We start from the raw sequence: 126,478 nt of genomic DNA on the forward strand, positions 1-126,478 counted from the left end.
TTGCAGCAGAAACAGGAGATGTGCTTTGATCTAGAAAATAAGATGGTTCAGTCTGTACTATATCAGCTGCCCTTAATGTTTTTATCAAATAGATTTTCATTTGTCATTATGACATGGCATATATTATGTACTACTGCTACTGAGGTGTCATGAAATAATGGAAAAATAAAATAATATAAACATGAAAAAACATTAAAATAAAAATTAAAAACAATTCATTTGAAATATTTTTGAAATTTTCATTTAAAAATGAAATTTTCTAAATGGAATTTTTCAGAATTTCCATCAGCTCCACTCAGACCCTAGGTTCAGGTCCTGCCACACCCATAGACTTCGAGTGTGACCATTGGCAAGTTTCTTTCTGTATTCTATGTCTCAGGCCTCCTTTAATACTTCCCTACCGTCCAGGGGGTATTCTGAAGAGAAAATCCACTAACAGTTGTAGTGGGCAGATACCATGATAAGGGCCACACATGTCGGTAGGATAATGCTATAAATTATCCATCTGGGTAGAGTTGTATAATGCCACTTGTTAAGGGTGTAGATACATCTACAGGACGGCCCTGCAACACCGTTATAGGGAAGGGAATCCTTGTCAATGCTGCTCAGACTGTCTCTGGATGGACACATGTCCCCTCCATATGCTGCCTTCCTCCCAGGGGAGGCAACCTAGCACTTGCCAAGAGGCAGCAGTTGACTCTGCCACTTGCTACTCTGCCTCTGAGACTGGGCTCCCTCTCGGGTATGCTTGCACTTGGAGCCGGGAGTCTGATGGCAGAGACAGACCCACACAGCACAACCAGTGGGATGGGCTAGTCACCCCGAGTATGTGCCTGTTGTCTCATCTGGGTACGTGTCCGGCTGCCTGTGCTGCTGCACTCTGTTTTTATCACAGTAGCTTGATCAGAGCTAGCCCTGTGTTATGCCTCTTTGAGCTGGGAGTCACCGACCCCAGCTCCAAGTGCAGGCATACGCTTAGGGTACGTCTACATTAGGAAAAAGGATGTACAAGGAGATAGCTAAAGCGCTGCAGTATCCTAGAATAGACAGGGCAATATATTAGCAATCACCTTTTACACCACGCCATTTTGCCTAATGTCCCCTACCTTATCTGTGGGGGTCTGGACCCACTTTAATCCACCCCTTAGGTCACAGGTGTTGTGTGCCTGGAAACTGCTCTGGATGCTAAGGGTTAAGGGAGATGGGGAAGACCATCCTTATATTTTTATGTAACTTACATTTATCGGTTCACTTTGGGCTATTGAGATAGAGAAGTATGAATCCTGAAAATGTTTCATTTCCAAGCCAAAGAGGAATTAAATGTATTTTATTAAATAGTCTGAAACAGGTTCAAACATGTCGTGCTGCAGAGTAAATGGTAAGAACAATGGTTGACATTCAGGTCCCTGAATACAGGGGCCTAGGATAGGTCATCTGCTGTTCATTGAGTTATTGTCCTGATGGATATTTTTATGCAGCTCATGGTCACAAAGTGCTTAGGGAAATACAGAGCTAGATGCCTTCTACAGGTTTTAAAGCAGAGGCGTATCGGATTTAACAGACTAGGTGTGCTAACAAATGACAAACTTGGTGCTGGTGACCTGCCACATATAGAAACCTTGATAAGAAGTCTGGCAACACTTTGATTTATGCTTAAAATCCTGTGAGACTGGAAGGTGCATTTCACTCAGACAGCAGCAGAATTCAGGACAGAACTAACTCCAGCAACAGGAAAGCCCTTCTAACCAACTATTCAGAAAATGGTTATCACAGCTAGAGTGGAAAGAGAACACTGATAACAGGTAAGTTTATTGAACTAATAACTTACCTATACAGACAGCGCCACAAGTGCCGTAACACTTAAGATAAAAGACCATTAGATTTAGATATAAAATAATAACGAGAATGAGGGTTGTACCACTGTACATACTGTTTATATAGAAATGAGTCAGGAGTTTTATCTAGGTATAAAATCACAGCTCTTCACTGGATAAGACTTACATTTTGCATTCTGAATAAAGAGACTCAGATATGATAAAAATAAGGATGCAGATTTTGCTCAGGGTTCTGACCTCAGCAGAAACTGGATCCATGGAACCGAGTCCACCAATGCTGCATCCTGCTGATTGCAGGTAGCTGCCATGATCCTGTCCTAATTATAGAAATGAAGCAATGTTTATCATGGTCAGTGTATTCCTGCCCACTGATTTTCTTTATGGAATCCAGATTCTCTTTAAACCTGTAATTCATAAGCCAGACAATCATCTCAATAGAATGAACAGAATCTGAGGAAAAACTCTGTTAGGGAACTGGAGATATTCAAGAATTTTAGATCTGAATGAAAATCCAAGCATAGCCATCTCATCAGCCCTCTGAGGTACAAAATTGGCTATTTCTTGAAGAAAGCAACTCTTCTTCTTTGAAAACATGGCACTATGGGTGCTCTACCAAAGGATTATGGTTTTGCTTGGACACTACAAAGCAGTGCTCTCAGGCCTGTGCAGAGCACCACCTCATGCTTTGAACACGGGAATATAGAGAGGCACATCCCGCCCACCACTCAGTTCCTTCTCAACTGCCTGCAGCTTGAGACAGTCTTCTGCTGTGTGCCATATTCAGCTCCCTGCTTTTTCCTCACTGTAGAAAAACCCCTTTTTAAACTTTAATTTATTTTATTTATTTGCTTAGCACATTTGTGCTCTTGGGTGGGGAGGGGATACCTCCTCCTAGTTTTGGACCTTTCATTTGTTCTGGAGCACAATGTTATGCCTAAAACCCCAGGGTTTAAACCCTGGTAGACCTGTCATGGATCTTTTCCCCATGGTGATGGACACTCAAGTTTCCTGAGGTGTTTGGGGGCCCCCCATATCCCTCAAAGGGTAAAGTCTGTCTGTCTGTCTCTGGCCAAAGGCAGGTCCAAAAAAGATAGGGAGGCTAGACTAAAGCTCCGTAATGGAACGTGCTCTAACTTCAGAGGGGTCCACTGCCCCTCCCCCCCCTCAGCACATCATCCTCAATATCACAGGCTGCTTCGATTACTATTAAGCTTTGTCTGTGACCGTGGAGGTGAAGACTTGAAAGAACCAGGGAAACAAAGAAAAGGGGTAGATCATCCCATAAGACCCACGCTTGAAAGACCTCATGTCCCTCAAAGGGTACAGTGTATGCTCCAGCTGAGTCCAGTACTGAGGCATTGGCACCACATAAGAAAAAGCCCTTTGCCGCCACAGCACCTACTGCAGTGGTACCGACCAATCTCTTGCAGCACTGATAACCACAGGGCTATCGTGCATGCCCCCAGTACCAGCCTTTTACCAGGTGGGAGGACTTGTAACCTCCCTGATACCACAGCAGTCTCCATCCCACAGGTTGATAGTCCCACTTCCGGTACTGACCCAAGTCTTGACTATAGGCTACTAGAGTCCTATGCCTCATTAAAGATTTCTGTCTTCAGAGGATCTTGTAATTTCCGATGAGCCTGAGTCTCCACGGTTACAAAGATCTGTCAGAGCACCCTCATTGGTATAGCCCAGACAGTTGTAAGTCGAGACTTGTCTATGTTTCTAGCCTTTGGTGTACCAGCCATGACACCTGAGCTCTCACCCTACCACTTTAGCTCAGGAGAGGATTCATCCGACTCAAGATCGTGGTACATCCCAACACCATACCCCCGCAGTCCTCTGAGTCCCTCTAATGAAGAGGATCCTGGTATCCTACCAGACATCAGAGGCCCAGAAAGTATGGCTATCCTTGAGGACCCTTCATGTAGTAAGCCCACTATGGAGGGGGATAGGACTTGTGGGGCCATTTTGGCAACTAGTTCTATAGGATGTCAAGAAAATGAGTGCTACCACCCACTGATACCATATCATCATAACAGAAATCTGCAGGAGTGCAACCTGGTCTTCTTTCCAGACTTTTACCAAGCATTATGCCATATTACCTGCTTCCAGAAATAATACAGCCTTTGATGATGCAATCTTTCAAAACTTACCTCCTCACTGAGTAACTGCTTGGGAGACTCCTCCGATGGAGCACGCATAGGGACATGGGATTACTTACCTCACAGTAACTTGAGTTCTTTGAGATATTTTGTCCTGCTGGATGCTCCATCTCCCGTCCTCCTTCCCCTCTGCTGTGGAGTGAGGCTTCATGGTCAAGAGAGAACTGAGAGATGGGGGGCTCTCACCTCTTTATGTGTCCCCATTTAGAGCACGAGGTGCCATTTGGTGCAGGTGCAAACCCGCAAATACTACTTTGCAGTCTCTGGTTGAGAGCACACGGTGCACGCACATCCTATGGTGGCACACCCGTAGAGACAAAATGTCTCAAAGAGCTCAAGTTACTTTAAAGTAAGTAACCTCTCCTTCTCAATCTCCAGTTGATAGATGAAGCAGATTATTCTGTGTGATGCTGTCTGTTGAAAACTTGATTGGAAAGCTGCAATAGACAGCAGACTTGTTCGCTGGGGGGTTAATATAGGGTCTGTGGTTCAGAAGATGCTTTTGACAAGATCTGTTCTGTTTTTGTTTTTGTTTTTGTTTCTAGAAGCAAAGTCTTGTGCCTCTTTGTCTCCTCCACTGTGGGGAATGCTGCTCCGATTTGAATCCAGACACCAGCTGTTGGCAGAAGACACAATGAGTTTCAATTTCTCCGTTACCTGAATCTCATCCTCAGTGATTCTGACAATTTTAGCCATGCCTTATATTACTGACAAGTCCGGATGTCTCTTGGCAGCCTCTCTGATTCACAGAACCTCATGCCACACAAGACCAGCAGATTCACCATTTCCTGTGGATCATCAGCACTTTCTCAGAATACACAGTTGTGCCTGATTCTGCCCTAGCAAGAATTGTTGCCGCTGCTCCTTGGGATAAAATCTGTCTGTCTGGCTGTAGATTTTTCCACCAGTTATGGAGCTGCCATTAATACTCCAAGGCGAGTACTTGTGTGTGTGCACGTGCACTTGCACACACATTTTTCAACAACAAATGGCGCAATTGCCTTCTTAGCATATTAATACATTGTATGTACCAGAAAACTTCCCCCCCCCATGTTCCAGGACTACAATTTATGAATGGATTCTTACAGAGTCCCCTGTTTTATTGTTATGCAGGTTAAACCTGGTTCAACTTGTGCCATCTTCAGTTTGGGAGGAATGGGACTCTCCATTGTTATTGGCTGTAAAGCAGCTGGTGTTTCCCAGATCGTTGGGATCGACATCAACAAAGGCTAAAGAGTTAGGAGCCACTGAGTGCATCAACCCTCAGGACTTCAAGAAACCTTTTCAGGAGGTGCTGGTTGAGATGACCAGGTGTGGACCAGGGGTAGGCAACCTATGGCATGTGTGTCGAAGGTGGCACGCGAGCTGATTTTTCAGTGGCACTCACACTGCCCGGGTCCTGGCCACCGATCCGGGGGGCTCTGCATTTTAATTTAATTCTAAATGAAGCTTCTTAAACATTTTAAAAATCTTGTTTACTTTACATACAACAATAGTTTAGTTATATATTATAGACTTCTAGAAAGAGACCTTCTTAAAATGTATTACCGGCATGCGAAACCTTAAATCAGAGTGTAGACTTGGCACACCACTGGTGTGGACTATTCCTTTGAAATTACTGGATGCATAGATACTATGGCATGTGAGAGTGGCACATATTTTCTTTGCTCATTAGTGGCCCAATGTTAGAGCAGACTTAATGAATGTAGTAGGTGTTTGTGTACTCTTCACAAGACTCCTAACAAGGAGCCTCCTTATCCGCAGGCCAACCTCAAGATCAGTTCAAGTAAGAGCTCCCTGAAACAAGGGCTAAGTCTTGGCTGTGTTTTATACAGAGAATATGCTTTTTGCTGTATAAATAAGAGCTGGATAAAATGTATTTTTGATAGGCTAATTTTTTATATATAAAAAATTTTCAGACTCTAAATAATAGACTTTAGAATGATTTCATCAGGCAAAATGTACACTGTGGTACTGAGGGGAGGTTTTTGTTTCATAACCTGCACACTTCCTCTGTATGATGTCTTAATTCATTTTTTAACCAGGCAGCTGCCTTGGCATCCTGCCACATGGGCTCTAGGGACTGTATGATGATTCAAACACATCCTTTAGATATCCTTTGGCCCTATGCTGCCGTTCACTGGACATCCCTGGGAAAGGAGTTTTAATGGTGCATGGAGATAAACAAAAGTAGATGAAAATTTCAGTCTTAGTTAACTTGTTCCACTGCTTGTGAAATGTTTAGTGGTCAGTCTGGCTATTTTATTGATGTATAGTATGGAATACAAAAGTGAATGGTAATTCTGCTGCTGCTAGAGTAGAATGCGAAAACCCAAATTTGCATGAAGAAAAAAGCAATTATGCCTATAAATATGGATATGTACATGTGTAACTGCATGTGCCTAAGCTTGAAAAGCTGGCTCATTCAGACACATATTTTGTAAAATATATTATGCACATAGACACTGGACATCATAAAACATTTCCATTTTCTCTTGTATGATTTTATTAAATATTTATCTGAATATCTGTGCTAGTAAATACCATGAAAACAGTGTGCGAACTCCAAATGGCTGCTCTGTTCAACCACATTTGTGCTCTCTTTAGCTGCTGTTTTAGAAACAGTCTTGCAAATAGATTTTTTACCCCACCCAAATGTTTGGGGAATAGTTGTTCTTCAAGAGCAGTGGTGGGCAAACTTTTTGGCTCAAGGGCCACATCGGGGTTACGCAACTGTATGGAGGGCTGGGTAGGGAAGGCTGTGCCTCCCCAAACAGCCTGGCCCCCGCCCCCTCCCACTTCCCACCCCCTGACTGCCCCCCTCAGAACTTCCGACCCATCCAACCTCCCTGCTCCCTGTCCCCTGACTGCCCTCCCGACCCCTAGCCACATTCCTGCCCCCTGCCCCCACGGACTCCCACTCACAACCCTCCCAGGTCCCCATCCCCTGACCACCACCCCCAGAATCTCCAGCCCATCCAGCCGCTCCCAACTGTTGGCAGTCAGTTCATTCATAAGAATGCTCATACTGGATCAGACCAATGATCCATCTAGCCCAGTATCCTGTCTCAGACAGTGTCCAGGATCAGATGCTTCAGAGGGAACTAACAGCACAGGGCAATTTCAAGTGATCCCTGTCATCCAGTCCCAGGTTCTAGTTAGAAGAGGCTTAGGGACACCCAGAGCATGCATTTGTGTTCCTGACTATTTTGACTAATAGACATTTTTGGATCAAATCTCCATGAACTTCTCTAATTCTTTTTTTGAACCCAGTTATACTTTTGGCTGTCACAACATCTCCTGGCAATGAGTCCCACAGGTTGACTATGTGCTGTCAAGAAATACTTCCTTTTGTTTGTTTTTTAACTTGCTGCCTATTAATTTCATTGGGTGACCCCTAGTTCTTGTGTTATGTGAAGTGGTAAATAACACTTTTCTATTCACTTTCTCCACACCATACATGATTTTATAGACCTCTATCATATCTTTGCTTAGCTGTCTCTTTTCTAACCTGAACAAATCAGATGTTAGCTGATCTTTATCTGCATGTCGGCATTTGTAACTAACTACTTTTGTTTTATATTTCAGTATTGGCAGCGTCCTCCTTTTTTAAGGTTCAGAGCAATGGGAGATATGTGGGTCTTAACATCTCAACACTTCATATCCAGTATCTACTCCTCACTGATCTCTTTTTTTTTTATTATGATAACATGAAGAGAGCTGTGAAAGGCTTTGGGTGATTCTGACATGGAGAGCTGTGAAAAATGGGCCTGATGAAAGCTGAAAAGATTTGTAGGTTAATAAGGAAGCAACTTTGGGGGTAAAGAATGTTTTCAAATGTATCCTGTAGCCTCAAGGCCTGTGAAATGGTGAGAGAGGTGGATCTGTGTCTTGTCATGTGACCTTACATCAGCTTGATCCTTCTCACTCCGCTCCTACCTCTTTATACCTCCCGCTATCCAAATCATGTATGTAGATGAACATTACAATAGCCAGAATCTCCAACACTTGGGAACTGTGAAACACCTTGAAATTGTAACTGATCACACCTGCATGGATATGAGTAGAGAGATGGCATCTTTTCTTTTGCTCTCTCGTCTTATATCCAGAGATTATAGTCTGTTTTGGTACCAAATGCTAAAGGAAAACCTGACACTATCCTGAAGCTGAATTGTGGTGGGTGCACTGGAGGTGTTAGCTACAAATCCAGCACCAGCCTCAAACCTAGCATTCCTCCCAGCCAAACTGGGACAGATTTCTGTTACCTCTCTTTAGGGGAGGAGATGACGGAGCACACCAAGTGTCTAAGTTTTAAAGCTTTATTAATAAAATAATAAAATAACAGCAGTGAGTGTTGGGACTGCTCCCACATCACTCAAAGGAAGCAAGAAAGCGTTAATACCCTAGCCCTAACCCACTTTTATACTCACACACAGCCAACCCAAGGCTGGCCAAGCCTGGGTGTAACATAAGAAGAAGAGGGGGAGGGGTGAATGGGAGTTCTTGTTCCGTGCACGGGTCGTCCAGGGTCTGCTGTGATCTCCGACTTGCTTTGGCTCTCGGGAGGGTTTTTAAGTCCTGGGTTTCTTTTGGGGGTGTTTTTGTTTTAGGGCCTTCTGTTCCTTGTGCTCTTTGTACCAGTCCAAACTGGCTTGCTGTGGCCTACTCAGCGTTCCCAAAACACACCGGCTTCAGAGACTTTGTTCCCCAGCCCCGCCCCCCCCCCACTCCCCGTTGGCCTTGGCTGTTTTATTTGCTCTTGCTGTTTTCACTGCAATTTTTGTAGCCCTGCCCCACTTAGTTCTCTTCTCACGGCTGGGCAGCTGCAGGCTTTTTCTTGAGCCCATGACCTTGGACCGGGACCAGTGTTTTAGCTTCAGACGGAGCTAGCTGACGTGTTGAGTTAGCCCGGTCTTTGCTTTTTTCCTCTGTCCCCCTTTTGGCCTCTTGCAACCCGCAAAGGAATCCTCCAGTTCACACTCTCACCTTTGACCCTCCCCCGAAATGCCTTGCAATGCTTGCAACCGGGTTAGCAACATATAATGATGATTTGCCTCCCCATGGGACCCCCTGAGGGAGGGAGTCCTTGGGCCTGTGACAAACCCTCTACATTACCCAGCTCCAGCACCTAGCCACCTCTCATCTACCCTACAGTACCCCCAAACTTCCCATTGTTTCTTTTGGTGACCCACATCCCACGAGCTTTTCTGTCACCAAAGGACTGCAGAATATAGTGAGTCGCAGGATGATTTTCTGTGTATTTTGCTGGTCACACAGCACAAATGATGCAGAACTACTGATCTAGTTGGTAAAGCAAAGGCTGAAGAGATTTTTACAAACCAACATGTTGGTTAATTGTAACGTTGTTCTTACTTGTCTTTCTCCACTGTTTATATTAATAAAAAGATTTTTGCCTCAGGGAAAAACCTTGGGAATATCAGAAAATGCTCACAAGAGTTTCTGGGCTGTTTCATAGCAAAACTGTATTTGTGATCTGCCAATAAATCTGTGCTACTGTGGGGAATAGATTCAGAGGGGTCATTATGTATTACTACAAGGCATATGAGTGCCAAAACAATCAAGGTCCCATTTCCATTAAGGATGCAGAAACAAACTACTTTAGAGGCCTGTCAGATGCATGGACTATCGATGCACAATAACAGGCACCATGAGTCAAGGCTCTATCTGGAAGAAGAGAGCATGGCAGGAGGAAGGGAGGGTGGGTTAAAGTCTTGGGCTGTAGTGGTGGGAGTGAGGGAACCAAACAGTGGAAAAGGAAAGATTTGGTGGTTCTGAGATTTTGAAATGCAAAATAAAAGTGATATTACAGGAAACACTTTTTATTCAGAAAAGATGCTTGAAAGGAGCATGCGTGAGCTTGATTTAACTCAGCTCTGTGTTCTTGACCATTGTGTCAAAATTTACATGGATGTTTATTTTGCTATTTGTTTGCTTTAAAAAAAAAGACAGCACATATGTTGACGTTAGGATAAGATTTACCATTGTATTAAAGAACCATACAGCCCAGCATCAAATGTGAAATTTTGAACCTTTACCAACATAAGCATTACCCTTCCATATCAGTCTGGTATCCTGTCTCTAACATTGATACTAAAAGCCCCACTAATTTAAGATTGAGAGGGATAAGACCCTGTTGTGACCCTGACAGCATCCAAATTTATCCTCATTGATGCTCCATGAGCCCAATATGTCCAGCCTTGCTCTCCATGTCCCATAGAATCTTGTGACCTTGTGTGAACCCTCTGTGAACTCTCCATGACCCCAGCCTTGCCTCTCTATGTCCTCATTTAACCCCTCTGCCTCCAATGCTGCTTTGACCTCAAGTGAACCTTCTGCCTTCTAACTGAACCTCGGTGAATGGTACAGGACCCCAGCCTTGCACTCTGTACCCTATTTGACCCCCTTGCATCTAAACTGATCCTCATTGACCACTCCATGACCCCACACTAAATCAAGCACTGCTCTATGTGACCTCAGGTGAACCCTCTGCCTGCAAATAAAACCTCATGAACTCTTAATAACCCCAGCCTGCCTCTTTGTGTCCTCATTTAACCCCTCTACAGCCAAATTGATTCCCATTGACCTCTCCATGACCCCTCAGTGCCTTCTCCCCTGCTGTGACCACATATGAACTCTCTGTCTGCTAATTGAACCTCTGTGAAATCTCAATGACCCCAGCTTTGGTCTCTGTGTCCTCATTTGACCCCTCTGCATCTAAATTGATCCCCACTGACCTCTAAAAGACCCCAGACAACCTCCAGCCCTGCTGTTTGTGACCTCGTGAACCCTCTGCCTTCAAATAAAACTGCATGAACTCTCAATGGCCCCCAGCCTTAGTCTCTATGTCCTCATTTGTCCCCTCTGCATCCAAATTGATTCCCATTGACCTCTCCATGACCCCTCACTGCCTCCTCCCCTGCTGTGTGTGCCCTCATGTGAACCCTCTGCCTTCAAATTGAAACTCTGTGAACTCACCATGACCCCAGCTTTGGTCTCTGTGTCCTCATTTGACCCCTCTACACCAAATTGATTTCCCATTGACCTCTCAGTGCCTCCTCCCCTGCTGTGTGTGACCTCATATGAATCCTCTGCCTTCAAACTGAATCTCTGTGGACTCTCTATGACCCCAGCCTTGGTCTCTGTGTCCTCATTTGACCCCTCTGCATCCAAATTGATTCCCATTGTCCTCTCCATGAGCCGAAAGTGCCTCCTCCCCGCTGTGTTTGACCTCATGTGAACCCTGTGCCTTCAAATAAAACTGCATAAACTCTCAATGACCCCCAGCCTTGGTCTCTGTGTCCTCATTTGACCCCTCTGCATCCAAATTGATTCCCATTGAACTCTCCATGACCCCTCCGTGTTTCCTCCCCTGCTGTGTGTGACCTTATATGAACCATGTGCCTTCAAACTGAACCTCTGTGACCCCAGCCTTGGTCTCCGTGTCCTCATTTGACCCCTCTGCATCTAAATTGGATCCCCACTGACCTCTGAATGACCCCACACTACCTCCAGCCCTGCTGTTTGTGACCTCATATGAACCCTCTGCCTTCAAACTGAACCTGCATGAACTCTCAGTGACCCCAGAATTGGTCTCTGTGTCCTCATTTGACCCCGCTGCATCCAAATTGATTCCCATTGACCACTCCATGACCCCTAAGTGCCTCCTCCCCTACTGTGTGTGACCTCATGTGAACCCCCTGCCTTCAAATTGAAACTCTCTGAACTCGCCAGGACCCCAGCTTTGGTCTCTGTGTCCTCATTTGACCCCTCTACACCAAATTGATTTCCCATTAACCTCTCCATGACCCCTCAGTTCCTCCTCCCCCTGCTGTGACCTCATATGAATCCTCTGCCTTCAAATTGAATATCTGTGAACTCTCTATGACCCCAGCCATGGTCTCTGTGTCCTCATTTGACCCCTCTGCATCTAAATTGAGCCCCACTGACCTCTCAATGACCCCACACTACCTCCAGTCCTGCCTTTTGTGACCTCATATGAACCCTCTGCCTGCTAACTGAACCTCTGTGAACTCTCTATGACCCCAGCCCTGGTCTCTGTGTCATCATTTGACCTCCCTCTACATCTAAATTGACCCCACATTACCTCAAGTCCTGCTGTGTGTGACCTCATGTGAACCCTCTGCCTTCAAATTGAATCTCTGTGAACTCTCTATGACCCCGAGCCTTGCTCTCTGTGTCCTCATTTGACCCGTCTACACGAATTGATTTCCCATTGAGCTCTCCATGACCCCTCAGTGCCTTCTCCCCCGCTGTGACCTCATATGAACCCTCTGTCTTCCAATTGAATCTCTGTGAAATCTCAATGACCCCAGTCTGCCTCTCTGTGGCCTCAGCTGACCTGTCTGCATCTAACTTGATCTTCATAGACCTCTCCATGACCCCACACTACCGCAAGTCCTGCTTTGTGTGACCCTGTGTCTTAAATTAAACCTTTGTGATCTCTCAATCATCCCAGACTTCCTCTCTGTGTAATTTGACCCCTCTGCATCTAAATTGATCCCCATTGACCTCTCGATGACCCCAGACAACCTCGTGTGACCTTGTGTGAACCCTGGGTCTTAAATTAAGCCTCTGTGTCCCCTCAATGACCCCAGCCTTAGCCTCTGTGTCATTTGACCCCCTCTGAGTCCAAATTGATCCCCAATGACCTTTCCATGACCCCCCAGTGCCTCCAGCTCTTCTGTGATCTCATGTGAACCCTCTGCCTGCTAATTGAACCTCTGTGACCACTCCATGACCCCAGCCTTGTTCTCTGTGTCCTTATTTGAGCCCTCTGCATCCAAATTGATTCCCATTGACCTCTGTGTGACCCAATAGTATGTGGAACCCGGGATACCGTGACATCGTGTGAACCCTCTTCCTTCACATGAAACCACATTGACTTCTTCATGACCCCAGCCTTGGCCTCTGTGTCATTTGACCCTCTGAGTCCAAATGGATCCCCACTGACCTCCCCAGTGCCTCCAGCTCTGCTGTCTCTGCTCTCATGTGAACCGTATGTCTTCAAATTGTGCCCTGTGAATGCTCTATGACCCCAGCCTTGTTCTCTGTATCCTTGTGTGTCCCCTTTGCATCCAATTTGAGCCTCATTGACCTCTGTATAAACCGCACTATATACTATCCCTTTCTCTGTGTCATGTGACCCCACTGAGTCTAAAATGATCCGTAGCGTGTTCTGTGCCAGCCCCCATTGGCTCCAGCTTTCGCTCTTTGTGACCCTCTTTGCCTCCGAGTTGACCCTGGGTGACCTCTTGAAGACCCCCACTACCTCCAGTCCTGCTTGCTCTGGCATCATTTACCCCACTGCCTGCACATCTATCCTCATTGATCTATTCATGACCCTCTCTACCTCAAGCCTTTTCGCCGTGACATCCCCCCAGTATTCCCTGATTGAACCCCAACTCCTACCGAGTGATCCCTGTCTGTCTCTGTTTCCTCCAGACTTGCTCTCCTTGACCCCTATGTGACCCTGACAGGGTCCCTGTGTCCCCCGCATGACACAATTAACTCCAACCTCACCCTTCTAGGCCCCCTTTGCCTCTAGACTCTTCTGCCCTTACTCCTGCATAGCCTATTGCCTCCTGACCTGCCCTTGTAACCTATGCCTAGTAAACAGAAACAGGCTAGTGAGGCGACCGAGTCACAAGTGCCTACTCCAGCGCCTGAGAACATGGGTTTGATTCCACTGGAGGCTCCCTTAGTTGAGGCTTTGCAAGGGACTTGCTCTGTTACCTCACTGCCCTAGCTAGGGGGGCAAAAAAGGCAGAGGCAGGGTGACTGAAGAATGCAGGCATCGATCACACTACTTTTTGCATGGAAGGCAATGGCTCTATCATTTGGACTCAGACCCCTAACTGGAGACTGTCCCCACCACACCTATGTCATGCTGGAGGCCACAAAGTTCCCTTGGGATCCTGTTGCTCCTTACCAAATATTCATGGGACGCATGCTTCTTGTGTGCTGAGTAGAGTGTGGTGCTAAGAGTGCCCGTGTTGTGGGTTTGACTCCTCCTGGTGGTCACGCGGGAGAGTGGCTTTTGCTCTTTTGCCTTACTGCTATGGGAAGAGGGGGCAAAAAAAGGGAAGGATATGAGCAGGCTACCTTGGAGGGAGTAGGGGAAAGTCCTTGCCCCACTATCTGGAGGGCACAGGCATCAATCCCCCTGCTGCGAGAATGCCGGCCTCCATCCTGCTGCCACTCATATGTAAAGTGAACGTTCAACCAGTGGAGCTAATTCCCCAGCTCTCAGCCAGCATCCGCTGTTGCACAGCAAACAAGGGCCAGAGCTGAGCAGCTTTCAACTCCACTATGGCTTGCTTCTTGGGAGGCCAAGTGGGGAAAAGGATCACTGGAGATGCTCAGCCCCATGGCTGACAACAGCTTCTAAACAGAAAGAGCAAAGGGCCTGCACCCCACCCTGCCAACTTCCTATTGTGGCTCAGGGGCTGGACTAGGTTACCTGCTGAGGTGCCTTCCAGCTCTACATTTCTAGGACTAGGACTCCATAGACATGCATTGCTGAACTGTGGTGTGATGACACTGATCAATGGGACCCCATCAGACTGGGTATAATCTATACAGGAAGGGCAGATTAGGTCACATAGCGGGGGGTTACATCTGAAACTAGAGACTAGATGTAGAACTCCATATTCTGAGAGCGAATAGTAGCATTATGTCAACAGGCAAAAGGATATGGTGGTGCTCCCTCTGAGCAGATTGTCAGCTTACAGTAGTGTCAGTACACTGTGATCTATGCAAGTACAGATCGATATTCTTGATCTCTCCACCTGTTTAGGAGGGGGGGAAACACAAACTTTGAATCTGTTAACTTTACTTTCAACCCTGGTACATTTACACAAACTTTGCAGTAGAGATCACAAGAGAACATGCAAAGCAAGAAGCAATTAGAAAACTAGTTTCATACATTTAATGAAATGTTACAGTAACAGGTCATTATTCAGTTTGAATGGGAAACCCATGCTAACAAAAGCATGACTCTTTTCATCTGATAAATGTCGTCTCAGATTACATGTTTGTTTCAGAAGAAGCCCTCTGTGTATCGCACTCAAGTTATGTGCTGTTGGTTGCAGTTTGGTTGGTACTTACGCTTGATCAAGTTGTGGATTCCAGAAAGAGGCAGAGGAACCTTGATTAAAAAGCAACTAGAAGAAGGCAGACAATGTTGCTGCAGAGCATACTGGGAGAGGTTCCACCAGAGCTCTTGTAATTACTTGATGGAATGGTTAATTTAGTTTAATTCTGAATAACTTGGAAGCAGACCCATCTCCAGGATAACCGCCTTCCTACATGCTCTGCTCTCTTTCACACACCTCAAAGCTATGGACGGGGGTTTGAATTCTTAGTCCAAAACAAAAATGATTCCTAAATATATTCAGATGTTTCCAGGTTCAGATAGGCCCAATTTACACAGCTCTAGAAGCAAAGATTGTAAAAACATATTAATTAAATTTTGACTAATGGGAAGGAGTCAGACAGGTGATTCTGGAGAAGCGCTGTGTTGCTCACACCCCATTCCTTATCACTCAGGGATTTAAAACAAGAGAATGCTGCAAATACTGAAACAAAATGGAAGAATTAATGTTTGCCAAACAATGTTCCACACATGTCAAGATGTACTTCGTTCACATAAATCATGCCCTATATATCCAGAGAGAACAATCATCTGTGCACTGACATTGGATGTCTATTAAAGCCCATTCTCCTCCTTCAATTATTTTCACAATTCCATTCTGTTCACTATGCAATATGTAAACTGACCACAGAGACAGAGAAATAACCCTTGTCCAGAGAATACGGATCATTTCGCCTCATTTTTCATGTGAGCTGTATTGCTAAATTTACCTAAAGCTAGGCACCTAAATTAAGTATTTAGATTCTTAACTTAGTGGCCAGATTTCCAGAATTTCCAAGCACTCATAATTCTCACAGTAATGGGCCACTGTCTTTCTCTTTATACCATTTATATGACTAGGGTCCTACCAAATTCATGGTCCATTTTTATCAATTTCATGATCATAGGATTTTAAAAATTGTAAATTTCATGATTTCAACTATTTCAATCTGAAATTTCACGGTGTTGCAATTGTAGGGGTTCTGATCAAAAAGGAGTTTGAGGGGCACAAGGGTATTGTAGGGAGTGCTGTGGTACTGCTAACCTTACTTCTGCACTGCTGCTAGTGGCGGCGCTGCCTTCAGAGCTGGGCAGCTGGAGAGCAGCAGCTGCTGGCCGGGAGCCCAGCTCTGAAGGCAGAGCCACCGCCATCATCTGCGCCGAAGTAAGGATGCCATGGTATGGTATTGCCACCCTTACTTCCGCACTGCTGCCTGCAGAGCTGGGCCCTCAGTCATCAGCTGCCACTCTCTGGCCACCCAGATATCTGGAGGGCAGTTCAAATCCTTAATTGATTTTATCCAAAGGTAAAGTGTGGGTTATTAATGCATTTGCATTACTTTTCTTGTTAACTCAGCTTAGGGAGAGAGTTTTTCAACCTCCACCCTTTAAAAAAACAATATAAAAAACAACCAGTGCCCTATCAGTATATGGCATATGGCAATATAAACAAGAGAAAATTTTGTACAATGTGACATGCATGATACCCATTTGAGAAGATGGAAGGGGAAGAAAAATCAAGTTTATAGGCTGAAGATGGCTTTAGCTGCAGATGTGTTTAAAATAAGAATTAATTCTAATTCACAAGGAAGTGTAGTGCATTGGCATGTTGGGCTCAAATCTGGGAGCTGTAATGAGCTCACAGGACTGAGAGTATGAGGACTCAGTTTGACCCTTTGTATTTTGTTTCCAAAAGTTTTGCTACCGAGACCAGCAGCACCAGTGTTTCCATACCATTTCAAGCAAGATGATTTAAATCATGGATTTTAATTATGATTTAAATCAGCAAGCAGTAAACCTTGATTGAAATAATGAATTTTAATCTTGTTTTCATTTGTACTTTTTTGTTATTTTGCTAAACAATAGCTGCTACGCAGTGGTTGGTAAAAATTAAAACAAATTGATCTGCAACTAAATAGAGCCTTTACACTAAATTTGGGACTACTTTTTGCTAACCAGAAGGATACACTAAAGCTATACTCATTCATTTAGCTTAACATACATTTGTTCAGATTCTTAATTTTTAAATGTTTATGTTAGAAATGGTGAATGGTGTGTTTCTTATTTGTTGGATGATTAATTTTGTTTTACTTGTGATTTGTGTCAAGCTGTTTGAATGGAAACTGAAATTCAAAATAGAAATGTGCAGAAACAGCATTTAATTCTTTTATTACTTCAGTGAGCTGGGTACATAAGAAACAAAGTTATCCAAACATTTGCATTTAAAACTGATTTACTAAACTAAAAAAGTATGATCTACAGTTAATGAATTGAAACGATTCTTTCTAGTCACCATGTCCTTCAAGATTTTAGGACTCGTAGAATTTCATCCTCTCACACTGAGTTTTTATTCATAGCTAGGAAGAGGAAAACACATTTTTCTGCTTTTTCAACTTCCCACTCATTTGTTAACTTTGAATGAACTGGTCATTGAACTGAACTAGTTGAATAAACTCACATGAAATATATATAATCCTTGCACCTGCAGAAGAGGTTACTGCTGTCAAAAACTGGGTTAGCAGTTCAAAAACCTCTGGCTGCAGATGTTTAGCCAGTGACTTGCACGATTTCATTGGTTTGATTTTCTTTGAGACTTCAGCAGTTAACATGTACTGCTTAATATTAATTTATTAAATGTAAATTATTTTACATATGTTATCACAGGTTCAAATGTACTTTTAAATAGGTTTATTTTTAAAAAGAAAAATGCATTTAATTTAAATAAAAATCCAATTTAAATTAAAAAATCTGGTGGAATGTGCTGTCACCTGGGGGTGGGAGTTGTATCCCCGTGAAATCCCTGTAACTCTTTGTTAGTCCCTGGAAAAATCATGGAGCAAATCTTCAAGGAATCCATTTTGAAGCACTTGGAGGAGAGGAAGGTGACTAGGAACAGTCAACATGGATTCACCAATGGCAAGTCATGCCTGACCAACTTGATTGCCCTCTGTGATGAGATAACTAGCTCTATGGATATGGGGAAAGCCGTGGACATGATATATCTTGACTTTAGCAAAGCTTTTGATACGGTTTTCCATAGTATTCTTTCCAGAAAGTTAAAAAAGTAGGGATTGGACTATAAGGTAGATAGAAAGCTGTCTAGATCATTGGGCTCAACAGGTAGTGATCAACGGCTCAATGTCTAGTTGGCAGCTAGTGTCAAGCGGAGTGCCTCAAGGGTCAATCCTGGGGCTGGTTTTGTTCAACATCTTCATTAATGATCTGGATGATGGGATTAATTGTACCCTCAGCAAGTTTGCAGATGACACTAAGCTGGGGGCAGAGGTAGATACACTGGAGGGTAGGGATAGGGTTCAGAGTGACCTAGAGAAATTGGAGAATTGGGCCAAAAAAAAATCTGAGGAGGTTCAACAAGGACCAGTGCAGAGTCCTGCACTTAGGAAGGAAGAATCCCATGCACTGCTACAGGCTGGGGACCAACTGGCTAAGTGGCAGTTGTGCAGAAAAGGACTTGGGGATACAGTGGACGAGAAGCTGGATACGAGTCAATAGTGTGCCCTTGTTACCAAGAAGGCTAACGGCATATTGGGCTGCATTAATAGAAGCATTGCCAGCAGATCGAGGGAAGTGATTATTCCCCTCTATTTGGCACTGGTGAGGCCACCTCTGAAGTATTGTGTCCAGTTTTGGGCCCCCGACTAGAGAAAGGATGTGGACAAATTGGAGACAGTCCAGCAGAGGGCAACAAAAATGATTAGGGGGCTTGGGCATATGACTTACGAGGAGAGACTGAGGGAACTGGGCTTATTTAATCTGCAGAAGAGAAGAAAGAGGGGGGATTTGATAGCAGCCTTCAACTACCTGAAGGGGGATTCCAAAAAGGATGGAGCCAGGCTGTTCTCAGTGGTGGCAGAAGCAGCAATGGTCTCAAGTTGCAATGGGGGAGGTTTAGGTTGGATATTAGGAAACACTATTTCACTAGGAGGGTGCTGAAGCACCGAGGGTTACCTTGGGAGGTAGTGGAATCTCCATTCTTAGCAGTTTTTAAGGCCCGGCTTGAGAAGACTTTGGCTGGGATGATTTAGCTGGGGTTGGTCCTGCTTTGAGCAGGGGCTTGGACTAGATGACTTTCTGAGGTATCTTCCAACCCTGGTATTCTATGAGTCTATGTTTTGTCCCTATTGGGGCTCTACCTCCCCATTTCCTTCTCTTCTGCTGTGGAGTCTTTGGCTTTGCAGCCCAGATGGAACTGAGTGATTGCAGGCTTGCACCTCCCTGTATCCCCCTCATTCAAAGCACAAGGCATGGCTCTGCGCAGATGCGAGCCCTACTTTGCAGTGTGTGCACATCCTCCCGTGGAGCACTCTCCTTCACTGTTATTAATCAACAGGACAGACACACAAATGGGAGTAAAGAGGCTTAGCATTAGAGGCCATAGTTCCAGAACTACAAACCACAGCCTGCACACGGCACCTTTGCTCAGCTATATCGCAGGCCCCTGACTTCTCAAGTAAAAATGGGCAATGCTAGAAGAGGAATTGTTTTCAGCCTCATGGCTATTTTTAATGCAAAAAAAAAATCACATTAATCTTGTATTATCTGCTCTCAGATCCTATAATTGAAAAGGTGAACAGAGGAAAAAAATAAAAAGACATCTTTCTAAAACTCTACAAAGGGAAGTCAAAATGGTCAATGAAGATGAAAGATTTAATTTAATTTTGTTTTTATTATAAAAGTAAAATAAAAATAAGCATTTAAAAAGCACAAATTTCCTCTGTAAAAGGAATTGATCTAAAAAGAATATTTACAATAGTAAAGTGACAAACTTTTTAAAGCTTTGAATGATTATAGTCACCAGAGTTAAATTTAAATACATTCACTGAAATATACATGATCGCTTTTTTGTAGTTTTTTAAAAATTGCAACGACTACTTTGAGAAAACCACAATTTGTCTTTAACATCAGGGGAATTCTTTTAACAGTTGTATGAGCTCCCCTTTCCATGTAGCTGTGCTGTATAACTGGGGAATGGGTTGCTAGAAGATGCATCCTCGATTGCTCTATGTGCAGTACATCTTTTATGAACGGTGAGTTGGTGTTCAACATTATCAAGAAGTAGCAACGTCCATCCCATACAGAAAATTCTGGCCACCAGAAAAGCTCATTCAGTTCTATGCACTATGCGGCACTGGTTACTGGTTCTGGTAACACTATACTGCTTGTAAATGAACAAAACTAAAGGTACTTAAACAAAGAAAGAAGCAATGTTCATGAGTCATGTTTTCAAATCTTGAACACTTCAGACAGGTATTTTCCAGTGCACTTTTGGCTGTAAAATCACTTCTGCTGGAGAGAATTATACAGGCATATTTTTAACTGTTTTTTTGGGTCATATAATTGCATGTTACTAACTGGTTACATTTTGCCTTGAACTGAGTCTTCTTGTCCATATCCCAGGGCCATTTTGCTAAGTGTTATCGATGACTTGCTGTTAAGGGACTCAGAATAAGTGAAGCTAAGTCTGCGGAAGGAGGTCTCCACGCCGCTATCGCACATGCTTTCATTGTCTTGCAATTTTACATTATAAAGTTCACCTGAGAAAGAAAACAGAAAAGAATACAAATTTGTTTTTCATCCTGCACTAAAAATATTATAAGCTAGTTTAACGTCCTCAAGACCCATTAGAAATACACACCAATAGACCAAGTCACTTGTAAAGCACAATCAAAATACTGCAATTTTTGGGTTCAGTACTGCAGTAGGAAGGCGTTGATTCTTTTTGCTCAGGAACTGACCAAAGCCTACTTACTTTGATGCCCTTCTATCACACTATGCTGATTGAGTCTGCAGGGTTGTTTAGTGGCCAAAAATGGGTATCAATGGTGGGAGGATGGATAGGGTTAGACACCTGGTATTTAAGCGTGATCCCATGCAGAATAACTAGCAGTCATATTGATCCATAAAAGTTATACTATCCTCACACTGGTAATGCCCACAGGAGTGTGCTCAGTACCAGGATAAAGGCATTCTGGATCTTAGAAGTATAAACTGTTGCTGAACTATAGTGTCCAGGTTGAGGTCTCTTTGCTATTAAGACATCTTTCCATGAAAGAACAAAAAATGGATTGTCAAAGTACTTAAATAATTTGCATCTAGTTAAGGTGAGTATGAAATCTGAAAAGTTCAGCGACAGCTGGCATCCGTGCAAGATCTACAAAGGAATAATTGATTGTTATGTGAGCTGTGTCTCCTCAGTTGAAGGTGCTTATGGCCCAGAGACCCGTCATCATTATAAAGCTGGGAACAAAGTGCTTGATGCGATTGAAACAGACCATTCAGCACATTTTGGAATTTTTAAGATCTTAAATTACTAACTCTTTAAAACACATTTTCAAATCAATGAATAAGGAGTGGCTTATTACTGTGGCTAAGTGGCAAAGCTCTTTCACTGGTGGTGCTGCCAATTTAGATTTGATATTGAATCTTCAGGAACAGAGAGAGAATACCACCTAGTTCTTACATAGCATATACATAGGCATGCAGTCTAAACTGAATGGCACTATAAAATTTAAACTAGCAAAGGTGATGGAAGTGAAACCTGACCAGTTTATCTTGTGTCTCAGTATATACTGTACATGGGCTACAGAGGCAGTGTTAGTCAATGAATAAGGCACTAGTCTGGCTGTCAGAAAACTTGGGTTTTATTCCTTGTTCTGAAACTGACTCACAATGTGACCATAGAAAATTCATTTTACCTCCATGCTTCTGTTTCCCTATTGATAAGATGGGGATAAATGGCATTACCCACCTCCATACAGCATTTAAAATCTGTAGATGACAAGTGCTGTAGAATTGGCAACTATTTAAATTGTAATATCAAGCTGTATAGCCTAACTACTTCGATGAGCAGTTAATGAGGCCAAAACACTTAAATCCAATCACGATCATAGGAAAAAACTAGTAAAAGATAATGGAGGGGTTTTGTACAAACCCAGAGGAGGCTGGACAATGACGTGACAGAGTGGATGTTCAAACATGGGCAAATGAGATTGACTAGTCCCTTGCTGCTGGCAAGGATAAATTAATACCTCTGACATGGCAAATATCTATTTTTAGAAAATAGACTATAATAACTCTTGCCCTGAGTCACTGCTACGTGCTCAACTTCCATTCATCTCCCCTCACTATTAGGCCTGGCAAGTGTAAAATGAGAAACTCTTACATATTTTAGTACTTCCCAGACAGGCAACTGAATAGGGCTGTTCCGTGCAAAGACAGCTGGATTGAAATGTATCAGAATCACATGAAACTTGCTGGAAAACACTTTTCAAAACACATTATCTATGCCTATCTATTTTACCCGTCTCTTCTTTGGTGGCGAAGGCACATGGTGACGATGGCGGAGCCTTCACAGCATTATCCTCATTGCTAGAATGGTTTAATGGGATGGAGAGCACTTTCTGAATGATTTCAATTGCTTCTGTGTAATCCATTAGTCTCAAGGCATCGACCAACTCTTTCACTGTACCACCAGAAACCTACGACAAAACAGAAAGGAAAATAATATACATAACACTGTGGCAGATTTGTTACAAAATAAAGGGTGGCACCATCTATCCATGCAGGAGGAGAACATTATTGAGGGCAGTTGCATGTGTCACATATGACCTTGTGTTCCCTCGGTCCTTTAGAACATCTTTTAAAAAAGAGTTACCTCATAGTTATCCAGCAGAGTTTTGGCTGGGGTAGGACTCAACCTGAAGGCATTACTAAGTATTCCCAGACCCAATTTTTGTGCCAGTGTAGACCAGTTTTTGTTTGGATCTGGTACTTCCAGTAACTTGTAAAGCTGCTGCTTGGAGTCTTCATTCAATTTTTTCATATCTCCTGGTGAAACAGAGAAATAAACCAAGTTTATTATATGAATAAACCATGCACCTATTTATGAAATCACAGTCACATTTTTGCCCCTAAGCAGAGGCAAACCGTTTAATTAAAAAGTGATTGGTAGACATGAAAGTATTTACTCAATATATTTATTCGCACTGTAGCATAACAGTGAGTATGTGGACTATGTCTTGTCGTAATTCCAAAGTCAGAAATAACATATGACTATAAAAAGAACCATATTTATTCTACTAGCAGTCGCACTTCCGATGTATGGCTTGTGAGGCTGGCAGACCAGGTGCCAGCTTTTGCCAACGGTTTAGGCATCAGCTGAGCACTGGAAACCAGTCTGCTTCACCGTTGGGCTAGTATGGTTAAGATGGGTATTGCCCTTATAACAATGTGCTTAGATTTTATGAATTGTCTGTAAATTGCTGAATGCATTAATCTCACTTATAACATCCTTATCACATGCTACAAAGTAATATTTAACTTTTTGCTTTATGACTGTAAAAAATGTTTGCTCTGGAACTATGAACCCAATCAGGAGGGACTGTCTTCTAACCACCAAGAAGGCCTATCAAAACTATATGGGTCATTGTGGGACATCACAATACAAAGATTTTGTTAATTGCCCCTTCTCACCCAAGAAAAGGCTACGTACAAAAGGACTCATCCCATCAGCTTGAATTCTGGAAGAAGGAAATAAAAATAGCTGACAAGAAAATGTTTCATCTCTCTTTTGCTGTTTGGACTCTCACAGAGCTGGAGCTATGAAACAAAAGCAGAGATCCCCAGGGTCAACCTGGGTTAGCCCTGAAAGACATTCAGAGCTGACAGATGACTATAACTCCATCATCTTTTAAAACCATAGACTGTAATTCATTTGCGTATATACATTTGCCTTTTTTAAACCTTGTAATAATTATATCATTTCTTTTTCCTAGTTAATAAATCTTTAGTTAATTTATCACAGGATTGGCTACAAGCATTGTCTTTGGTGAGAGATCTAAGGCATAATTTGACCTGGGTCAAAGTGACAGGTAAGTGACAGGTCTCTTGCAATTGGAAGCAACCTGAATATTTTGTGATCTTCAGTGTATAGCAACCAACTATCACTAAGTCCAGCTTGCCTGGTAAGACTGTTATAGTGCTTCAGGAGTTTATATTTGTTACTAGGTTGGTGAAATCTAATTCTAGAACATGCAACCAGTTTGGAGTCTCTGTCCTGCTTCTTGACAGTCTGCCCTGAGGCTGGCACTCAAGGTCGTCAGCCACTCCAGATAGCATGACATGGCTATTCCTGTTCTATTATTTATATTGCAAGCTGTTTCTCCACTATGTTCTGAGCATATTGTCAGTACTCATCAATTAATAAATGGGTATTACTGGAGCTTTTCTTTTTTAAATACTCTACCTTGCATCAGTAAGTCATCAGAAGCCAACTTTGATTCATAGGGTTTGCCATTTAATATGTCAAATACCTGTAGCGTGGGAAAAGAATTAGCCATTAATATCAATATTTGCAAGAAACTTGGTCTTTATCCTGCATCTCATCATATCCAACCCTAATGTTTACACTGCTCTATATTCTCCATACTTTATGTATTAATAGATCAGCAGCCATATTTCTTTCTTGTCGTACGGTCAGCAGAACTAAAAGTGTTGCAGAGGAGTGGTGCCTCTGCCCAAGTGGGAAATGGAGAGAGATTGCCTTCTGTCGCCCTTTAAGTAACTCATCTGGCAAATACCAACTGTTCCCAAGGTCCAGAGATGCTTTAAGGGAGATGGAAAATCCTCCAAGCAAGGAGCACAGTAACCTGCACCCGAGAAAACTAATAATTTAAAACAAAAATTGTGCATCAAATTTTCAAATGTGGCTACCTAAAGTTAGGCTCCTAAACCCATATTTAAGCACCTGAACAAGGTGGCTAGATTATCACAGGTGCTGAGTATCTACTCCTCCCACTGAGGTGTGACTGCATTGTAGACAATCACACCCTGTGACTGTGCTGTAGGAACACCCAAAGAGAACTACAGGTGTTCATCACATCTGAAACATCAGGCCCACTCATGCAGTTGCCAAAATACAGATTTAGGGGCCTAATTTAAGGGAGCCAAGTTTGAAAATCTGGGGATTATCTAAAGTTTTTAAATGGGATACTATAAAGTGTGAGCATGAAGAACTCATGACAAAAATACCCATGAAAGGTGCCCCATACAGATACTAGGGATGGATCCTGATGGACTGTTGCCCTGAAAAGGATTCATGATGAATTGGAATACACAATCCTTTCAGCCAAACTCTGTGTCTTCTGTGTATTTGAATTGTGTATTCTGTTTTTCATCCTGAAGTCTCAAGCGTGACCTTTCAAGAGTTTGCAGTCTACTAATATTCTTCCTGGCTGAAGCCCACTTAACCAAATTTGTCCTTTTCCTAATCCCTTCCAAGACAAGAGAGATCGCTCCAGCCACAGTGACTGCACAGCAGCCTGCATCAGTTCAGCAGCGACAAGTTACCCAAGACTCCTCATGAAGCAATGCTCTTCAAAAAACAGAACCAAAAACATTGCAGTGGTGGATGCATTCAGTGATTTGTGCCAAGAACTATGATTTGTGAAAACAGTGCAGTTCTTTGGATTTTCATCGTGAACAAAGTCTTCAATGAATGAATGACTGCAGAAATGTGCCACTGGTTGTCAATCATGTACCTTCCTCTTCACATTAAACTAAAAGAAAGGGTTTGTGGGTTTTTTGTGTTTGTCCAAATAACTCAAACCACACAGATCACTTGCCTCCCAACTGGAAGCCATATCTAAAGGTGTCGTTCCAGGTACGATTCCTTCATCTTCACTGTCTTTCTCTCTCACGTCTTCTAGGTCAAACAATGGCTCAAAGTTCTCAATGTGAGGATCTGCACCTGGAGAATTACAGAGCACAGTTATAACAACTAAAGGCTTTCCAAATACTTCACTACATTGGATCATACTCAACGATGCCATCTTATGCCATATTTGGCATTCCAGCAGCAAACTAATGCAACACTGAACCATTCAGGGGAAAATCTCCTCAGATATAGGAAGCTACAAACAAAACACAGCTCAGAACCTCATATGAGATTATTTGCTCATGAGATTCAGCCCATTTCCCATCCCAAGTACTATCAGCACCATAATTTAGCCAGTAGATAGAGGTAAAGAGCCACACAGTTAACAACAACTCCCCTTCTACCCCATAGAATTAGTTCCTCATATCTCTAACACATTGGATTTCTACTGGCCGAAAGGGTGGGAGTGGGTCATTCATTAATGAGTCCCTTGTGCCCAACAGAGAAGGCTCCAAACTTCAAATCTAAATTCTCAATTAGCAATAAGTGACATTTTCATTCAAGTAGAAATATACTCTCCACAATATTTCCAACCGCTCACCGCTCATACCTGCTGCTTTGAGAAGAGCTGTCAGTTTTGTAGACCCCCTTCCAGCTGCTATGTGAAGTGGAGTTGTCCCATCATATGTAGTACTGTCAACATCTGCATCACCCTAAAATTTTATTAAGGGAGGAAATAAAAAAGTAACACTACCTGGGTAGAGAATACAGCTGGAGCCTCATGTCTGCATAAATACTGTAACCATGCAAATAAGCACCTCTATTTTTATGCATATAAAACCTTTAATCATGCCCTGAACAAAAGGAGTTGGAAAAATATAATTAACAAATTACTTCTCTGTATTCATGAAGAGATGGTATTTAGGTGCTCAGATATTAGGCACAGTATATAATCCAACAAGGATCAGATAGATATTAAAGGTTATTAAAAAGCCTAAACTTTGCACCCAATGTGATATTAGTGATGAAGCACTGGAATGGGTTACCTAGGGAGGTGGTGGAATTTTATCCTTAGAGGTTTTTAAGGCCTGGCTTGACAAAGCCCTGGCTGGCATGATTTAGGTGGGGTTGGTCCTGCTTTCAGCAGGGGGTGGGACTAGATGATCTCTTGAGGTCTCTTCCAACACTAATCTTCCGTGATTCAGTAACAGACTTAAAGGAGGCAATTTTGCAACAGAAAAGCTTCAAAAACAGACTCCAACGAGAAACTGCTGAACTTGAATTAATATGCAAACTAGATACCATCAATTTAAATTAAGAGAGACTGGAAATGGCTGAGCCATTACACACTGAATCTATTTCCCCATGTTAAGTATCCTCACACCTTCTTGTCAAGCTGTCTGATATGGGCTATCTTGATTATCACTACAAAAGTTTTTTTTTTCTCCTGCTGACAATAAGCTCATCTTAATTAATTAGCCTCTTGGTTAGGGGAACTCCCACCTTTTCATGCTCTCTGTATGTATATATCTCTCCTCACTGTATGTTCCATTCTATGCATCGGATGAAGTGGGCTGTAGCCCACGAAAGCTTATGCTCAAATAAATGTGTTAGTCTCTAAGGTGCCACAAGTACCCCTGTTCTTTTTGCGGATACGGACTTAACATGGCTGCTACTCTGAAACCTGTCATATTTCTATTATGGGTCCAAACCAGTGTCCTCTGAAAGCAACTGGAATTTTGCTCTGGAATGGGAGCAGGATATGACTGTGTATGTGTATACACGCACACACACAAAGTATGTTCTCTCTCTCGTTTGTCTGCTTATGCCCCAACCCTACAAAGATGATGTGCTTAACTTTACACTTGTGAGTAATTCCTTTAGATTCAATAGGATTATTCACAGTACATGTTAAGCATGTGGACATGTCTTTGCAAGATCAGGATCTTGGAAAGTATGGAAATTTCCACTACATGTATCCGAGGAAGTGGGTATTCACCCACGAAAGCTCATGCTCCAATATGTTTGTTAGTCTATAAGGTGCCACAGAACTCTTTGCCGATCTCAGGGCCGCCCGGTGGGGGGGGGGGGGAGGGGGGAAGAGGGGCAATTTGCCCCAGTCCCCTGTGGGGCCCCCACGAGACTTTTTCAGGGCCCCTGGAGCGAGGTCCTTCATTTGCTCCGGGGGCCCTGGAAAACTCTCGCGGGGCCCGGGCCCCCGGAGCTTCTTCCACTCCGGGTCGTATTCAGCAGCAATTCAGAAGTGGGGGTCCTTCCGCTCTGGGACCCGCCGCTGAAGTGCCCCGAAGACCTGCGGCGGGGGGTCCTTCCGGCACTTTGGCGGCGGGTCCCGGGGTGGGTCTTGGGCAGCAATTCGGCGGCGGGGGCCCCCACCGCCGAAGACCGCAGGCCCCCTGAATCCTCTGGGTGGCCCTAGCCGATCTTGGATTGTAAATTCCTCAGACACTGCAACAAGCTTACTATCAGTGCTAAACAAACAAACTATTACTATCATTGTTCATTATTACAGTGTTTGTTTGCCATTCTACCAACCAGGGTAAGCAACAAAATCACGAAGCTCTTAGGAATTTATCATAAAGCTTTCTTAAATAGCAAAGAGAAATGAACTACAAAAACCAATGATGCCCACACGGCGCTCACCTCAAGGAGAAGGCAGCCTGCCAAAGAGATGTTCTCTTGTTCGACAGCCAGATGCAACGCTGTTCGCCCGGACTTTTGTTCCTGAGCATTGACGTCAGCTCCAGCAGCAATCATCTGTCTGAGACAAGGCATGCTATTTGCCATCACTGCCATGTGAATCACATTGAGACCTACAGAACAAAATACACATGAACATGACAAATATGGAAATATTGTGGTAATGAGTTTTTATAACACTTCATATGTTTTGTTATTCTCTCTCTCTCTCCTGTGTGTGTGAGAGAGAGAAAGCAGGAGTGGAAAATTGTGAGCAGTGAACATAGCTATGAACAGCACTAGGACAAATTTTATCCATCTTTGTAATACGTATTAAAAATTAGAATGTAAGAACATAAGAATGGCCATACTGGGTCAGACCAATGGTCCATCTTGCCCAGTATCCTGTCCGCCAGATTCTTCAGATGGAATGAACATAACAGGGCAATTTATCGAGGGATCCATCCCCTGTCATCCAGCTCCCGCTTCTGGCAATCAGAGATTTAGGGACACCCATAGCAGGGAGTTGTGTCCCAGACCATCTTGGCTAATAGCCACTGATGGAACTATCCTCTATGAACTTATCTAATTCTTTTTTTTAACCCAGTTATACTTTTGGCCTTCACACCATCCCATGGCAAGGAGTTCCACAGGTTGACTGTGCACTATGTGAAGTATTTCCTTTTGTTCATTTTAAACCTGCTGCCTATTAATTTCATTGGGTGACCCCTTGTTCCTGTACTATGTGAAGGAGTAAACAACACTTCCTTATTCACTTTCTCCACACCCATGATTTTATAGACCTCTATCATATCCCGTCTTAGTTGTCTCTTTTACAAGCTCTTTTCCAGTCTTATTAAGTTGTTCCATGCCCCTAATAATTTTTATTGTCCCTTTCTGCACTTTTTGCAATTCTAATATATCTTTTTAGACATGGGGTGACTAGAACTGCATGCAGTATTAAAGGCGTGGGCATATCATGGATTTATAATGTGGCATTACGATATCTGCTGTCTTACTATTTATCCCTTTCCTAATGGTTCCTAACATTCTGTTAGCTAAGCAGATGTTTTCAGAGAACTATCCACAATGACTCCAAGATCTCTTTCTTGAGCGTTAACAGCTCATTTAGACTTCATAATTTTGTATGTTTACTTGGGATTACGTTTTCTAATGTACATTACTTTGCATTTATCAACACTGCATTTCATCTGCCATTTTGTTGTCCAGTCACCCAGCTTTGTGAGATCCCTTTGTATCTCTTCACAGTCTGCTTTGGACTTAACTATCTTGAGTAATTTTGTATCAACAACAATCTTTGGCACTTGACTGTTTACCACACTGTCCAGATCATTTATGAATATGTTGAACAGAACTGGTTCCAGTATAGACCTTTGGCAGACCTCTCTCCACCAGGAAAACCGGTGGTTTATTCCTACCAGATGTTTCCTATCTTTCAACCAGTTACTGATCCATGAGAGGACCTTTCCTCTTATCCCACGGCTGCCTACTTTGCTCAAGAGTCTTTGGTAAGGGACTTTGTCAAAGGCTTTCTGAAAGTCCATGTATCCTATACACTTAATCACCCTTCTCCATATGTTTAGTGACCCCCTTAAAGAATTCTAATAGATTGATGTTGCATGATTTCCATATACAAAAGCCATGTTGATTCTTCTTCACATACCATGTTCATCTATGTGTCTAATAATTCTTTTCTTCATTATAGTTTCAAATAATTTGCCTGGTACTGAAGTTAGGCTTACCAGTCTGTAATTGCCAGGATTGCCTCGAGAGACTTTTTTAAAAAATCAGCATTATATTAGCTATCCTCCAGTCATCTGGTACAAAGGGTGATTTAAGTGATGGGTTATATACCACAGTTAGTAGTTCTGTAATTGCATATTTGAGTTCCTTCAGAACTCTTGGGTGAATACCATCTGGTCCTGGTGATTTATAACTCTTTAATTTATCAATTTGTTCCAAAACCTCCTGTACTGACATCTCACTCTGGGGCAGTTCTTTAGATCTGTCACCTAAAAACAAAACGGCTCAGATGTGGGAATCTCTATCATATCCTCTGCAGTGAAGACTGATGCAAAGAATTCATTTAGCTACTCTGCAATGGCCTTGTCTTCCTTGAGTGCTCTTTTAACACCTTGATTGTCCAGTGGCCCTCCTGATTGTTTGGCAGACTTTCTGTTTCTGATGTACTTAAACAAAATTTGTGCTATAAATTTGTGTGTCTTCTGTTAGTTGCTCTTCAAATTCTTTTTTGGCTTGCCTAATTACAATGTTACATTTAACTAGCCAGAGTTTATGTTCCTCAATCGGATTTGACTTCCAATGTTCAAAAGATGCCTTTCTTTTTCCAACTGCCTCTTTTACTCTGTTTAGCTGTGGTGGCATTTTTTAGTCCACTTACTGATTTTTTTAAAATTTGGGGTATACCTATAGTTTGAGCCTCTATTATGATGTTTTTTAAAAGTTCCCATGCAGCTTGCAGGCATTTCACTCTTGTGACTGTTCCTTTAAATTTCTGTTTAATTGGCCTCCTCATTTTTGTGTAGTTGCCCTTTTTTTAACTTAAATGCTACTGTGGTGGGTTTCTTTGGTATTACCCCCCTACAAGGATGTTGCATTTAATTACAGTATAGTTGTCATTCCGGAGAGGTTCAGCTATAGTCACCTCTTGACCAGATCCTGTGCGCCATTTAGGACTAAATCAAGAATTGTCTCTCCCCACTTATGGGTTCCAAAACTAGCTGCTCCAAGAAGCAATCATTAATGGTGTCTAGAATGGTGCCACTTTTAAAAACTTTTAATAGGAATGCACATGTTAAAAATACATTTTCTTTGTATTATAAAGAACAGTGACTCTCTTTAATCCCTTCTAAAGAAAAAAGGAATAAACTAGTTAAAGCAATAAGATTCTAATATCCTAAAGATCAAATAGAATGGAAATTTGAACTGATAAGAAAATGATCTTCTTCACACAGCGTACAGTCAACTTGTGGAACTCCTTGCCTGAAGAGGTTGTGAAGGCTAGGACTATAACAGGGTTTAAAAGAGAACTAGATAAATTCATGGAGATTAAGTCCATTAATGGCTATTAGCCAGGATGGATAAGGAATGGTGTCCCTAGCCTCTGTTTATCAGAGGGTAGAGATGGATGGCAGGAGAGAGATCACTTGATCGTTACCTGTTAGGTTCACCCTCTCTGGGGCACCTGGCATTGGCCACTGTCGGCAGACAGGATACTGGGCTGGATGGACCTTTGGTCTTGACCCAGTATGGCCGTTCTTATGTTCTTAAAAGGCCTGGACAATGGCTTGTCTTTATAAAGCGTGGACCTTAGTCTCCTGTAATATTTAATGTATCGGATATCATACATTATGCCATGACAACTAGGGCCCCCTAAATTTCTATAGCCCAGTTTCATGTATTCCATTAATCCAGATTGCCCATAAACTCTTAGGTGTAGCAACAGTTATTCTAATGTCAGTTCATTGTCACGACTGAAGAGTACAATGAAATTTTATATTTATATCCCATCCTGAGGTTAAATGTTCCAAGTCAATACGGGGACAGTTGAAATCCCCCATTATTACTAGGTTTTCTGTTTTTGTAACCTCTCTATTCTCCCTGAGCATTTTACAATCACAGTCACCATTCTGGTCAGTTGGTTGGTAGTATATTCCTACTTCTATACTCTTATTATTCAAGCATGGAATTTTTATCCATAGAGATTCTATGGTACAGTTTGATTTATTTAAGTTTTTTTTACTATTTTTGACTATGCTTTCTTTCACCGGCCCCTACCAGTGCAACCTACTCTGTCATTCCTATATATTTTGTACCCTGATATTACTATGTCCCATTGATTATCATCATTCTACCAAGTTTCTGTGATGCCTATTATATAAATATCCTCATTTAATAATAGGCATTCAAGTTCTTACTATTTAGACTTCTTGAATTTGTATAGAACAACTTATAACATTTGTCAACATTTAATTTTCTGCCTTCATATGATTTAATTGAATGGGAATTTTTTTTGTTTGACTGTTTCTCTTCAGTTTCTACCTGTACTTTATCAACTTCTACCGTCTCCTCTTTACTAGGATACAGAGTATCCTCTTTAATAAATCCTTCCCTAAGGGATGTGTCTGTCTCAACTGTGTGCTCCTTCATACCTGTCGGCTTTCCCCCAGCCCTTAGTTTAAAAACTCCTCTATGACTTTTTAAGTTTTACATGCCAGCAATCTGGTTCTGTTTTGGTTTAGGTGGAGCCCATCCTTCCTATATAGGCTCCTTCTTTCCCCAAAGGTTCTCCAGTTCCTATTAAACCTAAATCCCTCCTCCAAACACCATCATCTCCCCGAACATTGGGACCCTGCAATTCTGTCTAACTGGCCCTGCATGTGGAACTGGAAGCATAATTAATACGCGTGTCCAAGAGATAATATGAAAAATCGCCGTGATCCTTCCATACCTTCCCCATTTGAATAGTTGATCATTGGAGATGTCTTCTCATGCTTAAGGAGTATATTTAAAACCTTGTCATCTCCTTCTTTGGCAGCTAGATGCAAGATAGAATTGCCATGTCGATCCAGAAGGCTGACATCAGCTCCAGCCCTCAGCAAGTCCTCTACCACATCTGCCTGCTTTGTGATAACTGCCAAGTGCAATGGTGCCTAGAAAATGGAGGGAGAAGTAACCACAAGAAAGTGAGCAACAAATATGTCATTTTCATAGAAGCCTCTTAAAAATTACTCACAGTGATTTTAATAATTTTAATGTTTTATTCTTACACAAAAAGATACTACAATAATTGAAATGCTAGATGCAAACTAGTATATATTTCCTTCCACTGAACTGTGAACACGATTCATACTTGTACTTAAAGGACCATAAAATCCCCATAGCCCAGTATCAGCATTCAGATTAAGTGCTTGATCATCCATTCCTCAGGCTTTCAAAACTCCCAGTGAAGTCAATGGGAGCTTCGTGTGTGCAAGGACTGGGTTCTAAGAGGCAAATCGACTCTCTATTGTCCAGACCAAGTAGTCGAGCTTTTAGGGAGTTGCACAGGGTGGAGGACTGAGGAAGTGAAAGGATCCACGTGGAAGTGGATTATCTGGCCTAAAACCAATCCCTGTGCTTGCCTGGACCCAAAAAGACCTGAGTTCTGTGTCACACAGGGAGTATAAACCCAAATCCAGCCTTCCCATCTGTAGCTGAACCACTCTGCTGATTCCATTCCTAGGAAAAACTCCATGACTATGTCCCCTAAATCCTTTAAAATGACTAGGCATATTAAATGTAAATCTGGTGTTTTCTTTTTAAAAAATGACAAAACACAGAAGAATGTTGTATTTATATAATTTCTGTCTAGATAGGTGATATAATCTGCATGTTCTCCATTAGTATGACAATGCTATCAACTGCAACACCAACATTAGACTTCAAGGCTTTTACTGCCTCTAACTAAGATTTGTGTTTATACTTCAACAGGAGGGACTGTATACTGCAGCAGTGACATTCTGGTGGGTAAACAGCATCATACTGAACCTTTTTTACAGATATTATTGTATTTGTACAGCAAGCCTTCTTACTGTGAGGGAAATCAGATTCTTAGCCTTTAAAAATATATCATATCACACCGTATAAAAGCAAAATCAAGCCCAAATTCAACTTCATATTCTGATTACTATATTAAGGAATATACTCAACTATGCATAAAAAATGATTAATTTCATCCCAAGAGTCTAGTGATAATGTAAACTACAAGGGGTGAGGCTACAGTTGTTTGTGAATGTCACCAGAATCATCAGTACAAAAACACCGTCTGGAGTCGTTAGTTATTTCTGGAGCACATGTATAAATCCATTTCCAAATCCAACAGAATCTGGCTCTGTAGATTTAAAGTATTCCACCCTCTCCAGCTTTTGGTTTACAAAATACCCACTCTAAGGAGACTTTGAAGGTTTAAATAGGGATTGTAATAGATGCTGAGAACCTGAAACCTACTACTGCCTTGTTCCTTGTATAGCCATTCTACCTGTAGAAAGGGAGTGGGTGTAAAACACTATCAAGCCAGAATTCTCCACTCATTTACACTAATGTTAGACTCACTTTACACCAGTGAAAATAACTACAAAAGGCACAAGACTGTGAAAAATCATGCCCTTTGGCCTTATCTAAATAGGGAAAAAATCAGACCTGAAACGCTTTACTGGTGCATCTCTGAGTGGAGTTAGATAAAACAGTAACATTGCCTGAGCCTTGTCTGCTTTTCTTTCTTACTACCATTGGTACACCTCTACCAGGGGAGTATTATGTGTTTTTCCTAGCAGGCATATAGACCTTTTGTGTTTATAGTAGGGGATGTGGAAACAGACCCTTTATAGGAGGATTTCCACAATTCTTTGAACATGTCTGGGCTGGGGATGTGCAAGTTTCAGGCTCATGCTTCCAGGACCTAACAATTCTTCTCTAAATGAAGAGAGTATTGGGTTAAGCATCTCTTTTTATTGCACATGTGAACGATGAAAGGAAACGAGAATCTCTGAGCTCTATTTCTGGGTGCGGATATTGACTTGAAGTGGCTACTATAAAGTGCATTATTTGTTACACATGCCCCCTTCTGCCCATATGTGACCCAGCAACTGATCTGCCAGCCTGAAGGAGCATGGCATTTGAAAGCTCAAAACATGCTGACAAGGTTGGCACACCACGACTGAGACCACTAGTTTAGTAACAGAGCAGCATGGTAAAAAAAGACTGAACAGAAAATGAAGATAAATGGTATAAAATATGGGTTCTGTTCTACAATAAACATATTCTGTAACAATAATTGAAGTTGCACATCTGCACCAATGAGAGTATGCACGCTCTGTTACCACCTTTCAGTCTGTCATTGTGTCCCACAGTCTATGAATTTCTGAACTATTTGCATTATAGTTTTACAGGAAAAAATAAATTGCAGAAAATTTCTGTTACCAGTTGAATGATTAACATCACTTATCACTGCATTCTGGCATACCTGATAAAGGTCATTTCTCATATTGATGATGTCATCCAAATTAAAATCCAGCACCACTTCTAAGAGGTTTCTCACCAGCTCAGAATGAAGGTGGATAATTGCTAAGTGAAGGACACTGAAATGAAATCAAACAAAACCAAGTTCACTTTAATTGCAAAAATCAAACAATTTTCAGTAAGGTTCTGATCCAATTCCCATTGACAACAACAGGTGTTTTTCCATTTATTGTCCTGACAGCTCAATTGGGCTCTAAGGTCCAGATCCTCAATGGTATTTAGGTACCTAATTCCCATTGATTTCAGTGGAAATGAGGTTTCACATCTGAAATCCAAGGTGTAAATATCTGCCTTAGTGCACAAAATAGAGTGGTATTAAAAAGACAGTGTATTGTATAAAGAAGATTATTCCCTCCCTCTTTAAACCTTTCAATCAATAACCTAGTTGTTAATTTTAATTCAAAATTAGCACAGAACCAGTGGGGGGGATGTGATGGCATAAGTGTAAATGTGACTCCTACTCCAAATCTGGTATTATTTATAGCAAGCTTCGGATCATAGAGACAATGATTTACAGTGTGTTAAAAAGCCTGGACTATTTTAGAACAGTGGTGGGCAACCTGTGGCTCGCAGGCCGGAGGCTGCCCACCACTGTTTTAGAAGCAGAAAGCACATGAAAAGTTTCACACTTTCAGAGCTTGCATACAGAATTTCCACAGGATTCTGTGTAACTAAAGTAGATTTTCCCATGGGGATTTCCCCAACTTTGTCATTTTTTTCTTGTCTTCATTTTCATAAAGAAGGTGACTAAGGACCCCCAGACTCAAAGTTAGCTGGAGATGTCTTGCCCAAGGGGAAAACCCTTTAATATGTAAGTGACCACACAAGACAAGACCACTCAGACTATTATAACTCCATTTCCTACTTTCTTCCCAAGTCCCAGCTCTCTCAAAATTGTAACAAAATCAAAGTAGTACAATCCTATCACCCAAACTGTAAAATACCTAAATAGCCCCTCTGTTCATTTCCAGATTCAGTTCAAAACTGCCCTCTTTGTTTTGAAACCCTGCCTGGACTTACTCTGGTCTAATTTCTGAACTTCTCTTCTGTCGCTGACTCTCAGGTTTTACTGTGTCTCTTGCAATATATAATATTTCTTAAGCCCCCAACTCCTGAAGTCATTCTAATAAGGGCAAATCTGAGCTTTAATTAAAAACAAAGTTTCTCGTCCTCATGGTTGCGGAGGAAAGCTTGAAACAGTGACTGTAGTGCAGCCAAACAATTCAGAAACCAGAAGGTAAACGCCCCCCTCCCCAGATGTTTTAAAGCCAATCTCATGATTGGGTGGGGAGGGGGGGACTGGCTCATTAATTTAGAACGTTTGGGGTTGGCAATACTGTGCTACTTCTTCCCTTTCTTTCTCCACTTGTCTAGCATTGGCCTCCTCTTACAGTCTCGCCACTCCTATAGAAGAGCTGCCTCCTCTGCAGCTCTTGCCAAATGGAACAGACGTCTTATAACACTGACAGTCTGCCTATATTCATATCTTAAATATACTGCTTCTCCTTTGTCCTTCATTCCTTATTTCTCTTTCCTTCTCCTAATATTATTATTCTACCCTGTAACTGTAATTAACTCTGTAAAGAATTGTTGAATATATATTCCGTGAAACATCCACTAATTCATTGAATGGTCTAATAAGGTGGGCAGCTTTAATAATGTATCTTCTGGCACTACAGTGCGAGGCACAAGGTCACAAGGCCACCAGATAACCAGGGAATTGTGGGTATCCAGTACAATTGTCTTTCTTGAAGTGTGTTACTGAATTTATTAAATGAGTTTTTATTTTTATCTCAGAATTCAAATTCAAAATATTTAAAACAAATTTAGGGTCATTTAAATATACTTTCATCAGTTACATATTTTTATTAAAGGCAATCAGATTTGTTAACAGATTTTAGTAGAAAAACGATGGGCATTGATCCTAGATTCTGTAGTTCTGTGCTGTAAAACAACTCTTGCAAGAAAGCTGGCAGCCACAATCATCAAGAGTTTGCTATTTTATTTGGTATTTCTGAAGTGGGTATATGAACTGAGCACTCAGGAAAGGAACTAGGTCTCAAGATCCCGGAGACTGAAATCTGCTATTTATCCACATGACAGCTACAGCATGGGGGCAGCAGTGTAAGCTCCCACGCCATGGATCATAACCTTGATCCAAAAGGACTGCCTCTATGTAGTTTATTTTCAATGGATCATTCAGTTCTTTGCCTTTGCTGAAACTGTCAGTAAGTTAACTGGGAACTGGACTGAGACTAACAATTCATTTCATCCAGAAAATTCATCACCAAAAGTTCTAACAATTTTATTGCTGTTTCCTGCTCATTCTTATTCCTGTTGTCTTCAAAACAGACATTAGATTGTCCAAAATTGGGCAAGCAAAGTGCTTTAAAATAACCACTGTCTCTAATAATAAATTAGCTATCTTTTTGAAACACTTAATGTTCCTTGCTTTTTCAGTAATCTGAAATCCATTTTCACAGAAACTGCAACAAAAACAGCAGCCTCCCAATAGGTTATCAAAACACTTAATAGTATGTATTTGTCAAGTGTAATTTCTCATGTGGCAGCTACAGACTGTCGGCTTTGAAATGCTTCTACAGTATGTTATGCTTCGATTTAGAGGAAATCACCAGTCCAAGACCTCCATGCCATTTAAAATACAGTCATCCTTTGAAAAGTTGCAGTGGAAACATGGTAATTTCTTATTCAATAGATTTGCTCTTGGCCTGTATTCAGAGTTGCATCTACTGAATTTAGTTTTGAAAAAGTAGGTTTCTTGCTACATTTTATTCCTTTTAGCACCGTGGAGTCACTGCAACTGAGGAGGAGTGAGTTGGATTCTACTTTGGCTCACACATGATCAAACAGGATTGCTAAATAAGTTCTGACTACAGAGCCAGATTCTGTTGCCGCTTACATCTGTGCAACCGCTGAAGGCAATGGGATTGTACGGATATAAGAGAGGGCAAAATTTAGGTCTACAGAATTTTTACTACTGGTGATCAGGGGAATAAACTGAGAAAATTGTGTGTGGTCTCACTGAGAGACAATCAGCATGGAACCACATGATATTATTTCTACAAAAGCAGCAGAGTGTCTTGTGACACCTTATAGACTAACAGACGTTTTGGAGCATGAGCTTTCGTGGGTGAATACCCACTTCGTTGGATGCATGCGTATTCACCCACGAAAGCTCATGCTCCAATACGTCTGTTAGTCTATAAGGTGCCACAAGACTCTTTGCTGCTTTTACAGATCCAGACTAACACGGCTACCCCTCTGATACTATTTCTACAAAGTCACTTTTCATTGTACAACAAACTGCACCTTAGGCTCCACTTTAGTATATGGGATTAAATGGAGTGCAGGGTGTTGTGTGGGCCCTCTGCACTGAGCTGGATTATATCCTCAGTGCCTTAGTGATTTAAAGCCAAGAATCTCAAGGTGCTTTACAAACATGAATTAACTGGATTGGTAATAATAAATACTGTGCTACATGAATTTATTGTAATGAATGACATCCTTGCAGATGTAATGAGGGAAGACTCTAAAAGGTGAGGCGATGGGCAGGTAGGGATGTGATGGTGAAAAATATTTATCTGATTAGTAAACTCCTACCACAATGATCCATTGACTGCCCCAAACCGCTGATGACAAGAATGAGCTGATTACACTCCTGTGGAATAAGGGACAGAAATGTTCAACTCAATAAATCCAGGCCTCACCCAGTAGTGACTTACTTGTCACCATTTTCATCCTGGACGGCAGTAAGATGTCGCTGAACAGCTAGTAGCATCTTCACATCACCAGTTACAGCGTAGTCAAAAAGAGCATTGGCATGACGTTTAGCAAGCTGCATTGCCTTCTCCAGGAACAGATCATCTGCAACACAAATCATTGCGTTCATCAGAGTTACAAATTATCTCAGTGCAATGTCCAGATATAACACAACAGGTGTGGGGTTTGTAACAGGCTGGGAGGGTTTTTCTGAAGCACTTCACAACATTCAGCAGGTGTTGATTCTGCCTGGGGAATGTTAAGCGCATACTGTTAAGTACATTCTGCTGACTCACAAAGGCTCCTACAGCTAATTACCACATACAGATGAACTAGTATATGGGCTGAATAGTCAGGGGAGAGGAATCCTAGGAGCAACTACATCTGGGGAGAAGACTTGAGCCGCACTCTGTAAAGGGGGTAAATTTGAACTATGCATACTAGTGGATTATATCTGAGAGCAGTTTGGGAAGAGAGCCTGCTCACAGAACTTTGAAATACTTCATGTTTCTATGGTTCATTCTCAGCATCTCAAATTGCTCTACAAACATTAATAAATGTAGCTTCACGACACATCACCTTTGTAGTTTAAATGAGGAAACTGAGGCAAAGGAAGGTTAACTGATGTCAAAGGTCACACAGAAAATCTGTGGTAGAGCCAAGAATCGAGCTCATGTCTCAACGGCCAGTCCTGTACCTTAACCGCAAAATTATACCATCTTTCCTCCTCTCATAAATACATCAAAGAGAATTTTTAAATTAAACAACATCTTCAGATTAGTGTCAAAGCAACATAACCACAGCAATTTCAATTACCCAATATACTACAGGGAAAAAAAAGGAAAGAAAGATGTGCGTATGTCATCAGTGGAACCAAGTTACAAACGGCTGACCAAATAAAATCCACAGCTCCAATTTAATGGGAGTATGGTGAAGAGGGTGAGGCGAGATGAACTTTCAAACCACATTTACCATTCTGGAGAGGACTGTCAATTGTACCAGACAGTCTATATTCCTAACCATTCCGAAGTGAGATTTCATGGGACCTTGTAATAAATTAGTATGAGCAAGCAAGGAAAACAGCAGTTGCCAGCTAAAACACACATATGCACATTGAGGAAAGAAATTCAGGACCTTTTGCTATGTAAAAAACAACACTAACGCTTGGGATAAAAGGGACTCTTCAACTCTGGTCAGTATTAATGCCTTCTTTTTGTAGGCCATGCTCTAGGGGTTACGTAATTATCAAATCTGTCTGGGGATTGGTCCTGCTTTGAGCAGGAGATTGGACTAGATGACCTCCTGAGGTCCCTTCCAACCCTGATATTCTATGATTCTATGGTACCCGAGTCAGGCTGACATTCCAACTAGCTGACGACAGTGGGTCCTGCAGACACATCATTAGTCTGACAATTATAACTTATAATTATAACTACCTCTCAGCACTAAACAACAGATTTAGTGTCTAATGCTAACGCAATCAACACACAACATGGGTGCACTTCACAGACCCAATTTTTCTGCATATATTCTTCACACAAATCGGATTCCCTGTTTCTCTCCTTTTTAGTAGTTGTATAATTGATAAAGAAATAATCATCAGCTTCCTGATGTGCTGTCTATTACTCAACCTTTAGATTCAACAATCCAAGCCCTTCCTTTCATTGGAAACAGACAGACAACATCACGCCCTCACACAAGTGCACACCCATCAATTAATAGTTTTGTTTCCTGAACTAACCCAGGAGTTGAGACTCTGAGCCAGCAAGCAGCAATTCTCTCTAGGGCACCACATGATCTCTCAAGTTCCAAGAAGCCACTTACGGAAGGCTTCAATACTGAAACCCTATTACTGTGTGAACTTGTTTTCCCAATCCAACGTCTGTCTAATTGTTATAGTAAATGACACATAATGAAACCAGCACACAACATAATATGTCCCTACATAACACATTATACATGGGACAGGGAAAGCAAGTTCCTTATCTGTCATTTCTATTATAACAACCAACCAACAGCATGTCTCCAGTGAATGATCCAAGACACAAATGGCCTGGTTTTCATAGATGTTGACTTTGATGGGAGTTATGGGCACTCAAGACATCTGAAAATCTGGCTAGCTAACCCTCAAAATATGGACTGATCAGGCTGTCAGCAAAAGGAAGCTTGACAAGGCAAAGATATAAATTTGTAATCTCCAGAGGGCTAACATCCTAGTTCAAAAAGACTTCCTTCAACCATTCCTTCTCTTTTTTCTGTTTTTTTTGTATAAAGACTTTGCTGTGAAGCAATGCTGATTTGATTGTTTAATTTATTCTTTATTTGGCAATGGATGCAGTTTATATTAAATTAAACATTTAATAAAATGCTCCGCATGCAATTTAGAAATAGATTTGCATGGAACAATGATGCAACAGTTACATACTTGGAAATAACACCTTTCCACACATACAGTGAAGCTTGTTAAATATCAAGGACCAAACCTTTTGCTGATTTACAACCTGTGTAATTCTACGGACTTCAATGGGATCACAGAGTCATTGGGAGGCAGTGCAGAGACACAAGGGGTTCTGCATAGATAGCACTGGCATACATGGATCTTGGGAGATCCCAGGTTTAGGAGACTGATCTCCTGCCATTTCCAAGCAGGAGCAAATTTTAACCCTCCCACCCTTGCAAAGATGGAAACTCTGTGAGCATGAACGTGTGACATTTCCAGTCCTTAACACAGACTTCTCCCATATATGAGATTGGCCCTATGAATGGCCCTAAATAGACTGATTTGTTCACTTACCCTGTAACCTACAATCTGCTTCAGCTACTCCAGCTGTACATGACAAAGTAACATCCTTCTCCTTATTATCACCACTACAAACTCTGGAATCCCTCCTCTCTGTGAGTTCCACTGTTGTGTTATGTTTCATATCTGGTTTGTCGTCGTGCTTATTGCAGCTTTCCCCATCCTGTTCAGCCATTTCATTTGAAATTCCTTACAACATAAATGAAAAGCATTAGTCTTTTGATACTGTGATTCTTTTGTACACATGATAATGCTCTGTGGGTCTCATTCACACCCCAATGAAACCAATGGAAAGATGCCCATTTACTTCAATCGGCACTGGATCAGGACCTATATCAATACATGCTACAGAGTCACTGCTCTCAAGTTCATTACACAGAGAGAAATGTAACTTGTTCTGAAGTTATTTAAGATTTTCACTTTGCCAAGCCCCATATTAAAGTATAAAATTAAACAAACCAATTATCTAACAATAAATGTACGGATGAATTCTGACCTCAGTTGCAATGTTACAAGTCTGCAGTATCTCCACCAAGCCAACAGGATTATTCCAAATTGACATTGGTGTAACAGACTGTACAATTTATCTCACAGATGTTGGAAATAAATGGCCCCATCTGTCTTTTTCACTGAAGCTCTGGGGCTTTTGGGTTTGAATTGATTTTCCCTGGTTTGGGGCACAAAGAATGAGTGTGTCCTTACTGTTAACTTCATTTTTCAGTGGCCACACACGTTTATCACACATTGGGCCACACTGTGGCTCTCCCTTAACCCAGCCAGACAATAGGGAGAGGAATGGCCAGCTGGGAACAACTCACTGGAAAGGGGAGGGGAAGAGCAAGGACAATGCAGTATCTTTTAAAGAGCTATTGCAGACCACTCTCCCCCCAGAGCAATAAGGCACCTCTGAGGCACTTAGCTTCACAGAAACAGGATGCTTCTCAGTGCTTTCTCTGGGGTGCTGTCACTTTAACACCATCTATCCCACGGATTGTGCTTAGCCAATGTACAAACATGTCTCACTGTGCATTTGTACTCATTTAATATGGACGTCATGTGATATCACATAATACAGTTTTTCTGAAGGCTGGAATTTTTCATTTTCAGGGAAAATGAATATTCCGCAGGTTAAAAAAGTAGCCTCCAGTGGGCTATAATGACAGAAGCCACAGTCCACTGGCCAATTTTTAAGTCCTTGGGGAAAATAGTTTTTGCTGCTTATAAACATCAAATCCAGTCAACAGCATATATAGTTCACCATTAAGATGTCAGCATTTGCCATCTAATTATTGTCTATTCTAATCATAGGGGAAACTGTGCTATTTGGGACAGCAGTGAGGGGTTCTGTTGGCTAATGCTGACGTCTAGTGATCACTGTAAACACATATGATTGTTTACACACATATTTTAATCCTGTTTGAGTCCAGTTTAGAGCGAGCAAGCTCCATCACTTTGGTAGTCATTAACAGTAATTGCTGATTATTGAAGCAAAGATGGTAAACTAAAGATTACTGTGGCAACCATGCTATTTTGTTTCTTACCATGTTTCATTCCAGCACTAGACTTTGTGGTGCCTGGATGGAAAGGCATGCCTCCATAAGCAGAATACCCATAGGAGGGGTAACCGAACCCTAAAAACAACAGCAATGTAAAAGGAAAAAGAATCACTGGAATTATTCTCCAGAACAAAAACAAGCAATACAATGAAAATCAAATGTTCAGAGAAAAGCAGTATTTTATGTGCAGCTCCTTTAGTATTTTGTCCTTTGGATTTTCCATCCTACTAGAATAACATGTTCCGTATGAAAGCCCATCTCCTATCTCTATGTCAATCAAAGGAAAGTCTAGAGGCCTGGCTAGCCACATTCTCTATCTCTGCAGTTCTCAGAATTTAAGAGGTAGCATACCACTTCTACTGCTCAACGAACGGCTTGGCATGCTGCCTGAATAACTGTAATTAGTGTAGTTATAATGGATTTTTATTCTGATAACGTGCTTTAGACCAGCGTTTTTCAAACTTTGGGTCATGACTCAGTACTGGGTCATGGCAGGTCAGATACTGGGTCGCTCTGGTCAGCACTGCCGACCTGGACATTAAAAGTCCTATTGGCGGTGCTGCCCAGCTAAGGCAGGCTAGTGCCTACCTGCTTCAACACTGCGCTGCACCCTGGAAGCGGCCTGCAGCGGGTCTGGCTTCTAGGTGGTGGGGCCTTGGGGTGCCGTGCGCTGCCCCCACTCCGAGCACCAGCTCTGCACTCCCATTGGCCGGTTCCTGGCCAGTGGGAATGGGGGTGGGAGGGCAATGCCTGCAGGAAAGAGTCACGCAAACCTGCTTGCGCATCTTCCTTCGCCGAGCAGCCGGACTTCCTGCTGGCCGCTTCGGGGTGCAGCGTGGTCCGTGGTGTCAGGACAAGCGGGAAACCTGCCTCTGCACCCGGCTGCACCGCTGACCAGGAGCCACCGGAGGTAAGTCCGTGCCCCAACCCTGCGCCCCAATACCCTGCCCCAGCCCTAAGCCCCCCACTTCAAATTTCTCAACAGCGACTGCCATTAACTAATTGGCATTCACAATGATGGGGTGTGAAGGATTTCTGCCCAGTCTTCCTTGGCCAGAAGGAAGCTATCTGTGACATACAACCTCAAGGAAGAAAAATAATGAGGGGGTTATGTGGCCTCTCACAGGAAAGAAGAGGATTTATGGAAAACATTACAACTTTGATTCTCATTTCACACCGGTAAGAATGAAGAGTAACTTCACTGAAGTCAATGGAGTTACACTGGTTCCACATCAAAGCAAGTGAAATAAGATTCAGGCCTTCTATACCTATAGAAATACAGAGATTTGCCATGTCAATTTCAATAACAAATAAATACGTCCTTTTTCTATGACCTAGAGGGACAAACCACACGTTACAATTTAAAGCTTATGCTTCAGATCAATTATCTTTTCTCTTTACCTGAGCCAGCACCACTTCCTCCACCTCCATACATTCCACCCCCTCCACCTCCGGCACCACTGCCTCCACCGTAACCATCAGAAAAATTAGGCATAAGCTTCTGTCGCTTCCTCTGAACTTCTTCTTTATCTGTGTTTTGGGGTGAGGGAGAGAATGAAAGAGAAACAGCAAAAGGAGAGGATGAGTCACTTCTATCACCAGCTGGAGACAGAAAAGAGCATTGTTACTAAAAAACAATACCTTAAGGGGAAATCAGAAGTGCTGTAAGTAGGGTAAACTTTTTCAGCTCCAAACAACAAATCATTTTTGTACAGCAAGCCTTGGTGAAACATGCCAGTAAGTGAACAAACCAAGCAACATTCTCAGACCACAGAACCAAAGACAAAATCATGTACACGGGTCCATACAGCTTCTCTAATACTGTATCTGGTGCCACAATACCCAAATAAAGATGATTGGGACTGGACATGGCAGACATACCTAAGTGCCTAAATCACTTTTGAAAACGGGATGCAGGCTCCTAAGTCACTTATATGCTTTTAAAAATGTTACCCGTTGGGAACAAAAAGGCCATTTTCTCTCCCAAGCAAATGCACTTTACAAAGAGGCCACATGTTTTGGCGATGAATCAGGGTCCAACTGAAATGAAGCATACTTCAGTACCAGAAAGGTCAAAGAAAAATGAGTTTAAAGCAAGACATAAAAAACCCATGCAGGTCAGTAGCAGGAGAACCAGCCTTACACAAAGTACAACAAATAAAGGAAAAACAGAATCCCCAGCTCCATCCAAAAAATCCCAAAGACTCTGGGGAAAAAAACAGCACTCTAAAGTTAAACATACAGAAAATGAAACAGTCATGAAAAGAGGAGCTGTCAAAAAGTGACATAAACATTCTAGCAAAGAGGAAGCCCAGCAACACTGTTGAGGAAAGAACAAAAATATCCCTCAACGAACAATGTAATAATTCCTAACAGGCATGTGATAAGGAAACTGCATGCAAAACAGTATCAATCAATGCATCAAACCCAAGCATTGAACATATGAACCAATATAATGAAAAGTCTATATATGAATGCACAATTTACAGACATACACAGTATGTAGATAAGTGTACCTGCATCAAATATACTCACCCCCAGGAAGAGAGAAAGCCCTAAAAAGCAGCTAATGAATCTGGCCCAGGAAATAAAACACACATTTCTGAGCTCATGTGAGCACTATTCAACAGGGAAATAGCTCAGTACAGTTGCTAGAATACCATCCCTGAATGCCAGCCTTCATAATATGTTGGACAGAGTTTATGAAAAAGCATTTACAGAAATCATCATTCAGTCACTTAGAAAAGTTAGATGCCTGCAGGTCACCAGGGCCTGATCAAATGCATCCTAGAATACTCAAGGAGCTAAGAGGAGGTATCTGAGACTCTAGCTATTATCATTGGAAAATCCTGGGAGACAGGAGAGATTCCAGAAGACTGGAAAAGGGTAAATATAGTGTCCATCTATAAAAAGGGAAATAAAAACAACCCAGGAAACTACAGACCAGTTAGTTTAACTTCTGTGCCAGGGAAGATAATGGAACAAGTAATTAAGGAAATCATCTGTAAACACTTGGAAGGTGGCAAGGTGACAGGGAATAGCCAGCATGGATTTGTAAAGAACAAATCATGTCAAACCAATCTGATAGCTTTTTTTGATAGGATAACAAGCCTTGTGGATAAGGGAGAAGCGGTGGATGTGGTATACCTAGACTTTAGTAAGGCATTTGATACAGTCTCGCATGATATTCTTATCAATAAACTAGGCAAATACAACTTAGATGGGGCTACTATAAGGTGGGTGCATAAGTGGCTGGATAACCGTACTCAGAGAGTAGTTATTAATGGTTCCCAATCCTGCCGGAAAGGTATAACAAGTGGGGTTCCGCAGGGGTCTGTTTTGGGACCGGCTATGTTCATTATCTTCATCAACGACTTAGATATTGGCATAGAAAGTACGCTTATTAAGTTTGCAGATGATACCAAACTGGGAGGGATTGCAACTGCTCTGAAGGATAGGGTCATAATTCAAAATGATCTGGACAAATTGGAGAAATGGTCTGAGGTAAACAGGATGAAGTTTAATAAAGACAAATGCAAAGTGCTCCACTTAGGAAGGAACAATCCATTTCACACATACAGAATGGGAAGGGACTGTCTAGGAAGGAGTACGGCAGAAAGGGATCTAGGGATTATAGTGGACCACAAGCTAAATATGAGTCAACAGTGTGATGCTGTTGCAAAAAAAAGCAAACATGATTCTGGGATGCATTAACAGGTGTGTTGTGAGCAAGACACGAGAAGTCATTCTTCCGCTCTACTCTGAGCTGGTTAGGCCTCAGCTGGAATATTGTGTCCAGTTCTGGGCACCGCATTTCAAGAAAGATGTGGAGAAATTGGAGAGGGTCCAGAGAAGAGCAACAAGAATGATTAAAGGTTTAGAGAACATGACCTATGAAGGAAGGCTGAAAGAATTGGGGTTGTTTAGTTTGGAAAAGAGAAGACTGAGAGGGGACATGATAGCAGTTTTCAGGTATCTAAAAGGGTGTCATAAGGAGGAGGGAGAAAACTTGTTCATCTTAGCCTCTAAGGATAGAACAAGAAGCAATGGGCTTAAACTGCAGCAAGGGAGGTTTAGGTTGGACATTAGGAAAAAGTTCCTAACTGTCAGGGTGGTTAAACACTGGAATAAACTGCCTAGGGAGGTTGTGGAATCTTCATCTCTGGAGATATTTAAGAGTAGGTTAGATAAATGTCTATCAAGGATGGTCTAGACAGTATTTGGTCCTGCCAAGAGGGCAGGGGACTGGACTCGATGACCTCTCAAAGTCCCTTCCAGCCCTACAATCTATGAATTATTTTCACCCCTCTAAAAACTACAAAAAAGTCAGCCTCAAAATTGGTGGGTTAGGTCTGAAGCATTGTAAAATGTTTCTAAACAATTTGGGCAAGGAGTTCCTGGATGCTAAAAATAGTGTTCACCTAAGTTCAAATATCCACCAGCGAACATAGAAATTTGTCAGCAAACGTCACTTTCTGCTGCTTATTATACCAAAATATAAATAACTCCCTCCCTCCCCCATGTCTCTGTTTTGTCCACCTATTTTCTCGTCACAAGCTAAATCCTCAATCCTGCAAATGCTTATGTATATGCTTTAAAGCACATGAGTAGTCATTGACTTCAATGATACTACTCATGTGCTTCAAGTTAAGCACATGTGTATATGCTACTGGATCAGGGTTTAAGACTGTAAGCTACTGTCTTTTTATTACATCTGCGTAGTATGATGCCGAGCAGAACGGGGCCTTGGTCCCTGATTGGGACCCCTGAGTTCTGCCATAATACAAATATTTTTATTACTATTTATTATTATTGCTAACATGAACACAACGAACAATCTTATAATTCAGTCAGATTAATTCACAGCATGCAACGCCTTAAAAAGTATTAATCCACTGGGTAAGCTTCCTGACACTGAACAACATAGTCATAAGGTCTGATTCCAACTATTACACTTCACCTAAAAGATTTACAATATTGTAATAAAAAAAAACCACACCAATCACACCACACTTCCTCTTGCAAAAGGTGCCGAGGGTTATTTGATTAACACAAGTGCTCAGGACTAGAGCTGGTCAGAACATTCCTAAAATTTCAATGAAAGAAAAATGCAAAATATATTTTCTATTTTCTCACCAGCTCTAGTTAGGACCCTGGTTTTGTGTTTCATCTGAAAGGCAGCACCTGCAGTACAATAACCTCTAGTATTGTTTCAGAAGTGACTCTGGGGAAAAAAGCGTCACCTACTGCATATATACATTCTCTGTGCATAAGATACCTGTTGGCACTAATCCCTTGTAGGGACCTGAATGTTTACTGCACAACAGTCCAACATAAAATATCAAAGTAAATACTGTGACAGACCCAGGCCAGTGGGGTACAGGTGTCTGGTAGAGGGCAACTATACTGGTCACTGGATGAGTAGTTTTCTGTTCCCTGAGTGACCAGAGCAGGGGCTGCACTAGAGTAATCAGGAACCTGCTAGAACCAATTAAGGCAGAGAGGCTGATTAGAACACCTGCAGCCAATCAAGGCAGGCTAATCAGGGCACCTGGGTTTAAAAAGGAGCTCACTCCAGTCAGGGGGGAGCCAGAGGAAAGGAAGCGCGTGTGAGGAGCGGGGAGCAAGAGGCGCAAGGAGCAGAGAGTGAGAGGCTGTGCTGCTGGAGGACTGAGGAGTACAAGCGTTATCAGACACCAGGAGGAAGGTCCTGTGGTGAGGATAAAGAAGGTGTTTGGAGGAGACCATGGGGAAGTAGCCCAGGGAGTTGTAGCGTCATGCAGCTGTTACAGGAGGCACTATAGACAGCTGCAATCCACAGGGCCCTGGGCTGGAACCCGGAGTAGAGGGCGGGCCCGGGTTCCCCCCAAACCTCCCAACTCCTGATCAGACACAGGAGAAGTTGACCCAGACTGTGGGGAAGATCACTGAGGTGAGCAAATCTGCCAATAAGCGCAGGACCCACCAAGGTAGAGGAGGAACTTTGTCACAACACATTCTGCCTTTACTAGTTTTTCCATTAATTCTGCCCAATATGAGCTACAAGTGTAGTATTTTCTAGAGGTAAAAAAAAATAGAACAAGGACATTACCCAACATTAGGAAATACATGAGGACTCTGCTGTTTCACAAACAGGATATTTCCCCTTTGTAATGCATGGAACAGGTTAAATGAATTACCTTTGATTTCTGGGTAGTACAGAAATGGCTTTGGCTCACTTGTTTCCAGATCAGATTTCCGCCGTAGTTGGACAAAAACAGATGCTGGTTTTGTGATATTGACATCTCTGTACTTCGGGGTTTTGAATACAATAGCAAACTGTGAAAAACATTGATCAGCAGGTTGTCAGGAACAGTTTTCTGAAACAAGATATTGCTTTATATCTAACTTTTTGTATTTGGGGGGATTTGAGTTAGTTACAGCTGAGAGGAATATCTCACTTGCATGAAGGCTAAAACAACTATAAATTCTCGTTTTATTTTTCACTTCTACTTTGGAGCTAACTACAGTTTAAATGCCTTTTAAAAATGCTGAACTGTCACATGATACATGAATATATAACACATGTGGGTATTGTATTTTTCTCTCTTGCTTTATCTTTTTTCCATGTATTCCTGTAGGAGCTCTGGAGACCTTTTAACCTGTACTATGTTTCCATAGACATGCCTTACATCTCTCCCTTACCATTACTTTCGCACCACAGTTTTCAAATTTCCTTTTAGCGTGTTTCTACCTTTCATCAGCACTATGATTTCCAGTTTAAAATAAATCAGGCTGGGATTTAGAGCCTTTCATTACTAAGCCATCAGTTCAAATGGGGTCCTACTAGCTGAAGAATTGAAAGCCATTAGCAAATGACAGCTATTTGGTCACTTACCTGCCTATGTACATCTGTCGGAGAAAAATCTCCAAAGCCTTCCCATACGCCACCATTTTCATCCTCTTCATAAAAACGAATTTGAATATCATCTGCAAACAGTGTGAGAGTGTTAATTCCTCTAGGTTTTTTAAGCTTTTGGTTAAATCAATTTCTAATAAAAAATAATATGGTGGATGGCAGTTCTAACAGTGGATTTTAGGAGATAATATTTTTCCTAGCACTAATTCATACTGTATACTATAAGCAACAATAAAAGATTTTTGGTAAAGGAAAATAATTCTCTCTAATGCTGAATTTCACCCAGTATTTGTTTTCTGTGTTAATGTGCTGCATTTAGAAGAATACATTAAATATCAAGAACTTTACCCCTCTCAAGTATGATAAGTTTAGGAAGATTTATATAAACATTATTTGGGGTCGAATTCTGCTTTTATTTCCACCAGTTTTACACTGATGTAATTCTTGTGACTTCAGTGGAGTTACTCTTGTTTTAAACTGGTGAGTGGAAAATCAGGTTCACTGCTTCCTGTTCTATGGTTAAACAAGATTAGTGCTGTAGCTCGATACAGAATGTAGGGATGGGAGAACGTATGGTGTGAAATACAGGATCCCTTCCCCACAGTCTGAATTCTGAAATCTGAATGAAACTTGAACTGTTCAGGTTCAAGTTCTATTTACTGCTGGCAAAAAGCCACTTCTCAACTACTGCTAAGAGTGACAGCAGCTACTTTCAGCAGCAGTCATGAGCTAAGTGCTCTCCAGCAATGCATTTCCTCTCCCCTTCACAAAGCAGTGCAAGGGGCAGAGATGTTTCTGTTGGGCTGGGAGCCCTCTGTATAGACCTCTTTGGAGAGGTTGGGGAAACAGGACATCCTGAGGACTCTTTCTTCAGCATCCTGGGGAGGAAAGATATGAAAAGCCCATTTTCTGTCTTGGCTAATGGCCAGGAACTCTTTATCTTCCTAAGCAAGGGGCCTTAGGGTAGGTGGGCTGATTCCACCTGATCCCCAATCTGGTAGCATTCAGATTTAGAAACACTCCTTCCAACGCTGTTGCTGTGTGCATTCAAGTTTCCTAGTGCACGGAGGTTTCAGAGAGTGACGGAGTCAGGGGAAACCCCACTCAGTCTAAGGGGAAACCCCACCTTGGAGTTTCCATTTATTCAGACTTAAGAAAAAAATTACATTTTACTTAATCCCCTGGAAAGGCCGTGGATTTACAGTGTTAAGGGAAAAAAAATTTCCCCAAACTCTACCAGTTTCTCTTCTCCCTATAGAACTACATGGTATGCCGTCTTCTCCCACACCCTTCTCTGCTGCAGTGTGGAATAATAGAAAATGCCTGAATCATTTAACTACTCTACTCTACAGTCAGGTAGAGAACTGTGCATGCTGTTGTAGAGATAAAGTAGATCTGTGGGTCCCTGTTTTAATCGACAGATTAAAACACTCCACCAAGCCCCCTTTTTCTTTTCTGCTTACTTCCATCTATGAACAGGAAACCAGAATATTGAAAACAAAGGCCAATATAGTCAAATTTGAGCCTCTTAAATTAGGCATCCAAATCCATATTTAGAGCCTGATCCTGTAAACACTTCAATCCAGGAATAATGTTTACTACTGAGGGTAGGTCTATACTTACCGTCCGGGTCGGCGGCTAGCATTCGACTTCTCGGAGTTCGATATATCGCGTCTAATCTAGACGCGATATATCGAACTCCGAACGCGGTCCCGTCGACTCCGGAACTCAACCACCGCGAACGGCGGTGGCGGAGTCGACGGGGGAGCCGTGGACTTCGATCCTGCGGCGTCTGGACGGGTGAGTACTTCGAACTAAGGTAGTTCGAGTTCAGCTACGCTATACTTGCCTACCTTAGTTGCCCCCTCCCCCCCAGTGTAGACCAGACCTGAGAGTCCACAGGTCTGATTGGACATTGCACAAGCCTGATACCTGGTAGTAGCTATTTACAGGTTCATTCCCTTTGACATCTACATGAACATGGCTTGATTATTGGCAGTGTTGGGCACCCGCAGCTCCCACTACACATTATACAAGGGGTTGGGGGCACCACAGGGGTGTGGTCACAGGGTCCACGATTGCACCTACCCAGTGTTCACAAGCCCTGGCAGCCTGGGGGGTTAGAACAGAAACTTCAGAGGGGCTCGGGTGGTGTCCTTGTCAATGTCTGCTGGTTGGGGGAGAGGGAAAAGGGTACATGAGTTTCTTTCCCCCAGCTCTCCAGGCTGTTCCCATACAAGTTACTTACGGGTGGCTGTATACGATCACTAATCGCTGCCCTAATCACTGCTGGCCTGATTTTCAGAAATGCTGAGAACTCACAAATCCAGCTGAAGTTAATGGGAGCGGTGGTGGCACAGGACCTTGGAATGCTAGGCCACCACTGCAGGCCTTACTCATACAGTCCATGAGAAACAAAGCAAAGCTACTTTAGAATCCCAATCAAAGGGGCCGATTCAGAACACCAGACAGTTTGGGGCTCTTACCTTTCTGAACCTTGTCACAAAGAAGGTAAATCTCCTCTCCTCCTGTCACGCATCCTGCTGTTCTGTCCATTCTTACAATCTTTAAATTGGATGCATTGGGGGCTTCTGTCAAAAGGGACGAGTTGAAACAAGATGTTATTCCGCTGACAGCAGTATTGACTCTGCTGACAGCTGTAGGCTAAAAATAGGTTTGTCAGGGTTTGGTTTTAATCCATAACTGTCAGTAAACATTACTTTTGGCTGATGCACTGAAATCAATGAAAAAAATATCGCTCGGTAACAGTGGGCATGCCTGCAGGGACTGGGTGTCACCAGCCCTGCAGCTATGCAGGTAGCCCTATGCAGCTCTGCTGTCGCGGCCTGATTTGGAGGGAGCGTGGGAGCTGTCCCCAGGCAGCACATGTTCAGCAGCACCCTGCGGTCCAGGGCTTGTTCTCCTTGTAGTCCTGGCCAGGGGGTTCTCTGCTTCATGGGGCCAGGATGGCCATAGCCTCCTCCCCCACCTTGCACTCTGGTGTCTTTGGCCTGTTAGCCGAACAGAGAGCCCACTGCAGCCCCACTATCAGCACTGCCCCAACTCTAACCCCAGTCCTACTATCCCAACTGTAAACAAACAGTTAAAAATAGAAAATAAAACCTTAAAAATAAAAATGGAGAAAAACCATCACAATTAGAAAAAAATATCAAATTCTGCCAAGCCTAGCAAACAAGAAAGCGCAGAAGTGGGATAAAAGACAAACCTCAAACAAGAATCACATGCTACTGTCTGGATTCCTTATCTTGTGAAAGTGAAGGATGAACCACTAATTTTTCATCTTAACGACCTGATTTTGTACTCCTTATTCAGGCAAAACTCCCACTGACTTCTGTAGAAATCTTGCCTGACTATGGACTACACAAGAAGGGCCTCATTCACTACTGTGCTAGTCCTGTATGAGCACAATACCAGTCAAGTAATGCAGTGGGGAATCAAGACTCAAGACTCTCCATTGTTACTAATTAGGTTAAAAAAAATGCCATGTGAGAACTGCATCACATTTTCTCTCTTGCTCTCTTCCTCTTTCTTTGTCCCACTAACTGCTTGATATGGGGTGTGTGTACGTCACTATATATTTTTAAATCTCCTGTTTCTTTACTGCTCTGTGGCCTACCTAAAAAGAGTGTTAGTCCCTGTCCAGTTCACAATGGCCTGGGGTCCACATCACCATAATCAAACCTGGCAATTATTTGCAATCTCAATAGATATGTCAAGAGTTAAAAGGGCCCTGGACACAGAACTATCCTCACACCATTACAAATAATAGCTTCAGGCGAGGTGTGAGACACAACGGCAGGGCAGCATGGCAGAAGCTTGCACTGCCACATGCTGCATCCGTACTGCAGAGGACTTCAATGGCACCATTCCAAATCACTAGATTCACTCAAAAACAAATTAAAAGAAAAAAGAATTCCTGTTTCTTTTGAAATAAATGAATTCAGTTGGTGGTCTCAGATACTCGGGTCACTGGCAGCGAGCGGCATGAAAACCTAGACAGTGAAAGAGAGAGGTGCATCTATTTCCTCCACCTTCCTCACAAATGGAAGAGAGACTTTGATGCTCAGACTTAAAAACAACAACAAAAAGCATAGAGCAACATCAACTTCCTTTCAATGTGGCTTGGCGTACGCTATACCTCAGTTTGTATTGTAACTTCCCCCCTCTGCTTATTGTATCAACATGCAGGTGTGTGTTACCGTAATGAAAGCGTATTGGAATTATAACAGATACTAAAGTAAACCAACAACATTCCTCAAAGACACCACTTGGTAGTTCTCATCACCCTCCAGATGATGCGCCTGGGCCTTTTTCTCTTCCAGAAAATGCAAGTAATGTAATGCAAAAAAAATGTATATACTTTTTCTTATTATTGCATGAATATTGCTAAATTAGTAATCAGTAGCAGGTAGGAGAATTTCAGAATTAGAGGGAGTTCCGAGAAGGGCAATGAGAATGATCAATGGCATGGGAAAAGCTCTCATATGGAGAGAGATTGAAAAGATTGGGATTGTTTACCTCAGAAAGGAGATGAACAGAGTGGACATGATAAAGGTATTTAAAATAATGAATGGTCTAGAGATGGTAGATCAAGAACTTCTGTTCTGCCCATCTCATAACACAAGGACAAGGGGACATTCAATTAAACTATAAAATGGCAAATTCAAAAGGGATGCAAGGAAATACTTTTTCACAGAATGTACAACTAGAACATAAGAACAGCCATACTGGGTCAGACCAAAGGTCCATCTAACCCAGTGTCCTGTCTTCCAACAGTGGCCTGTGCCAGGTGCTTCAGAGGGAATGAACAGAACAAGTAATCACCAAGTGATCCATCCCCTGTTGCCCATTCCCAGCTTCTGGAAAACAGAGGCTAGGGATACCCATTAGATTGTGTAACACTTTGCCACAGGAAGTTGTTGAGGAAGTCGTTGAGGTCAAGAACTTATCAAGATTCAGAAAGGAACTGGACATTTATATGAATAACAAATGTTGTCATCATAGTAAAATTTTTGGAAGGGATGTCTGATGGGGTATACAAACCCCTCATTGGGGCAAAAGGGGTTAAAGGACTACACTGGATCCAGGTAGCCCTGCCCCTCCAACCCTGCAGAGCATGCTCCAACTGGAGACAGGGCTGAAAAAGGAGCAACCCAGCTCAGAAGGGGGAGGATGGGGAGGAGTGCAAACCTATCCTGAAGACTCCTGCCAAAAGGGGCTGGAGAAGCCTCCTTGAAGAAACAGGACTGTACGCGGAGCCCAGCTGGCAGTTTTCTCCTTATCTGCGGGGCAGAAGCTGAGGGAAGGAAGCAGTGGTAGGAAGCAACCCAGGGAAGGTCGCTCACAGGGTTCCTCCCAGAGGCCAAACACTGCTGATCTACTTAGGGCCCTGGGTTGGACTTGGCCTACAACTGAGTGGATGCTAACTGTTAGGTCCCTCGGCCCACCAAGGACCCCATTATAGGATATTAAACCTCATGCTTCAGGGCTTAGGCCACTCTCTTACTACTAGAGACCTGGATGACACCCAATGTGAGGGGCAGATTATCTCACATCAGCCTAATGTGGGGTTCTTACACCTTCCTCTGAAGCATGTGGCACTGGCCACTGTCAGAAACAGAATAGAGACTAACTGGACCTTCGGTCTGATCCAGTCTGGCAATTCCTACGGCCTATGTTCCTAAAAAGGGAAAGTAAGACCCGTGCCTGTTAAAAAGGACATGAAAACCAAATGTACTTACTGCTGTCATATATTGCATCTGATATGACAGGATCAAGTCTTCTTGTGAAGCTGCCAGTGCTGTCGGGGAGGAAGGCTGTGAACATGAGTCGCACCACGCTGAGGTCCATCTCTTTAGTCTGCTGAACGGCTGCCTGACGGATGATTTCTCTTTCCCTCTCTAGAACCAATCAATAGCAGAGATAAATTGACAACAGGGTGAAAAATAATTCTACCTCCAAAAAGTAGCTTTGGTTTTTTTTAACCATTAGCTTCAATTCTTATTTTTATTTGGAAAATAGTAAAGGGGTAATTCACTGCATTCTGCACTTCTAATAAATGGAGTGACATACAATTTGTTGCCTGCATATTATTATTTATACTGCACCCAAAATTGTGCCAGATATCTCGCAAACATACAAAAAAAAGCGCAGTCCCGGCCATGCGGAGTTTACAATGGGTGGAAATACGATAAAGGAGGACAAGGATAAGATACTGCAGTTATTTAAGCAAAGTTCACATTTAGAAGCCGGCACTAACCAGCAGTAAAATAAGTAAGTATTCTCTAACTTCTGGCTGTGCTGTAGTCAGAGCTGGATTGGCCCTTCGGTCTTTCATTAACAATCTGGGAGCAATGCTGACCCAAGGTTTTGCAGGTACACATGTAAAGCAGGGATTGCAGGGATGATCTTTCCCCAGGGGAATCTCCATTAAGTCTACAACCACTTAAAGGATCCAATAGCTCTCCACGATAATACAAAGTGACTCAGTTTCTCAGCCTACTAAACAGGGGTTGAAGATGGCAGCATTGTTGGTAAAACTCGTGCACAGTTGTAAATGTTGTTGAAATCTAGGAGGGAGGGTTGTTTGGTTCTGCATGCATGATGAAATGGAGATCCCAAAAGCAAAGGACTGCTCGAAACACACAGCTGGGGGAAGACTACCTAGGGAGCCTACTTAGACATCATCCTGGCTGAGAATCTGTGTTTCTTGGAGCAAAACCTATTATCAAGAACACGTTCTCAAGATCCATGACAATCAAATGGATAACATCCCACCCACCTGTTAGTTGTCTCTCTCCACCACCTTCTGCTTGAATATAGTTGAGTTCAGAATGCACTAGGAGCCCAGGATTGTATCCTTTTTTACAGGCATCTGTCATTCGTGCTTCCAGAGTTTCAAACACTTTCTTCTTTGTGACATGAAGTATCCCTAGGTTTGGAAACCTACACAATATGATCAGAGAAATATTTTCTTAGTCCCTTATGCAGAAGTTGCCCCCAGACTCTCTTTGTAACCATAATCACTTGGGGTTGATCCAAAGTCCACTGAAGTCAATGGAAAGACTGAATTTTCAAATGTGGGTGATCGAACAGAACTTACAAAATGTGTGGGCACCCACTGCATATACAAAACCTAAATCGTTGTGTGCCAGTGGTCATGTGGGTGCAAAAAACAGGTAACCTGACACACAAGTACCCGTTTGCATGAGCAGTTACTGATTTTGTGCATGTGTTCATGTTGTGGATGCAACTGAGGAAACAATATTTGAAAATTTGGCATGCTTGCTCTATCTTGGTAATGCCATAACCAGAGATGTTCAAGCTCATGAATTGTGTAGGGAGGAGAGTTTGATTTTAAAACCAGTGGTCTTCTATATTTTTTAACTGTTGTGCAAAAATCCCTCTATCTCCTACATGTCAGTGCCTACTAACTAGGGATAAACTGAGACCACATTTATTTTTCCATTTTAAGGTATGAGCAAAGTACAGAGCAGAAAGTGAAGGACTAATGCTCCATTTAATGGTTTACCTTTACAATTTTTGTCTCACCACTTACAGTTTTTATACTCAATTCTCTGCCCACAAGCTTTGCCAGATATATCAGTGTACTCACCCTACTACCATATCCTTAGGTCCTGCATTAACTGTACATACTCCTTCCTCACAATATTTACCCACCAAGCTGTGGGCATGCAGGTGGACGTTTTTTCCATTAGTGACTAACTGGACAATTACTTTTGCAGGCCCAACATAATTGAAGATCTGTAAACAAGCACAACAAATATTTAAAAAAACGGAACATTATCATTACTCTCAGTAGGTATTTTCTGTCACTTTGATATCTCAGTACAAACAAATTTGCATACAGCTCATATGTTTTCATTCCTTCCTTCACGAAATACAAACAAGATAAAATGATTGTCCCATGTCACCAAAGAGGAGAGTCTTATCAATTCATTTAATAACTGTTCTTTTTTTTTCAAAGTAAATGCAACAAAAATAAATTAAACTCAATCTACAAATAGCAGGAGTGAAAACAAAAATAATGAGAAAAACAGTTCAAGAGAGGCACTTATATCCATTTTTCAGAAAATAAATAAGTAAATATTTCACTTGGCCTTTTGCGCTAAGTAGGTTAAATTCCATTCAGTAGACTGCATTCTCAGTAGACATTAAAGCATGTTAAGAAGTTCAGCGAAATGGTATGTGTTTAGCATCAAGAAAATGCACTGTTTTGCTGAATGTAAAAGTGCTCTCAAAAAGTTAAGATTGAATTATTATATAGATTATTGCATTTTCTTTACAATGCCGTGTTCTCAATAACCCCCTTTGGCAGAGGTTTTTTCAGAGAGACATTTGGTATGGAATTCATTCTATGTTCATAAGAAAGAATTCTACATTGGCTCAAAAAACTGCATCTATCTTAGGCACTTACAATAGCCTCTATTACCATAGTATCTTAGTACTCACAATCAACACATTTATCCTTACAACACCCCATAAGAGAAGGAAGTACTGTCCCCATTTTACAGATGGGGAACTGAGAGGCAGAGAGACTCCCCAACGATCACAGAGGAAATCTGTGGCAGAGCAGGGCACTGAATATCGTTTTCAGGATAGCATTCTAACAACTGGACCATCTTCCACTTCACACACAAGGCCCAGTCCTGAAAATACTAATGCACATGGTTGGTTTTTTTTTGTTTTTTTGTTTTTTTTACTCATGTGCATAGTCCCACTGAACTACACATGAGAAAAAAAGATAAGCACATGCATACATTTTTGCAGGATTGGGATTGTGGTAAACTGAGTGCATAGGATCACTGGTGCAGAATTGTGTCGAACTCTGTCTCCTAGCTTCTCACATCATCTTTTTTTCTGACACAATATTAAAGATTATGGTTATAAAAACAAGAGATGCCACAGAAATTGTACAAATTAAAAAGCACTGATCAAATAGCAATTTTATAACGGCTTTATTTCATTGTTATCATTCACATTTCTGACTAGCTTCTCTCACAAGCTGTGTTAATCAACTGATTATCAATTATCCACATCTTTTAAATTATACTTAGTGTAAAATCTTCAAACCCATACCCACTGTTTCTTAAACACCCTTCCCACAGTTTCACTTAATTAACTAACCAGTTTATCAAGAAGTCTTTTTTCACATTTAGCCCCAGGTGAAGTCATTTGCATTACAGAAACATGTAGATTTAATCAACCAGGATACTGAAGGATACGCATACACAAATGCAGTAGAACATCGATTTTACAAAACCAGTCAGACAAACAAGCAGTTACACAAACCATTCTTCCTGAAGGAAAAAATAACAATCATATAACGAAAGTGAGATTGATGAAGAACAACTTGACATCCCATCACATTCTCAGGCCTGAAACACGCTGGAACTCACTTGGCAGTGTTGGAAAGAGAAGAAGAAATTGATGCAGTGAACCATGCTGCAGTGTACGCACTGCACCAACCGTATTTTTGGTATTTTCAATTTTATGAGCTTTTTGATTTTATGAATTCCTCAATCAACGAGTTTGTAAATGGAGATTCTACTGTACAGTAAGAGTGATGACTAAATTACTTCAGCTTCTTGTATTGATAAGACTGATCAGAACTCACCATTATGTCACCACTCTAACACGTGTCGCTTACTTTTTTTTGTTTCCTTTAGCCCTTCTTGATTCCACTCCATTACACTTGGAACAGTCTCAACAGTTGCCCAGTGCCCTCCCCCATGACTCCCTCCTACTCACGGCTAAAAGCTAAACAGTTCCAGGAAGCATGTGTCTGTGAAAATCCTCTCGTAACCCGCTTGTCTGCTACTTGTTTGTTTTACCTGTACTGTACAATAAAAATGCCTCTAGTTTAAGAGCATGATGTGGTCTAAACATAAGACTAGCACACATGAACTAATCCCAACTCTGACAGTGACTCAACCTACAGCCTTGGCCAAGTCACTGCCTCATCTTCCTCATTTGTTAAATGGGTGTGATAATACTTACTTGTCAACCTCAAAGAGGTATGATGATTATTAATTAACATTTACAAAACGATTTGAGAATGAAAATTGCAACTTATGTCCCAAGTATGATGATGATGATAATGATTAATAACTCTCTAGGGCACATTATTTCCTGTTTTTGACATATGCATTTTCACTATTATAAAGTGCCTTGTGTATCTCCATTGCTCTATAAATGATAAATAATAAATAATGTGCATGTTCCATATTTGTGTCAGAATAGCTCAAGACAGTTCTGTATCAGCTGTTCAAACCACAGTGAAACTGTATCTAGTGCTGCTGGGTTTTAAGGACTTTCCAAGACATCTGAAAGCAGAACATTTAAGTACTGTGGTATCAAGATTGTAATCTTCACATGGTTTACTCAGCTCAACACAGTCTTTGTAATTGGCATAGGGAGAGAAGCCAGAGTTCTCTAAAATGTAACTAGTATATAGATTGTTAGATCATAAAGCCAGAAGGGAGCAATGTGATCATCTGGTCTGACCTCCAGCATAAGATAGGCCATAGACTTCCCCAAATTAATTCCTGTTTGAATTAGAACATATATTTTAGAAATACATCCACTCTTGATTTAAAAATTGCCAATGGGGAATCCACCACAAGCCTCAGAGTAAGTTGTCCCCATGGTTATTTACCCTCAATCATAGGTGCCGACTCCGTGGGTGCTCCGGGGCTGGAGCACCCATGGAAAAAAGCACCCACCAGCAGCTCCCCGTGGCCCCATCCCACCCCCCTGCTCCAGCTCACCTCTTCCTCCTCCACGAGCACGCCGCCACGTCCTGCTTCTCCCCTCTCCTTCCCAGCACTTGCGCTGTGAAACAGCTGATTCGCGGGGCAGGGAGGGAGGGTAGAGGAGGGGGAATGCGGTGTGCTGGGGGAAGAGGCAGGGCCAGGGTGGCGATTTGGGGAAGGGATCCAATAAGGGCAGGGAGGGGGCGGAGTTAGGGTGAGGACTTTGGGGATGGGGTTGGAATGGAGGCGGGGCTGGGGTAGAGTCGGGGAGGGGTCTGGGGCGGGGAAAGGGCGGGCACCCACCGGCGCCAGAGAAAGTTGGCGCCTATGCCCTCAATGGTAAAAATATGTGCCTTATTTCAGTCTGAATTTGTCTACCTTCAACTTCCAGCCATTGGATCATGTTATACCTTTGTCTGCTAGACTGAAGAGCCCATTATCAAAGTTTTGTTCCCTATGTAGCTACTTACAGAGCTTGATCAAGTCACCTTATAATCTTCTCTTTGATAAAATAAACAGATCACTCCATTATCTTCTCTTTCATAAAATAAATAGCTTGAGCTCCTTGGGTTTCTTATTTTAAGGCATGGTTTCTGAGCCTTCAACCATTCCCATGGCTCTACTCTGAACTCTCTCCAATTTTTCAACATCCTTCTTGAACTGTGGACACCATTCACAGTATTTCACAATTAATTCTAAATTTAATCTGGTAATAGGCCACTTGCATATGTACTCATCAAATTTTTTCCACTGAGAATTCCAAAAATAGTCACAGACATTAATTACTGACAAGTACATTATTTCTAGAAAGTTATACAAAATGTATCAGTGCCGAACATCTAGAGGCATTCAGATACTACAGTGACTGGTGCCAACATAACAAGATAGATAAAATAAAATGTGGCAAGAAGGAAACGTTCAGCTATTACGAGAATATCTAAATGTCACTTTACTGTTTAATTCCTTGTTTAACAACGAAATTATTAAATATTTGGTTTCTAAGGAGCCAGTTACTATCAAAGACAGAGAAAAAGAAAATAAGGAGTCCCAGTAAGAGTATAGTTGCAATATTTGCTGTGCATCCACCATATGGAAGCAGTGTTCAGTTTACCTAATCTGATAAAGTTAAAAATGCTGCATAGTCACATTTATCTGATGTTTCTGTTTAAGAGCTAGATTTGTTTTAGAGATTAAAGGGACATCTTGAGAGTTAGTGAATTTCAAAACATTAAGTTGAAAGTAGTTTCAACGGCTTCACAGCTCCCTGAGTCTGCTCAGCAGTTTTTATGGTTTACAAATCACATTTGACTATTTTAAAGATGTTTTTCTGTACCTCATACAAGCAAGTGAAACTGACTGACTGATTAGAGAAAGCAAACAGCAAAACTAACTATACAAAGTGCTGTGAAATGCATGAAGTCAACAAACTAAAAATTGAGAATCCACCCCTTCTTTCTAATATTATAGCAACATTTGGCCCAAGTTCTGCAAACACTTCAAAATGTGAGTAACTTTACAGACGTGAGTAATTCCATTATTTCTATGTGTAAAGTTACTCACATGTGTAGGTGTTGCCAGGATTTGCACAGCCTTAGCTGTTACTTAAAGTAAAACATTTTTAGGCCACAGTGTGATAGTGTCCCTAAAATTTGGGTGCCTAAAATTTAGACGACTGAGTACATACTTCTGCACCTAAATATAAATGGCTTCCTGATTTGATTGAAGTCAATGGGAGCTGCAGGTCTTCAGCACCTTTGAAAATCAGGCATCTTATTTAGGTGCCAAATTACAGAGTTAGGAGCTCAGCTTTAAAAAAACCCTGTTACCTACCTTTTCGTAACTGTTGTTTTTCGAGATGTGTTGCTCATGTTCATTCCATTGGGTGTGTGCACGCTAACATGCACAGTTGTTGGAGATTTTTGCCTTAGCGGTACCCGAAAGGTCAGTTGTAGTGCCCTCTTGAGCGCCACGCTCAAGCGCTGGTATATTAGGTGCTGCTGATCCTACGCCCTCTCAGTTCCTTCTTGCCGGCAAGTCCAACAGTGGGGTAGGAGGGCGGGTAATAGAATGGACACGAGCGACACATCTTGAAGAACAACAGTTACAAAAAGGTAGGTAACTGTTTTTTCTTCTTCGAGTGCTTGCTCATGTCAATTCCATTCTAGGTGACTCACAAGCAGTGTCTTTGGAAGTGGGCTCGAAGTCCACAGTTTAGCCACTTGCAGTACTGCTCTGCATTATCCCTGGCCTGCTGGGTAAGTGGGTAATGGGCTGTGAAGGTGTGGATGGCCAACCAGGTGGCCACCCTACAGATGTCCTGGATAGACACTTGGGCTTGGAAAGCTGCCAGAGAGGTTTGCGCCCTGGTTGAGTGGGCGGTGCCAGTTGCCAGAGGTGGTACCTTTGCCTGATCATAGCAGCAGTGAATATAGGCAGTGATCCAGAAGAAATTCTTTGAGCAGACACTGGATGACTTTTCATCCTGTTGGCCACTGCAATGAACAATTGTGTCGACTTGCAAAATGGTTTGGTTCTTTAAATGTAAAAGGCTAGTGCCCTCCTGACATCTAGGGAACTCTCCTCCTCCTCTTTACGCGGCTTTGGAAAAAAGGCAGGCAAGTAAATGTCCTGGCCAATATGAAACTGCGAGACCACCTTGGGCAGGAAAGCCAGATGTGGCCGCACCTGGACCTTGTCTTTGCAGAAGACTGTTTAGGGTGGTTCCGAGGTAAGCACCCTAATCTCAGAGACCCAGCAGGCAGATATTATTGCAACTAGGAACATGACCTTTCAGGACAAGAGAAGGAGAGAGCAGGAAGCCAGAGGCTCAAAGGGGGGGTCCTGTGAGCCGTGACAGCACAAGAGTCAGGTCCCATGGTGGAATGGGGTCCCTGATGTGCAAGCAAAAGGTGCTCAAGGCCCTGAAGGAACTGGCAGTCATGTCCTTGGCGAAAACTGACCTACCCTCAAGCGGCAGTTGGAAGGCCGAAACAGTAGCCAAGTGGACCTTGATAGATGAAAGGGACAGGCCTGGGAGCTTGAGATGCAGAAGGTAGTCCAGGATCAACTGCAGTGAGGCCCGCTTGAGCTGAATGCCTTTATCCGAGGTCCAATAAGTGAACCGCTTCCATTTGGCCAGATAAGTCGCTCTGGTCCTCAAAACGCCTACTTCAGGCTTCCTTTGCCTCTGGAAGAACCAAGCTGGGCAGAGGAACAGGAAAATGAAAGGTGATGCCGTTTAAATGCTTTGTGTCTGTCCTTCCCCGGTCCGTCTCCTACAGGAAGGACACCCCAGGACCTTGACGGAGGCAGACAGAAAGGCTTTCTAGACTGCTGAGGGGTGTGAAGGCCCAAGGAATGGAGGGTGGCATGGGAGTCTTTAAGGCCGTGGAGCTGTGCATCAGCCAGAGCACGGCTCCCTCAAATGGAAGGTCCTGAAGGGTAGTCTGCATCTCCTGGGACAGCCCAGAGGACTGTAACCAAGAGCTGTGTCTCATGACCATCACGGAGGTGAATACCCTGGCCGCTGAGTCCATAGAGTCCCAGGCCATCTGGAGGGTGCCTCTTGCCACCGCTTTGCCCTTGTCCACCAACGCGGCGAACTCCTGGGCTCGGTCCTGTGAAGGTCCTCCTTGAACTTGTGATGGAGTCCCACGGGTTGAAGTTGTACCTGCCTAGCATCCGAACTTGCAGGCTGGCTTTCAAATAAATTTTCCGGCCAAACAGATGCCTCTTGGTATCTTTATTTTTCAGTGTGCCGCTCGCCTATCCCTTTCATTGACAGCAGACACAACCAGGATCCCGCTGGAGGCTGGGTATTACAGGTATTCAAACCCCTTTATGGGGACATAGTACTTATTTTCCGCCTTCTTGGAGGTAAGAGGAATGGAAGAGGGGGTCTGTCACACAGACTAGGCAATTTTAAGAACCCCTGGGTTGACAGGCAACGTGACCCGGCCCAGGGTGGAGGAGGATATAACATTAAAGAGGTTGTCGGACTCCTCCGCTAACTCCTCAACCTCCAAGTTCAGGTTGGCAACCACTCTTTTGAGCAAGGCCTGGTGCTCCTTGAAGTCGTCGGCAGAGCTGCTTGTTTGCGAGGGGCCCACCACCGCTTTGTCTGGACACAAAGAAGATGACTGCATGGCAGGGGGAGGGGCCCGCTGCCATGCAGTCACCGGGGCCTGCTGTGTCACTCGCGCATCGGATTTGGCACTGTGCTGACTCGGGTGCCAGCTGCGTCAGGGGTGAAAAGCGGTACCAGGGAGCTGGAGACCGGTGTCATGACCGGGTACGATCCCACACTGAGGGGGATCGACACCTGGGAGACTGCCTAGACGACGGAGATCTACACAGTGGCGAACTCTGGCGGGATGCCCAACAGTACCATGGATACGGGGATCGGCGTCATGACTCAGGTGTCCTGTTCCTTGCAGGCATCAGGGACCTGTGTCTTCTAACTGGGGACCATGCTGCAGTGATGGGGACCAACACCTGCGGTCCAGGGAGTGGGGATGCTGTTGTTTTAGGAGGCGGTCCCATAACCGGCTTGCCCTGAGATGCTGGGTTACTGATTTCTATTTCTTATAGACCTGAAGTGCCAGATCCCTGGGTGCTAACTTATGTAAAAAAAATCAGTGAAGACACGGCAACTTGGCTTCTAACTCAGTTAACAGTTCTAGTTCAACCCCAGGTACACCAATGGACTTTAACTTGAGCCATTAACCAGTGTTAAAAACCAAGTCACTATGTCTTCACAGCTATTTTAACCCGAGTTAGCTAATGAGGGTTAGCTAACCAAAGTTAATTTTGCAGTGTAGACTTACACTAAGAGATATGCTACAGCTCAGCTGGAAGTTTTGCACTTGAGATAGGAATAACTGGGTGAAATCTGTAAGTTCCTGTGGTCTATGTTATGCAGGAGGTCAGACTATATCAACGTAATGCTCCTTCTTCTGGCCTTAAAAGCTACAATTTTATGATTCTACAAATGGCGGTATTGCAGGGGTTTCCCTATGTCTTGGCAATTTCTGGCTGCCAGAATGGCTTGTAGGGGCTATCGCTAGTCAGCATAGATTATTGCAGCTGGACCAGTGCTGAGCTGGCCAAGGCTCCTGCAGATGCTTTAAGACAGCTGTGCACATCAGATGTGATTCACATCTACCACAGTAGCACACCCAAGGTTCTGGCACTCCCTCTATTTTTTATAGACCATTGTTCCTGAATATTCAATTGGGTTCCTCGAGATCAGCTCAGTTGTGAAGAGGAAATGAGCCTCTGACAAAACGCAAGGGAGGCTGATAGGAAAAGGAGTGAAACACGTCTCTCTTTACTGGCACAACTTGAATCAAAAACAGGCACTAACAGGCAGCGGCCAGGAGGAACTTACTTCGTTCCTTTGCCAGCCTCTCCCACAAGGTTTTGCCGGGTGGTGACTTGTACCAGGAAAAAAAAATGCAGATGGGACCCATGGGAAAGACTGAATTACTTGACTTTTTGTCTTTTAGTTTGTTTTCTGACTAAATCCTTTCCACACATTGCTTCCCATTGCATAGACTACTATCTGAGCTCCAATATTACCATGTACTCCACCAGTTTAAATCTTATAAATTATCAAGATATATTGGATCCCAATATATATCAAAGATCCCACTATCGGGATAAGTAATTTTATTTTTAAACCTGCAAATGAAATCTTGTTCATTGTCTCATCACCATCATCATGTGAAAGGGAAAGTGAGTAGATTCTTTGCCAGAGCTGGTAACTTTTCAGAATAGCTTTGCAAGGCTACATTAAATCTATGATTTCTAATTTACCAGACTAACATTCGAGGTTATAACAGCCAGAGCTGATTACACTAAGTGATGCTCATTCTAACTCATGGTGGAGATATAGTTGTTCCAAACCCTAGTCTCTTCTAAGATTCACAGAAGAATAGAGCACATGCACCTGAATGGATGGTGAACACAGTCCAGCACAAAAGCTCACCTTTAGCACACTAAGGAGTAGGAAGGGGGAAAAGAACTCATGAATTAAAAGCTATTAATTCTCGCTCTTAATGGGGAAATCTCTAATGGAACAATTCAGAAAGTACACCCTGCCATATTGATAGAGACTTTTGTGAGTGGTATTGCTATGGGTAATTTGGGAACCACTGCATTAGATATTACCTCATGAAGGGCAAATTAATTCTTTCTTCACTAAACTTAATGGCTCTTAATTCACGAGATCAGAAAGCTCAAGATAAAATATAGTATATCCTTCCCCGGCAATGCAAGGGAAACGTGATTGCAGAGGGAGCCTTAAGCTTGGAGGTTTCCTAACTTTAGTTCTGTTATAATCTCAACCCTAACATTATATTTGCATAGGTATTTTTCTTTGGTTGATGGTTTTTAATAATAAAGACAAAGCTGCTTAGGAAATACTGCATTGGAAGCCTGATCCAACTCCTGTTAAAGTCAATCTGTCTTTGCACTTAGCTTAACGTTAGGCAGCCATTTTTAAAAAACCTGGGCCCAGAAGCACTAGCTGCATTATGTGCTTTCAACCACTACCACAACAGTGAGCACAAGCAAACATCTGGAAAGACTACCTACCTCTTCTCTTAAGGGGGAGGAAAGTAGTTTCAGAAGCCCTGTACTAATTTCCGCTCTTAAAAACTTAGCAGTTCAAACGCACAAGCTTGGAGTGTGAAGGACCAGAGACATTCAGCAGATTCTTTTTAATTCACAGGATGATTTTCACTTGCCAAAAAACAAAAAACCAGCTAGTGCCTTATTTATGTGCACTACAGTCTCTCAGTTTAAAAACTGGCATTGAAATACCCAGTTCATCTCAATAACTTCAAATAGATTTATGGTGATGTACAAACCAATCCTATGTAAGGATTTTTTGTATGGCACTCGCAATCATATTGTTAAATAATTAATAATTTATTAACTTACTTTGACCTGAGGGTATGATTTTTTGTTCTTTTCGCTAGAAGCACCCGGAAGTCCACCATGCGATGGCCCTTCACACACATATCTGAAACGAAACCCTCTCTGTGGAGATTAAAAAAAAAACAACCTTTGAAAATCATCATTTCAAAACAACTATCCATTGACAAATTGAAATGTTATGGCTGCTAATTCCTGAAACACTCTCTGGATACTTCTACATGGGTGGCAAACAGTTTTATTCTCATTCACACACATAGTGGCAGTAGGAATCTCTTCTCCCAATGCTAATAAGATTATACTAAATGGACTTAGGTGCAGAGATCTCTTTGCACCCCAGAAACCAGTCAGAAGATGGATGAAGGATTTAGAATAGTGAACACACTCTTGAAGACATGATGGTAGCAGTCAGGGGATGGGGAGAGATAAAATAGGAGCCCCAACAGTGCAGGGAAGGTGAAGGGGGCAGGGAAAGAAAGAACTCTTCTCCCTTTCACAGAATAGCAGCCATGAAACCAACAAGAATGTCAATTTCACATTTCATTCAGGAACATCATATTTTGGTATTTCTAAAACAAGTTTTCGAGGGATCTCCAGTTCGCCAAGAAATGTGTTTCATATAGGAACAAAAGCAAATTCAAAAATACAGAAAGTTCTAGTGAACTGAAATCCATGAGATTCGGTGTGCTGTATTTATGAACACTTTTCCTTTATTTCCCCCATTATTTATTTTTGTAAATGTGGGGAAAGGAGTAGGAAGTGTCCAGGTTAAGAAAGCTGCACAAAATAATTCACTTTTATGATTAGATTACTTTTACACCAGACATAAAACATGAGCAGACACTGACAATTTTTGCAAAGGAACTCTGCCAGCATACAGTGATTGCCACTGGAAAGTCATCCTTTACCAACAATAACTACACCATCATATCTGAGATAACACAATTTATCTGTGATTCTAAGGTTAAGAATAGACACGTGGGTCAGATCCTCAAAATGTATAAATCAGCATAACCCAGTGTTCCATTGGCCTGGAGCAGTGATCCGCAGCCAATGGGAGCCCCGATTGGCTGGACCAGCAGATGGGGCAAGTAAACAAACCAGCCTGGCCTGCCAGAGGCTCTCTCTACACAAGCGGCGACCCCAGTTTGAGAAACACTGGCATAACCCCAGTGAAGTAAATAAACATATAAAATTTCAAAGGATTTATTCTATCAAAGAGAAATTTAAACAAGATGGTTCTAAGTAATTGCTATAGTCATTGACATACCGGGGATGGAAAAAAAACTACTGAAAATGAAAGCCACCTGGGAGGGGGGATTTGGAAGAGAGTAGTATTTAACAGGATCCACTACGAAGAAATGTTAATACACATTTAACTGTAGTATTACAAATGGCACTACCTCTCTTTGTCAGGCAGGTTTCCCCTCTTCGGTCCCAATCCTGTGATTGACAGAGCTCTTTTGAGTTCAGTGTGATTCTAGGTAGTGCAGCAGTCTGCCAAGTAGCATCAACTATACGGTTGTAGCCTTAATCAGACAAACAATTGCCTGGCAGAATCAGGCTGCAGATATCTCACACCAGGTTCCTTTGAATGTAAGTGTTTGTCAGCCCACAGTTATTCACAATGCTCACACAATTACTCTTAAAATGAGTAATCAACCTCAAAGCCTCCGCAATATCTAGCTGTTTAAATACTTGTGCCTTATACAATGTTTGACTTTCACTCACATACCCACAGAACAGACTGATAATCATGAAACACAAAAGTTAAAATTCACTTCAACGCATTAAGGCAGAGCAACTGGGCTTTCTGCTGGTGAAGCGCTCAAGTCGGGGTTGAGGTTGTGGCAGCCAGGGCTGAAATTCATTCCTGAACCTAGGGCTAAGGCTGCAGAACAGCCACACTGAAGCCACTGCAAACTGCCAAGGCCGCTGGATCCATGTAATTGCCTGTAGAACCTTCCCTACCCGGCATTGTCCTGTCCCCATGACTGACCTATGTGGGGCCGATGATCAGACTGCCTGCCCAGTGCTCTGTCCATGGCTCAGCCCGCACAGCCGCACTACAAACCTTACATTGTCTGGTGCGCCTTGGGCCTCTCCACAATGGGAGCCATGGGTGGGGTGGCCATTTTACAGCCATTGCACACTGTAGACCCAATCATGTATTTAAGGCACAGCCTGGCGTTTGGGATGATTCAGAACCACATGAGAAGCAGAACTGCTCCCAGAGCTCCTGGTGCACGGAGCATGCACACTTCACTGAGTGCAGCGTGCATCCCCCTGGTGTGCCAGGCCAGCCTGGCGCAAAGCTAGGGGTGGGGTCAGGGACCCACCTCCCCCGAACTTCCTTTGGGCTGATGTATGTCTCTAGATGTGCATGGAGTGAGCAGTCACTGCATTCCCAAGCGCACAGATTGTATTGTGACAAGCCTTTCCACAGGGTGTGCCTGTGGTGGGGCAATCTTTGGTCACTTCCATCTCCCTATGCACCCACACAAGAGCATCAGAATCTGGCCTTGTATGTGACTGTGTGGGAGGGGTAGGAAAAGGGCCTCAGTATTGTATTGGCCCAGGGAGGAATCACTGGATGTAGGATTATGTGCAAATGCTTTAGAAGGGCTGAAGCCACAATTCCAACAGAAATGCTGGAGTATCAGTCACAGTGAACACTCTGCACCTTTGCCCTGGATGGGAAGGTGGTTTCCATCCCCAGCAACTCCCATACACTTTATCTGCATGAAGTCCAAGTAGTGCAGTGAGATGAAAATCATACTGAGAGAGGAGTGAAAAGTAGTGTTGTTCTGTGCTTGTGTAACCCGCACACCTCCTGGGTCTGGTTTCTGTCCCCGCTAGTGGCACTGAGACCACTTAGGGTTAATGAGTCTACTATAGCCTTAGCTAAAAGCCATGTGGCTTCTAGCTCATGCAGTAAGTAGGGGCTCATGCACTGAGGTCCCAGGTTTGATCCCACAGGATCTGTTAGTGTTACACTTGTACAAAAATTGCATCCCAAAATTACCTTAATTTATTCTTGGGGTATTCAGCGTTACCAAGCGTGTGACAAAAGGAATCCCACAGCACTACACAAATCATGAGTTAAAATTTCCTGCAAGGGTTTTGGAAAGAGTGCGGAAAAGGGCCATTATATTTGTTATTTTTATTTTTCATTTTAGCAAGAAATATGAAAAAAAAACCTGGAAAATTTGTAGAAATATTTCATTGACTCATATTTGTTTAAAACTTTGGGATATTTTCCTATCATAATCTATTTTAACGCTCATTCCTAGATGGAAATGTTTTCTACCTTTAGTAAAATACATTTAATATAACCCTCTGATTTTTTTTGCCCTGTGACACTTCCAGACAGATGACTAGAGATAAGAACCAAACAAAACAGGAAACAACCTTGCTATAAAAGCATAAAAAACAAAACAGAACCCAGCTAATAATGCACCACACTTCTTCTTAGTTCAAAATGCTTTACAATGAGATAGGTCATTCAGTATCCCTCCATCTTGGATTACAGCGGTACTCAGACAATATCCTGCCACAACTACCCAAAAGATTTTCAAAATGCAGTATTCCTCTTACCTGTTTAGGCTGTTCTATAATTTGAAGGTATGGTCCATCTGCTAATAAATAAAAAAAGAAAAATAATAATGCACCTCTGATTTACATCAGCATCACATATAAGAAGTCAGAGGGCTAAATTAGATGTTCTAAAAAGACATGGGGTACAATTTTCAAATATGCCTAAGAACCTAAGTTTTATTTTAAAAGTGACTTGGACACTCGGGAGCTGACATCCTATTGACTTTCAATGAGACTGAGGCTTTGTCTACACTGGCACTTTCGTGGTCAAAACTTTTGTCGCTAAGGGGTGTGAAAAAATACCCCCTGAAATGACAAAAGTTTTAACAATGAAAAGCGCCAGTGTGGACAGCACTTCGTTGGCAGGAGCCGCGCTCCCATGGACAAAGCTACCACCCCTTGTTGGAGGTGGTTTTATTTTGTCACCAGGAGAGCTCTCCCGGGGATAAAGAGCAACTACACAGCGCACCTTACAATGGCGCGGCTGCAGAAGCACAGCCGTGCCGTTGTTAGGTGTACAGTGTGGACATAGCCTTAGGCTTTAAAGGGTGGGATTTACAAAGGGAGCTAAGGCTGAGACCTGCAATGTTTTAGCATCCTGCCAGCAAGTGGAATTCACAATCCTGAGCTATGCACCCAGGCTCCTTACACAATGCCTCAGGGAGAGCTAGGTGCCTAAAAAGAGATTCACAGAAGCCAGCAAGCTGAGCAGGAAGCTGCTTAAGCAGGCTAGTAGGAAATGCCAAAGAGAGGTGGGTGGCCAAAGCCCTGCCCCCTGAAGGAGCTAAAGATCCCAACTCTGGGCCAAAGGGTGGCACCTCCCTGGATTTGGTATTAACAGCTGTGAACCCTTTCCTGGAGTTAAGCACCTAGAGGGTTAGATGCAGTTGAGCCAGATTTTTGAGGATCTAAATTTTGAACTTAAGTTTACTAAAATGGAATTAGGTCCTTAAGTCCCCCTCACGAATCCCATCCTAAGTGCCTAACTCACTCCTGAAAATGGGACTTAGGCTCCTAAGTCCTGTATCCACTTTCAAAAATTTTACTCATGAGCCAGTTTCTGATATCAGGTATATGGGTCTGCTCGACTAATAAATGTCAGACTCCAACTGACTTAAATGGTCCATAATCAGATGCAATTGGTTAAATCCACCCCTGTGCACTGGGCCAGTAGAAGGTCTATGCACCACTTAAATCCTACTTAAGCTAAGCCCTGTTTGGAGAACCTAATTGATGCAAAGGCTCATGCTGGTCTTCTGAAGAGAGGTCAATTTGACCCTAATAAGCCTGATCCAAAGGTCATTGAAATCAACGGGAATCTTTCCATTGACTTCAATGGCCTTAGAGCAGGCCCTACGTGAGAAATTCTCACTGAAGTCATTCATTGCATGGCATCTGAGCACAGAATTCCGTCTAATCAGGGCTTAAATTGGAGGGAGGTACATGGAGCTAAGGAGTACCCCTGCCTGCCATCTCGTTCACATTCTCAGCTGTGAAAAGAGAAAGTTCATCTCTTGCCCTTATGGCTGTGAAGATAATTTTAATAATGTGAAACAAGTGTTACTGATGGAGGGATGCCTTCATGAGTTTCAGAGAGCCTGAAAAAAACAGTTCTGAGAGGTGTAAACTGCCCCTTCATCTTAACGAGGTGTTAACTCATAAGACCAATGATAATGTTTAAATGTTAATAAAGTTAACAATCAGCTGTTTATCAAAATCTGTAATAAAAGAATAATTTTAGGAAGATCTGCACAATCTACTATGAGTTGTATATCATTTTGGTGCCACAAGTGGTTATCATCATTTTTTTTTTTCAACAGCCAAGAGAAAGACAAGTCCAAAAAGTCTAACAGAGCCCGCCAGGACACCAGAACCTCACCAAAATGAGCCAAACCATAGTAATCTAGCAGAGCCTCCGGGTATTTCCATACCTCACTGAGGAGATGATAAGATCCAGGAGCTCATCAGAGCATGCATGACCATATTCTGAACAACTGCACAATCCACCGCAAGTGGCATGTTGTTTTGACATCTCCAGTGGGGGCAGCTTAGAAGAGTACCATTAATCTTTTTGCAACCTGATGTTCACTGACTGGTTGAAATACTATAGGATTCATTTATCTGTAGTAGTGTGATTGTGTTGTCTGACCCAGGCACTGAGACCATTCAATTTTAGTAAAATAGCTTTTTATTCCTTAAATAAAGATATCACACAATCTTCTCAAAAGAGGGAATCTTGGTAAATACTCTAACTGGCAGATATATTAGGAGCCCTCATTGCTTATCTGTCAAAATCACTTGACTCAGCAATTGCCTTCATGCCAAAGATATATTACAAAGGTCAGCAATGACAATCTGGAATCTACAGCTCCTTTTAAATGCAACTAACTATAAAACAAACTAATATTTAAGTTGGCCAAAGTAACAAATATGGAAATTGGGTTTATATTCTTCCTATGCAATTAAACATTTTGCCGACATTCTAGAACACAACTGAACATTTTGTTTACTAAAAGTTTTAATAGATACAGAGCGATATACCATTTTGCTTATTCTCTTTGTCTGTAACAGTGGGTCCATTCTGAACTACGTTCTAATAGTAGAGACAAAAATACCAAGGCAGAACATGACTTTGGACGCCTCACATATTAATTAATTAAGAAAAAGCTATCGGAAATGCAGAAAAGTTGGCATAATGGCTTGTTATAGCCTAGTCAGATTACATAAATCATAGCTTTATTTAAACAAAGTAGGCCTGTAGTTGCACCTTCTTATCACCAGTAAAAATCAGATTGATGAACTTGATTGACTGAAAAAAAACCCTGCAGAAATAAGTCATTCTGATGTAGTACCGTTATGTGTTATTAGAAATTTTATTTAAAAATAAAGAGCAAGCATGTTAATTGACTTTCAAACATTAATGCCCTAGTCATTTTATTCTGAATGCTAGAAAGGATTCTATTCTATACAGGTTCTTAAACCACGCTCATCATTATAGTGTCTGAACTCCTTCCAGAAATGCATCAAACAATGTGGCTAACATTTGTCCTGTGTAGGTCATTTTTTCTCTCAAATCTCCCCTGGGGAGAGAATGTGTGCAATCGAGTGTTTTGTTTAGAGAAGAGTTTTTGAGTTGTGATTATTTTAATATGTAGAAGCTGCTTTGAGAATATAGGCACATTGAAGAGGTGTGCTGGAGCAGAAGGTGTGGAGACTTGTGATGGTCTTCAGTTCATGAGAGATTTTTTTTTTGACAAGTTGGTACCAGCTATCAAGAAAGCTCTGTCTCCCACACATTTCATTCTAACAAACGAATAATTTATAAATGTTAATCGGGCACAAAAAAGCACAGCAGCAAATCAAACACTAAATATGTCAACCTTTGTTTGCACTCCTACATTTTCAAAATGCATAACCTATAGTCAGTGTATCTTGCCCAGAATTCTATGCTGTTTGGATGAAATTCACCCCTGTGCAGCCCTCTGCAAAGGGATGAATTTCACTCCCACAGAAGGCCAAGTTCTAACATCACAATTCCTCATGATTTGCCTGACACTCCCACTGCAAACAGGAGGGCTTTGTATTTGAAATTAACATCCACCTAACATGAATACATTTTGGGGCAGACCGGCAACATTTTGATTTTGAACCTACTTATCCACCTAACTTCTTTTTCCTTCCTCTCGCCGCACTCAGTTCAGACTAACTTCTGTCCCGCTACCTGCCCTCCTGCCTGAGTCACAGGCCTACTTCCCTCATCGCCTTTGACTGCTGTGTTTCTTCACTCTCCTTCCTTCCTCTCACACTTGAGTCACAGACCTCATGATTCTTGCCACCTCTCACTGCTACACACTCCTCCTTTTTCTCTCAGAGCCTGCTCCTGCACACTCTTTCTGGAGGAGTACCCATCTTCAGGATAGGGCCACTTCCTTAATCCTTCCCACCACAGAAATGCCAAGGAGAATGGGGTTCGTGAGATTGGAGGGTTTCACCCAGGCAAGGCTGGCAGAGTTGCAAGACCGGTGGATTTTCCTAGCCAACCGCCTGGCTAGTTAGTGCCTGAAACAATTAATTTTAGCCCCTGAGGTAGCCCTGACTTCTGGATGGTGACCAGGCTGCTGTATTGGACCCAACCTTTGGATCCCATGTGCTGCAGTCCGGGCAGTGACTGATCACTCTCTCTAGTTCTGGGTCACTCATGTGCACTCCCAGGTGAGCACCTCCTGTCTGACACCCCATTGGCAGTGGGACCCCACCAACCAGATGCCTCCACCCTGGAATCTGTGCCTCAGCCCTCCAGATCACCCCTGGAGCTTATAAACGCCCTTCCCAGAGGTCTAACTTTGTGGGCACTCTGGTTTATAGTTTCTCTCTTCAGGGACCACATGACAGTTAAAGCCAAGGAACTTCTTTAACTAACTAACACACACACTCTTACTTTACTCAGACAGAGCACAAGAGGTATAGATCTAGGTGAGACAACAAAACTGCTATGCAATCCCTCTCCCCCTCAGAGTCCTCCTCACTCCTGAGACTCTTTTGAGGTCTGGCTATTCTGCTGGGAAAAGGCAAGCAGCTATTCAATTGTTAATGGCCCCGCTTCAGATCTGCAGGCATGGTCTGTCTTTTGCCGTACAATGGAAGTTTTAATCCGCACTGAAGATGACAGTCTTAAATAGAGGTAATAAAAATCACATCTTTTCCTAAACTTATGCAGACATATTCCCCAAACCGTTACACCGCTGCACACATTTTTTTCTATATGTTGTGGGAAAGATTGCGAATGGTTGTGCAGTGAGAAGGAGGCAGTAGGGAACCAGTCAAAATTGCAGTCCCTGCACTCTGGGTGTAACAGAGGTACAGCTTTGCCCCTCCACTCCACACTAGACTGGGCTGGCTTGCCACACTGGGTGAGTAAATTCTTCTTCTTACAGGGGTGTCGTAGACTGTGCTCCCTCAACCCCCTAAACAGCAAGGATTTGCTGGAGACACTGTCTCCAAGGCAGAATGCATCCCAGTGCTCCCCCTGGAGCAGTGCAGTGTATTATTCATACAATCAGAAGCTGGAGGGACAGCAGGACATCATTGCATTATATTTACAAACATACGCACGCCTACTTGTCAGAAAGTCCCTAAACTCCCTAGTTGTTTATTACTTGTTTAAATGACGCTCAAATGGCACTATTACCCACGGTTATACATTAAACCTGCTCCTTGTCAAATCAGTAACTCAGCCATTGTCCATGGTTGACCGAAAGATTTAAGTGCTGGAGCTGCATCAATGGCAGATATTAGCTGACTTGGTTCTCCAACTTCTTCATTCGGCAGACCACTTTGTAAGAGAAGCTCTCTCTTGGACACCTCCCACCTCAATTTCTCTCTACATAGCTGTCAAAGTGCTTCATTTTGAAGACTACCAGGGAAGCTCCTCAGGCCTGTTTGAGGATCACTTTCTTAGACAGACAGACAGACACACAAACAAACAAAAATAGGGTGGGATTTCCAAAAGCACTCTGTGTTGGCTTAACTCTGCTCTGATTGAAGTAAATTGTAACAACCCCACAGATTTCAATCAGAGCTGAATTAAACCAAGAATAAGCACTTTTGAAAATCCCAAGACAAAACTGCAAGTAATCTCGACACTATAGAAGCATATTAGTTCCTGTTTTCAATGGTTAAAATATAATCCCCATCTCACAATACCATATTAAAATGTGGCTAAAAGGCAGACTCAGAGCAGTGATAACACCACAATTCAAAGAACAGTAGGAAATTTATGTGCCATGATTTGTTATGGTGACATTACTCAAGAAGTTAAGTGAAGATCATCAGGTAAACTAAAAAGCTACATGTGGTGAGAAGCATATCACGGCAGAAGGACCCAGAGGTACGTGCAACACTGATCACGCCAGAGTTAGGATTTGCTACTTCAAACTGTTTCAAATGAGTAAGCAGATGTCTCTCACAATGACTTGGGGAAGTTGAGGGAAAAAAACCTAGGGGTATGTTCTGTAGCAAGCCTCTAGGCTTTGCAATTTAATCCTAGTGGCCAATTCCACTCTGTGTTAATAAAAAAATGTTGCTATACCAACTGATGGCAAAATCCATTTACTGAATGCTAGCGAGTTAAGAGATTTGCTGCTCAGATAAATAATTTCTCTTGAAACAATATCACTTGCACTGTAAGCAATTCCTGACCCTAATGTATTCATACTCATCCTAGGAAAAGGCAGAGTGATTTACAATAGGACATGCTAAACCAACAACAAATTCCTAACCTCTACAGCATTCTCAAAAATAAGTATATATTATTCTTTTAGGGTGAAATTTACCCCTGTGCAGAGAAGCATCACTTAAGCCCTTAAAATTGAGTTTAAATGGAATTTACACAGCTCTCTGCACAAGGATTTTACTTTTATGCCCTTTATTGCTGTCATATTTGCAAATGCATCTAACAAACTGCACTTTTGTTTTCTGTGATACAAAGCAACTTGTGATGCCAAAAGTACCAGATATGTCCTGACTGAATGTGGATTTAAATGGATCATCAACAGAACATGAAGACAGCATGTAAGCTGCAGTGGAGAATCAGCAGCAAAGACATTAACAATAGGTCGGAGAAAAATTCTAACAACATTATTGATAAATAAGGATTTAGAGTTCTTTTCTTTTCCAAATCTGTTAATCCAATAGACTAGACAGGGGAGGCTAAGGACTCCTACTTTCAAATTAAAAGTAATATTGACAAATGACATTTGAAAAAACCTCCAAGAACAAATTACCAGATAATATTAATCAATATATATTTATTCTTCTCCTGATCTCTGCCAAGAGATTTCAACACTCCTAAATCAGTCCCACACTAGGGATAATTGATCCGCATACTGACTCAAAATATTCATTATTTTTTTACAGAGGTTGCCGGGGGGGGGTTGGGGGGGGAGGGGAGGAGGAGGAGGAGAGACGTGCCAGAAGTTAGCTCTGCGTTTTCAACATCGTGTCAACATTCAGGAAACTGTTAGGTGCTTTTAATATCAACCTGACACTTTACAGGAAATACAGAAGTCACTGAGAAGGAAAACAGATTCAAATAATACAGGAAGCTGAATATATTCTAGGTTTCATTAGTGAGAAACATATCCCCTTAAAAACAACTACAACAAGTGAAACACAGCACAAGATAGCATGCAAAAAATGTATCTGTTACACTATGCAGGCAATACAACAACTGGAGGCATCTAAAAATGCTACTGTCCCTTTAAAAATTCAACACATCATTTATTGATGTTTGGTCAATCAGAACATTTAACTGGCTAAAACATTCAGTTTCTATACTTAGGCACAGAAATATCCTTGGTAGAAGAACAGTCACAGATTCTTCTCATAGGTGGAGAGAGGTTGGGGGGATTCTTAAAGGTGTTTTAAAATCTGACATTTCAACAACAATATGAGGGAGTAAGGATAAAAACTTCCAGGTATTTCATAATAGAACATAATAAATACAAACAAACAGTCCTCTTTGAAAGACCCCCCTCTCACACACAATTGGAAGAAATACTAGGAAGATAAATCACCATGACCAAACAGCAGTGGCTCTTACCTGTTCGTAGTGGTAAATCTGAGGTAATGAAACCTGTATTATTAAATAGTGCATTCACTCCCATGAACTGATCCATTGCAAACATCTGTATTGAAACGGAATTAATGATTATTAATACACAAAATACTTTTACACATACAGTATCCTTCAGCAAAGGATTTCAAAGCACTTTGAAAATATTAATTAGGACTCCCAATATACCTCTGAGATAGGTACACATTCTTATTCCTGTATCATAGGTGGGATAAATCAAAGCTCAGAGAGTTTAAAGACTTGTCCACACTAACACTCCTTGATGCATCTTGTAATGGTGCAACTCCACTAGTGCTAGCTCCTGTGGACCTGGTAGTGTAGACAGGGGTCAGCATTTTGACCAGTGTAACCTGTAGCTCTGTAGCAAGCATGGAAAGGGGTTGCTGAGCAGTGCAAAGTGCTAGTGTACATGCACCACAGGCCAAATATTCAAAAGTGCTTGGAAGTGGAACTCTTTTGAAAATCTGGCCCCAATAGTGGCCACTAAGCATTTGAACATCTAGCCCCAGGTGACTTGCCCAAGGTCATACTCAGAGTCAATGACAGAGCTAAAAAGTTCCAACTCCCAATCCCTTTATCTAACCATCATCTAGCCACCATCTTTGTTTAAAACGTATTCACAAGGGACACACCATGTTAAAATGACAGTACCAAACGATCAGCTTCTGTGGGCTCAACTTAAAAAGTTCTCATTGAATACTAAAAACATATAGTTAAGAACAGCCTTTTTGATCTACTGTAAGTAGTACCACAACTAAATTCATCGCTTTTCAAATTGGAGGATAAGCACAAAACAAAAAAAGTCCCTGTGAAATAAAAATGAGTAAACATAACCTCTTTATAAACCTAGACATTTGCTTCAGAAGGTATTTAATATGACAGAAGAGAGACTCTTCCTGGACTGGATGATATGGTACTTGTTATTTGTCTAGCAATTAACATACAAGCAGCAAGTCTTATTCTATTTTCATCACAATTAATCCACTAGTTTGGAACAAATTGTTGGGTTGACTCTGCCAGTACAGGATCACAGGGATGCTCACTGGTGGTGAATACACAGCTCTCCCATCAAAAGTCTAGTGACTGCACCACAGCTCCAGTCTGCTCCCTCTGTACCCATAGGGCAGCTTGCTGTGCAAGCTCTGCTCTCAGCTCTAAGGGCTAGTCTACACTTACCGTCCGGGTCGACGCGGTGAGTTCGACTTCTCGGAGTTCGAACTATCGCGTCTGATCTAGACGCGATAGTTCGAACTCCGGAAGCGCCGCGGTCGACTCCGGTACTCCACCACTGCAAAAGGCGGTGGCGGAGTCGACCTTGGAGCCGCGGACTTCGATCCCGCGGCGTCTGGACGGGTAAGTAGTTCGAACTAGGGTACTTCGAGTTCAGCTATGCTATTCACGTAGCTGAACTTGCGTACCCTAGTTCGACCCCCGCCCTTAGTGTAGACCTGCCCTAAGGATAGGGTTTGGGAATTTTCAACAGTCTTTCCCTTCTTTTCTTCTCTCCTTCCTCTCTCTCCTCTCCCCCTCAGCAGTGTCCCGACCCACTGACCTCAGCAGGGGAAAACATTGGAGTCAACTGCATTGTAATCGCAAGTCAGTGACTGTTTCCTCATCCTTCTCAGCTGTGGTCAGCAAAGACTAGAGAGGGCCCTTCCCATGATAAGTAGGTGAAGGCTTTCACTGTCTTCTTAAAGGAAGGTGACTGCTCATCAATGAAGACAAGGGACTTCAGTCAGACTGGTTTCTCCAGGGGTGCATTTATGTACACAAATGAGCTCCCTGATTTTAGAATAAAACTCAACAGGTTTCATGAATTATGAGATCTCTTCTCCCCTTCCTATATGTACGTATATCCCTCACTGTCACTCATGATGGGTTACATGAGTATTTCAATGGGAAAATAGACCTGAATAGTGAAACCCTGGCCCACTGAACTCATTGGGAGTTTTGCTGTTGACTTTAATGGGGCCAGGATTTTATGTTTTTTTTTTATGTACTGTAAGAAAAGTTAGTCCTATTCTCAGTGTTACCAACCCAAGTGATTTTATTGTGAGTTTCATGATATTTGGTGTTATTCTTAAATCTCTGGAGTCACGGGAATAGGTGAGAATCTGAGCTTTTATTTAAAAAAAGTATGTTTCTAGATCTCATGGCTAGGGAGAAAAGCTTAAAAATGTAACCCCAGACCATGTACCCTGATAGTTCCAAAACCAGAAGGCAAATAAAAAACATCAAATGTAATTTTTTAATCTCATTATTTTTAAATCAATCTCATGCTTTTTGAAAGTTTGGGACTGGCAATACTGTATTCTTGCCCTGGGCAAAGCCAGATCCAAATGTCAAATGTAATCCATTTAGCATGTATTTACATACATTAAGCCTTAGGAGATTAACATATTTTTAATTGCAGCCTTTGAATCAAGCACAGTTCTCATCACTTGAATTAATTATACGCAAAGTGACCTAAAGTCATTTTGGATTAGTGAAGAGTTTGGGAATTCTGGAGTCCTACCAAAATGGTTGTGAATGAAGGAACACTGCGGTCAATATCATATCAACAAACCTCCTTTAAAGCCACAGGTAATGTCAAAGGGTAGGCCCTACAGTGGGAGAAATTTACATTTTACTGATATGGGCTTCTTATGGAGACAGGTTTATTCTGATATTTTTCTCTTTGATGTTGTCTGACTATAGAAAGTTTAGACACTATGGGAATGGGCACATGACAAATAGCTAAGATAGCCAGACAGAATAAACTCATATGCTTTTGACACATTGAGAGCCTATAAACTGTGTGTTAATACTCACTTGATGATCAGATACTCCCATGATATAGGCATCTTCTTCTGCCATTTTAAGAGCTGAAATGATGAAAGCACGAAGAGGATGATTGTTCACTGACCGCCGTATTTTTTTCAGTATGCAATAATAATAATACCTGTATCAAAATAACATTAGTCTGCTTTCAAATGAAAAGTCACATGCATTCATTCTTAAAGCTATGACAACCCATCTCTGAACTATCCAACTGTAATAGTAACATCATCCACTGCCCAGATACCCTTAAAATTGCTCAGCACCTCCAAAGGGTGGGACTCAGAACAAAGACTGAGGTTTCCTGCTTTCAACTCCCATTGAATTGAAAATCCCAAACAGAGTATTAGGGTCAACATTCATCTCCCCTTGTAATGTCATTAAAACCAGGAATACATTTGTTTCTCTATTTTTATCAGGGTGGATAAAAATCAATTTTTTTATTTAAAATGAATTTTTTAAAAAAATCAGATTTTTTGATTGAGTTATTTAAATTATAAGTTTTTCTTTTTAAAAATAAACCTGTTTAAAATGAAATCTGAATTTAATATAAAATATGTTAAGACTCAAATGTATTATACTTTCTTAAAATATCATCCTAATGCAACTTGATGCAAATCATAAGCAAAAAGTTAATTATCTAGTAAATTAGCAATATATCATTCACCATTTTCCAACATACTAAAAATGTACAATTAATAAGAATCTGAAAATATTAAGCTATGTAATTGCTTAAATAAATGTATGCAGATATCGTGTATCCTCCTACGTAGCAAAAAGATTAATGTAAAGGTTCTATTAAGTTGTAAATAAATAGGTTTTAATAGTTATATCAACAAATAAGAATGCATCTTTCTTTATAAAAATAACTGAAGCACAAACGGAAAAGATGACGAAAATCACCAAGTTAAATCAAGGCTTTCTGCTTGGAGATTAAAATCAATTTACCCTGGTTTTTACTCTGAACATTCTGGGCTTTGGCAGTTTTAGCAAAGCTATTAGCATATTTTAAGCAACAATAATCATATATTGTGTATCTATAGAATTTATTTTCCAAAGATCTCAAAACTTTTTACAAACATTCATGAATTAAATTTCACAGAAACCTTGCACAGTATAATGGAGGACCAAAGAAGGTACAGTGCAAATTTTCAAAAGTGTTGACTAATTCTGGATGCCTTTGGTTGTGGATGCCCAATGTGAGACATCTGTGGCCTGACTGCCACTTGTGTTGAGTACCCACAACTGCAAGTGTAGCCAATAAGAGCTGTAGGTGCTCAGCACCTCTAACAATTAACTTTCCAGATATCATAACGCGAGCACTCCCAAAGAGAGGCACCCAAAATTGGTGGACACTTCGGAAATGTGGACCTAAGTGATTTTCTCAGGGCCACAGAGCAAGTCACTAGGAAATGAGCTAGGAAATTAATCTCAGAATCCTGGCTCCTAGTTCTCTAGTCTAATTGTGATAAAAGACTGCTTTTTTATTTTAACTTTGTAAAATGTAGTTAAATTTCCTTTAGAATGTTAAAATATTTTAAAAAAACCTCAGGGAAATGTATGAGTAGACAGTATAATGTAGCTAATAACATCTATTAACTCTAAAAGAGTCATTTGACTGTAACATGCAAACATATGTTGTAAATAAAGGACAATAACTTTACAAAGATAGGCAGGAGCCAATGGCTCTCATCTTTCATCAGAAAGATTATTAACAATATTTTCCAGTGAGCTAAAAAACAATTATGAAAATCTATAATCATGCAAAAATGTGGGAAATGATTAAGAATCTGTAAGGAAAATTGAGTCACTGAGTGACCTTTACATGACTAGAGAAGAAGGCATTAAAAAGAAAAATTGGAACATCCACGTACTTTCTTTGGGGAGAAATTAAACTTGGTATGTTGATAGAGTCCAAAAGAGATGTGGCTCAGCCTTTCAGCACCATTTTAAAAGAGAGAGAAAATCAAAAAGGGAAAAACAGAAGCCTTCTTTGGGAAAACAGGAGTTCATGAAGGTAAAACTACATCTTAGCACAGCAAGTACAAACTTGCTTTTCCCTGAACTTCAACTTTGAAGAGAGATTTTTTTTAAAGTGGGAGTGTACCTAATGTCTAGTTGCAGTACTGATCATGTATCAAATAACTGGAAATGGTATTCAGCCAAAGATGAACAGTGGGTATAATAATAAATTGTATTTGATCAATTATTACAGCAAGATGTCAGTAATCAAAGCATGGTTAGTCAACTATATAACCTTACGAAACTCAGAAAGCTAAGCACTGTCTTTCCATTATGTTTTATAATTTGCTATTGACATTATAACCCTTTATGAAGAAAAAGCCTGGCAGAGAGAGCATCTGTAGCCAGCCTCTTTACACAACATCCTTCTGTGTAATAGACTTTATTTATTTATACCATTAATAATTCCAACAAATGTGTTTAAAATTAGTACAGCTACTGCAAACAATGAGGCATTCTAAGTAGGCTTTGTTTTATTTTTTACAGTTCTGGATTATAGAGGAATATAACCCTACTGACAGAATACTTACTAAAAATAAATATTTCATTTGCCATCCAATGACTTCCTATTTAGATACTAAAAAGTTATGGAAAGTGGAAACTGGAAGAGCACAAAAGGCCAGATTTTCAGGAAGCCACCAGAAATGCATCTGCACAATTATTTATGTCCCAAATTGGGTAACCATATATACAAATGCTAGATTCCACTCACAGAAGTGAAATGAAAATTGTTTCAGAGAGTCTAAAACCATTTTCCCCCATTTGACCGAAGAATACTTAACTCAATCCAATTATGATTCCATGAGTCTTCTAAGCAATGACCAAAATGTCCTTAAAGGCCAAGCAAAATAGAAATGATGGTGATAGGAAGAAGGAAACACTTTGAGGGGGTGGCTAGAATGCTAACCTCTCTCTCCATCGATGGTGTTTGCTTGCCAATTGTCAAGGTAGTGTTGTAGTCTCTGGGTCCTGTTGGACTCATCACTACTGCTAAACATGTACATAGAAACAGTGGAAAGACACGTAATGCCTCCTTCCAAGTCTGGTTAACTAGGCAATTGAGCCCATTGCTGCTGGAGGATGATGGAGCTATGATGCACAAGCTCCATGCATTTATCACCTGCAGATTTGATTACAGCATCATTCACTACCTGAGGCTGACAAAGGCCACACGCAATCTCCAGCTAGTTCAACACAAAGCAGCTTGTCTCTGTTACCAACAGAAGTTGGTCCAGTAAAAGAAATTATCTCACTCACCTATTCTCACAAGAGAACTTTATGCAGGAAAAGTGGTTATTTCATATTCCTTTTTCTGATTCAGGGTAATATGTATTGAATGTAGAATCTATATTTAGAACTTTTATCAGAAATGACTCATAAAACAAAAGCAGAGGCAATATAGTGTATTTTCCAAATATCTATCATTTATTGTGCTTTGCTATTAAAAATTAAAAGATGTCCTGAAATGATGCAACGGATAGCTTTATCATTAGAACTAAAGAGTAGCTATTTGGATCCTGATGCCAGGAAGACAAGCAATTTAAAAAAATACAGATTTTGTTTAACAAGAACAAACTACACATGGAATGCACTGTGGCTACACACACACACACACACCCACCCACCCACCATGGTCATAAAGATGCATCAAACAGAAGTTCTTTGGCAGCAACTACACAGGTGCCTCTCACTCAAGCTCTTTTGCACTCTGTAGCAGTAAAAGGCAACATGACCCCCCCACCTTCTCTCTCTCTCTCACACAGACACACACACACACTGTGGTACATACACATGCTGACTTGGGCATGCAAACATTCTGCTTTATGTATGTAAATAGACTGAGTGCTTTTTCAGGGACTAGCTAAAAATTCACCCCCAAGAAGTCTAAAACAATCCCCTCCAAATGACTAATATACTCTCTGTTTCAGACTAAAAGCATTTCATCCATCTTCAAAGCAAAGTAATGTTGAAAATGCCCGCAGAACATTTCCCCAGCATACAAGATGTTTTGGTCTCTAAATAAATTCTAACCCATCTCTTAGGTTTTCTATATATTCAAGAAATTGGGGCAAAGCCAATAACAACACCAAAAATAGGAGACTTTGAGAATAACAACTCCTCCCCAAAGAATTCTTACACTGCCTTCCTCACTGTAGTATCTGAGCACCTTCCACATGTGTATTAAATGACATGACTAACATCTGTCATGTGTGATTCTTTCACTCTCTCAACTTCTCCCTAGAAAGAAAACTATATGTGCAGTATAGTGTTTTTGTTTAGGGAATATTTCTGTAAACGTATATGCTGCTATGTTTTTATATTAGAGAAGCCCGGTCACAAAACTGTGCCTTGCACTCGGTGTGGAAGATGGTGAAATTTGTAGTGGTCCTCAGTTCCTGTGGGACAGTTTAACAGTTTAGGACTGCCCCATAAAAAACTCTGTCTGCTGCACAGACGAGCCTTAACTTTGTGGTAGAACATTCCAATATGCCTGAGGAGGAGAGTTGTCAACCACAGTCCTCCATCCTGGAACCTCAGGTGATCTTTTGGGTATTCTGAGCCCAGGCCATTGAGTGCCTTGAGGATAAGGACTGAGACCTTGAACTTAACTCCATATTCTATGGGAAGCCAGTGTAGAGAGCAGATGAATAGGTATGATGTGAAAGAGAGGTGTCTAGTGAAAGAGAAAGACTGCACAATTTAAACTCTTTCAATTTGAGGAAAATCATTTCTGGGTTATTCCCACATAGGAGACTGGAGTTCTGAACTTATGGAATTTTCCTCTGACTGCTCCCTAGGAGGATAGAAGAACAGCATTTACCCCCTTGGACCACAGGCAGGAGGTCCCTGAAGACCGGTTGGATCTGCTGAGATCCATGCCATCCAGGCTGAATTCCTGTGTCTCTGCTTTACGTCCTTGTCCCCACAGCAGGGTGGCTACTGTAGGACTTCATAGAAGCAGAGGGGAAAATGTTGCCCTTTAGTGTTATTTTTAGATGTAGCAGAAGGTGACTGGGGAAGAGGAAAGGGTTAGACACTTTCAGGGAAGTTCCCAGAGAAAAGTCATTTACAGCTTTGTTGCTATTAAATAATGAAATAACACAAATCTGTTTCTACAATGTATACTGAAGCTAATGGGATTGCATTGATCTAACTGAGGGCAGAGTATGGAATATAATGTCAACTGTTACTTGGTGTTAAGGCTTGGAACTAATGCTTGAGTGAGAGCCAGTAAGAATAACCAAAACCTGAGGAATGATGCTGTAGCTCAATCAGCATATTTTAGATATCTCTCTGTATTCAATGACTATATGTGACATGATGTAGCCTTTTAAAAAAACAACAAAACAAGACATGCCTTTTCAGACAATGCCAGCAAGCGCTTTTACTATTTTCATTATGCCTTTTGCTTTCTTGGTGGACAATTCCTCCCAGCTACTGTTGCTGGCTCATTATTAGATTTGGATTTTAAAAGGTGAGCAAAGACATTTCTCTCCTCTACATTAGTAGCCATACTAGCATACACAATAGAAACTGACTGGGATTGGATTTTTTAAAAATATTCACTCTTTTGAGAACAAGCAGAACCTGATATTAACTTCTTAGTCTGGGAGGAATCAGACTTGATGATGCAGATGTTGGTTTACCAGTCATTTCAGCAAACATTTACAAAGGTCTTCTCAAGCAGCTACTGGGGCTTTTCAAAATTCCTTTTTTTTTTTTTTAAACTTCATGTTTACTTATTAGCTTTGGTCGCATGACACTGGTCTTGCTGGAAACATGTATATAGCAAACATGTACTAATGAACTGGGAAATCCAAACAGGAAGTAAAGACATGAAAAAACAGTATGATCCAAAAGTTATTTATAAAAGTGAAAACAAAAAATAATTTTAGATTTATTCCCAGAGATCTACCTATTCATGTTTTGAAGCGTAATTATGAGTAAGACTCATACTTCAGCGGGGCCTGAAACCACAGATAAAAACCCATACAGCATATGTTTCTTTTATCCCACCCTGCAAGAAGGGATATGGTCTCAGCTTTTAGTCTACACCGTTTGAGTACAAATGGTCTAGGTGTTCTTGAGAACTCAGTTTGAAGGATCAATGCCAACACCATCCCCGTAACACCTTCTAGGGTTTTTACATCTCAAGCCTAGTCACGTGAAGAGTGACAGTTGGTGAAAACATTTTAAGCAGCTACTGATCTCTCTTCTCAAATTTTCTATGCCACCTAAACTACATTAAAGCAATTACAAGTTAACATGATGCTGACAGCCTCTGCAGAGCACATACATGCCAACTTTCCCTGTTTAGAAGGGTTTCTTGCTATTTTATTTTAGAAAACCATTTTGCCAACTCCTAGGCACAGATATTTAAATTCAGTCCAATAGATATGTCCTACAGAATTTAAGAGAGATTAAACTAACAGGGAGCTCTAGAAATTAAGTAAAATTCTATAGAGGTTACTCTGAAAATTTATGTAACTGAATGGGGAATGTCTCCTTCATATAGATTTTTCAAAAGATAATACCTCTGCAACAGAATTATTCAGATGGTTTATTAAAAGTTCTATAGGATGGATATCTACCTCTATTAAATCCCACATGACTTTTACAAAACAGCTTGTTTTTCATTCCTGATATTGGTGTGTATAAGCACACCCTCTTCTTTCAGAAAGGGGAATCTAGAAAGTAAATACAGCCCAATGATGAACAACTCCCACCCTCAACTGTCTGGAAATCCTGAAAGAACAGCTCCTGCTGCAAGTTTTCTAGCCAGGGATGCTCACACACACACACGTCAATTCTATTTTCTATTCAAATTTGCCCTTCCCTAGTATTTATATATATAAAAAGAAGGGTTTCCAAATAAAAATGTGTAAACCAACAGCTGCTGCAGATAAACCATCATTACTAACCCCGTTAGCAGGTTTCTTTTGCTTTTCTTTTGCTTACTCACAATAAGGAAAAACAGGGAATGGGGAGGTGAACTGAAGTCACATTTCACAGGAGTGATACCCGAAATATATTTCATGTTGTACTACATCACAGCTACAAAATATGGCAGGCTTTCTGTTTGCTTATAGATTACTGTGGTTTTGGAGATATGCCCATAGTTGTTGAGTGCTTAGAAATTCTAGTGGTGAATTCAGCAGATACAACTTTGATAATTGTTGTACTACATAATCCTCACACAATACTTCATCCTGTATCTCTTCCTCCTACACTAGGACCTCTTATTTGCTCCTACTCTCTGTAACCTCAGTAGCATCCTTAGCCCTATTTTTTCTCTACTGGTACATAATCCTTGTCTGTACAGAGTAAACTGTTATATCTCACGGAATGAGCTGAGAGTGTAGGAGACCTGGGTTCTATTCCCAGGTCTGCCTCTGGCAGATTGGGGGAACCTTAAGCAAGTCACTTCACTGCTCTGCGCCATGGTTTTCCCATCTGTAAAACAGGGATAATGATACGGACCTTCTTTGTAAAGTGCTTTAAGATCTACTGATGAGAAGCACAATATATTACATGCACAAAGCTTCAGGGCTTCTAAATTCCGGGAGAAGATACACATAGGGGAAGATAGGTCATCAACATAATGTACAACAGCTACACAGAGGCACCTGCTTTTTGTAGTTTTAACCACGTCTGGCCTTTTAGTTCACTGTAAAACTCTTAGAATGTATCTACACAAGGCTTTTTTCTGAAAAAATTCCCTTTGCTAACACTAGCGTAGGCAGAGCTCCAGGCAGTCACTGGCATTTTAAAAACCACGTTGTCTAAACCTGCTTAAAGCAGGTATACAACAAAGAGGTATAATCGCTGGCAGCTACCTGTGTCTTGCACTCCCATCATTGCTACCACGGGTAGAGCTGCACCAATGGGAAATTATTCAGGAAAAAAAAGTCTATGGCAGAGAAAGTTTAACTATGGCAGTCATTTTGTTTCCACAGTATACCACTATCTATTTTGTTTATATTAGTCCTAATACCCGGCAGTATTACCTAATACCTAGGTAATGGCAGAATAAGATGTGTTCATCAAGTTAAAATATTGTTCTGAAGAATGGCTTTGGAAATACTGGGAATTTGAAAGTTGCTGGCACACTCGCCAGTATGGCATGCATAATTACACATTTTATATGTACACCTGCCTGCTACTGTTAGACGTGAGACCCCCTAATTTACTATAATGAAGAGATTAGACACAAAATTATTTCCCTCAATTTTTAGGTTTGTTTGCTCTTAACGTCATTTTGTATACAGTCAACTTCACTGTTACACTCATTGTACGACTGGATCTTTTATACAGCAAGAGGGGAAAGAACATTTTAAAAAACATGAAAGGTGTTAGTAAAAATCACAAAAACTGATGGGGGTCTCTGAGGCAGCTGAAATATGTGAAACTACTTTTAACTCATTACAGAAACTGAGTAAATCTCAACTTGACAGAATCCTTTAAACCTCTTAGCAGATGCTTTCCTTTTTTACATATTACTAATGTCTTTTTTCCCCTCTGTGACTTCAGTACTGATTTTGTTTGAGATTTTTTAAAGAGTTTTATACTGATCATACAGTTTTAGACATGCTATTGAAAAGAAAATACATTAAAAATAGTTGCATATTACTGTATCACAGAGAAACAGCCTTCTCCAGTGCTGTTAAGGGGGTACAGAATTTAAATTGCTACATTTCTCCAGCCACTTACAAATCTGTAGATTGTCTCATTTTTCTATGTCAGCTCAGAAGGATGACATTGTACACTGGTTTTTCTGCTAACACAATCTTTGTTATTTGCTATGGCTAGTTATGGTTTTCTGTTTGATGGGACTCAGGAGATTTTGGCCCTGCATATCTTAAAACTGACACTATTTCAAATCGAAATGATTTTTCCTCTTGATTTGGGATCTTAGATAATATCTTAGTTCTTTTTAAACAATAATTTTATACTCCATCTTAAACATTCTTTCAGCAAAGGATGCATTACCAGCCATCAAGGATGCCTACCCACCGAATCCGCATAGAATTATAGCCTACAGAAAGTCTGTGATTGCTTGTGACAATAAAATGATTAACAAAGACTAGGGGCCACATTTTCAAAAGTGCTCAACACCCACAACTACTCTGAACAGAAGTTGCTGGATTCTGAGCACTTTTGAAAATATGGCCACTTAATATCGAGCTGAAATCTTATGAAAATGTAGACACTTATTCAAAAATCTAAACAGGGGCTACTGGGTGCAGACTGAGCTCTTTTGAAAATATGGCCATAGATTTTCTACAAGAAACAATTACTTTATTGAGCTAAACATTAATAGCATGGGGAAGTTTATCAGACAAACAGTAATAATACTGTGGGAATGGCTGTCTTATTTGTATAATTAATCTATGTACAAAATAACCCAAATTTTTGCTGCTTTTAAGGGTTAAGATAGGTTGGGAATAATCTGCATAAAAGTTGCAGAATATGCTCCCCCATTGAGCCTAATAAGGTTAATTGCCCCAATATTGTGCTCCTGATGCCAACAGTTTAAGATAAAATGTGCAAATAATAACTGGCACTAAACGTAATGTGAAAATCAGTGAGGAATATGTAGTTCTTGTAACTTGCACCCGTGTTTTGCTTTGCTCCTGCAGAATTCTCTCATTAATCTTACTTCACTGAGCATCCCTGGAAACCTAATGACTTTTCCTTACTCCCAATCTAGAGGGACTTCTAGATGACTGGCATTTAGGGAAGGAATACAAAATGTAGTAATGACCTAATGACAGATGGTGATATGTTAACATTTGCTCTATACACATAAATTGTGCTTCAAGCATATTGATCCTGAGTAAAACAGGAATAAGAACGTCCAAACTGGATCAGACCAAAGGTCTATCTAGCCCAGTATCTGTCTTCCGACAGTAGCCAATTACAGGTGCCTTAGACTAGGGAATGAACAGAGATAATCATCAAGTGACCCTCCCCTGTCACCCATTCCCAGCTTTTGGCAAACACCATCCCTGCCCATCCTGTCTGATAGCCATTGATGGGCCTATCCTCCATGAGCTTATCTAGTTCTTTTTTGAACTCTGTTATAGTCTTGGCCTTCACAACATTTCCTGGCAAAGAGTTCCACATGTTTACTACGTGTTGTGTGAAAACTACTTTTCTTTTAAACCTGCTGCCCATTAATTTCATTTGGTGACCCCTAGTTCTTGTGTTATGAGGAATAAATAACACTTCCTTACTTATCTTCTCCACACCTGTCATGATTTTATAGACCTCTATCATATTGCCCCTTAGTTGTCTCTTTTCCAAGCTGAAAAGTCCCAGTCTTATTAATCTTTCCTCATATGGAAGCTGTTCCATACCCCTAACCATTGTTGTTGCCCTTTTCTGTACCTTTTCCAATTCCAATACATCTTTTTGAGACGGGCAACCAAATCTGCACGCAGTATTCAAGATGTGGGGTGTACCATGGATTTATATAGAGGCAATATGATATTATCTGTCTTATATCTATCCCTTTCCTAATGATTCCCAACATCGTTAGCTTTTTTGACTGCCACTGCACATTGAGTTTTCAGAGAACTATCCACAGTGGCTCCAAGATCTCTTTCTTGAGTGATAACAGAATTTTGGATGATGTATTTTTTGTTAAACTCAGGTTTAAAAATATCAGAAGAAATAAAGAAACGATAATTTTGGAGTGGCTTTTAAAAAACCCTTAAGTTTTATGTTTGTAATCAGGGCTGGCCTTATGAGTATGCAAGTGCCCAGGGCGTTGTGGTCATGGGGGCTCCGTGGTTGACAGGCAAGGAGGAGGGCAGGTCTGTGGTGCAAGGCTACAGAAGGGAGCTTAAAACAATGGGAGGGAGGCAGCGGGGCATAGGGGCAAAGGGGAGAGCCCAGAGAGTAGCGGGGACCAGGGGTGATGGATGGGGAAGCAGCAGGGGCCAGGAGCGGAAGCCTGCAGGGGCCAGGGGTGACAGAGCGGCTCAGTGGGGAGCCCAGGGAGGCAACTGAGCCTGAGGGCAATATGGGGGGAGGGAAGCAGTGAGGGTCGGGGCACCAAAATACAAGTTTCCCCAGGACGCCATTTTCCCTAAGGCTGGCCCTGTTTGTAATTGTATTATATTCAAGTTTCATGTAAAAGTTGACCACTGCAGTCAAATTGTAATCCAGGAAACATGCACCCTTCCCCTTCTTCTAAATGAGAATTGCACATGAGTATCCAGAGTAGAACTTGATCATTTATGGCGAATGAATAATTTCTCAAGTAACTAAAAACAAACCCCCCCAACACAATTTCACATTTCTAGCACCAACACATTGTCATGCACCATCAGTTGCACTTTCAGCGCAGGCTCTAGAGTGTAATACAGACAGGGTGGGTTCCCCATTTAAACAAGAACATTGACATACATTGTGGAGAGAGGGGGCTCTGGAGGTAGCAAGAGCTAAGTCCGTTCTTTTTCGTGGTGGGGATGGCCAGGGATTCTCAATGGCCCTTTGTTTGCAAGCGGACACTGAAAATTGGAAGTGCTGCTGACCTTCTGACTGGTCGGTGGTGCAATGTCAATCAGCAAATAACATAGGTAAGACTGAGGACAGCAAGGTGAGTTTTTAAAAGTGTGGGTTTTGAGGAAGCTGAACCCTGTTTTCAAAATGAGATTTGGGAGGAGGAACTAAGGCTGTTTGGGATTTAATCCATATAAAACAAAACAAATGACAACAATCACTCAGGCCTCAATTGTATGCAGTATAATTCATATTATACAACATAAAATATTGCAAAACATCACTAGTAAAATTAGAACATCATGGGAGTACCTCTATTGCTCATTTTATTAACGTACCTCAAACTGTCCATCGGTCTGTGAGAGGCAAGAAATCTGATTTTAAAGATCATCATCATACCTAGGGCCTCACCTATTCTTCACTCTTTTAAATACCAATAGGAGTCACTCCCTGTATTGAAGCTGATAGGTGCTTAAGTCCTTTTGTGAATGTATCCCTAACTGCCATGGTAGGTGACTAAATCCCAGAATCAGGCTCCACTGGGATTCACAAAACCCCCACTCAGCTGCCTCCCACACCTTGTTGGTGCTTAAAAATCACTCTCCACCTACATTTGTGTAGTAAAAGTTTCCAAGGAAACTATGTTTCAGCCTCTGGGCATGCACACTGCAGCTCCACGCCAGGTTATGGAAGCCTAAGGCCCAGATTGATTCACAAACTGGGTGAAGATAGGCATTCCTCCACCTAACTCGCCTACAGGGCCCCATCCAGTGAACGTGTTCAGACCTTGTCTCCTGGATCGGACTCCAATAGGTGAACTCACACAAAATGGAGGAGAGTAAGAAAGAGGACCACCCTCATAACTTGTAACCCAGTAGTTAGGATACTCATCTGGGATGTGGGAGATCCCCAATTCAAGTCCACCCTTCACGTGAGGGGAGAAGGGATTTGAAGTGGGCTTTGTCACCCTCAAGTGAGTGCCCTAACCACTGAACTATAGGATATTCTGAGGTAGGGGAGTCCCTCAATCTCTCCTGTTGAATCTATTCCACTGTGAATAATTTAAAAAAAAGTCACTGCAACAGGGGGGGACTGGATCCTGGCTCTCCCAGGTGAGTGCTCTAATCATCAGGCTACAGTCCTTCTGATGTTTGCACACACTCTCTCTTGCCCAGTGATTCTTTCATTATTTAATCCAAAGTGGGACAGCTTCAATGTGAGAGACTAAGGGAGACCCAGATCAAAATATCCTTTAGCCCAGTGGTTAGAGCATTCGCTTGAGAGAGGATCTGAAGAGAGATTTGCCACCTTTCTCCCCATCAGGACAAGGGATCTGAGATGGCGTGCAGGGAGGGAAGTCTTCTACATCTTGGGTGAGTACTCTATCCACTCGTCTAAAGGCTACAAGGGAGGTCCTAACCTGAGGACAAGATTGGCAGCTGGGAATCCCAATGAGAGAGAGAAACATCCCTGCAGCCTGGTTTTAGGCACTCATCTCCAAGAGAGGAGCAGGGCTTAGCACACACCCCTTGATGTGGCATCTCCACTGGCTAAATTAGGCAATGAGCACCTAGTGTGCTGGTTTTTGCATAATCCCATTCTGAGGCACCCATCTCTCCATTGTACAGGAACCTCGGTGCCTAACCCAGTGATTTTCTAGGTGCCTAAAAATTAGGCATGGTAATACTCAACCTTACCATATGTAAATTTCTTTGTTAGTCTAGCCCATAGTGTTTTTACCTTAACTAATTCTGTGCCTTACAACAGGAAGAATTTAATTAGGTTGGTGCTGGATTTCACTGGTGCTCAGTCTGCCAGTGTAACTCAATACTAATCTAGAGATTTTACCTGTAAAATGGGACAGAGACTGAATAATTCAGAAACACGCCTGTTTAGTCCTTGGCCTCTCAGATGAAATTGTCAACGAAGACAGACCCTAATTTAGCACGGTACTTAACCACACGGTTAATTAACATAAAGATAGGGGTGGGCCCATGGATTTCAATGGAACTACTCATGTGCTTAAAGCTAGGCACGTGCTTAAGTACCTTTTGGAAATGAGGACATAATTACTGAGACAATCTTGGACAATAAATAAGTTCAACATTGGACTAACTTCAAAATTAGTGACAGTTGTGATTATGATTTTGGAAAGACAGAAATTTTTCTAAGCCTATCACACAGTTCACATAGTGGCCATTATATGGGAACTTTAAGACACAACTTGTCTGGGCTAGAGCTGAAAGTGACCTACAGCTGAATGTCTAGAACTCTTTCCATTTTTTTAAATAATTAATTCCAATATTTTCATCTTGGGAGCAGGAATCCTCTGCAGAATAAATCCATCAGTAAATTGAAAGAAAGTGTTTCGAAACATTCTTGCTTGCTAATTGAGTAAATAAGAGTCTCTCTTCCATAAAGATACATTTAGATGTACAATTATAGCTGGGAAACAACAGTGGTCTACAAGGCAGGAACATTTTGTTCAGATTAATTTCTGTTCTCAAGTGGTCTCTCACCACACATGATAATCTGATAAAAACAGTGTGTCCGAAGACCACAGAGGTTTCTGAGCAATAGCTTTCTGTGCCAAGAGAAATTAACAATAAATGAATAAAAACCATTCAGTTCTCAGTTGCATCTTTTCAATCTCTGTGTCAGTGGGGGAGGATGTGTGTAACTAAAAGGGAAAATTTGGTTCCATAAGTTAGCCTATGACTTCTAATAATTATAACATACTCCATAACCTTCATACACAGAAAGGGCTTCCAGTTTGGTTCCCATGCTCCTAGAACAGGTTCACTGTATATAAGAAACTCCCTACATGGGGTCCTACTATTGAAGGACATTTTCTGGGTTTGTTTATGGAGCATTATATATGAAGCCGCAGCATACAGGAAGTAAAAAGGACAAAGCAACACTGATTAGAAAGGGGAATTCGATTTTTCATGAAAATTCCAATATTTACCAAGTGTTGAGTTTGTGATGTAATGATGCTTCCCTATAGATATCTATTGCTAAGCATTACTGAAATCACATAGTCCCAATCAAATAAGAGTAATAAATCAAGCTTCAAGAAAAATATATAAAATAATTGTGAAACTACATATATATAATTATAAGAAGTGGGAAATGTTTAAGAAGTGATACTCAATTAAACAATGCTCTCCATTCCCTCCCCCTTCCCTCCTTCCTCATTTTCCTTTTCCATCACAAGTACTTTTTTTCCAGGGCATTTTTCACTGTGCAAAACAGCTTCAAAATTCACCAAAGGATTGAGATAGCCCAGGGGCTCCTTGTCAGTCACAAAATTACTTCACTAAGGAAGTCAGTATTTTCTAGACCTACACAACTCCACATCAAAATGAAACCAAATCATTCTCAGTTTCATAAGCTTAACTCTCTCCAGCACCTACTGACTACTTATTAGTGAAACTAATTTAATTTTATGATGACTTCTTTTGTTGATGTAAATTTCTTCCATTAAAAGGGATGGTCTGGGCAGGAAGGGGAAAGAAAAGCTTTCCACCTGTTAAAATCAATACTGCAGTTTGAAATTATTCACAGTTCTTGCAGATACTTTACCAAAGCTAGTCCTTAGAAGGCCCAATAAAAATTTAAGTGTATAAATGCTGTGAGCAGATCCTTAGCTAGTGTGCATGTCATAGCTCTGGGAGCGCCATTTCAGAAATATTTTTTGGGGGGGGGGGGAAGAAGTTGTGTTTCAGTATATATAACATTATATGGTGTTATAGCCTGAAAAGTCGGGGCGGGGGGGGGGGGCAGGAGAGGAAGTAGAAGACATAATGGAGCACATAGACCTATGAAAAGTCTGGGTGGGGGACAAACTAAGGTCGGAGAGGAGGCACTGCTCCCCTGCCCCCATAGCTTGAATGTCAATGAATCACAGAACTATGACAATTTACACCAGCTGAAGAACCACATCTGAGTCTTTAAATAGTGTATTGTTTTTGCATTTTAGCAATTCAGTTATTGCTCATTTATTGATATAGATGACAAAATACTCCAAAACCCTCCCAAAAAATCAGCAATAGTTTCCTTTCTTCAAATGACAGAAGCGTGTCTCTAAACCAGAACAAAAATCCTTCTTTGGCTAGCAGAATATTTAGAAAAGTAAACAAATTCACAAATAAATTGCAAATAAGTTCCAGAATTCAAAACGAAACAGCTGGTCACATTCTTCACCAATTACATCGGTTTTATGGAGTAACATTGCTGAAAAACTGGCGTACTGGAGTGGAGCATCAAACCCTTTAGTATTTGCTTCGATTTTTCTTCTTCGGAAGAAAAAGAAAAAAAGGACTTAAATTTGTCAATTTATGTTATCTATATTTTCCTCTCAAACTTTTCATTTTAGTAAGTGTGTATACATTTTTGCAAATATTAGTGCCTTTTAAAACTTACCATTTTTAATTGAAAACTTAAATGAATTGTTAAACAATAGCAATGCTTAATCTGTAGACCCCCAATCCTGAAAACTCTTACACGCATACTTAATTTCGCTTGTCTGGGTAAAGTTGCTCATACACAGAAGCACTTGCGGGATCAGGGCCACATAATGTAATTCATCCTAATGCAGACTCCATTTTGTATGTAAGTTTCAGACACTATATCCTATTTTTTGTTCACGTGAAGTGAGTAACTTAATAATGCTCCTTCATTCATGTCAACAAATGCCACTCAAATGAAAAATAATGGAGCGTTGAATCCTCTTGTTTTTAGGGCCAAATGTAACAAACAATTAATTAGCTATTATTTTCCATCCATGATAATTTCATTTTCATTATTTGGTACTGAAGATCCCATCTACTGCTTTTGAAATTACTTTAAAATAGTTGCAGTATTTCCTACACTTGGGAATTATTGAAAATATCAAAAATATTCCTTACACCAGTCATATTGGTAAGTGACTAGTTTTTAAGTGAACCCAAGCAATGCAAGGTAGTAGAAACCCTGATTTTTCTTTAAAATGAAGTAGGAATTTCACATGTGAAATCAAAGGGACATTTGAAAAATCACTGTATTTTCAGACTGAAATTCTGTGCCTCCTCTAGTTACAAGTAACCTCTACAAAGTTAAAAGATCTCTCTCCCCCCTTCCTTTTTCAGTTTGTTTGGTGGACTTGAAAGCATTTTATGTCCAGTGAGTTTCTCCCTTACTTACCTTTACAAACATTAACAAAAGAATAGAAATATATATATTTGTTTTATTTGCAGTATTCTTTACCAAGAAATGTCACGGCATGAAATTTAAAGTGTGCTCTAACAGAAACTAGAATTTTTGAATTTGCATAATTGAAAAAAAATCAAGTGGACCATCACCCTTTAAGGAAAATCCACAACACAAAGTCATTCACAATAAGTCATTCATTTACTGAAAGACTAGTTAAATGACCAGTAACACTTCATTTCTGGTCCAATGACTCTACAGATCAATGGAGGAGGGAAGACAAGGATGGTGGTAAATCAATCCTATTGACAGGTTCCCATATACAGGTAAGACACCTGCACTTAGAAACAATGAGGTTTTCAGAATGAGAAACACAGCACACTTATGCTCATTTTGTAAAGTCAGCTAGGGTTCAGTATATTACATTACTGTACAGTGTCCCAAGCCATATGTGCCCCTAGCAGGCAGCACCTGCTGGACACCTATTACTTTGGACTCGCTCAGATTATTTTAATAAAAATTCCCCATTTTCTCTCCTTTGTTTTCTTTTAAAGCTAATACTAACGAATCTGGATATACCCTGGAGAAATAGCTCTACGCCGTTTACTGTGTATCAGTCTTTTGGACGAGAACTTAAAACATTATGTTCTGTCAGTTCCCTGTTGACAGCTATACAAGAGTTGGGTGTTATTGTTATCAGAGATCCCATGACAAGCGTCAGAAGCAGTGGGGTCTGCCTGGCTGTCCTTTGCCAAAATTCCCCTCTGTGACAGCACACGCTGTACTTTACACCCGGCTACCACCCTCCCCCCCCCCCCCCCAAGAGACAGCTGAACTTAACGGCACTAGGGAGGCACGAATAATGCCTGAGGCGCTCTCAGAAAGAAAGGTGATATTTAAATATAAAACAATATTCTCCTCCCCGCCCCGCACACAGTTTCTTTTACATTACAAATCCCGCCAGGCCAAACCTTGCTGTCATTTGTACCAGCATCAATCCGGAGTTACTCCGCAGCGGCACCGGTTAAAAGGAGAGTACCAAGGCATTCAGCCAGCCCGCGCAGCAGCTGACTGGTGTGAAGCTCGTCCCCCTTCACACGCATGACGGACGGACGGACCAGGAATGAGGAAGTGAAGCAGCTGGTGAAGGTGAATGTTTAAAAAGGCACCAGAGCAACCGCTCGGGCGGCTCCAAGCAGCCCCGGCGGACAAAGACCCGACATTGATTTATGTGCTCACCCTCACGCGGCAGCGTATTCCGGCTCGGCCCCCTTCTCCTCCAGGCTGGCCGCGCTCCGGTGCTCCGGCAGGGGGTGAGCCCGCTCGGGGCAGCAGCTCAGCCTCGCGCTGCGCTTCGCTTCGCTCGCCGCCGCCGCCTTTGCCGGAGTCAGCGCGGCGCCATGTAAACCAGGCTGAGAAGCGGAGCGGCCGCCTCGTCCTCTTCCCCTGCAGCCGCAGCGCGGCGGGGATTTTCCCCCTTGTTTTGGAGAGCGGCCCGGGTGGCTCCGTCCCACAGACCTGTCAGCAGCAGCTGCCCTTCCGCAGCGAGTTACCTCCTCTCTCCCTCCCTCCCCTGGTGCCGCCGCCGCCGCTGCTGCTCTCACTTCCTTCCTGGCTGGAAATTCCCACTGACGTTTCGAGAGCGAGAGAAGCAGCCGCCGCCGCGGAAGGGCGGGGAGTTGCGCACGAAGGAGGCGCTCCAAAGGCTCGGCAGCTCCAGGGATGCCTGCGGGGGCAGAGGGTAGCGCAGCCATCCCGGGGCAGGGCCCTGCTCTGGGACCCGCGCTGGCCAGGAGTTGAGTTGGGGAAGATTCAAAAAAACCGTCAGCCGTATTGTTCAGTATTGATATGAGAGTAGCAGCCGGAGACCCCGGTCAGGTCAGTGGCCCATTGTGCTGTGCAAGGGACATGCACTGGGGAGGGGCAGCCCCACCCCTGAGGAGCTCACACCATCCCTTAGCGAAATCCTCTCCCACCCCAGAGAGAAAAGGGACAGTAACACACACATCCAAATCCTCTCCCACCCCAGAGAGAAAAGGGACTAACACACACACACACACACACACACACACTCCCACCCCAGAGAGAAAAGGGACTGTAACACACACATCCAAATCCTCTCCCACCCCAGAGAGAAAAGGGACAGTAACACACACATCCAAATCCTCTCCCACCCCAGAGAGAAAAGGGACTAACACACACATTCAAATCCTCTCCCACTCCAGAGAGAAAAGGGACTCACACACACACTCTCTCTCTCTCTCTCTCTCCCACTCCAGAGAGAAAAGGGACTGTAACACACATCCAAATCCTCTCCCATCCGGGGCCGGATTAATTCAGGAGCTGCAGCCCAGGGCCTTGGGCTAAGGGGGGCCCCCAGGGGCCAAATGTGGCTCGCTGCTTCTTTTGATCTGGCCCATGGCAAGTCTCCACACCGCAGGCAAGACACTGGTTCCCAAGCCTCGGTGCTCCCCCAGGCCTGGAGCTGCAAGCACCGGCTCACCAATGTACCCCTGCGGGCTGTAGGCGAGGGGCATCCAGGGAATCTCTGCACGCTGCCCACAGCACCAGCTCCACAGCTCCCATAGGCCAGGTACTGCGGCCAATGGGAGCTGCGGGGGCAGCACCTGCATGCACAGGCAGCGTGCACCATACAGAGCAGCCTGGCCCCTCTGCCTAGGGGCTGGACATGCCGGCCATGTCAGGGAGCAGAGCAGGCAGGGATCCTGCCTTAGCCCCGCTGCGCCGTCGACCCAGTCGGAGCCTGTCCCCTGATCCCCTGCCCGAGCCCACTCCAAACCCCCAGGAGCCCCACAAAAATCTAATAGCCCCAGGCCCGCCAGAGAGTTAATCCAGCCCTGCTCTCTCCACAGTGAGAAAAGGGACTGTAACACATACACACCACCCCAAATCCTCTCCCACCCCAGAGAGAAAAGGACTAACACACACACGCTGTCTGTGCTAGCAGGGCCAGTGTTAGACTCGCTGGGGCCCAGGGTAAAAACTAAGGAGTGGGCCCCCACCCTGAGCCCCGCCACCCATAACTGAGCTTATTAGGGCCCCCAGACAATTACCCTGCTTGATACCCCTAATACCAGCCCTGGGTACAAGAGAGAAACTGCCCTTCTCCCTGCCTTCCCCCACAACCTTTCTACCCTAAAGAGGAAGAAGTTTGTAATAAACCCACATCGAACAAGATCTTTCTTCCACAGACGCAGAAACTGCACACACAGAGAAAAATCTTCCAGCCTAGAGGGAGATATTTGAATACGTGAGCCTTGTCTACACTGGTGACTTTACACAGAAAAGTCGCACTGTTATTAACATGGGTTTTTCAGCACCAGTCTTTATATCCTTTCAGTTAAAAGCAGATGGTTTAAATAACAGTCCTGAAAACAGCCACTGGAGCATAATCAAAGCTCTTGAGGCATCCACCCTCCTTTTCTATATGCTTGTGCAGCACCTAGCACAACAGGGCCCCAGGTTGGCTGCCCTATGTTAAATAATAATAAAGAATACACCGAAGCTACCAAGGGAGGAGAATTGGGCCTCAGGGCTCTGTGGGAAGGAGCTAGATTTAGATCTAAAATGTGGGAAGTGTTTCAGAGAGAGAGAGAGAGAGAGTCATTTGAAAGGAAAGGTGCCATGTCACAGCTAGTACTTGCATGAACAAGTACTGAGAAAGTGGATAACCTGAAATGGCTACAAAAGTTAAAACAGACATTGTGGAATGATTTTAAAGGGACACTGTTAACGGGTTTAGGACCCAACATTTAGGTTCTAAATTAAATCCTCTGCACCACCCCTAGATCTAATCTTTACAAAAAAAACCCACAATTTTAATTCTGTTAAGACCCCATCTTCCATCATTGAAGTCAATGGAAGTTTTGTAATTATCTTTCAAGGGAAGCAGTATCATGCCCTAAGGGATCTTCTGCATGGCAGTAAGGCTCTGGGTAGGTAGATCACTGGGAAGGATCAGGGCCTTAGACTGTAAGCACTTTGGGGAAGGGTGTTGTGTACTCCACATTCTCTAAAGCACTGAACACATTTTAAATACTCAACAAATAATGAATAAATACATTTAAAAATACCGATTGAGTCTTCAGCAAGAGAGAATTTAGGTTGCTGAAAATTCAATTGTCCTCAAATGACATCATGGATGCTCTAATTTTCATCAGCAGATAATGGCTACTACAAGGCTGTTAGGCCAGTCAAGGACTGCGGGAGCAGTTGGGCCATGCCTACTTATCCGAGAGCCCCCTGTCCCAGTGGGAGTTGCATAGCTAGCTCTACACCCCCTGAAAAGGCGTGTTGGAGGAACACTTAGTTCTTTAGTTTGGGCCAGGCTTCCCGCTCTTTTGCACTGGCAGAGGTTTGCACAGAAGGACCTTATTGAGGCTAAAGTATCTTGTCCATGGATTTCTCCTCTAGGAAAGACCAGAGAATTTCTACTGTGTAAGTGTTTTAGGCATATTATCCAATACTTCGTAGCATATTCATTGTGCCTGGTCAGCTATCCTTTGCATAGTAGTAAACTAGCTATGTTTGTATTTTAATCAGCTATGCTTGCTTGCTTCTATTTCTGAATAGCATTAGTAAAATCTGATTTTTATACAAGTTACTGGAATTGGAGGTAAATTTGGGATATTGGAGAGAATGAAACAAAATTCTTACCTCAGTCAAAGCGGACTCAGGACTGGGTACTCAAAGCAAGCAAATTTCAATTCCCCTCAAGATTGCCAGCTTCCTGGCAGCACTGAGGCCAGACAGGATACTGAGGAGAGCTTAGCGATCTTGTCGAGTCATACACTTGGCTAGTGGTCCAACGTACATGGTCAGTCTGGAGGCTTGTGCAGAGCAAAGTGAGCGGGAACTGAAGCAGGAAAAAAATGAGTAAAATTGTGAGCATGGTTGCCAGATTTGGTTGGATATATTCTTGGAGGTTTCATCACAGGATAATCTTTAATTAAAGATTAATCTTTAATTCCTGGACACTCTATGATAATCCTGGAGGGGTTGGCAACCCTAGTGGTGGATAGAAATGTACATGGAGAGGGGGATGGAGTTCTGTAGAAGATTGAGTATGAAGGCTAAGGACTGGTTATCCCCTCCCTTTGACTGTGTGCAGCCATTTAAATCTGGGCATAATGGGTGTAACACATGACCATTTTCATTTGGAAGTAAGTACTTTACACAGTTGCAAATGGCTACACAAGATGTAAGGCAGTGAAGAATCAGGTCCTAGTTTGTTTGTTTGTTGTTGTTGTCATGTTCTTCAAAACATGATGCCAAGGCAAATGGGAGCCAGTGAATGAATCCGAATACGATAGTAGCATGTAGAGTGGTAAGAGAATAGTGGGAAAAGGAAACTATTTTCAGCAGCCGTCTTTTTGTTCTGTGCTTTTACAGCTGCCAGTACACTTGGAGCCTGATCACCTATCCGTGCTGTTATGATAATATAAATAATAATAAGAATGATAGCAACAGCTTTTTGGATGGACTGAAAAGGAGCAAGAAAAGCAGTAGATGGACCAGAGAGAGGGAGGTTTCAATACTGAAGGTAAGAGATGACCAATATATGGATGAGAATTGTAATAGAGCAGAAACTATGGATTTTAAAGAGGTTATAAAGAGATGGCAGCCTGCGTGTGGTGTGAAAGAAAGAGGAGCCAAATATGATTGAAGTAGTGAGTCTAGCTGAGGGACAGAACAAGTGATGGAGAGGGGAGGACTTGGGAAAAACAGGTGAGATGAGCAAAAAAGAAGATAAGAGCATCCTGACACACCCACAAAAATCCTCATGGAACTTTAACTATAGCATTGCTGGCAATCTGTGCTAAACTCAACAATTCAAAGAGCAGCGTGAAAGAGCCCACATTGTTTTACGCAATCGCTGACTTTTTCTGATGATGCACAGGAGAAAGAGGGGTAACTGGTTGGGCAGGTCATGTTTGTTTTTCTTGCTATAATGGGGTGAGATTCTGGTGGAGGTGAAACTCATTTCAGTGCTGTGTATTATAATTTCTATCATTTCTATTGCTAGGTCCGAAGATTTTTTTTAAATGCTGGTGGATATGATGATATATTCACAAGTCTCCCACTCACCCTGCAAATTAAAAAATGGTCCACTGTAAATAATGCTACATTGCACAGATGTACAGTACATGTATTCATTCTTGTGGCAGATTTAACTAGAACTCTGCGCGGGAGCTCCAATTGACTGGCTTCCAATGGGGCCCAACAAACATGCTATGCAAATGATAGGGACTATTCAGAAGAAATAGTCTGGGCTGCTTTCACTTTACAATCCAGCCCTGGATATTCCTCCATATAATAATATAATGTACAGTATGATCTCAAAGTGTACAGTAGCACATTCCCTCAGAACATACACCATTGTTTTATACATAGGAAAGTGTAGCAATGGAAAAACAGGATATGTAAAATAGGGTGAATGACACCACAAGCAAATATCTTAAGCAGAAGCTGTTAAGGCATTAGTGTCACAACAAGCTTGGGAATAAATATAGTTCTAGTCTATTCTTTAGAAGCTAGGGTTAGTCTAGACTATGATTCATTTTTTGCTATTGATCAATTTACTATCTAATCCCACAACCACTGAAATCAAAGGGATTTTTTGTCATTGACTTCATTGAGAGCAGGTTTTTGCCAGTCCCTTAGCCTGCTACACCCACTCCCCTCAGTACTTCACCTGATTGGATCATGATTAGTAATGCACCATGTTCAGCAGCCCTACTAGCGTAGCTGAAGGATACTGTCTCTCAACCCTCATTTCCACCTCTGCAAGCTACGGCCCATCCTGAGCAGCCCACTTTTCATCTTTGTCTGACTCAGACCATTAAAAGCTGAACAAGAATGATTCTGTAGTCTAGTGGGTAGGGCACTCACCTGGGAGGAGACACCCAGGGTCCAGTCCTCATATTCTAATCTCTCTCTACTTATGTATCCACAGTGGAACAGCTTCCAACAGGAGACACTGAAGGAGCCCCACATCAGAATATTCCATAGCTCAGGCACTCTCCTGAGAGGTGGAAGATCCCTATTCAAATCCTTTCTTGAACTTGGGTCTCCCACCTTCCAAGCGAGAATGCTAAACCCTGGGATAAAGGTTATAAGGTGGGAAGCAGCAGAAGGAACATCACCTCCTCCTCCTCCTCCTGTTTTTTATGGAGCGAAGCAGGCACCTAACTCATTCCTGCAAGAAACAATTAAGCACCTAAATCACCCAACTGCCAGAAAGGGGTTCCCATTCATGGATCACTAGCAGAAATAGGCTAGCAGCCTGGATTTAGGCACCTATCTCTGTGAGAGGGCCAGGTCTTGAGACACTCCTCTCTTCAGGATATCCCATAAGTTAACTTATATGTCTCCCAGCCTAGCATCCTAGCTTTTGTGGGTTGCATTCCCATAAAATGCCTCCACCCACATTCATTCTATAGGGAGCCTAGGTGTGGAACTCAGGCTTCGTGGATCACTGCTACTGTAATTTTTCCTAGGCACCTAGATCCCTTTGTGGGTCCAAGCCTAGGTGACCTGCTGTGACAAAGTGGGAATGTTCTTAATGTTTTTTCTGAATACTGTATGGGTGCCTCAGTTTCCCCTATGCATTTCTTAAGTATCTAGGTGGTGGGATAAGGGTGTGTGATCTTTGCAAAACCCTAGAGGGCCGGTTTGATGCTGTCTGCACAGAGAATGGCCCCGTCTCCTGGCAACTGATGGCCAGGTCCCTCCTCTGCAAAGGTGACAACTGAAGGTGTCGGAGAACAAAGATCAGGTCACCTCCTGGCCCAGGAAAGAGACAAAGGCCAGAGGAGGGGTTGGAGTGTTTCAGTTTGGACGGAACAGCTCCAGGCACCAGTGCACCAAGCGCATGCCGGGGGGAGCAAGCCACGGGGGGCAGCCTGCCAGTCGCCGTGAGGGCAGCAGTCAGGCTGCCTTTGGCGGCATGCCTGTGGGAGGTCCAACAGTCCCGCGGCTTCGGTGGCAATTCGGCAGCGGGTACGCCAAAGGTGCGGGACCGGCGGACCTACCGAAGGCATGCTGCCGAAAGCTTGGGGCAGCAAAATATATAGAGCTGCCCCTGAGTTTGAAGCTGGCTGGGGAAATGGAGGGAGGCCTAGATGGGGCTCTGGCCTCCCTGCCCCCAAGATGGACCGGACTTCGGGGTCCTGTTCTCTGTACCTACAAGCTCTGTTTTAGACTGTGTTCCTGTCATCTAATAAACCTTCTGTTTTTACTGTCTGGCTGACTTTGACTGCAGAATTGGGGTGCAGGGCTCACTGGCTTCCCCAGGAGCCTCGCCTGTGCAGACTCACTGTGGGAAGCGCACGGTGTGAGAAGGGGATGCTGAATGGTTTGAGGTCAGACCCAGGAAGGTCGAAGCTGCATAAGCTTCTTGCCCTGGTCTGCTCACAGAGAGGAGGCTCCCCCAGAGTCTTGACTGGCTTCGTATAGAGTAGTTCCAGAGCATCTCCCGGTGACTCCATGACACCTGCCCACAGGCATAGAATCATAGAACAATGGGGTTCAAAAGGACCACAAGGGTCATCTAGTCTAACCCCCTGCCAAGATGCAGAAGGCAGCCACAAGGCAGTGTTTAAGGTCACTGCCTATTTGTGAAGGAGAACTGGTAGCTGGGATTGGTGGAGGTTGTTTTGTTTTGTTTTTTTCTTCTCAGTTTTTGCATTTCCTTCTTCCCTGGTGAGAATGAAAAGTTGATTTTATCAATAAGAAAAACATTTGTTTTAATTCTGTGCACCTTTACAACCATTAAGACATCACAGTTTTTAGCAGTTGGCTGCCCCCAAAGACACTCCCCAATTTTTAGATTTCACAGTCAAGGCTCACTTCTGCTTCTACTCAGATCAGCAGCAAACTTCTGTTAATTTAAATAGGCATAGGACTGAGCATTGGAAGAAAATCTTGCTGCCTTCTCTGCACCTTGAGCGTAATCTGGGACAGTGGATTTCATGTGGTTCTAACATACAAAGTGCGGGCAGCATTTGGGAAAATTCACAGGGGATATGTTCCCTGCACCACCTTTAACTTTGCAACCTGGAGGGGATCCTGTGCATGCAGGAGGGAAGGAGGAGGGGTCAGGACAGGATTAGAGAAACTTGCACAAGTTTTTTAGTGCTACCACTGATGAGTGGGCTATGCACAGGGGCTGTGGGAATTGCTGTAGCCAGGGAGCACAAGTAGCAATATTGCCAAACCTAAAGTGTTAAAAGATAATGAGTCAGACCCATGAAAATTATGAGGTCAGCTTTAAAAATCCATGAGATTTAACAAACTGAGTTCTCTTCATTTGCTTTCTGATTTTGGAGCCTGTAGGGTCCACTCAAGTCACATTTTCAAGGCTTTCCCTGCAAGCATGAGGGTTTGTTTTTTTTAACGGAAGCTGGGATTCTCAACTAGTTACATGATTCTAGAAGTATTAAGGTTGCAAAGTCAAGCACTCAAAAGTTAGAAAATGCCAGAATTCAGGTTGCCAGTGCAACCTTAATGTAACCTTCTTGTACATATGCAATGTAATACAGACTAATTACATGATCATATCCTACTTTTTCCACAGGACCCCTGCCTCATTACATACACAGGAATGATAGTAAGTAGCTATTCAATATTTTATTTTCTCCTTGCTGTGCAGTATGTGGCTCCAGACCTTATTTACTGCACACTGTTCAAACTCTGCTGTGAAGAGAGAATTATTAACTTCCTCATTGGCTTTTCTCTGGAGCTTAGCGATATATCATCAGAGGGCTTCACAGTTACTACTTAATTTTATTTTCCAAGCACAGCAGTTCACCATTACAGATGGTGAACTGAGGCACACAGAGAGTAAGGTCAAATGTTTCCACTAATTTTAGGTGCCCAATTTGAGATGTGTAGGATCTAAATTTTCAGATTATATATTATATTGCACTTTGTTGAAAGCACAGCTCCCATTGAGTTCAGTTGCAGCTGTGAGCATTCAGCACTTCTGCAAATCAGACCACAGGCTCTCAAGTTAGGCACTCAGAAAATGAGGAACACACAATTAGTGACCACCTGTAAAATGTGGGGTTTAAGTAACTTGCCTAGGAATACACAAGAACTCTGTGAGAGAGGCAGGAATAGAATCTTATTCTCCCGGGCAGCACTGAACTGACATACCCATGAGACCATCCTTTCTCTTCTTACAATCCTCAGCCTCTTCCCTACCCACCTTCAAAGGTGGCCATCCATCACTCCAGGAGGAGGTTGGATGGGGGACAGCTCTGCAACTCTAGTGCCTATTTCGAACCTCTTGTCCACTCCAGGGCCGCCCAGAGGATTCAGGGGCCCTGGGGTCTTCTGCCACTGAAATGCCGCCAAAGACCCGGCACTTCGGCAGTGGGTCCTGGGACGGAAGGACCCCCCGCTGCTGAATTGCCACCGAAGACCTGGAGCGGAAGAAACTCCGGGGGCCCGGGCCCCATGAGAGTTTTCCAGGCCCCCTGGAGCAAGTGAAGGACCCTGTTCCAGGGCACCAAAAAACTCTCGTGGAGGCCTGGGGCAAATTGCCCCACTTGCCACCCCCTCTGGGTGGCCCTGGTCCACGCACATCTCCAGTTCCTCTGGGCATAATCTACTGACTTCCTGGATGTCTCTGAGGAGGAATGGGTGTTGTCCAGGTTTCTCTGCTCAGAGTCCCTATCTAGAGCACTCATTCTTTAGCCTTTACCTCATTCCCATTCCTGTTTTTTCCATTTGTTGTCCCCAGAAGTCATTTATAGCCTGGGATCAGTGGTTCCTCCCCCTTAGCTGATGGGGGCAGAGAGGCTTTAGTTATGGGTAGGCCTAGAACCTCTGACCCAGTGGTACAAATAGTACCCAACTCCTGCAACAATGAAACAGGGGTCCTACGTCCAACAGCTTCCTTCACTACCCAAGTCCAGTTCATCCCCAGAGCAGACCCAGCCTATTTTTACCTGAGCTGTATCTCAGAAAGAGACAAACTTGTGTCTGAAATTTAAAAAAAAAAAAAAAAAAAAGCCTGAGGTAGACAGCATGTAAGGTTTCAGCTCAAGTGGTTAAAGTCTGTAAAAGTTATAAGCAAATGAAAACAGGGTTTTACAGTAGGAGGCACCATGCAACTTCAACAATAATCAGTGTTAACAGCCTGTCATGGGGTCCTTCTCAAGTTACCCTGCAAACAGTGCTGCCTAGGCCATTTATGGGGGATTTCTAGTGACAAATATACACAATCGGTTTCTTTTTCACCATGCGTATCTTTAAGCCTCAGTTTCCAAACATGACAGGACATAGCACAAGCATACCAGTTTCTTTCACTCAGCCTCTGAAATTTCTCTTTTTACTTCCTGTTCCTCCCAATTATATATCCTCCCCATTATTAAGCCAATTACTTCATTAGCCCAACAATTACCACCAAGCATTAGTAAGCACCAGTAACAATTAAGCCTGCAGCATTCTCTGTGCTACAGCAACCTCAGGGACCTGGGTGCTACAACTAGCACTTAGTCACTCAGCCCCACCAATTTATAAGGTTTTATAAAGAGATCACTTAATGCAACAAATACAAGTCTACTCACAAAACTGCAGGCTGGGAACTGGCTGCTTTATTTAATTGCATCACAACAGAGTTTGTGGGCTGAAGAGAGGACTCCCACTGACTAAACTGGAAGTAAGGGAAGGTTGAAGCATGGCTCAGTCCCATAATGCTGAAGGGGGGGGGAAGGGGTAACACAATTAACCCCATGATGACCACTTTACTGCAGAAGGATTATCTTGTGGCTGACACATAGGACTCCAAATGAGGAAATCTGGGTTCTGTTCCCAGCTTTGACACAGACTTCCTGTGTAACCTCAAGGAAATGACTTAGCTGCCTGTGCTTCCCATCTATAAAATGGTAATATTTACCCTCTGTGAGGCTTATTTAATGCTTGTAAAATGCTTTGAGATCCTTGGAGAGAAGTTGCTATGTAATTATAAAGTATTATTTATTAACCACTCAGAATACTAGCTAGAATCTGGATCCTGGAAATAAGGATCAGACTGTTTTCAGGTTGTCCCACCCTTGACAGCATCGTTAGTATACAGGGAATGAGCAATATGGAACACTAGTATGTAGAGAAGATGGAAATATTACTTACTAATAATTGTGCCTGTCACAGTCATCTTCCCCCATCCTACAACAAAGTTCTCTTACTCTGAACTCTTATAACTCCACCTGCTGGCAAGCAGGAGGCATACAAAGATTTTTAATTGTTCCTACAACATAAGAAACTGCTTAATGCATTTGTAAATAGGTGAACAATATCCTAAAGAGTCCAACAAACACCAGAAAGGTGATGGGGCAGAAGCAGGGGCAAGAGGAAAAAATTAAAACTACCATAAGTGGTTTCGCCTTGTAATCTCTCTCTCCTTTCCTTCCATCCTATGTCAGACAATCCCTCACTTACAACTACTGTATAAAAGGAGCAGCCAGGGACTGTGTTCTTAATGTGGCTTGTAACTTTTTTTTCCTTTCTAGCTTACATGCAGATAAGCAAGCTGCAAAGCTCCAATTTCTCCAAAACTCTTATCATCTTGCTCCTATGCTGACATACAAAAAACAAAGTCATCTTTTGGCTGCTTGAAATACGTATGGCATCAAGTGTTAAAACTGAACTGCTACCATCACCAAGTGGTCTGCCAGTGTGGAGGAAAAAATCCAAACAGTTTAAGCCCCTAGCATTCAAAAGTCTAGATTTGAAACACTGTTTTCACTCAGGAGCTCCATACGAGTCTCAAAGAAGCCTGGAATCAGAATAGAGCGGGCCAGATTTAATCAAAATTGGCTATGATTCATTCTTTACTTTGTGTCAAAATTTTCTGTGACAAAACAGCTTTGGTTGAAAAATAGAGCTTCTTGCAAATGGAGCAAGGCACTCCCAGCTATATGCTAGAAAGAAGATGTTCAGCTTATGAACAATGCATGTTGAAACAGATGCTTAGCAAGAGAATAAACCTGGAAGCTGGACTGCTGAGACATAAAACACAGACGTCTTTCATCACCCTGACCTAGATAAATAAATCACTCCCGTGCATACCAGCTTTCTTCCAATAGGATCTGAAACTCATTATATCTAAGGCAATTTTCTAGTCCCTTGAAGTTGCCAAAATTTAAGTATTTTTAGCATCTTCACTGTATGTTAAACAGAAAGCTCTCTCTATAGTCATTTATGTTCCTCTCTACCCATATGAAATGCAGACATAATTCTTTGCTGTGACAAAATAGTCTAATGTCATGAAATAAGCAGACCATTGGAAATTGGGACATTCTCATTTCCAGGTGTAGAGAATGGTACAGATAAATTTTTCATAGAAATACAATATATGCTGACATTACGGAGATTGCATCAGTACAACTCAGGCAGAATATGACTCATGCCTTCAATAAACTAGATAAGAACTTTAGGAATAGAGGCTCAAATCAGCAAAACGCTGAAGCACATGCTTCAGTGCTTTGCTGATTTAGTATTCTATCACCTTTCTTTTTGACAGGCACACCTGCTTTTTAACAGATGTATCTAGATTTGGTGTATTTGACATTAAGACATACAAGTGTCTATATAAAGAGTCACCTTCTCACCTATCTGCTCCATGCATGTATTCAGTAATGCTTAACATTAGCAACAAAAATAATAGGCGTTCTGACGGCTTATTTACTCCTGCTTCAGAGCCAATACAGTTTTAAGGACCCGAGCTGGATTCTTTCTAGATCATGTAAAATCAACAGTATTCTTGACTAAGTTCTTCTTGCAGGTCACGTTGTGGAAACTAAAGCTTACATTTGTTTTAAGTTTCAAATTATTTCAAATAATTTGCTTGGAACCTTGTTTTGAGAGGAACAAGATTGCACTGAAACAAATAAAATATATGAGAGGCTGGTGCTAACAGAGAATCTGGTCTAATCATAGCAGTCAAATGAAAATTCCGTCCATTGCTACATAACGGTTCAGCACCATGGAGGAAATAGATAGATGAAAGATTAACAGAATACATCTTTCTAGCTTTCAAGGGAACCGAGGCTTTGAAGCAAGAATTTGGCCTCCAAAAATTCCAAATTTGGCAATACCCACAAAATAAACATTTATTAATCAAACAGTTTTGTACCATTGCAACAGCAGCTCTGAAATCTCCAGACTTGCTAAAATATGCATGAAAAATGGCTACCCCTCTGATACATGAAAAATTGAGCAGCATGCCAGACCTGCTGCATCAATATAAACTTGTTTCATGAAGGCCACCAGAAAAAAAATACCACAGTGCTTCAGAGTGAAGAATTATCAGGATTTGTCTTGATCACACAACAATGGAACAAAATTTGACATAAAATAAGAAAAGCCCCAGTAGCTTTCTATCAAATCCATCACGTGCATTAGACTCCAACCCATATATCCAAAACAAGCACGAAGTGTACAGGAAACTGGAGTGGCCTCTGCTTATCACCTACATTGAGTATACAGCTTGCAAAAATTAGGTACTTTTGGAAACAGAGATACACTTAAAACTTTATGTTAGACTTTTCTTTTGTTCCAACCACAGTTGTTTATTATTGGAGCTATGTTACAGTCCCCTGGCTGAGTCACCAGTCTACTTTATGGGACCCAACTTTTGGATCCCACAGGCTTCCAAGTCGGTTAGGTCTGGGCAGCTTCCAGACACTGTCTCTACCTCTGGCCTCTCACACATAATGCCAGGGTGCAGACTCCCTGTCTGGCATGCCCTCCAGTCTCCCTAGCAGCTAATGCAGACTCTCCCTAGAGATCTGTCATCATGGGTATTCTGGTGTACAGTATAGTTTAACTCTTTAGGGACCACGTGACAGTTAAAGCAAGGCGTACACAGGCTTTGAAAACAAATGTCTTACACACACTTTACTTGTTGATGTCATAAGAGATTTACAGGGCTATAGAAAAGTAACAGACATTTTGAAACACAATTCCCTCCCTCAGGGTCCTCACCACTGTTTGGGGTCTTTGCAATTTGGTCAGTGTCTGTCAGGAGGTCCAGTTCCCTGTAGCCCTCCACTGCTCCTGCTCAGTCTTGTGGTTCTGGTGATTACTGTCAGAGAGACTGTCTGTGTTTAAAAGCAGTGTCTGGCCCTTCTTCCTGTTTCTCTTCTCACTCCAAGTTTTCCATTCTCCTCACCCTCAAATAGGGTTGCTGTCACACAGTCTTTAAAAGTCATGGCTCAGTCTGTCATCCCCATGGAACTGCTCAGCCTGTTGTGCCCATGGTACCATCTGGGTAAAGCTATTCAACTGTTGAAGCCCCTTGATAGCCTTGGTTAGGAGTCACAGACTTCTGTCTTCTGCCATAGAAAGGAAGTTTTAATCCACGCTGAAGACTGTAATCAAACAAAATTAATAAAATCAAATGGCATTCATAAGTGTACACAGACAGATATCCTAAACTGTCCAATTAGATCAGAGTTGGATCATGTGACTACATTTTTCCCCCTCACAAGATGGGTTTTTCCAACAAACTGCCATTACCAGTAAACAAACTTGTAGTGAAGTGACAGTCTGGGTTGTCAGTGGGTAGTGAAACTGGGTGAGAGCAGAGCCCTAATTGCTTAAACCATGGTAGCACCTAATGTATTATGGGTCAGATTCTGCTCCCTACCCCAACTTTTGCTGACTACCACCTACTCTGCACACAGCCCCATTTATTTTAACAGAACTACTCCTGATGGAGTGTGGCATTACTGTTAAGGTACTAAACTACTGTCCAGCATTACATAGTTAACATTAATAACAATGAAAATATTAATACAAAAACTTCAAAGTACATTCATAGATTTTAGTTTCAGAAGGGACCACCATAATTAGCCAGTCTGACCTCCTATGTAACATAGGCCATAGAATTTCATCCAGCAAAGTAGGTGTCATCCATGCATTTAGAACAGCCCATTCTGATTACCATCTTGCTTTTCCTTCTGCCTTTATTCCAGCCTGGTTTTAGCAGCCAAAATTTTCGTGAAACCTTGGAGTAAGAGATTACTGAGCCATATCATTTTAAAGGTGGAACTACAAGGTCTAAGATTATAAGTAGTATTGGCCCCAAATCTAACAGTTTCCAAGAAAGCAACCACCAGAGTCAGATCAGAAACACAGTGGGAGGAAAATGCAAAGATGATAATCAGAATTATGTGTTTTTAAGTTCCGACACCTCATGAAACATTAGGGCTAGAAAATATGTTACTGTAGTGATGAGCATCATAGAAAATCTAATGAGGGAATTAATGTCTGTCTTCAGAGCAGGGTTTGAATAGTGTGCAGTAAATAAGACATGGTGTACACATTGAAAAATGAGGATAAAACAAAAATTGATAAGTGTTCATTCACGGATCACCATTCATCTGGTGCACTGAATGAGGCAGGATTCTATGGAAAAAATACTGTAGAATCATAGAATTATAGAATCATAGAATATTAGGGTTGGAAGAGACCTCAGGAGGTCATCTAGTCCAACCCCCTGCTCAAAGCAGGAACAATCATCCCAGCCAAGGCTTTGTCAGGCCAGGTGTAGCGGGCCTGGCACCGCAGCTCCCCTTTGTGGCAGGTGCCAGAAGGGTTCCAGGGCCTCGCTTCTCTCTAGTCTCGGTGTTTGCCTCTCTATGGGCCGTCTGTTACTGTCCCTCGGTCGTACGCTCTTCTCTCCCCTGGTAGGCGCGGTAGCGTGACCTGGCGGGCGGAGTCTATATAACCCCTCTTACAGGTGGGGTGGCGCGACCTAGTGGCCAGAGTCTATACAATCCCCCTTTGCAGCGGGGTAGCACAGCCTAATGGCCAGAGTCCATATACTCCCCCCTTGCAGGCGGGATGGCACTGCCTAGCGGCCAGAGTCTATATAATCCCCCTTTGCAGCGAGGTAGCATGGCCTAACAGCCAGAGTCCATATAATCCTTCACGGTTCAGGGTGAGGGGGTAGGGGGACTCGGGCCCACCCTCTCCACCGAGCCCCGACCCAGGGCCCTGGTAGCGGCAAGCTATACTTGCTGCTCACTCAGCAGGAATCCACCCGCAACACGCCGAGAGGTAATACAGCTTAACTCTGTTTATCTCTACTTTTCCCCTGGGTCACTTCCTACTGGGAATGGCAGTGCTTCTGCGGCGAGGGGTCCACCGGTCTGTTCCTCCCCTGGGTCATCCTCCATCAGGGTCTCCGGTGGTGCCTCGGCAGGGCTGACTCCCGGATCCTGGCTCACAGGCCCTCTCCCTGCAGGAGCTAGCAGCATGCGTCCTTCTCCTCCAGCGGTCAGCCCAGACTGGGCTGATCTGTAGGCTTTATATCTGAGCTCCAGTTGGAGCATGCCCAGCAGAACTTCCGGGGTGGGGCTTCCTCTGCCAGGAAGGAAGGGTTAACCCCTGCTATACCAGTGCGGGGCCGCTCTGCCCCATCATACCAGGCCTTAAAAACCTCTAAGGATGGAGATTCCACCACCTCCCTCGGTAACCCATTCCAGTGCTTCACCACCCACCTAGTGAAATAGTGTTTCCTAATATCCAACCTAGACCTCCCCCACTGCAACTTGAGACCATTGCTCCTTGTTCTGTCATCTGCCACCACTGAGAACATCCTAGCTCCATCCTCTTTGGAACCCCCCTTCAGGTAGTTGAAGGCTGCTTTCAAATCCACCCTCCGCCCTTTTCTTCTGCAGACTAAATAAGCCCAGTTCCCTCAGCCTCTCCTCGTAAGTTATGTGCCCCAGCCCCCTAATAATTTTTGTTGCCCTCCACTGGACTCTCTCCAATTTGTACACATCCCTTCTGTAGGAGGGTGGGGTGGGGGGGCAAAACTGGATGCAATACTCCAGGTGTGGCCTCACCAGTGCCGTATAAAGGGGAATAATCACTTCCCTCGATCTGCTGGCAATGCTCCTACTAATACAGCCCAATATGCGTTGACCTTCTTGGCAACAAGGGCACACTGCTGACTCATATCTAGCTTCTCATCCACTATAGTTCCCATGTCCTTTTATGCAGAACTGCTGCTTAGCCAGACTGTCCCCAGTTTGTAGCAGTACGTGGGATTCTTCCTTCCTACGTACAGGACTCTGCACTTGTCCTTGTTGAACCTCATCAGATTTCTTTTGGCCTAATCCTCCAATTTGTCTAGGTCACTCTGAACCCTATCCCTACCCTCCAGCATATCTACCTCTCCCCCCAGCTTAGTATCATCTGCGAGCTTGCTGAGGATGCAAATAATCCCATCATCCAGATAATTAATAAAGATGTTGAACAAAACTGGCCCCAGGACCAACCCCTGGAGCACTCTGCTTGATACCGGCTGCCAGCTAGACATCGAGCCATTGATCACTACCCATTGAGCCCGACAATCTAGCCAGATTTCTATCCACCTTATAGTCCATTCATCCAATCCCTACTTTTTTAACTTGCTGGCAAGAATACTGTGGGAGACCGTGTCAAAAGCTTTGCTAAAGTCAAGAAGGCAATCAGGTTGGACAAACATGACTTGGCCTTGATGAATCCATGTTGACTATTCCTGATCACCTTCCTCCCCTCCAAGTGCTTCAAAATGGATTCCTTGAGGACCCGCTCCATGATTTTGCCAGGGACTGAAGGGAGGCTGACTGGTCTGTAGTTGCCCGGATTCTCTTTCTTCCCTTTTTTAAATATGGGCACTCTATTTGCCTTTTTCCAATCGCCATGAATTTTCAAAGATAATGGCCAATGGCTCTGCAATCACATCAGCCAGCTCCCTCAGAACCTTTGGATGCATTAGATCTGGACCCATGGACTTGTGCACTTCCAGCTTTTCTAAATAGTCTTTAACCTGTTCTTTCACCATTGAGAGCTGCTTACCTCCTCCCCATACTGTGCTGCCCAGTGCAGCAGTCTGGGAGCTGACCTTCACAGTCACCTTGTCTGTGAAGACTGAGGCAAAAAAAGCATTGAGTACTTCAGCTTTTTCCACATCATCTGTCACTATGTTGCCTCCCCCATTCAGTAAGGGTCCCACACTTTCCCTGACCTTCTTCTTGTTGCTAACATACCTGAAGAAACCCTTCTTGTTACCCTTCACATCCCTTGCTAGCTGCAACTCCAGTTGTGCTTTCGCCTTCCTGATTAAACCCCTGCATGTTCTAGCAATATTTTTATACTCCTCCCTACTCATCTGTCCAAATTTCCACTTCTTGTAAGCTTCCTTTTTGAGTTTAAGCTCACTGAAGATTTCTCTGTTAAGCCAAGCTGGTTGCCTGCCATATTTGCTATTCTTTCTGCACTTTGGGATGGTTTGTTCCTGTGCCCTCAATAAGGCGTCTTTAAAATACAGCCAGCTCTCCTGGACTCCTTGCCCCCTCATATTAGCTTCCCAAGGGATCCTGCCCATCAGTTCTCTAAGGGAGTCAAAGTCTGCTTTTCTGAAGTCCAGGGTCTGTATTTTGCTACTCTCCTTTCTTCCTTTTGTCAGGATCCTGAACTCAACCATCTCATGGTCACATGGTATGTGAATATGTAATTAAAGACAAATATAATGCAGATGCATAAGGGGCTTGAATTAAGGTTGTACAGGCAACCTTAATTCTGGCATTTCCTAACTTTGAGTGCTTGACTTTGCAAACTTAATGTTCTTTTAATGTATTTGTGCATGTGCGTTTGTAATTGAATATATAATTTAACACCTCATCTTTATTTATTTAAAATGCCTATCTAATCTCCTAGCATCTATACAAATTTTTAAAAACACAATGTAAGGATAAATATCCTCAAAACAAAGGACTTCACCACCCATCCGGCTTCACAGCAAAGTCAGCTAAATAACACAATAAGCCCTTATAACTGTGGATGTTCCACCATAAATAATACCCCGTGATGAACCACAGCAACTCCCTCAATCCTGAGTGAATAGATGAGCTTTGAAGCTGCCCTGACGGGTGACAAGTCCACGCTTTGTCAGTTCAAGGGGGAATCTAGTTCCTGAGGTGAAGATCCACCATGGAAAATATTTTCATTCCCAGCCTTGTTGTTCTATCAGCACAAAAAAATGTTACTCTTTTTTCTTAGTTCTAACTATCCTTGTCTCCTCCTCTTATTCATGGAATGAAAGATTAGCTGTGCTAGGAGTATAATAACCATTGCATGAGCTTGCACAATCATTTTCTGTCTTGCCTCTTAACTGCAAAACTACTGCCATCTGGTGTTTAATTGCAAAAATATCCAACTCCAAGAAATACTAGAATGCCACTGGGAGTATAGTTGGTCTTAATCTGCTGGCTGTCAGCTCATTACATGTTATTACTGACAAGTTCCACAGTACACTTAGGATCCTGCCTGAAATAGGAGATACACCTCTCTTTGGGGAAGGAAGAAATTGACAGAGACATATCTAGTCAGCTCTTATTGCCCAAGCATTAGTGCTACTTACTATGATGATGGATATCTTACAGTATAAATATCTAAGATACACAGAGTCCCTAATAAACTCCTGTTTCCTCCTCCCCACATTATGAAAAGAATTCCATTAATGTAAAAGCATGGCAGATGTTAGAAATACATAAAATTCAAAATTATGGGTCTCACAGCAATCATAGCATGGCCACACTGCTCATTAGTGCCCAGATTGTGAGATGCCCTTACTGAGCAAGCAGGGGTGTTCCAGGAGATGCCACCCAAGGAGCAGGATGCTGAAAAGGGGGCAAGAAGGGTGAGCAAGAGGTGAGGGCTAATCTAATAGCTTAGATAAAATAGAAATCCTCAGTAGAGTGTCTTCCAGCTGTGACTAGTAAAGGCAATAGTCTCAGCTGAGTGCTTTACTGATGCCTTTTTCTCCTTCTGTGCCTTCTGTCAGTTAGCATCATGTGTCCATGGAGCCTACCCTCACTCCATGTTGATGGACCGCATTATTTTTGGGAAGCTACCAGCTAACAATTCAAAGGAGAAGAAAACATCAAAACCCACTATGGGAATATAGGCCCACATTAGATCTGGGGAACTATGGATTTAAAATGAGTTGGGATATAATAGGCCCCTAGCATGTAACCAAAAAGAATGAGCTCACGAGAAAGAAAGGTTGTGTTAAACTTGTAGTGACCTGTCAAAATACCAGTGTTATCTTACTTAAGGTTTGGGCTGAAGTAATAGAAATAAAACACAGTTAACTTGGTACCAGGTGCAATAAATAATTGGCCATACAAGAAACTGCTTCATCTGACCTTAGCTAAGGTTCAATAATTGGTAATGACATCATTTATTTGTTAAAGGGTATACAAAAGTAAACTCTTAAAGGATTCATTTCTAATACCTCCCTGACCAAGTTGGAGCTGACCAATATGGATCTAAGGGCCCCTGGGTTTAGCCTATTTGTATCTTAATCAAATGCTTATAAATGTTTTGTTACTGTTTGAATGTAGTAAATTGCTTATTTTTAAGCATGTTTAGAGCAATTGTATAAATACCATTCAGCCTTTGGATTCAATAAAGGAATTTATGGTTAAATTAGTGTCTTGTTAATACTCTGCATGACTAATAACAATTCCAACATCCGTATTATTAACACATTTTGCTTCCTTCTTTCAGCCCACCCTTAGCAGTGATGTGTTCATTGATGCTGCTTTTTGTATCTTTACACACAAGCCCATAAACAAAAATTTCAAAAGTGATTTTGGCCCTTAGAAATCTAAGTGCCACTGATTTTCAGTGAGACTTAGAGCAAAATGTTCAAAAGGACCTAAATGCCTTCGGAGTCTAAGTCCCATTTTCAAAAGATGCCTATGTGCTTAGGAGTCTAAGTCTCACTATAAGTCTCATATCAGACTACGTTTCTGTGAAATCAATCAAATAGTTTTTGACATCTGTTCAAGCTGAGGCTCTAGTTATGTGCCCATTTTTCAGATTCTTAAGCTGTGAAATTGGTATTTTGAGTGCTATTTGATGGCTGTAGAAATTGGAAACTATTTTTTGTTGTTTATGAATTATAGTATCTGCTGTGATAGCTGTTTTAAGAGCTAGTTAATTGTCAGAAAATAATGTTTTCTTTCAAGTGATAAAAATATGTTCTATGTCTTAAGTAGATTTGACCTATTCCTGTTAGTTTTATGGTCTTAAACTAGAGTTTTGTACTTGTGGAAATGGATTTCTGCTGGGTTCAGAGAGTAATCACTTGAATCAGACAGGTTTCAGAGTGGTAGTTGCTGTGTTAGTCTGTATCAGCAAAAACAACAAGGAGTCCTTGTGGCACCTTAGAGACTAACATTTATTTGGGCATAAGCTTTTGTGGGCTAAAACCCATTTGATCAGATGCATGGAGTGGAAAATACAGTATATATACATAGTACATGAAAAGATGAGAGTTGCCTTACCAGTAGAGGGAAATTAGTAATTTCTAATTATTTGAAATTTCTAATTTCAAAAACTAATTTCCCACTACTAATTTCCCCCCTACTGTTACTCACATCCTCTTGTCAACTGTTTGAAATGGGCCACCCTCATTACCACTACAAAACTGATTTTTCCTCCCTTGGTATTCTACTGTTAAGAATAGCATATTTTAATTGAATTGTCTCATTAGCACTGACCCTCCCCCCGCCCACTTGGTAAGGCAACTCCTATCTTTTCATGTACTGTGTATATATACCTGCTACTGTATTTTCCACTCCATGCATCTGATGAAGTGGGTTTTATCTCACGAAAGCTTATGCCCAAATAAATGTGTTAGTTTCTAAGGTGCCACAAGGACTCCTCATTGTTTTTGAATCAGACATTACCTTCCAATCCTAGATTCCACAAAGCTCCTATACTCACTGGGAGTTAGGGATTTGTAAGCGACGGAAGCTCACACCGCATGTTGTCTTCTCCTCCCTGGGCAGCAAAATAATTGTTTTCTAACATAGAACCTGAATAAAGATCCAACTAAAAAAAGGAAGAGATCTTGTGGTTAATGCAGTGGACTACAGTTCCCAGCTCCCCTGCAGACTTCCTGTGAGGCCTTGGGAAAATCACTTCATCTCTCAGTGCTACAATTTCCCCATGTGTAAAATGGGGATAATTATACTTCCTTTCTCCTATACTTTATTTGGTTTATTTAGATTTCTCTTACTTGTTTATTTACTTTATAAGATCTTTTGGTTAGGAACTGTCTGTTGTTACAGGCTTGTAGATTGGGCTGCATAATAAGACCCTGACCTCAGTTGAGATCTCTAGGAACTACGGTAATACACATAACGATAAAAAGAGAAGTGTTCAAAAACAAAATCTGTAGGAGTAGCAATAGAACTACTACCCTTCCAGCAATGAGGAGGAAACACACTGGGACTCTTTGTATCCAGAGATTTGGTCAACACAGTCTCCTGAAGGTACTCTATTTACTTCTGAGATAGTGGAAAAAACTTATGCTGAGAAGAAAATGTTTGGGTTGAGAGATAGACACTTTAATATTTATAAAGGCCAAAGGTGGCTTTGTGTTATCACCAGCAAAATTACTGTAGCATCTAACTTACCTACCAATGACAGCTTGCTGTCTAATAGAGCTGTGTGGGAACAAGAATTTCTTCCTTCATGGGAAATTCCACAATTGAGAAGTTTCGTTCCACTTAAAATTGGAACAAAAGCAAAGAATTTTTAAATGAACTGAAATTAAAGAAAACATTGATTTTTTAATAAAAGAGTAACATTTGAAAGTAATTTCAAAGCCAAAAAAAAAATCAAAATGTTCCAAAAGCATTGAAACAGAATGTTTTTACACTTTTTTGTTCCAAAATGAGATTTTGTCTATATTGACTCATTCCTGTGGAACATTTCAGTGCTGACAAAATGGTATTTTGCAATAGAAATTGTTCAGTTGGAAAAATTTTCACCAGCTCCATTGTTAGTTGTATCCAGCTGCTGGAACCTTTGCGACTCAATCCAGAGAATTCCAGGTTCCTCACATTTCTTACAGTGGGTTTCACATGTCTTCCAAAAAACTTGTCCTCTACGAATATGAATCCAGATCCCTAGCCTGCCAGACTGAGTCATTGCAAGGCACAGATCCAGTGACTGGCTTCAGTAGCTGTCACTCATAAGGAGGTTAGCAGTTGCACGTACAAGTGGGAAATTTCAGGTAGGTTACATTCCCTTTTAGAATGTCAGGGTTTTCTTTGGCTGGCAATTTGAATGACAATTCTGGGAGCCAGAGGAAACAATTAAGCAAATATCTCATTTTTAATGTTTAAAGTAGCTAATTTATTATATTTATCTCATTTCTTGAGGGCATATCAAGATTTGTTTGTGTACTTGTATTATCTTTGTGTTTTATGGTTGCAGTATGTGAATATTCTCACTGAATGCATGCTGCCAAAGAACATATTTGTTTAGCTGTTAGAGTTTTGCCTTCACATATAATGTATGTTCATGAACCAAAATACACATTCCATCTGCTGTCAGTAAGATACTGAGTAATTTCACTTTAAATAAAAAAAATGCTTAGCATTCAAAGATATTGTCCAGGAAGGAGAAAATAAAACAGAACCAAAATTAGACAAAGAAAATCCAGAAGAAAGTATTAATGAGAGGTTTTCAAATATAATTTCTTTAAAACTCCATTAGACAGTGACTGATAAAAAGAAAATTAGAGTGCTTAATTGAGACTGCTTGTATACTAGTAGAGTATTTCAATAACCTAATAATAAGCACATTCACACTAACTTAATAATGCATTTTCCTAAAGTGCTTAACATCCACCCTGTTATTCTCTGTCATCCTATTTTTTGTGATGAGGTAATTAAACCACAAGTTTTAAGACCAGAATTGTAATTATTATTTTATCTTCAATTATTATTTGCATTGTGAATTCTTCATGGATGGAGAGAGGTCTGTCCCTTAGCTGGAGAATTGCTTCATGACTGATGTGACATAATCTAGCCTTTTTCATATCATAGATTATTATTTTTTTAACAATACAGTGTTCTTTCCTGGCAATGTTTTATTTTAAAAACAAAATCTGATTCAAGCTTATTTTCTTTCTGAATGCTACAAATTAGAACAATTTTTCAAAGATAAACAATGTGTCATATGTTTTAGAGATGCAATGTTGGCTCCATTACCAGCCCCAAAGGCCATTAGTTGTGTGTGGCAGTAGGGAGGAGACATTGTCTTTCAATGCTCTGACACCCAGTAAGAGAAACCCTTATTCTTAGCAATCTCAGATTCTGGAGCTATGGAATGAATGACACAAACATTTCCTCTCCCACTCTTTATCAGCTCTGTTTAAATTGCAAGCTCTGGGGGACTGTCTCTCACTACATGTTTGTGCAGTGCCTCACACAGTGGAGTCCCAACTTCAGTTGGTGCCTTTAGGGTCTATTAAAATGCAAATAATAATAAAAGCATCCAATACATGTCTACTATTTTGGTAGTTTATCATCATATGCACATTCTGGCCAATAGGCCTGACACCATGCAAAGCTTCCATCCAAAGCTCTCCTATTGCATCTCGCCTTGAGAACACAATTTGCGGTTCCAGTTCCGAGCCTCTTAAGAATGTGAGAATGTGTGTATGTATTATATGCTGTGGATTTCTGCAGGCAAACCACCACAGCTGCTGCTGTCACCTTCATTGCCACTAACACCACACACTCTCTTCTTATTCTGCCTGATCTTAACCTTTCTTTTAATACAAGTAACATTATGGTCTGGGGGCTTCTTTTATAGAAGAGTAGAAAACTGATTAGTAATACTTTCCCACTTAACGTTGGCATTATCATGACTTGTCCAGGTAGGACTCAGTTATACCTCCCCAGCTTAGGTGAACTAGAAAGGGCATAAGGAGCCCTTTCTCCCACGAAGTGTACCCACACTGAAAGTAGCTATAATTTAGCTCCAAAATTCCACTGTGCTTGCAGCTGTACCAATGTAGCTGTGCCACTGTAGCACAGCTAGTGCAGACGCTCTATGCTGATGCGAGCGAGCTCTCCCATCGGCATAATTACTCCATCTCCCCAAGCAGTGATAGCTATGTCAGCAGGAGAGCGTCTCCCATCGAAATAGTGCTGTCCACACCGGCACTTAAGTGTAACTTACGTCTCTCACAAACCCCTGAGTGAGTTAAGTTATACCAAAGTAAGCACTAGTGTGAACAAGCCCTGGAAGAGACGGGCTTGACCATGGCCCTGCTACTGGCTATCTGTCTAAGCATTAATCCTGTGTTCATCTCCATGATTCATTAGCCCCCTGCATACCAGATAGTGCCCCATGTCTGTGCTAGGTTCAGCTCTTTAAAGGGAAACCAAGAGCATCTTTCAATGTCCCTATGTTCCCCACAAGGTATAATGGCATTGCGCTGTACCCAGGCAACCTGAGACCGATCCTCTGCTGGTGGACAGAGTTACACTGATTTACACCAGCTGAGTATGTGCCCCGCCGACTTCAGGCACCCACTCCGCTTTATCAAAGACAATAACACTCGTTAGGCTGGAGATGATCATATCAGTTTCTGTTCCTTGAAGAATGATTTAGCTCTGAAAAATGTTTAGGAGATTGTTTTAATTGTTTCAAGATTGTGAGTTCATAGCTGGAAAGTCCATGGATTTCCTCCATGTCAAAACTGTAAGAGGTGATTAGCTGGATAAATCTAGCACAGACTTGGCAGGAAATAGCTTCAGACAGAATCATGTACAATATTTATTTCTTTATTTAGGAAACTCCTAAAGTGTGGAATCAAAAGATATACACTTTAACTGACTTACAGAAGAGACACTACTGGGTAAAGGCAACATGTAGCAATCTGTTTATACTTAAGGGTGTGCCAGGAGGTGTGTGACACCCCTGACCCCATCCCAAAATTAGTTTAGTTAAAGCCAAAGGTGCCACACGCTAATAGCAGAAAGCCACACTAGGGGGTGTGCTAGTATGCTACTGATGCACTTCTTGAGCAACCCCAAGTCCCCAAGCACAAAGCCAAAGACTAAGGTGTGTCACAGTTCAGGGCAACTGCATCTGCATTTCCCCTCAGTGGTTCAGTCACTCTTGGCTTTCAGCTCCCCAGCTGTTGCCTCTCTTTGGTGCAGACCCACATCACTCTCTCTTCTGACTGGGATATTCCCAGGCTGGACTGGTCTCTTGCCTTTAGTATCATTCCCAGCACAGATGTGTTGCCCTATGACTCCTGCTTGCTTTCTCTTCGGAGATGGCTAGCAATGTAACCGCTACAGATACAAGTTACCATCCAGCTCTTTCTAAACAAGCCTGCTTTATTTTGAAGGTGGCAACATTACAGAGGAAACATACTGAAAATAA

At 42.1% G+C, this 126,478-nt stretch overlaps 1 protein-coding gene and 1 pseudogene across 4 annotated transcripts; one reads left to right on the forward strand and one right to left on the reverse strand.

The window, feature by feature from the left end:
- Window positions 1–3,291: 3,291 nt before the first annotated feature.
- Window positions 3,292–7,616, forward strand: LOC123371210 (annotated as a pseudogene).
- Window positions 7,617–19,843: 12,227 nt separating this feature from the next.
- Window positions 19,844–104,059, reverse strand: NFKB1 (nuclear factor kappa B subunit 1). Of its 4 annotated transcripts, none has more exons than XM_045018468.1 (24): window positions 103,865–104,059; window positions 82,460–82,512; window positions 79,616–79,700; window positions 72,016–72,056; window positions 68,425–68,523; window positions 58,320–58,468; window positions 57,486–57,649; window positions 56,446–56,604; window positions 53,170–53,274; window positions 50,663–50,754; window positions 49,965–50,103; window positions 45,187–45,315; window positions 43,771–43,860; window positions 42,224–42,418; window positions 39,393–39,534; window positions 35,594–35,708; window positions 33,041–33,242; window positions 28,513–28,682; window positions 26,462–26,564; window positions 25,820–25,944; window positions 24,442–24,508; window positions 22,852–23,024; window positions 22,498–22,675; window positions 19,844–20,731 (listed from the first exon to the last, which is right to left on the reverse strand). In XM_045018468.1, exons 2-24 carry the CDS (start codon window positions 82,502–82,504, stop codon window positions 20,553–20,555), a joined length of 2,946 nt encoding a protein of 981 aa, XP_044874403.1. In that variant the 5' UTR covers window positions 82,505–82,512; window positions 103,865–104,059; the 3' UTR covers window positions 19,844–20,552. The 4 variants fall into 4 exon arrangements, with proteins under 4 accessions (XP_044874403.1, XP_044874400.1, XP_044874401.1 ...); XM_045018465.1 differs by having other exon boundaries at window positions 82,460–82,585; window positions 103,864–104,059; XM_045018466.1 differs by lacking the exon at window positions 103,865–104,059 and adding an exon at window positions 100,427–100,582.
- Window positions 104,060–126,478: the final 22,419 nt, after the last annotated feature.

The sequence above is a fragment of the Mauremys mutica genome, chromosome 5, assembly GCF_020497125.1.
Source record: "Mauremys mutica isolate MM-2020 ecotype Southern chromosome 5, ASM2049712v1, whole genome shotgun sequence".
Classification (NCBI taxonomy): domain Eukaryota; kingdom Metazoa; phylum Chordata; order Testudines; family Geoemydidae; genus Mauremys; species Mauremys mutica.

What these genes read in the sequence shown, in the direction of transcription:
- NFKB1 (XM_045018468.1), bottom strand. Translation starts at nt 82,504, where the DNA reads ATGGCAGAAGAAGATGCCTATATCATGGGAGTATCTGATCATCAA. An exon ending in TGGAGAGAGACAACTAACAG is followed by an intron (nt 56,605 to 57,485) that starts GTGGGTGGGATG and finishes GATTGGTTCTAG; the next exon opens with AGAGGGAAAGAGAAATCATC. An exon ending in CAGGCTGCCTTCTCCTTGAG is followed by an intron (nt 26,565 to 28,512) that starts GTGAGCGCCGTG and finishes ATAAAATTTTAG; the next exon opens with GGTGATGCAGATGTTGACAG.